Source organism: Oryza sativa, chromosome 9, assembly GCF_034140825.1.
Source record: "Oryza sativa Japonica Group chromosome 9, ASM3414082v1".
NCBI classification, from domain to species: domain Eukaryota; kingdom Viridiplantae; phylum Streptophyta; class Magnoliopsida; order Poales; family Poaceae; genus Oryza; species Oryza sativa.
Window position 1 is genome coordinate 8,781,578 of NC_089043.1, and position 121,697 is coordinate 8,903,274.

General features: G+C 44.3%; 9 protein-coding genes, 1 long non-coding RNA gene and 1 other non-coding gene across 12 annotated transcripts; 6 read left to right on the forward strand and 5 right to left on the reverse strand.

The window, feature by feature from the left end:
• The first annotated feature begins 5,653 nt into the window (after nt 1-5,653).
• Nucleotides 5,654-6,563, forward strand: LOC107278819 (glutathione S-transferase T3). The gene is made up of 2 exons (XM_066304279.1): nt 5,654-6,198; nt 6,294-6,563. Exons 1-2 carry the CDS (start codon nt 5,731-5,733, stop codon nt 6,561-6,563), a joined length of 738 nt encoding a protein of 245 aa, XP_066160376.1. The 5' UTR covers nt 5,654-5,730.
• A 713-nt stretch (nt 6,564-7,276) lies between these two features.
• On the reverse strand, nt 7,277-9,167 carry LOC107278801 (protein ALP1-like). Of its 2 annotated transcripts, none has more exons than XM_015755466.3 (3): nt 9,027-9,167; nt 8,544-8,806; nt 7,277-8,465 (listed from the first exon to the last, which is right to left on the reverse strand). In XM_015755466.3, the coding sequence occupies exons 2-3, from the start codon at nt 8,789-8,791 to the stop codon at nt 7,430-7,432; spliced, it is 1,284 nt and encodes a 427-aa protein (XP_015610952.1). In that variant the 5' UTR covers nt 8,792-8,806; nt 9,027-9,167; the 3' UTR covers nt 7,277-7,429. The 2 variants fall into 2 exon arrangements, with proteins under 2 accessions (XP_015610952.1, XP_015610954.1); XM_015755468.3 differs by having other exon boundaries at nt 9,031-9,149.
• A 129-nt stretch (nt 9,168-9,296) lies between these two features.
• On the reverse strand, nt 9,297-12,851 carry LOC136351825 (uncharacterized). The gene is made up of 2 exons (XM_066304226.1): nt 11,635-12,851; nt 9,297-9,405 (listed from the first exon to the last, which is right to left on the reverse strand). Exon 1 carries the CDS (start codon nt 12,770-12,772, stop codon nt 11,642-11,644), a length of 1,131 nt encoding a protein of 376 aa, XP_066160323.1. The 5' UTR covers nt 12,773-12,851; the 3' UTR covers nt 9,297-9,405; nt 11,635-11,641.
• A 5,849-nt stretch (nt 12,852-18,700) lies between these two features.
• Nucleotides 18,701-38,277, forward strand: LOC9267913 (uncharacterized). The gene is made up of 4 exons (XM_066304280.1): nt 18,701-18,712; nt 18,835-19,167; nt 19,258-19,789; nt 37,881-38,277. The coding sequence occupies exons 1-3, from the start codon at nt 18,701-18,703 to the stop codon at nt 19,780-19,782; spliced, it is 870 nt and encodes a 289-aa protein (XP_066160377.1). The 3' UTR covers nt 19,783-19,789; nt 37,881-38,277.
• Nucleotides 30,310-33,089, forward strand: LOC4346544 (uncharacterized). The gene is made up of 2 exons (XM_015755923.3): nt 30,310-31,601; nt 32,796-33,089. The coding sequence occupies exons 1-2, from the start codon at nt 30,357-30,359 to the stop codon at nt 32,808-32,810; spliced, it is 1,260 nt and encodes a 419-aa protein (XP_015611409.1). The 5' UTR covers nt 30,310-30,356; the 3' UTR covers nt 32,811-33,089.
• A 4,640-nt stretch (nt 38,278-42,917) lies between the features above and the next one.
• LOC9270385 (uncharacterized) lies at nt 42,918-45,485 on the forward strand. Its single transcript, XM_026020485.2, has 2 exons — nt 42,918-44,113; nt 45,061-45,485. The coding sequence occupies exons 1-2, from the start codon at nt 42,994-42,996 to the stop codon at nt 45,084-45,086; spliced, it is 1,146 nt and encodes a 381-aa protein (XP_025876270.2). The 5' UTR covers nt 42,918-42,993; the 3' UTR covers nt 45,087-45,485.
• Nucleotides 45,486-48,495: 3,010 nt separating this feature from the next.
• LOC136351859 (uncharacterized) lies at nt 48,496-49,654 on the forward strand. Its single transcript, XM_066304281.1, has 3 exons — nt 48,496-49,125; nt 49,209-49,289; nt 49,430-49,654. The coding sequence occupies exons 1-3, from the start codon at nt 48,496-48,498 to the stop codon at nt 49,652-49,654; spliced, it is 936 nt and encodes a 311-aa protein (XP_066160378.1).
• Nucleotides 49,655-54,523: 4,869 nt separating this feature from the next.
• LOC107277427 (uncharacterized) lies at nt 54,524-55,832 on the forward strand. The gene is made up of 2 exons (XR_010735079.1): nt 54,524-55,058; nt 55,271-55,832. It is a non-coding gene; the product is annotated as an uncharacterized protein (transcript).
• Nucleotides 55,833-62,145: 6,313 nt separating this feature from the next.
• LOC9272619 (uncharacterized) lies at nt 62,146-66,217 on the reverse strand. The gene is made up of 3 exons (XR_001548589.3): nt 65,476-66,217; nt 65,319-65,373; nt 62,146-63,214 (listed from the first exon to the last, which is right to left on the reverse strand). It is a non-coding gene; the product is annotated as an uncharacterized lncRNA (long non-coding RNA).
• Nucleotides 66,218-70,952: 4,735 nt separating this feature from the next.
• LOC4346545 (uncharacterized) lies at nt 70,953-74,792 on the reverse strand. The gene is made up of 2 exons (XM_015755405.3): nt 73,539-74,792; nt 70,953-71,247 (listed from the first exon to the last, which is right to left on the reverse strand). Exons 1-2 carry the CDS (start codon nt 74,748-74,750, stop codon nt 71,233-71,235), a joined length of 1,227 nt encoding a protein of 408 aa, XP_015610891.1. The 5' UTR covers nt 74,751-74,792; the 3' UTR covers nt 70,953-71,232.
• Nucleotides 74,793-103,274: 28,482 nt separating this feature from the next.
• LOC4346547 (phosphoglycolate phosphatase 2) lies at nt 103,275-111,610 on the reverse strand. Its single transcript, XM_015757049.3, has 11 exons — nt 111,453-111,610; nt 111,225-111,292; nt 110,080-110,172; nt 109,915-109,986; nt 108,763-108,834; nt 108,068-108,127; nt 107,921-107,973; nt 105,492-105,589; nt 105,317-105,416; nt 103,800-103,903; nt 103,275-103,700 (listed from the first exon to the last, which is right to left on the reverse strand). The coding sequence occupies exons 1-11, from the start codon at nt 111,541-111,543 to the stop codon at nt 103,600-103,602; spliced, it is 912 nt and encodes a 303-aa protein (XP_015612535.1). The 5' UTR covers nt 111,544-111,610; the 3' UTR covers nt 103,275-103,599.
• Nucleotides 111,611-121,697: the final 10,087 nt, after the last annotated feature.

The window sequence follows — 121,697 nt, forward strand, 5'->3', positions numbered from 1 at the left end:
AAATAAAATTTATTACTCTGCAAATATGGTCATGCGGCGTTTCTGCAAGCACTCTTAGGGCTTGGTTGGAGGAGATTAAGATTCTGAGAAACAGCCGGTTGGTAGTAAGCTTCTGAGAATCTGTAAAAGTTGGTTTTTCCAGCTTCGGGCTTCTAATTCATTTTCCGGATACTGTAACTACAGTTATCAGAATCTGAACCAAAAGTTGGACTATTTGGGGGAGCTTCTGTTTTTGGGAGACGCTGCAGCAGCTAGAAGTCCCCCCAAATAGGCCCTTAGAATGCCACGTGGCACTATAATGTCATTGTCAATTTTCATTCAAAATGATGGACCCGTTATTTTATATCATTAGATTAACCCGCTTCCTCTTAATCTCATGTGTATACGAGAGAAACCGTTTACCGGATGCTCGATTGAAACAAAAAGCAAAGAAATATATGTGCATACGATAATAAAGCTATGAAGCCCAAAAAAAATACAAATATAAGTTGCGTCAAAAAAATATAGACGGTTTTCAAAATAGGATTTTCTCTACTATAAAATAAAATTTATTACTCCACAATAAATATGCAAGTTAAACTAGATCAATATAAAAAACAAACTAAATGTGTTTAAACACCCATTTTTATACTATTTTTAAACTTTATATTCCGGTGAATTCAAAGGTTGATAACTTATCATGGTTATATTATACTACTAAATATTACAACACATGGAGCTGATATATAATAAATAATATCGTAATAAATTTTGAAATAATTTAGGCGGCACATAATAATTAATGTCATGGTAATCTTTGAAATAATTTCACATATATTTTATGGTCAAATATCACTTGACAATTATATAACACTAACCGAAATCTACACGTTATGTTTTTTTAATTATATCTATTTTTTTTGGGGTTTTCATAACTATTTGATTGGTATGCCCGGGCAATGGTCTTGCTATAATACGACCCTTAAATCATCACAAGAATTATGATTATTTATGTTTTTTTTTCTTTGCCAAATAGGTTTGGTAACAAATGAACAATCCTATAACATGTGCATGAAACTATTCATGATATATTTACTTTTAATTGAGGAATTATAATATAATGGTCATAAGTGATAATTGATGAATGTATGCCATACACCCCTCTGACATATCTATAAGTGCACTTCAACAATTTAGTTATTATAAATGATGTTGGGAAATTAATACATTTTTAGAATTAGCAAAGGTGTCTCATGCAATTATGGGCAATAGGTGATGAAAACAAAACAGATGCTAAAATATAGATCTTTATCAAAATAAAAAAATGATATAATACTCTGAAGCTTGTCACGATCACATGTTTGTTTAGCTATATATATTTTTAATTTAGTGATCAACTTCACTCATCTCTAAAGATTACGTTGTATTTGTACCATAAAAAATTGAGCAGTTTTGATTAACACCATAAACAAAATTGTGTCTAAACAAAACATAAAGAAACTATATTTTGGTTGTATGGGAAGAAGCGAAGAACTATTTTCATCACATCCATCTTCTCTTTGTTTCCATGGGGGCACCGAGCATGGATAACAGAGCTTGCTACGCTACCACAAGTATAGCAAGGGGCACACATATGGTTGAGTTGAGGCAAGCCCAATGGAGTTCACCATTGATAATAGTGCTCAACTTCCTACTTACTGATGCAATCCTCTTTGAGAGTGCCGATAGTGAACTAGGATTAATTAAAATCGTGCTTCACACTGGCCGTGAGACTATGAGATGCACGACTATGTCGGCCCATGCTTGAAGGCAACTAGATAAATAAAATCTTGATAGTTCCACCCATTAGAGGGGGCATTCATGTCTATTTTTTTAGCGGTGTTGTCCTTGTAGGATCGATCACCGCAAATACTCTCTCGGCATCTTGAGTCACCTACGCATAGAACAAACAAAGAAACCATATTCCGAGACCAAGCTATCCCCAACTTGACTCATTGTTAGCAAACAACAGTATTACATACGCATAGTATCCATCTAGAAGCCATAAGCATGAAACAATCACGGATATCCAAACAAACAACCCGAAACCGAAACTGACACAGAGTCGGCCGGTCAGACCGCGGGCTGTGCCAGTCTGACCAAGCAATACACGCCGTTCTGATCGGCAACCCGTGCCCGGTCTGACCGGACCCAACAGACAACAGTATCTGTAGATCACCTGTAAAATTCTAATCATCTCCAAAACCACTTCGCAAATAAATTTCAAATATCAAAACCAATAATCTCCAATACCAATTGTTCATCACAGAATAATAATCAAAAACACCTTTGATTTTACAGTCCTAATAACTAATTAAAGTCTTTGAATATTTATTCGTAGATTTAGAAATAAGTGCTGACACAAACATTTAGGTACATAGTTGAAATGAACGTTTTATGTATTAGCGATTGATGTATTAGGCTTATTTCCATTTATTAAAAACATATCTATCTTTTATAAGAATAATGATAATAAGAAATGGTGATAATAGGAGAGTTTACATGTAATCTGGATAAAAGTGATTTTTGTTTGAATCTAAGAGATATTCTTATCATTTATATTAAAGTCTATGGTCTATTTCACAACATGGACTTTTGTTATTATGTGGCAAAATCTTCAATTTCTTATATGTATATATTGAGATATGACTTACATTATTTCTACAAACGATAAATAAGATGCCCGCGCATCTGCGCAGGCTTCCTTTCCAGTTAAGCTTAACATTTGCATAGAACCATAATACTCCATCTGTTTCATAATATAAGTCATTCTAGCATTTCCCACATTCATATTGATATTAATGAATCTAGATAGATATATATATGTCTAGATTCATTAAAATCAATATGAATGTGAGAAATGCTAGAATGACTTACATTGTGAAACGGATGAAGTAGTAATAAAGGGCTCAGACAAGGGGACCACTCTCTCCTTTTCTGTTCAATATGGTGGTTCATTCCCAAGCCAAAATTAGTCCACTCCACTCAATACTATAGGCTATTCACGGGTTTAATTACGGGTTTATTAGTTCCATCTGGTAGAAAAGGGGTTAACATATTATAAATATGCAGCTGCTAAGTGGTTTAATTAGGTCCAAATCTGAACGAGAACATATAGCTTTTCTATTATATGCAGATGGTACTATCATTTCCCTTGATCATGACGAGGGTGCTAGATATGTGATTTTTTTTCTCGAACACGCAACATAGTTGCACGTCATTTCATCAAGAAGAAAGAAAGTTTACAAAGGAAAGATAGTTGCACGTAGGGGTGAAAACGGTCCGGAAACTTTCCAGATTCCGAACCTATTTTCGAAAACAGAATCTGTCGATCGGAATTTTTTCAGAATTTTTCGGAAACGGAAACAAATTTGGAAATATTTTCTTAGAAACGGAATCAAAAATGTTAAGGGCAGTTTCCGTTGGAACTCGGAATCGTTTGGAAACTTTCCGGAATTTTTTTCGGAATTTCCGGAATTTTTCTCGGAATTTCCATAAATCACAAAATATACCTTGAATTCTTTTTTTTTAAGCACTGAATAGTGAATACCACGGTATTTGGTTGTTATTTTTTAAAAAATATTTGTTATGCAAATCTAAAATTACATATGAATATTTTTTTTGATGCATTGGGATTTATCAACAGTATTATTAATTTATTCCATAGATTGTGTTTTATGATATACTATTGATACTTAATTGGATTTATATGATTGTGTTTTATGATGAATTATTGACCGTTTAGACTTGAGAATTGGATTTACCAGTTTGAGGGGTTTTTTTATTCCGATAAATTTTTGTTACCGTATTCGCGCCGGTTCGTTTTCGCTCCGTTTTCGGTTTCGATAATATTCGATTCCGTTTTTGTATCCGGGGTTTCTGATTCCGAAAAAAATATAAAAACAAAAACAATAAAGATGATTTCCGTCCGTTTCCGTTCCGTTCTCACCCCTATTGCACGTCATCCCCCCCCCCCCCCCCCAAAGACAAAAGAAACGTGAAAATCTTAATAAGTGCATATGAGTCCCAGTTGGAGCTGGTAGGATTTTATTTTTAAAAAGGTAAAAATAAAATGAGAAAAGACTAGCAGACTGGAAAAAGAAATTGCTTATCCATATATAGGGCGAGAACAATCCTCATGACTGCTTGCATAACTAACAGTTGGTGGTTATGCAGAAAATATCACAGTTCCTTTGCCACGATGGTCGATGGCAGCTCTAAGAAGAAATATCACATAATCAAATGCGGTTCAAGTCTCCAAGTATTAGGGCATCTCCAAGAGAATGCTAAACAGGTTACTAAAACATAAATTTTAGGAATTTGGTGAAAATCAGCCCTCCAACAGACTCCTAAACATGGTCCCAAAATTTAGCCACCTCCAAAACCAGGACCAACCTGAACCAAATATTGGGCAACTAGAAGCGCTCCCAATCGAAGCAATCGTTCCTGCCCGCGCCGTTTTTTCTTTTCCTGGCGCCAATTTTTTTCCTCGCCCGCGCTTTCCCTCAACCACCGTCTCTTCGTTCGCCGGGAGGAGCCGCGCCTTTCTTCCCCTCCTCGCGCCAGCTTCCTCTCCTCGCGCCAACTCCGTTCAGGGCGCCGCCAGCCGTCCGTCCGTCCGGGACGCCGCAGGTTCTCCAAGGCGTCGCCGGCCCTCCGTCCAGGGCGCCGCCGGCAGCCCATCTAGGTCGCTGCCGCCCCTCCGTCCAGGGCGTCGCCGGCAGCCCATCTAGGTCGCTGCCGCCCCTCCGTCCAGAGCGCTAGCGGCCTCCGTCCAAGTCACCATCGACTGTCAATCCAGGGACCGTCGGCAGTCTGTGCCCCTTCGTCCACCTCGCCTCTCAACGACGTGAGTTGCTACTGGATTTGTTTGAGGTAATTTCAGAGTAACAACTCATTTATTTTCTGCTTCTCTCCATGGATCTAACTCTCTTTGTGTTCAATTGAGGTTGACTCACTGATATTATCCCCATTGATATCCTAGTACTGACAAGGTCCTTATGTGTATTTCTTTGTTTTCGTTGATACAAGTCTTAGATGAATATGTCCAAAATAGTCTTCACAAGTTGCTAACAGACCATATTCTTCTCACCCTAAAGTTCTATTGAAGTCCACTTAATTGTACTAAAACTATTTTATTCAAGAAGACAAATGGGACATGCTAGTTTCATATTCTACTGAAGATTTTATTTCTTTACTGGTATAGTTGAGGTTTTTTCCCCTGAACTAGTATAAGTTTTTTTTTCCCTAAACTGCTATAGTTAAGTTTTTTTTTCACTGAACTGCTTTGCTTTGAATGTTGTATTCATAAAAGTCAGTATCACACTGCACTGAGGCCTAATCTGAGGTATGTTTCCATTGACCAGTTCCATCTGTTGTGTGTCATATGCTTGTGCCCACTTTTACTTCTATCATGATTAAGGTCAAAATTAAGGTCGAAATTTTTTTGAACAATGTTAGTATATTTTAGATCTTCAGGTGTGGCATGCTATCTGCCATGGTGCATGTGCACTTAAGTCAGCACACCACCTGAAAGGCTGCTGTCTACAAATCTAAAATATTATATCAAACGAAAAATCTGAATAGCATCTATCATCTTGTTTTTTTAGGCAGACAGACAACATTGCATTGCTTAGATAGACATGTAAACAAAATAATCATCTTCCATTTAACATACATGATGGAGATAATTGCTTGTAGGTCCTACTGATAATGGAAGAAGAAGGATTCTATACTAATTTGATGAATGAGGGGAACGATTCCTTAGATTGGGATAGTTTGAGTACGATGCCTGTGGAGGATGATATGAGTAACCAGCTTGATGAGAATGGCATGAGTAGCGAGCCTGTCACGCAACAGTTCCCCACTATTGAGAGGACTACCGTGGCTAGACCAAATCAAAAAAGATCGAAGAATTTTAGTGAACAAGAAGATAAGATACTTGTGTCGGCGTGGTTGCATGTAAGTTTGGATCCAGTGCTAGGCACAAATCAAACTCGTGCTGCATATTGGACTAGAATATACGAGCACTTATACAAAACGAGTAAATCCACACCAGATCGCAGCCAGAATTCACTTATGCATCGTTGGAAAACTATACAAGAGAATGTCAACAAGTTTTGTGGATATCTGAGCCAGATTGAGGGTAGAAGACAAAGCGGGGTTAGTATACACGACAAGGTACTACATAGTTATGTAGCTTGTGTTTTTATGTTAGTTTATAAATAAAAGATATGATGTTTGCTAACCACATTCACTTGACTTGACATGTGCAGATTGCTCAGGCCATTGTTGTATTTAAGGAGTTGGAAGATAAGCCCTTCCAATTCCTGCACTGTTGGACTCTCTTGAGGTCACAATCCAAGTGGCATGATAAGATGAAGCAAATAACATCCCAAAAACCCTGTGCCACCAAAAAACAGAAGGCAAGCACAGATGGTTTGGGAAAAGCTATACCCACAAATGATGATACTACCAATCATGTTGATGAAGATAATGAACCTACAGAGACCGAAGAGCCGAAGATCAAATACCTTGCTGCATGATCAACTGATCCATGTGAGTGCATATTCAATTTCAGTTTGAATGATAGGTTACTGAATCCATATTTTCGACAGTGATCAGTCAAAAAAATCACTTGCAGTACTAGCTAGCTTCAATTATTGTTTACAGTACAAACATATAGGTAGCTTCAAATATTGTACATTACTAATTAAAATAGACTAGAAAACTTGGCAGCTCTATACTCTGTACATGTATTATGGTTAATTCGAACTCCATCTTATTGCTATCAACAGGGAAGCCACCTCGCTGAGACCTTCGTACATGTGAAGAAGCAACTGAACAAATTGTGACCAGATCAGAGAATGGGAGGGAAAGAGATGGCAATCGTAGCTGCAGTTTAGATCAGTGGTTTGTTAGAAATTTATCTAGATTTACTAAGTCTGCAATGCAAACTATTTATATTCAGAATTGTGTCTTTTTGTTTTGTCCGAAGTTGGTGTTAGTAGATGGGTACTTCCCTTATCATGCCCTTGGTGTTAGTCTGTGTAATGAATCAGACTTTATGAGAGCCTGATGTTGCTATTGACCTGTGGTAATCTGTATTGTCTCTCACTGAGAGCCTGATGTTTGATTGTTTCCTGGCATGATTGAAAAGCTTCTGGGGCCTCTACCTCATCTGTGGCTTTTCATGATTGACAGGAAGACCACATGACATATTTATCACTGCCAGCCGACATATTCAACAAAATGCATAAAGGAAGTGCACTTTTATTAATTCTCCTGTACTATTCTTAAACCGAACAGTACACCATTTATTCAATACATGAAGAACAAATTAAAATGATTTTGCAAATCCTCACATATGTATACTATTTATTACATGGAATTCAAACATATAAATAAAACCTCAATATTTATCAGGATAATGTTGCCACAAGTGCTCCACTAGGTCTTCACGTAGCTGATAGTGAGTTTCGTCGTCCCTTATTTTTTTGTGCATCTGGATAAAATCATCAAGATCAGGTATTTCATCGTGGGACACTCTGACATTTTCTCCTCCCTCTGGGAACCGTTCTTCCCAATCAACTTCTCCCTCATCTTCAATAATCATGTTATGCATGATAACACAAGCTTTCATGATGTATCCCAGAGTCTTTTCATCCCAATGTCGAGCTGGCCCTCGAACAATGGCAAATCGAGCTTGCAGAACCCCAAAAGCTCGTTCGACATCCTTCCTTACTGCTTCCTGTGCTTTGGCAAAATATTTCCTCTTGTTGCCATGTGGTTCTGGTATGGTCTTCACAAATGTGGCCCAAGAAGGATATATGCCATCAGCAAGATAATATCCCATCATATAATCGTGTCCATTTATACTATAGTTCACTTCAGGAGCCTTGCCTTCAGCTAGCTTTGCAAATAGCGGGGATCGATGAAGTACATTGATATCGTTATGAGACCCAGGCATACCAAAAAAAGCGTGCCAAATCCAGAGATCCTTTGAAGCAACGGCTTCTAAAATTATTGTAGGCTCGTGCACGTGCCCTTGGTACATACCGTGCAATTCTGTAGGGCAGTTCTTCCACTTCCAATGCATGCAATCTATGGAGCCTAACATACCGGGGAAACCTCTGTCCTCCCCAAGTTCAAGTAATCGAGTTGTATCGTTCTCATTGGGTGATCTTAAGTATTCATGTTCAAAAACTTGTACAACTGCTTTCACAAACCTTCTCAGGCTCTCTATAGCGGTACTTTCTGCAATACCGAGATATTCATCCAAAGCATCTGCTGCTATACCATAAGCCAACTGACGCATTGCTGCAGTGACCTTTTGGTGACAACTGAACCCAATTAAACCAGCTGCATTTCTCTTCTGCACAAAATAGTCATCGTGATCCTCTATTGCATTCATTATGCGGAGAAACAGAGGCCTGCTCATTCTATTCCTGCGAATCATAACTAATGAGACATGCATATCTATGCATATAACAAAAATAAATTATATAAAATTTACTTATACAAACCTGCGCCTGAATAAAACTGGGCCATAGGTAGGATTATTGGAAAAGTAGTCTTGGTATAATCTCAAGTGCCGTGCTTCTCTGTTGCGATCAATCACTTCATGTCCCATGACTGACCCACCATGTCTTGGTGCATTGACAGAGTGCCAATAGCTATGGACGATTTGTGCCGTGGCAAAAAAAAAATCATCGTCATCGTCAGACGATGATTCATCCACGAGCTGTTGAAACGAGGAGCGAGGTCGACTCATCTTGGATCAAATCAACTGCCAAACCATTATTCATCACAATAAATTAAGTTTTTCCCCTTGCGACGTTGTCAGATCAAATTAAAAAAAATGTGATTGGCCTTCCGTTTTTCCAAATATTTATTCATCATATCAAATTAAGTTTTTTTTCCATCAAGACATTGTCAGATCAGAAACATAAAAAAAGGAAATAGAACAAAGTAAAAAACTTGGTTGCTAGCAAAATTTTGCTACTCACGCACTGCACAAGAGCTTGTGCCTGTCACCAATCGTTGCTGCTTGCTGCAGTTGCCTGATTAAGTGAGGTGCTAACGTCGCCGGCCCTGACAGAGGAAGAGCTCTGATTGAGTGAAGTGCTAACGCCGCCGGCGCTGACAGAGGAAGAGCTCTATGTGCGTCTATAGCACTGTGTCCTTCGATCAATTTCGTATATCGCTGCGTCTGATATATAACCTCGCCAACGGTATCAGTTGCGATCTCGCGCGCGACTAGGATGAGCAGCCATCTCCTTCCGTCCGCGTGCGTCGCGTCGACCATGCCCATTCCCCTCCGCATCCGCACGCCGCGATCTCCTCCTCGCCTCTCACGCGCGACGCGATCTCCCCCTCCGCTCTCGCCTGTGATTTTAACGAGCAGGTAGAAAATTAGTTGGGAAGGGCCCACTAATGATGATGTGGAAAAATTTTAAATTTTTGGGAACCAAATTTTAGTCATCTATTGGAGAAGAGGGTGTATTTTAGGCTAAATATGTTTTTGGCTGTCCCCAATACAGGATTTTTGGGAGTTTAATTTTAGTCATCTATTGGAGATGCTCTTAGAGGTCTAGAAGTTGGTGGTTATGCAGGAAAACTCTTAGGTTGCTCTTTCTTCTTCCATCATCTTTTATGTGGTGTATTTGAGGTTTCAATTATGTTAGTTCTGCTGTTTCAATGGACATGAGTTTTATCCTGATGAAAAAAGAAAGACCATTTCCTAGCCAATCAAACTTATGTACAATCAGTTAAACAGTAGAGGTTCAATAACATGGTAGCATGTCTTGATTAGCATCATGTAGATTTCCTAAATATCGTGATTGAAGATTTGAAATGACGCACTGCTCTGTATCAGCATCACAATTTTTTTTGTAGTATAATATCTTTGCAAATTTCTCATGGGGAATGGAAAGTACATGAATAAGCCTTTCTGAGAAGAGCATTGCAGATAAAGTTTAAGTGTGACCATCACAGAATGCCACATTTTAGGCATTACCAAACGACATACTTCTATTAACAATGTTTTATTAAAACAATCATGTCTCAACAAAGCGTCAGTCTAATCTCACAGTATTGTGCACAATAGGTTGAATAGCTTGCGCTCTTGTTCGTTACTGTGAGGCACTGTTCACTTGCAAGAAAGCCAACCTATTGAAAATACACTAAAAGTTGAAGAATGAAACTGAGTTACTACAATTATTCCCGCAATTCATGTGTAACACCTACATAGATGCTGAGTTACTACAATTATTCCCGCAATTCATGTGTAACACCTACATAGATGCTGAGTTACTACAATTATTCCCGCAATTCATGTGTAACACCTACATAGATGCTGAGTTACTACAATTATTCCCACGAATCAGAGTCCTCCCACCCCTACCATGCACAGCGCGTAACCCACATACAGAAAAAAAAAATTCAACCATTCAAAAACTGATCCTAAAAAAACATCTAAACAGCCAGATTAAGCCTAGATCCTGTTGTAACGCAGGGCATCGAACTATTTATATATTAAAAAAACCGTATTGTGGTTTTGTTAAACTCAAAAGAAGCCTTAATACTATGAATGACAGAAACCAGATTTAGACAACAACTAGAAACGGAATTAAGCAGAAAAATCAGAATGAAGCTTTAACATATTTCTTCTGTTGTAGTCCACCATATTAAATGGCCCGGCGAAAGTCCTATACATACTAATAGCAAGTTTAATAGTATAACCCACTACTAGCTCTAAATCATCTATAACTAATGTAATAGCCAATTCATATAATAGTTGCTTATTATACTATTATACCTGGTCCCACCTGTCATACACACATTACGTCTTAGAGTCCGTGCTGCAGCTGGCTACAGATCTATGGCCCACTGCTCTTCTGAGCAGGTACAATAGCAGGCTATAAGCCAGCTATAAACATATTTTAAAGAGATAAAGGAAGAGAGATAGAAGAGGCGGGCTATAGATCTGTAGCCAGCTGCAGCACGGACTCCAAGACGTAATGTGTGTATGACAGGTGGGACCAGATATAATAGTATAGTAAGCAACTATTGTATAAATTGGCTATTTACATTGGCTATAGATGATTTGGAGCTAGTAGTGGGCTATACTATTAAACTTACTCTAAGGGTGTGTTTAGTTCACGCTAAAATTGGAAGTTTGGTTGAAATTGGAGCGATGTCACGGAAAAGTTGGAAGTTTGTGTGTGTAGGAAAGTTTTGATGTGATGAAAAAGTTAGAAGTTTGAAGAAAAATTTTGGAACTAAACTCGGCCTAAATTGCAAAATTTTGTGATGACCAGTTCCATGTATTTTAAAAGCTGTCCTTTCACCTCCTACTATCTCGTTTCATCAATCCACAAAACAAATATAGTGCTTAGCATGTAACCACGTACAATCAATAATCTAAGCTAGCCAAAAAGCACTCATCAATGGAAATAACTAGAATCAGTTCAGCAACAAGAGTGTAATTTCGCATAACTTGGAACTACCTACAATGTCGAAACATGAGAGAAATGCCAACAATCATTTATAGCGCAAGCTAATTTAGACGTTTTTGAATCTGAAAACATGGAAAGGAGATATAATCCAAATTACCAGAAGTTCAGTCAGAGCCAGCATCCACCGGAGCAGAGAAGTAGGGCAAGATGGGGTGGCCGTACTGCATTTCATCCTCAGTTGCCAGGTTCTCCAGCTTGCCGGTGTTGAGGTCGTAAGAGAAGATGCCATAGCCTAAGGTGCCAATGAACACCTTCCCGGTGCGGCCGGCGTCGATGTCACGCAGCCACAGATTGAAGTGGCGGAGGAAGCTGTTCTTGGGAATCCATGGCACACCGTCGAGCACCTCCCGTATGCGCACGCGCCTCTCCACCACCCACCCGTTGTCGCTGCCGTCGCCGCTCCCCCGCACGCACAGCAGCAGCTCCTGCCTCTCCACCGAGCCGACGCAGAGCCGCCCGTCCTCCGGCATCTCGCCGATGCGGCACTTGTGCGTGTTCGACGTGCCGTCGAACATCATGGCCGGCACGCGCAGGAAGGAGAACTCCAGCGTGGCCGTGTCGAGGGCGAGCGCGCAGGGGTTGTAGCAGATGTGCCAGTATAGGCTCCCCGCGGCGCGCACGGCAAGGTACTCCAGCCAGTGGGGGTCGAACTCGATGGCGACGCCCCGCGACCGCGGCAGCGCGCGCCAGCGGCACTCGCCGTCGCGGTACGTGGCGACCCAGGCGCGCGGGCGGTCGACGTCGACGGCGACGCAGACGGCCTCGAACCGCAGCCCGCCGTCGGCGGCGTCCGCCTGGCGCGAGAGGAGCGCGGCGCCGAAGATCCTCCCGCCGGCGTACTCGTCCGCCGGCGGCGGCGGGAAGAGCGCGTGGCGGCGGGACACGGGGTCGCAGACGAGGAAGAGGCGGGGGTTGAAGTACTCGCACTTATGGTGGCGGAGGAGGAGGAGGCCGTGGTGGGAGTCGTAGAGCGAGAAGTGGGAGAGGTCGGGAACGAAGTCGAGGGAGAGGCGCGGCGAGGAGGAGGAGGCGGTGAGGGGATGGAAGACGGGGACGGTGAGCTTCTCCATCTCCGGCGGCGCGGTAGCAAGGCTTACCGGAGGGACCACCATTGGTTGGTGGAAGTGGCCGAGGAGGGGAGGGAGGACGGACGCGGAGGAGGAGTGGGAGAGTAGGCGGCGCGAGAGGCGCCGGCAAGCCAGGGCGGCGCCGCGGCTGGCCACCGTCGCCATCATCGCCGGCGGCGGCGGAGGAAGGGTGGGGATTGGAGTATTGCTCTCTTTGGTTTTTGCTGCTCTGCTTTGATTCTCTCCTTTTGCGCGCGATTAGAGGATGGTTTTGTCAGAGTTAGAGCAGAGCAGTGAAGACGGAAGATAGTGGGGAAATAGCTAGGTGCACACAGGACTTGTCACTTTCTATTTGAGGGTTAATTCCGGGTCAATTTCTTTTGGTTTGTCCAGCACTCCAACTGAGGTTCCAATTCAATTTCTGCAAGAGGCAGAACTAGAATATATATTCGGGCATGGCAATTCCAGTTCTTGTTTTGTTGACAAGAATCTACCCATCGAGCACCCAATGCCAAAAAAAAAAGAAAAAAGAATTAGTCAGTCAAATGTTCCAGTTGACCAACGAGTAAAACACCAAGATATATATCACTGTGAGCAGTAGTACCTGGTCAGTCTGAGCGTCCGATAAAATTTTGTATGATCGGTAGACCAATCAGTAGTATTTTCGTGTTTGTTGTCGTGGAATCTTTGAGCATGAAAATGTCTCATTTTTCCTACAAGAAACAAAATGTTACTACAGTTACACTGTATAAAAAATAAAAGAATAAAAATGTGAGCGAGCATATCTGTTTAGATCCTATTGTTAGAACTTCCCATTTACGGTTAATTATTTTTTAAGTGCAAGGGACATAGCTCACATCGAGTTGTTTGTGATTACTCAGAAGGTTTCGCTACTAAAACCGACACGAAAAGCACAGAAAGCCATGTCAAAACGGAGAGTACTTGATAAAGGGGAGGATAAATCATCCTTCTCCCTCTCAAGAGAAAAAATAATAGAAAAAATAATAAGCAAAAGAGTTAGAATAATAAATAGTAGGTCAGGAGCATTACAACCATATTGGAGTACCACCTTTCCTACTAATTTAGTAGAACATAGGTGTTCTAGGCGGTTCATTGGAATTTCCCATCTTTTCTAGCTCTGCTGCTAGAAAGGGCTGAAATTTTCACAATTTGACCCTTTACAAAAACTTTTTTTACAAATGAACCGCTGCCAAAACTTATTTCAAAAATAACTCTTTTGGTCAGCGCCAAATCACCTGGCGCTGAACTTAGACACCTCAGCGCCATGTCAACTGGCACTGAATGCCGTGCCACCGCGGATAGGAGACTAAGTCAGCGTGCCAACACATATTCAGCGCCACGCTATTTGGCGCTGAGGTGTCTAAGTTCAGCACCAAGGGTTATTTTTAAAATAAGTTTTGGTGACGGTTTATTTGTAAAAATAGTTTTTGCAAAGGATCAAATTGTGAAAATTTTTGAAGAAAGGGAGACTTTTTTTTTGTGGCGTGGGTGTTTCCAACTAAAAACAAATTCGAACACGAAATTCCATGACAAAAAAAAAGGTTAGGCCAATAGTGACTTCATCAATTTTCAAATATATCGGCTCAGTTTTTAAATATGCTCATAGATGATAGACGGCAAACGTGTTTATGTGTATATGTAATCGCCCGTGTTAAATAAAAAAGATGCACGGTGCATGCTGATGGACCAATTTAACCGGTCCAAAAGGGTGGACATCCATTTTCTTTTTAGATCGTAGCAATTGGATTATCGCGGGCATGCCTTTTAAACGGCTAAACAGCGTAATTCTTCACAAAGACTTTCTACATGAAAGTTTCTTAAAAATTTCAAGTGAATTCAGTTTTTAAGTTTTTAATAGTTAATATTTAATTAATCACATGCTAATTACAAAGCTTCTCCTTTTCCGAAGACAGTCCTATATTTGGCTGATAAGCTGTCTCTAATCTTATCCCCCTTGATTTCTATGGAAAAATATAAGAAATTTAGATAATTTTAATCCTATTGAAAAAAATCCTATAAAGACATATGAAACAAAGGATCGAATCATATCCTTACCTTTGAAATTTCTATAGAATGGACAATTCTATAAAAGATTTTAAAGAGAAGTTAACAAGAGCTTCAACTTATTGGAAAATTTTCTTTGAATCTATTTCTCTTATCTTATTCCTGCGTTTTCGCACAACCGAATCAAATGTTTTGTAGTCCTTCATTTTGCACTTGCATTGCGATCAAAATCCCATGTATTTCCTATTCATTTTTTTCAGTCCTGCGTTACAAATAATCCCTAGTTGCAATTTTAGTTTTTGGAATGCGGGACTTTTAGGGCTTATTTGATTGAAGGTAAATAAAAGGATTTTTGGAGGGTTGCAATTCTTAGGAAAAAAATTACCATAGCACCTTTTGGGTCCAGGGAATATGATTGAAAATTTTCTGTGGATTGCAATTCCTATATCACATTTCGTAGGAAATTTAGTATGAGCTCACACTTGATGTTTTATTTTCCTTTCCTAAGTCGAACGCACATTCTCTCTTTATGTATCTACTCTCTCTCACTTCCACAAGTGCAAAAATTTGTGTTTCAATTCCTATGAACCATCCAAAATCATTACCTCTAGCTTTCCTTTATCTTGAAATCATGTAGTATTACATAGCATGTATTTTGTGTTTTTTCTTTTGTTTTAAAAATCTTACGTTTCAAAGCAGCCAGAAATCTCCATAAATTTCCTTTGTCTTAGAGATAATCCAAGAAATATCATTGACAAGCGTCTAAATTAAAGAAATTCCATCGACAAGTGTGAGTTCTTAGAAATGCCAGGAGCTCACACTTATCGATGGTATTTCTTGGATTTGGATGCTTGTCAATAGTATTTCTTGGATTATCTCATATACTTAAATTACACTAGAAAAATGCCCATGTGTTGCAACGGGTAAAAACGTTTTTCCAATGATATATTAAGAACTAAACAATAATTTGAAATATTATGATCATTATACATTATAATTGAAAAAGTTAATGAAAATTCTAATATTGGGATTGCTATAGATTATAATTAAAAAAGTTACTGAAAATCTTTCTTGGGTTTTGGCCCGAAAGCCTTCCTTACTTTTCAGCCCTAGGCCAGTCCGCTACCTCCCTCCGTTTGGCCTACTTGCTTCGACCCAGCCACGAGTGAAGCCGTTTTTTAGCCCTAGGCCAGTAAGCTACCTCCCTTCGTTTGGCCTGCTTCCTTTGACCCATCAAATCCAGCCGAATTTTTCTCGATCACCCAAAATTGGTTGAGGGTTTTTGATCCACTTGCCTCTTTCTGTTTTACCCAAAATTAGAGCGTAAAACTCGGGATAAAAACAATCGGGGAAGATCGTCGTCATCATTGGCAACCGTTAGATTAAATTCGGCGAAATAAAGCCCGGAAAATCATGGAGAAAATGACGAGGGAGAGGAGTGGGAATCGATTTTTTTTTACAATCAAATTGGAGTGAAAACACACGATAGATATAGCGCCGGCGCGGCGCCAGGGTTCAACTCAGTAGACGTGCGGCGAATAGATCGGATTAAAAAACCGGATGAGAAAAACCAAAATCGCATAGGATAAAAAACCGGAGACAAAAAATTGATGGAAAAAAAAATCAAAAGCACCCGGTGTAAAAAACCGGACGAAAAAACCGAATAGCGCGTGCGCAGGGGAAAAAAACCTCTTTCGCGTGAAAAAAAAAGTCGCCGGTGAAAAAAAAAACCAAACGGACTTTTTTTAACTGGAGAGACTTTTTTTTCTTTTTTGACTGGAGTCGGACGATTTTTTTTTACTGACGACAGAAGCTCTTTTTTATCTTTTTTTTAGTCGGACATTTTTTTTGACCTTTTTAGTCGGACTTTTTTTTTCTTTTTTACCGACTATGGAAATTCTTGTTCTTTTAAGTAGAGATAGAGATAGAGATTAAAACTGAAACATAAAATTAAAACTGATTCAAACACGAATGACATACTAAAATACCGGTAAAAACATCTTCAATTTTTATAACAGTAGATATTTAGCACTAAGAGACTCCATTGGCAACTTTTTCAGCTTTGGCCAAACATGCATCGGGCGGAGTTCACAATATTGTTTTGGATCATAATATGAACCGGATGGCTAATTTTGAGTGAAATTCAATAAATCAGATGACAGAAGTTCAGGTTTTGAATTCTGATATTGGTTTCCAAAATTTCACCAAAGTTCACTACAACTTCATACTATTCCATAAACTAGGAAGATAGCCCGCGTATTTGCGTGGGGATGCGCATTAGTTTGTTTCAAAAATAATTCTAACAAAACAAATTAAAATTAAAGTAACGTATTTTCTATTTTGAATTGAATGTTCTTTATATCTCTCTCTTTTGTGAAGAAATCTCAACAAACTTTCATTGGTTTTTTACCATCCTGCTAGCCCTCTCTTTAATTACTTCTCACATATGTGCAATTACTTATGCATGTGAAATAATATAGATAGAAAAATTCTTTTAAAAAATATTTGTTGTAGTAGGTATAATTATTGGATTCACGTATTTAACGGAATATCAATGGTTTGTTTTTTATCATAATTTTTAGGATTTTTAATTTATTTATGCGCCATATAGCATCTTAGGAGTGTTTGTAGCATACCACGCATGTAACATGTTGAGAGCGTTTGTAGGGAGTTTATTTGAGTTTTTGCTATATAATAGATAGTTAATATAGCATTTCTTATTGTTTATGTCCTGAGCTTCTAGCTAGAAAATTTTTATGAAAAAGTTAGCAGGTGAGATAATAGGAGATAAAATGATGGGTCCACCATATCAAGTGAAAATCAATTATATGATGTTTTCCTTTTTTTTCTTGGATTTTTTTAGATTTCTCTAATTTATTAGAGCGCCACGTGATGGTTTAGTGGCGTTTGTAGGATTGACGTGGTGGCTTAAGAACGTTTCTAGAAAGTTTAGTCGACTTTTATATATAATCTGGTTTTTTAGGCTGTATCCTTTTTAATTCCCGATCATACGATCATACGTTACGTGAAAAAATTATGAATGTGGAAAATGCTAAAATGACTTACATTGTGAAACGGGGGAAGTACATTTAAAATTATGGTCAATTTAATACTAACATTTTAGTTTGAATGCTATTTTAATCTTGTTATTGTTATACGGTTTAGTTAGAATAAAATTCACTTTGAGAATTCACTTGGATATTTCTTTTAGAAAATCTTGAACTACAATTAGGAGTCTAACTTTCATCTCAAGTTAACATGCGAGTTTTTCTAAAGAGATTTATTATATGACTCCTTTTATATTTCCAAAAGAAAACGAATTTAAAATCCGACACAAACACGTATCTGTATTTCCAAAAGTGCACTACCTTAAAAACCGACTGAAATACGGATGGCGTACCAAAATACCGACAAAAACATTTTTAATTTTTATAATAGTAGACATAACATAAAAGAATTAGGAAGAGAAAGAGATGGAGATATAAAAGAACAGAAGAGGAAGGGATTGGGAGAATGTACATACGTTCTTTTATTTATTTTTCCGGCGCACAGCTATACAAAGCCATACGTACATACGTTCTTTTTTTTTTTCTTTTGCTGGCCCACAACAGAGGAAGGGATTATTTTCTTAAATAATAGATCTAATCTAATAGTCTAAAATACCGGATCCACCAATTTAAGTGAAAATTAACGGTTAGATTAGATAGTGTCATGTGACGGTCTAGGAGTGTTTATAAGAGTAACACGTGGCGGATTGAGAGCGATTGTAGGAAGTTTAATGGACTTTTAGTATATAATAATAGATAGATAGATAGATAGATAGATTTGGGTAGCTGTTTGCCTGTTTCTGCTTTTGTCACCGACCTGTGGGCCCGGTGCAAGTGGGGCCAAAATGTCAGTCACTCGTACTGCACATGTGTGTCCGGCACTCCGGCTGTCCGCTCTTCGCCTACTCTCTCCCCCCCCCCCCCCCCCCCCCCCTCTCTCTCTCTCCTGTGCTCTGCAAAACCCAAAAGCAGACGAGAGAACGGAAAACCCCACGCCTCGCTCGGCGCTCGCCACCGCTGGGCGATGGCGACGCTGGCCAGCCGCTGCGCCGCCTGTCGCGCCGCCTTCTCTCCTCCTCTTCCACTCCCCTCCTCGGCCACTTCCACCACCCCACTCCGGTAGTCCGGTGCCAACCAAAGGCGACCCTCCCTGCCCAGGCGCGCCCACCGTCGTCGCCACCTTCCACCCCCTCACCGGTCACCGCCTCCTCGCGGCGCCTCTCCCTCGACTTCCTCCCCGACGCCACCGACTTCGAGCTCTACGACTCCCACCTCGGCCTCCTCCTCCTCCACCACCACAACCGCCCCTTCCTCGTCTGCGACCCCGTCTCCCGCCGCCACGCCCGGTTCCACCCGCCGCCGCTCCTCTACGGCCGGATTGTCGGCGCCGCACTCCTCTCCCGCGAGGCCGAGGCGGATGATCCCGGCGACGGCGGGCTGCGCTTCGAGGCCGTCCGCGTCGCCGTCGACGACGACCGCCCGCGCGCCTGGGTCGCCACGCACCGCGACGGCGTGTGCAGCTGGCGCGCGCTGCCGCGGTCTCGGGACGTCGCCATCGAGTTCGACCCCCACTGGCCTTAGTACCTCGCCGTGCGTGCCGCCGGGAGCCTCTACTGGCACATCTGCAACAACGCCTGCGCGCTCGCTCTGGACGCCGCCACGCTGCAGTTCTCCTTCCTGCGGGCGCCGGCCGTGATGTGGGAACCAAGCGCCCACCACAAGTACCGTGTCGGGGAGATGCCGGTGGACGGGCGGCTGTGCGTCGGCTCGCTGGAGGACGAGGGGCTTCAGCTCTGGTCGCGTGGGAGCGGCAAGGGGAGCGACCACGGGTGGGTGCTGGAGCTGCACGTGCGCATGAAGGAGGTGCTCGACGCGGTTCCATTGCTGCCAAGAAACATCCTGCTCCGCCATGCCAACATTTGGCTCAGCGACATCGACGCCGGGCGCACGGGCAAGGTGTTCATCGCCTCCTTTGGGTTTGGGCGCTTCTCGTACCATCTAGACACTGGAAAGCTGGAGTGCCTAGCGATGGAGGACGGCATGGAGTACGGGCACCCCATCTTCCCCTTCTTCTCGGCACCTGTCAATTGCGGCGTCTCTGAATGAATTTCTGGTAATTTGGATGATAGCTTCCTTTCCATTTTCACTGCCATGTTTGCTCCTGCAACAATGCTTAATCAGAATATATATTGTTGATTTGATTCCGCATGAATACTCTGGTCTTGTCACTTGGGTTTATATCGGACTTGTAGTTAGTACGATCTGTATGGTCATACTATAATTTATCGAAGTAAAGATTTCAAGTAACATAATAATTTACAATGATATGAGGCTGTTGGCAGCAAGTACTAGGAAGGATCTGTGAGTGCTGACTGATCATCCAAAAATACAGTTTAGTTGGTGGTATCATACATAAATTTAGCGTTCTGTTAGTTTTGAATGATTCACTGCATATTTCCATCTATTGTTTCTGTCATCGATTGTTTCTGTCTTTTTAGGTTAACTCCACCGTAAATTTGGAGATTAGTTTGAACCTTTTGATATACTCCCTCCGTTTCACAATGTAAATTATTCTAGCATTTCCCACATTCATATTGATGTTAATGAATCTAAATAGATATATATGTCTAGATTCATTAACATCAATATGAATGTGGGAAATGCTAGAATGATTTACATTGTGAAACGGTGGAAGTAAGTGTTATAATGTTACTTATATTACAGTTAGTCAGTTGCGTATGAACAAGGGGAATTACTGAAGTTATTTTGCTATCTCCAGCTCCACCACTCTTGTAATTGGAGCTCAGCCAAACAGTTTTAGCTCCATTAAAAAAGAGGGAGCGGAGCTGGATGGAGCTCTCTCACAAAATGAACTAGAGATGTGGAGCCGAATTTAGACAGCTCCACAACTCCACTCTAGACCTAACTCCTGTAGCTAAATTTAGGAGTTGGAGCTCTATCAAACAGACCCTTCATTTCCTTTTGAAACTTCTATTGGTTAGTATTATGTTATTTTGTTAGCTTTCTTGCAAGTGAGCCTTCATACTGCAGCGCGTCATATATAGAGAATTGCTGATATTTTTTTAACAGCATTTATTTGATTTGATATGCCTGAATTTTTTTTGCCATATTGTGTTGGGCAAACAACTCAAATATTAAGTATGCTTGGCACCTCAATATTTGCTGTGTAGCCATGTTCATTTTGAAATTATAGTTACGCATCCACTTCTGATTTGCAAGAGAAATCTGTATAAACATTCCACTACAAGTTTTTTGGAGGCTGATGCAAATTATAATCATCAATTGGTCGTTTAGATAACAAAGACATACATGTGGTGATGTGGTTGAGTTTTAGGGATGTTGTTAGTGATACATATTTACACTTTCAACATGTGAACGTGATCATTGCAGTTTAAGCTTAATAACTGTATAGTTTGCTCAGCAAGTTTAATAGTATAGCCAACTACTAGCTCCAATTCATCTATAGCCAATCTAATAGCTTATTCATACAATAGTTACATACTACACTATTAATACATGGTCCCACCTGTCATACACACACTGCGTCTTGGAGTCCGTACTACAGCTGACTACAAATCTGTAGCCCGCTCCTCTTCTCTCTCCTCATTTATCTTCTTAAAATATATTTGTAGCTGGCTTATAGCCTGCTATTGTACCTACTCTTAGTGTTCTGGTTGCACATCAGTTTTATGATTATCTTTCTTTTGCATTGATAAGCTCGAAATGGAAGAGTTTGGAAAATATATTTTTATTCCATAACAACCTCCGAAATATATATGCATATTTTCTGCATTTTAGTTATTTAATTACATAACAGCTAACACAATTCTGTGTGCATTTCTTATGATTCAGGGTGGTGGCTTTCGGGAGGAGATGAGTTCTGAGCACATATCTTCAGCTCACATACTCTGAATCTGTGAATCGCTAGTTCTCTCCAACTATTAGGAAGCTGTAGTTCTTTTCTTTTTTTTCTTTCCATTTAGGAAGTAGTAATGTCTTTGGTGGAGTCCCAGCACAAACACATTGACTGCGTAAAACTCCGTAAAGATCAGGCCATAGTAAATCAGTACTAATATGTTTTCCAACCCTCAAAATGATAGGTTGACATTAGTTATGCTGGACTTTAGTAATCAATGAGTCTATCCAGAGGCTGGAAAACTCAGTTTTATGTATGATGTGAGTATTTTAGTTATTCATTTTACTCTGCTAATTCTATCTCATATATTATGACCTTCTGATTTCTACTACTAGTATTGATTCGATAATTATTGAAAGCTACTCACTTGAGCTAGCATAGCTTGTGAAACACTTTTGGCTGCATGGAAGAATTAATAAATGTGTGGACCGATCCACGTGCGTTCGCACACAAACAGCAAACGCCTCAAGGCATTTGAACTTGGACTCAGCACTGTTAGATATTCTGTTATTGGATGTAATTTATATGGATAGAGATAAGCATGCGCCGGCTATAGATAGAATAGGTTGTTACTTATGTATTAGGAGAGCCAGTGCTATAATCTCATATATATATATATATATATATATATATATATATATATATATATATATATATATATATATATATATATATATATATATATATATATATATATATATATATATATATATTGTAACTAATCTGCCAATTCAAGGCAAGAAATCAACACGCAATCACCGTGCCATCGGCTGGCTTCCTCCATCTAGCTTCCGCAACCTCTGAATTCCTATATGGTATTAGAGCCTATCTCGGCCTAGATTGATTTCCAACGATGGCCAGCTCTTCCTCTGCCGTCTCCAATCCACTCTTCGGCTTCCAAATCTCTGAGAAACTAGGGGAACAGAACCATGCGCTTTGGAGTGCGCAGGTCCTCACTGCTATATGTGGCGTCTGACTCGATGGCTACATCGACGGCACGACCGTGGCTCCTCCGACGCAGATCGAGCGCAAGAAGGGCGAGAAGGGCGACAAGGTGATGGTGGTCACAAATCCAGCGTACCAGGAGTGGTTTGCCACGGACCAGCAGGTCCTCGGCTTCCTCTTCTCATCTCTGTCGTGTGACGTCCTCACCCAGGTCGCCACATCCAAGACGGCGCGTGATGCATGGCGCGCCATAGAGAGCATGTTCATGTCTCAGACACGAGCACGCTCTCTCAACATCAAGCTTTCTCTCTGCACAACACAGAAAGGTAACATGTCCATCTCCGAGTATTTCGGCAAAAATGAAGGCCTTAGGACACGAGGTGGTCGCATGTGGTAAAACCATGGATGAAGAAAATCTAGTAGCTTTTACATTGAATGGATTAGATGATGAATATGAACCTGCTATCTCTGGACTGGTGACAAGAGTAGAACCTGTTACCGTCGCAGAATTGTACTCTATTTTGTTGAACTATGAGAACAGGTAAAATCTCCGGCACAATGCATCTGCAAATGCCGCCAACCGTGGACGAGGAGCTCTGCCAAATTGCCTGTTCTCATAGTTCAACAAAATAGAGTACAATTCTGCGACGGTAACAGGTTCTACTCTTGTCACCAGTCTAGAGATAGCAGGTTCATATTCATCATCTAATCCATTCAATATAAAAGCTACTAGATCTTCTTCATCCATGGTTTTACCACATGTGCGGCAGGGGCAGCAACAATCAGCAGCGCGTCGACAACAGACCCGTGTGCCAAGTTTGCTACAAAATGGGTCACGTTGCCTCTGAATGCTGGCATTGTTTCGATGACTCCTACGTGCCTGATGAAAGGCATGTTGCTGCTGCTACCCATGCTGCCTATGGAGTGGATACCAACTGGTATCTTGACACGGGCGCAACAGATCACATCACCGGCGAACTAGACAAGCTGGCGGTTCGAGAGAGATACAAGGGGAACAATCAAATTCATGCGGCAAATGGCGCAGGTATGAGTATTAAGCATATTGGTCATTCTGTTATTTCTAGCCCAAGCCGAAGATTACATCTCAATAATATTCTTCATGTACCTCAAGCTAAGAAAAACCTCATATCTGCCCACTGTCTTGTTGATGATAATTTTATCTTCCTTGAATTTCACTCTAAATATTTTTTGGTTAAGGATCGAGCCACAAGGAACACAATTCTTAAAGGAAGCCGCCATCAAGGACTATATGTTCTTCCGTCCCCATCCTCACCGGTGAAGCAAGTTTTTTTGGCCGCACCATCTTTCTCAAGGTGGCATAGTCGCTTGGGCCATCCATCCACTCCAGTTGTCACTCACGTCCTTAGTTCAAATAGTTTGCCATGTCTCTCTGAGTCAAATAAAGAGTCTGTTTGTGATGCATATCAAAAGGCTAAAAGCCATCAACTACCATATCCAAAGTCATCAAGTGTGTCTCATCATCCTTTGGAACTTATTTTTTCTGATGTTTGGGGCAATGCTCCTAGTTCTGTTAGTGGCAAAAAGTACTATGTTAGTTTCATTGATGATTACAGCAAGTTTGTTTGGATTTATCTTCTTAAGAATAAATCTGAAGTTTTTGATAAGTTCCATGAATTTCAGAATTTGGTTGAGAGACTCTTTGATCGCAAAATTATAGCTGTTCAAACTGACTGGGGTGGTGAGTATAAAAAACTCAACTCCTTCTTTGACAAGATTGGTATATCCCATCACATTTCTTGTCCCTATGCCTAATGAATCTAATGAAGAAAACGCAGGAGAAATTGATGCCTCAGGTACAACTGATCGGGTGGACGCAGCAGATGAGCCGGAGTCGCCGCATCATTCTCAGGATCAGCGCCAGCAGACTGCACAGCAAGCGCAAACTCCATCACACGGCAACCATCCAAGAGACGACATGCGTGCACCGCGCGCGCCATCTCCCGCGCACACAGATGTTTCTTCACCGAGCCAATCTCTGGTCGACACAGGTGTACGGTGCTAGCAATCTCCCGCTCAAGCAGCAGATCAAGACCAATCAGGCGACGCCATCTCCATCGACCACGATGGACCCCACGCGCACAAAGCATCAGAAGAAACAGCGCTAACAGCAGATCACTTTGACGATCAGTCAGGGGGAGACGTACGCACTGGAGATTGAGCCGCCAACATCCTCTGCGCCGACTCGTCCTCACACTCGGCTGAGCAGTGGTATCTGGAAAGAAAAGGTATATACTGACGGTACGATTAAATATGGTTGTTTTACCTCTACAGGAGAACCCCAAAGTACAGATGAAGCATTGGGTGACAAGAATTGGAAAGAAGCAATGGATGCAGAGTATATGGCATTGATGAAAAAAAAACATGGCACTTAATTCCACCTCAGAAAGGGAGAAATGTAAATGACTGCAAGTGGGTCTACAAGATCAAGAGAAAAGCAGATGGAACACTGGATAGATACAAGGGTCGATTGGTGGCAAAAGGCTTCAAGCAAAGGTATGGCATAGATTATGAGGACACTTTTAGTCCTGTTGTTAAAGCTGTTACTATCAGAACAGTCCTATCTATTGTTGTATCTAGAGGATGGAGTCTAAGACAACTAGATGTACAAAATGCCTTCCTTCATGGAGTCTTAGAAGAAGAGGTATATATGAGACAACCTCCAGGGTATGAGAAATCCTCCTTACCTAATTATGTTTGCAAGTTAGATAAGGCTTTGTATGGGTTGAAACAGGCTCCTAGAGCATGGTACTCAAGGTTAAGTACTAAATTACAGGAGTTAGGTTTCAAAGCCTCAAAGGCAGATACATCTCTATTTTTCTATAGTAAAGGAGGAGTTACAATGTTTCTGCTTATTCATGTTGATGACATTATTGTAGCCAGTTATGTGCCTAGTGCGGTTCCAGCCTTGCTACAGGATCTTGGAAAGGAGTTTGCTCTGAAGGATTTAGGTGAGCTCCACTATTTTCTTGGTATTGAGGTAAAGAAGATGACTAATGGCATTCTGTTAAGTCAAGAAAAGTATGCAACATATGTGATTCGCAAGGTAGGAATGAATGATTGTAAACCAGTTACTACTCCATTATCTACCTCTGAAAAATTGTCAGTAAATGAGGGAAGTCTATTAGGACCAAATGATGCCACACAACATAGAAGTGTTGTTGGGGCTTTACAGTATTTAACACTGACAAGACCTGATATTTCTTTCCCAGTGAATAAGGTGTGTCAGTTTCTGCATTCTCCAACAACAGAACATTGGGCTACTGTAAAAATGATTCTGAGATATCTTAAACATACTGTTAAATTGGGACTAAAAATATGCAAATCTTCATCTCTTCTTGTGAGTGGTTTTTCATATGCAGATTGGGCTGGCAGTCTAGATGACAGGTGGTCTACATGAGGATTTGCAGTATTTTTGTGATCCAACCTTGTGTCCTGGAGTGCTAGGAAACAAGCAACCGTGTCTCGTTCTAGTACAGAAGCTGAATACAAGGCCTTAGCTAATACAACAGCTGATATCATGTGGATATAGACTTTGTTAAAAGAGTCAGAGATACAAGCCCCTGCAGCAGCCAAGATTTTGTGCGATAATATTGGAGCAAAGTATATGTCATCAAATCTAGTGGTTCATGTAAGCACAAAGCATATAGAAGTTGATTATCATTTTGTTAGAGAAAGGGTAGCAAGGAAGCTACTAGAGATTGAGTACATCTCAACTAAAGATCAAATAGCTGATGGTTTCACCAAGGCTCTTGCGGTAAGACCGTTTGAAATGTTTAAGAACAATCTTAATCTAGTAAGATCAGATTGAGGGGGAGTGTTAGATATTCTGTTATTGGATGTAATCTATATGGATAGAGATAAGCATGCGTCGGCTATAGATAGAATAGGTTGTTACCGATGTATTAGGAGAGCCAGTGCTGCAATCTCATCTGCCGATTCAAGGCAAGAAATCAACAGGCAATAACCATGCCATCCGACGTTCCTCCATCTAGCTTCCGCAACCTCTGAATTCCTATAAGCACAACCCATGCATCGCTTATTTCTCTCCTTTTATCTTCTAATCCTCTGTCCTTCATGCATGAGAGTAGCACGACAACTCCTTCAGTGTTGGTAAACTTGAGAGCCCCACAACGATCTTATTTGCCAATTACTCCCTCCGTTCCAAAATATAAGCATTGTTAGTATAGTGCCAAGTCAACCATTTTTAACTTTGACTATTAATAGCCAAAAAAAAATCAATCATGTAAAATTGATGTTATTAAATTTAGCATTAAGCAAACTGTCATAATATGCAACTCTTTTTATTTAAAACATTTTATTTTTATAGATATTATTAGTCAAAGTGGCATCTCAGAGACTGTACCGAAGTCCAAAAATATTTATATTTTGGGATGGAGGGAGTATTAGGTTAGTTCCTTACTGGTTTGCTGTCTTCTCCTTAATTCTCACTTCTTCCTCCACCTTTGGCACCCTGTGACACCACCTACCTCTACCCTATCCAATCTATTGGTTAGCAAACTTTTCCCCCACTGCTAACCTCGTTCATTGCCCTCCCTCGACCCAATGCTCCGGGGCATCTCCCTGTCCGCCCCTGTCCACCATCTTCTCGATCATACCTCAAAGTCTTAAACTATGAAAAGAGATCATATAACTTAGGCAAAATTTGCTACAGGACACTCAAAGATTGTGGTCTTTGCTGTGAGACACCCGAAGATCGTGTATTTGCTCGTGGACACTGTAAAAAAGTGGTAATTAGCTGCTGGACACTCCTCCCATTATTTTATTATTTTCGATCGAGATGGAGAGAGAAAGAGTTGTGTAAGTACCAAAATACCCCTGGACACTGTTCTTCCTCTCTCTATCTTTTTTTTCCCCTTCTTCTTCCTTGCAGCAGAGCAGAGGTGCGAGTGTGCGACGGCGGCTGGCCCGAGCCTGGACGGCTCAGCCATGGCGAGGCGGCGGCGGGGCGGTGTAGGCCCCACATCCTTTCTTTTTCTCTTCTTTCTCTCCTCTCTCGAGCAGGCGTGGTGGCAGACTTCCGTGAGGCGGCCGGCAGAGGAGCAGGGGGCGGCGGCGCTGGAGAGAGGGAGAGAGATGGCCGACGCGATGGCGAGGTCGGCGGCGGAGAGTAGCGGCGCGCGGCACGGCAGCGGGGGAGAGGGGGCGCACGCACCGCCCGTCCTCCATCGCGATGGCGTGCAGCACGTTCTTGTCCTCCAGCAACGCCGGCGTGCCGACGTCGGACCACGACCAGGCCACGTTCTTCTTGTCCCGGAAGTCCAGCAGGATGATGAAGGAGGTGTCTCATGTCTGTCCGTGGTGGCAACATGGTCGCTGCCATGAGCGTGCTCGTGCCATCGAGCCATTGGAGCTTGTCGGCGTCGCCGAGTGCACAGCCCGGCGGCTCGTAGAAGAAGTCGGCCTACTCGCCGGTGGTGCAGTCCCAGACGCCGATGCCACCTATAGCTGACTGAGGTCTTATGATCATTGTGACAGGATGCACCCTGCATCCTTAAACCGTGACAACCTCTGCAAAGCCAACCTCATACACACTTTGCTGCTCATTGCTGATCGATCACATGATGCATGATATGGCCATTCATGTAGAGAAGAATCTGGATAAGAATAACTACTAGTGGATCATGGTGCAGTTGCAGAGATTGGGGAGGAAGAAGAACACTCAATGAATGTCCCTTGTTGCCCGAGACACGGCCGATTCGCGCCTGCCATCTCCAGTTGTACACGCGCGATGCAGAAGAGGTGGCGCAGGTCACCGGGAAGGCAGTTGTACACGAGCAGGTCGCCGCCGCTCCTCCATCACTCATTTGTACACGCGCACGGCGCTGCCGTGCGAGGCGCAGCAGCCGCAGTCGGGCGCGGCGCGGACAGCCGTCCCGTCGCCCGTGGTGTTCCCTGCCATGGACGCCGCCAGCTGCAGCTGGTCCTCGTCGAACGGCCCCCACCGTGCCTCGCAGAAGCGGTCGAGGAGGCCGTAGTAGAGCGAGGTAGAGCGCCTCACGCCCCCCAGCAAAACCTTCGCGTTGCTGTCGAAGAAGAACAGAGAAAGAGAGATTGACAAGTGGGCCCATGGGCAAACTTGTCTTTAAACTAAGTTTCTCTCTCCGTTTTCATCGAAAATAATAAAATAATGGGAGGGGTGTCCAGCAGCTAATTACCACTTTTTTACCGTGTCCACGAGCAAATACACGATCTTCGGGTGTCTCACAGCAAAGACCACAATCTTTGAGTGTCCTGTAGCAAATTTTGCCTATAACTTACAAACATGTGGGTCCATATGTTAGCGACCCACGTTAGAGGACAAACCCTCTCCCTAAACCATCCTTCCAACCCTTCACCTTCACCCTGCTCCTAAACCGCTCACGTGTACATTAGGCCATTAGCCCTCTTGGTACCTATGGATCATTCGTATGAAACCTAGTTGTATAATCAGTTAGGGCCCCTTTGAATCAAATGATTTATATAGAAATTTCATAGGATTCAAATCCTATAGGAAAATTTCCTATTTGGCCCTTAGATTCAGACCCCCTTAGATTCAAAGAAAAACCATAGGAAATTCTAGAGGATTTTATCCTATGGGAAATAATCCTATAGAGTCCTTTGAAACAAAAGATTGTTTCCTATCAATTCCTTTGAAATTCCTATGGAACGAACCTTACTAGAGCAATTTTGGAGGAAAATAAACATGAGGTCTTACCTCATGTTTTTCTCTTCATGTGTCTAGGGTTCCTGCGTTTTTCCTGTGTGCTAATCAAACGACAGTATGAAGACTTTCCTGTGTTTCAAAATCCCATAGGAAATCCAATAAGTGTGACATTCAATTCCTACGTTTTTTCTATTCCTCTGTTTTCTCAATCCTGCGATTCAAAGGGGCCCTCAAAGGATTGAAGTTTTCCAAATCCTATGAAATTCCTATGGAATAACACATTGCACGTGAATTTTGCATGAAACTTAGTAAAAGCACTAACCTCTTAGGGCCCCTTTGAATTGGAGGAAAAACATAGGAATTTTAGAGGATTTCAATCCTATAGGAAAATTTCCTATGAAGCCCTTTGAAACAAAGGATGGAATCCTATCCAATCCTTTGAAATTCCTATGGAATGGACAATCCTATAGAGATTTTGAAGGAAATTTAGCAAGAGCTTCAACCTCTTGGTAACTTTCCTTTGAGTCTATCTCTCTCATCAAATTCCTGCGTTTTTCTTGCGGTTCAATCAAACGGTCATTCATGTGTTTTTCCTGTGTTTTGCAATCCTCTGTTTTACGCTTATATTCCTATTAAAATCCTACGTTTTTCCTATTCCTACGTTTTCTCAATCCTGTGATTCAAAAGGGCCCTTAGAAAATTTCATTTGAGTCTATCTCTCATCCGATTCGTATGTTTTTTCCTGCGGTCCAATCAAACGATCATTCATATATTTTGCAATCCTCTGTTTTACACTTTAATTCTAGAATCATGTATTTTTCCTATTCCTCTATTTTTTTTACAACCCTGCGATTCAGATAGACCTTACCATTTTTTTTGGTCGTCAAACAGTGATGACTCTCCTGGCCGCTGTCTAGTTGTGCATCTAGCCATTTTACTTTTCTTTTTTAAAAGAAAAGAAATAAAAATCCTAGCAAAAAATGACTGCTGCTCCTGGAGTACTGTACATTTTCCTTTTTTAAGGAGGAGAAGCGTGTTCCGCTCCAGCTGTCCACTCTTCCCCTCCTCACCCACCCACCACCATCACCAGTAATGGCGTCGGAAACCCTCCAAACCCTCCTTCCTCCGCCGCCGGCCGAGGAAGCGCCGACGACGACGGTCGCCGCCCTCACCGACGACACCCTCCGCAACATCCTCCACCGCCTCGCCCCCGCCGACCTCCTCCGCGCCGCCCTCGCCTGCCACCGCTGGCGCCGCGCTGCCGCACGCTGCGCCAAGGGCGCGCCTCCCCCACTCCTCGGCTACTTCTTCCACCCGGCCGACACGCCCCCGCCGGTGCACTTGCCCTTCTCGGCGTCCAGGGGCCGCCTCCACCCCGCCGCCGTCTCCCCCGTCGACGCCTCCTCCTCCTCCTCCCCGCGCCTCTCCCTCGACTACCTCGGCGGGACCAAGGGCTTCATCATCTACGACGTCTACCTCGGCCTCGTGCTCCTCCTCCCGACCTCGCTCCCGTCCGGGACCCTCCCCCGCATCCTCGTCCTCGACCCTGCCTCCCGCCGCCGCGCGCTGCTCCCGCAGCCCCCACGCGACGCGCTGCCGGGCGACCGCTGGCGTGGCCGTCGGCACATCGTCGGCGCCGCCGTGCTCTCGCGCGCGCACCCGAGCAGGCTCTGCTTCGACGCCGTCTGCCTCACCGTCGACGACAAGCACCCGCGCGCCTGGGTCGCGTCCTACCGCGACGGCGAGTGTAGCTGGAGGGCGCTCCCGCGGGACACCGGAGTCACGGTCGCGTTCGACCCCTACTGGTTCGAGGGCCGCTGCGTGCACGCCGCGGGGGACATCTACTGGCACATCTGCCACTCCGGCCGCCTGCTCAAGCTCGACCCTGCCACGCTCAGCTTCTCCTACCTGCTAGCGCCGTCCGAGCTGGGGGACAGCAACAAGAAGTTCCGAATCGGGGAGACGCCGGAGGACGGGCGGCTGGGCATGGCGACCGTGGAGGACCAGGAGATGCAGTTCTGGGTGCGCGGGGAGGCCAGCGGGAGCGACAACGGTTGGTTTCTGAGGAAGAGGATGAACATGCGCAAGGTGCTCGACACCATCCCGGGGTTGCCCAGGGACATGATGAGCCGTATCATCTCCATCTGGCTCAGCGACATCGACTCAGGGCGCACCGGGAAGCTGTTCATCAAGACACAGGGGTATGGGCGCTACTCCTTCCATATGGATACCGGCAAGCTGGACCGATTGGCTACTGAAGATGGAAAGGAGTATGGCCACCCCATCTACGCCTACTACGTGGCCTGGCCTCCTGCCTTCCTCGCTCCAGAATTGGAGGTAATTTGGAACACCTTTCCTTCACCATTCTTAACATTTTTGTTTATGCCAAATTGTTTGATCAATGCTTAAGTGGATTGCTTGCTCATGTGGTTTGTTGCCTGCAGTACAGTCTGTTGCACGCGCATTAGCTTTAGTAGATGTAGAGCTGTATTAAAATTTGTAAGGTCATTATAGCGATTGATCGAATATTGTAACAGTGTTGAAAGTCGTAAGATATCTCAAGCAATCTTTGAAACTAGACTTATGTTTCTTGAAAATTGTTGAGTTTTGTACAGTTAAATAGGCTTTGTTGTTTGGTACTGGGCTGCTTTAGCTGATTCCTCTTGATACCAAATAACCTGAGAGCTTAAATATATCAAGCATTCAAAATGTAATGTAATAAATTATTGTATTGCATTGCATTGCATTGTTCAACCTGTACTTTTGTTTCCATAGTTTTGATCTTGCATAATGCAGTAATATGTGTGATTCTGTATTTCATAGGTGTGAAATATGTCAGAGTGTTGTACTCAATCTGTTAGTAAGCATGTGGTTACAATATTTGTATGTTGGCCATGAAGAATATTTATATTTTTTGTTTTCTTTCCAGCTTTACTCCCATTTGTGGAGCCCCATACAACAAATTAGTTTAGCAGGTCTTTTAAGTCACAAAGAGAATGGTCTACCAAGTCTTAAAATGTTACTACTTGCTGATTATTGTGGCACCAATTATTACAGGAATCAGATATGTCTTTGAAACTAATTAGGCTTATTGATTATTGCTAGCACTGTCTAGTATTTTTTTTCAATCGGTCAATTTGAAGATAATAAATATAGAAGAATAGGATATTATTGCTGTCATAAACTTTCGTATAGTGGTTCATCGTTGTTTTACCTATTGTTCAATGTTCAATCTTCATTGTGGAAAACAATGTAGGCTGTCACTATAAAAACGTATTTTTTTTTGGGTTCTGGGATGTCGAATTTAGCAATTTGCTTTGCTTGATGCAATCCATTTCACTCCTAAACTTTTACCTTCTTGTGAACTTCTATCAAGAAATGGCTCATGTTACACCTTCATATGTAAGCATAATAATTATACTTGTGCTGATGATCAACATGCTTTTGATTTATCCATCTCTTGTTATGCAATTGCAATATCTTTGATTCATTGGCTCTGGAACTGATGATTTTGTCATTCTTGTGATTTAGGGTGATGATTACTGAGACAAGGTTACCAGCCAACTCACTCCCTTCCTTTTCTGGGTCACCAATGCCATTCCTGATTCACTCATGAGTCCTTACCGAGCAGTGAGCACGCGAGGAATTTTTGAGGACCTTATTCTGCATGAGACTAACTAATTCCCAGTAGTTCTATGCTGTCATTTAAGCATACTTCAACTAGATTAAGAGATTAAGACAGTGGGATGGCATTGCACATTATGCTGGTTTTTGGCGAGCCGTGGTTTGAATATGATATTATTATCTCCTGCATGCTTTGGTTTATTTCATATTTGTTTGCCGTGCCATGGTAGAAACTGGAAATAGCTTAAATTTGTACCGAGTTTGTCGAGCACGTTGGATTTGCTGGGGTAAACTCTGTAGCTTCCATTTAAACAACAGGTCTTGATTGGATCTTTCCAGCTTTAGTTTCGCCACTAATTGTTGCGTCTGCATCCGGCAAATCGCAAACCACAAGGGTGTGTTTAGTTCTTTGGGTAAAGTTTTTGAAATATACGGACGCACATTTAAAGTATTAAACGTAGACTAATAACAAAACAAATTACAGATTCCGCCTGTAAACTGTGAGACGAATTTATTAAGCCCTAACTAATCTGTCATTAATAAATGTTTACTGTAGCATCACATTGTCAAATCATGGTGTAATTAAGCTCAAATGATTTGTCTCGTAATTTACATGCAAACTATGCAATTGGTTTTTTTCAAACATTTAATGCCCCATACATGTGTCAAATATTTAATGTGATGTTTTTGGCCAATTTTTTTTTTATCTAAACAGGCCTTGTATGTAGAGCAGTATCCGAACTGTAGGTTTTAAAGTTCAAACCTACAGTTGTTTGGTTTATGTTACAATCATGGTTAGCCACACTTTTCACTCGTATAGCTCCACATGTTAGAGGCTTAAATTCATTGTTAACTTTGCGTATGTTCTGGCTAATATTCTAGGTAATCAATCATTTTTGTGGCAAGCCGTATCTCGTGGTTTCGAAAGGCTGGAAGCTATAGCTATCACTCTAGTATCAACTAAACATGTTCTGCAAACCCAAATTTGGAACCCAAATGCTGTTGATGATTTGGGGCAAAACTTGTGTACTCCTAGTATCGATGGAAGTGGGAACGAAGTTGGAACGGCCTGCTCTGCTAGTAGTCTGCCACACAAAAGCTGAGGAGCAGCAGGAGTTCTTTTGTTTTGACTCGTCTCCATGCTGCAAGAGAACAGGACTGCAGCAGGCGAACTCTGTGGGAGTGGGAGCTGTGCTGTGCTGTGCTGCTGGCGGGCTGGGAACCGGCTCCTCTGACGTAGAGAATTCTACGTCAGAGGGACGTTCGACTCCCGATAGCCGTCGCTTGCGCATCCAACGGCTCCGGTCCACGCGTCCTCCATCCTTGGCTTAAATGCCCGATGTATAGCCTTTCCGCACGGCGCCCATTCGTAGAATCGTAGCCGGGAGCTCACGCCAAAGGGAAGCACCAGCCGCCGGAGCCGTCGCTCGAGCTATGCCTAGCGTAGGCCGACGAGAATTAAGCTCCGTTCGCGGGCGTGCAGTGCGCGGAAGAGGAGCGACGGTGGTCATGTGTGTGCTTGTTTTTAGCAGCATCCTAGAGTAGATTGCATCAGGTTTCAATTTTTGTTGGCATCGTATTCCTTCGGACGTGCTTAGTTCGTGTGGGATGGAACACATTCGCGGCAATGGCAGCGAGGTGAGGACGGGCATCCAGCAAGCCGCGATGCATGGTGAGTCTTTATATTCTGCAAATAAAAGGATGAGAAAACGAAAAGCTGCACTGAGCCAATGACACTTACGCAGCACCAAAACTCCCTCTGTCGAACACCTTGTGAGTGCACTGTTCATCTTCTTCCTCCAAACAATCTTAGAGTTTGTGAGCCAAGTCACCGATTGGGGCTGTCAAAGGACAGCGAGAAGATGGGAGGAGCCAATCAATGTGTCCCCGGACGAAATAATCCATGGGAAGGGTATGAACACGAAGAACGCCAGGAAAATGTCGATCGACAAGGACGATGGAGAGGCCAAGATGACGATGGCGGCGGCGGCGGCGGAATTGAAGGTGATGGCGATCTCTCCGATTCTGGGCTTCCCAGGCAGAGGAGGGCGTTGACGCGGTCTCTTGCGGCGGCATGCGCGAACACAGACTCCTCGAGCGTGGCGCGCATCCTTTGCTTGTTCGGCAGCAGGTAACATCATCGTGTTCATCGGGCGACACTTACGCCTGGCGCTTCTCTCGGCGCTGCCGAACCGTAGGTGCTCGTCGTCCGCGTCGTCAGGGGACCTGCTGGCCAAGACGGAGCCCATCAGGAAAGCGCGTGGGAGGGCTGCGTCCAGTTGCTCAGCTGCGTGCCCAAGCTCACCGTCACGCTGTTGTGGCTCCGGCGGACGGTGCTGGTGCAGTCTGATGGCGGCGAATGGGCCGAACGAGAAGGCTATCATCACGCGCGCGGACCAGAGCCGTTGGATGCGCAAGCGACGGCTATCGGGAGTCGAACGTCCCTCTGACGTAGAATTCTCTACGTCAGAGGAGCCGGTTCCGGCGGGCTGATGCTGCAAGGTTTGTCTTCAACAGCATGTCTACTTTTACTATTAGTATTTTTTAAAAAATTAGTACAGCAACATATAAATCATATGTTATTAAAGTATTACTTATGGTGAATCAAAATGTAAATACTATGTTATTAGAGTATATGAATTTATATAAATTTATGGTTAAATATTAAAATGTTTGTCTTACGACAAAACTAGATCAGCAATTAATTTGAAACTTAGTGACACAAAAAAGCAACTTCAGAATTACACCGTTCTCATGTTTGAATTCCCATGTCATAAACACTTTGATCCAAAAGAGATTTTTAAACTTGTACTACCACGAATTTTCTTGCAGCCGTGTCCGTGTGCGCCTAGCCATTTTCCAATGCCCCCCATGCTCTGTGCTATTGCAGCCTTCCTCTCCTCTGATCGCGCGCAAGAGGAGAAGAAGAAGAAGCAAACTTCTACTAGTACTAGCAAAGACAAAAACTCCATCCCCCACCCCCTCCTCGCCTCGCCTCGCCTCCTCCGGCGATGGCGACGACGGTAGCAACCCGCGGCGCCGCGCTGGCATTCCGGCGGCGCCTCTCGCTCCGCCTCTTCTCCCACTCCTCCGCTTCCGCCTCCCTCCCCCTCCTCCTCGGCCACTTCCACCACCCGAGGCCGGTGCCACCCAGAGGCAGCCCCGGCGACCTAAACATGGCGCCCAACGTCCCCGCCTTCCAACCCCTCACGCCATCCTCGCCGCGCTTCTCCCTCGACTTCGTCCCCGACCTCTCCCGCTTCACCATCCTCGACTCCCACCTCGGCCTCCTCCTCCTCCGCCGCCACGACGACCACGGCGACGCCTTCCTCGCCTGCGACCCCGTCTCCCGCCGCCACGCGCTCTTCCACCCGCCGCCGACGATGGGCAGGTACTCCGGCGGCACCGTCTTCAGCGCCGCGCTGCTCTCCCGCGAGGCGGACGCCGGGGGGCTCCGCTTCGAGGCCGTCTGCGTCGCCGTCGACGCCGACGCCCCGCGCGCCTGGGTCGCCACGTGCCGCGACGGCGACTGCCGCTGGCGCGCCCTGCCGCGGTCGCGCGACGTCGCCATCGAGTTCGACCCCTACTGGCTGGAGAGCCACTGCGTGCGCGCCGCGGGGAGCCTCTACTGGCACATCTGCAACAACCCCTGCGCGCTCGCGCTGGACGCCGCCACGCTGCAATTCTCCTTCCTGCGGGCGCCGGCGGCGATGTGGGACTCAACCACCCACCACAAGTACCGCGTCGGGGAGTCGCCGGTGGACAATGCTTGATCAATTGCTTAATCAGATCGATGAATGTTGTTGGCTTGACTCTGCTTAAGTACTCTGATATTGTGTTTAGAAGTAGCGGATTTCTAGTTGTAGGATATGTATGGTCATATAATTTCCAGTAATAACATTCTAGTTTGCTAATGATACACGGCTATTGATGGCAAATGGTGGGTATATGGGAGGAGGGCTGTCTGATCTCTGATCATCACAAAAAAGTTGCATATTGCTTTGCACTTCTACGCAATTGCGAATGATTCACTACATATTTCCTTTTCTTTTCTTTTTGTTGTGCCATGATTCTAGTTCCTTTCATTGATTCACTCTATGCTAGCTTTTGAGTTCAACACCACCTTATGTTTGTTGACTAGTAGTTTGCATCTTTAGATGTAACTGTTATTGTATTAAACATAAACTAGGGGAATAACTGCAGTATTTTGTTATCTCTTTAGGTTCATTTCTTTTTTGAACTTCTCTGGGTGTTTCGGATTTTCTTAGCTTTCTTGCAAGTGAACCTGCAATGCATCACATCCAGGGAGTAGATGGTGTTTTGTTTATCGGCATTCGTGTGATTTTATAAGCCTGAAATTAACTTCCACAAAAGAAGTGTGCGTTGCACCTCAGTATTATCTATGCTTCTCCTTTACAAGAAAAAAAAAGTTATACATGCATTTCTGATTTGCAAGAGATTTCTGGATATACATTGCACCGCAGGTTTCTTGGAGGTTGATGCACAGTTAGTCTAGCAAACCAACAAAATTTAATCATATTGGGAAAAAAATCTACATCAGGATAGAGAAACGATGACATTATTTGGTAGTTCTTTTGAATTTTCACATTATAGATTGGGAACCTTAAAGTTCAGTAAGAGTGGTCTTTCCATTTTTTTCCCTCTCATGTTGAGACATAGCAATGTCAAGATAATTTCCATATTATAATCCTTTTGGTTTTTTAGACAAGACTTACATGTGGTTGAGTTTTAGGGATGTTGTTAATGTCATGAATTTTAGAATTTACACAATCAACTTGTGGATGTGATCAGTGCTGTTTAAACTTAACTGTATAGTTTGGCACAATGTTCTGGTTGCAAATCAGTTTGATTGTATTTTGTACCTTGGGAAGACCAATTCTGTATTTTTTTTTTACAAAGCACCTGTTTTGTTCATCATTTGGTTTAGAGGGAACTGCTAACACAACTCTGTGTGCATTTCTTATGATCCAGGGTGGTGGCTTTTGGGAGGAGTTCTGACTTCTGAGAACATATTTGAATCTATGAATCGCTACAGTTCACTCTCCATAGGAAGCTGTAGTTTTTGCCCTTTAGGAAGTATGGATGCTTTGGTGGTGTCTCTGCTTAGTCAGGCAAACACATATTGGGCTGCTTGAAACTCCGTAAATCACTAATATGTTTTTCATGCTTCGGAATGATAGATTAACATTAGTTATGCGCTGGTCTTTTGCAACCTATTTGTATCTAAAAGCTGTAAAATTCAGAAATTAGTATCCATTTTTACTTTCAATTCTCTCTCCTACCTTGTATATGTTAGTACTATGCAATATATGACGTTGTTATGATGAATCTTAAGAGGTATATCCACTTGAGCAAGGATAGCATGTGAAACACTTTGGTGGAAGAACTAATGCTTGATATAACTATGCATCTGCTAACTGGACAATCTGAGGCTTTGAGCAGTTTGAAGTTTTGAATTCTCATGACCGGGAGAAGGTTAGTGAAAATTTATCGTAATACTGTTCCTTTTCTTTTGTCTGGCTAGCTGGGGTTTATTGTGAGCATGCACTTGATTCTATCAGCTCTATCACCAAAATGCTGGTTGTCAGGTTTGCTGCAGATCAAACTTTGACCATATGTGCATACAAAGTAAAGGTTTGCTTGAGTTCATTTGTGTGATTGTTATTTGTAACTCGAGTATTAGGATGTGGGACTCACTGATTTTTCCCTTTTTATAACTGAGGGTCCTCTAACAATGATAACTTAAATAGGAGTTTCCTGATCACTGCCTGATTGTGGATCAGACTAACTAGCTGGGTGACCCGCGCAATTGCGCGACTAGCACCTAAACAAAATCATATATTTTTCAAGTATGACTTTGAAAGACCAAACCTTATCATCCCCGTATTTCTAATTATATAGTTTTTAAAAGTCACACCAGCTGCTACCCCTTACTTATGTCATATCCTTTTTTATTTGCTTGCTCGATCTACCACTATTTCTATTCATTCTCCTTGATATCTTTTAAAATTAAATCTTGTAGTTTTTAGAGTTTATTGTTTCGTTGGGATTCATTTTTATAATCTCTAGAAGCCCCGTCAAACGCTGTCATTATACTCCTCTATGGCTCGTCCATTGTCTTTTCTCTTTATTGTCGTTGGGATTTTAAAAATCAAACATAATTATCGTTCGGGTTCATTTTTACTTTATAGAAGTCTCACCAAACCGTCAGCGATTTTGCCATTGTACTCCTTTGTGGCTCGCCCGCTGCCTCCCTTCTTTATTTTTACTGAGATTTTCAAATCGAACATGATTATTATTGGTTTTTGTTGTACTTTTTACAAGTTCCGAACCTTAAAAAAATGGTCCTTGTAGTTTTTAGAGTTTATTGTCTTATTGGGTTTTATTTTTTATAATTTTTAGAAGTCTTATCAAACGATGCCACTATACTCCTCTATGGTCCATCCGCCGCCTACTCTTTATTGTGACTGCGATTTTAAAAATCGAACATAACTATCGTTGGAATTTATTTTTTTATTTTCTAGAAGTCCCACCAACCGTCGGCAGCAATGCAACTACACTCCTATACGTCTCGCCCGCTGCTTCTCCTTTTTATTGTCATTGAGATTTTAAAAATCGAATATAATTATCACTAGGGTTTTTTTTTTTACTTTCTAGAAGTCCCAGCAACCGCCTTGCCCGTTAGCTTCATGGCCTGCCTGTCGTCCCTCCTTTTAATCGTCATTAGGATTCTATTTGGTGTTTTGTAAACAGTTTTTATATATCTTATCAACCGCCACCACTCTACTCTTTTATACGCCTCTTACTTAATTTATCTCGTCATGTGTTTTAGATGGTCTTTTTTTTTCAATAGTCTTTATTTTTTATCACCAATTTTAGTTATTTGTAAATTGTATTCCTAATTGAAATCTTTTTTTTCTTTTTCTAATTTCAGAATTTATTTTTTATTTTGAAATTTAAGTTTTTTCAAAATTGTATTCCTACTTGAACTCTCTTTTACTTTTTCTAATTTTGGATATTATATTATTTTTAATTTTGAATTTTAATTAATCCCGTATTGGATTCTTCTTTCAATATTGCTTATTTTTAATTCCGAATTTTAGTTAATTTTAAATTGTATTCCTACTTGAACTCTTCTTTTCTTTTTGCTAATTTTAGATTTTATTTTTATTTTTATTCCCAATATTAATTAATCTCGTATTGGGTTCTTATATCGACTCTTCTCTCAATATTCCTTATTTGTAATTCCGAATTTCAACTATTTTTAAATTGTATTTCTAATTAGACTCTTATTTTCTTTTTCTCCGATTAATGTGGGAATTTCTAGCCCCCACAACGAACGTGGTGCCTCCTTTCAAACTGTTTTAATAATATAATAGATAGATATTAGAACTAAGCCCTTCTAACCATCTAAGGAACTTATTAAGGGCTGGCAAACATACATACTAATCCCTCCGTTTCAAGTTATAAAATGTTTTGATTTTGGTCAAAGTCAAATTGCTTCAAGTTTGACTAAGTTTATAGAAAAAATAGTAATATTTTCCACCCAAGGTAAATTTATTATAAAAATATATTTAATTATTAATTTAATAAAACTAATTTGGTAATGTAAATATTACTATATTTGTCGGTAAACTTAGTCAAATTTGAAACAGTTTGACTTTGACCAAAGTCAAAATATTTTATAACCTGAAACGGAGGGAGTACATACATTCTACTTTCCCCAGTTCCATGATTCTTAAGTTTTGAACAATAACACAGTCTACAAAATATATCTTTTACTATATTTTTATATTATAATATATACAATAACTAAGTATATTCTTTTACTTTTATTACAATACTTTGTGAGATAAGTCTATACATTTTGTTTTTAGTAAATTATAAAAGTTTAACCTTAATGTTGTTCGAAACGTCAAGAATTATGTCAAGAATTATGGAACAAAGGAATAGCTAATATTGTTGCTTAACCTAGCTGAGATATATCCAAATTTGATGCAATCATTTCTGTTAATTGATTGAATGATGCTGTCATTCCATGGATTTGCTTTGTCACTGTAGCGTTTCATATAGTAATTCAATTACTCCCGGTTAAACTTTGAATGCTATGCGCATGGACAGGCTTGAAATTTTCTATCTACATGGGGATAGCGGTCAGCACAAACAAATTTTCTTTTGTGATAATACACTCATGTATTCCAAATTAAACCGGTTGCATGACTAAGGTGTATTTCAAACACCTTAAATTTGTATTCCCAATTCGGGAACTGGTCCGTCCACGTGACGCGGTCGTTTTTTCGCAAGACTCGTTATTCAGGGGGTGTTATTCAGGTGTATACAAGGCTCGTTAGACTCGTTATATAGCGGTGTAAAGTTTCGACGTGTCACATCAGATATTATATAGGGTGTCGTATAGGGTGTTCGGGCATTAATAAAATACTAATTACAGAATCCATTAGTAAACCACGAGACGAATTTATTAAGCCTAATCAATATGTCATTAGCAAATGTTTACTGTAGCACCATATTGTCAAATCATGGAGCAATTAGGCTTAAAAGATTCGTCTCGTAAATTGGTCGCAATTTGTGCAATTCGTTATTTTTTTAGCATATATTTAATACTTTATATAGGTGTTCAAACGTTTATGTGAGAGGGTGTAAAATGTTTATGTGGGAACTAGAGAGGGCCTCAAAAGATCACTCCAACAGCGTGGATTTGACATCATTGTGCATGGAGGGAATGCTCGAAAGATCATAAGATGATCCTAATTCAGATTCGTAATTTGTTTCTGAGCCGGAGGAAATATGTCTGAGATTATTTTTTGACAGATTAATGTTGAGGTAAAGGATTAATGGTTATGATTAGCTGAGTTTAGTAGGATTAAAAGTAGATGAAAAAATGAGATGAGTTTAGGCCTTGTTTAGGGGGTGTTTGGATACAGGGCCTAAACTTTAGTCCCTACCACATCGAATAAATTTGGAGTATTAAACATAGACTACTTATAAAACTAATTACATAAATAAGAGCTAATTCACGTGACAAAATTTGTAAGCCTAATTAATATATAATTAGCACATGTTTACTGTAGTATCACATAGGCTAATCATGGATTAATTAGGCTCAATAGATTCATCTCGCGAATTAGTCCAGAGTTATAAAATGAGTTTTATCAATAGTCTACGTTTAATATTTATAATTAGTGTCCAAACATCCGATGTGACAGGGACTAAAAGTTTTTAGTCCCATCCAAATAGGGTCTTAGTTCCCAAGAAAAACTTTTCAACCTGTCACATCGAATGATGTTTGAGATATTTAACTATTTGCCACTTTTAGATGTGGCAATTAACTATTTGCCACTGGACCACCATACCATAGACACACGTAGACCCACATGTCATTGAGATATGTGTGGCAAATAGTTAAATGCCAAATCTAAAAGTGGCAAATAGTTAAATGCCCTCGAATGTTTGGACAATATATGGAGTATTAAATATAAAAAAAACCTAATTACATAGATTACGTGTAAAATTGTGAGACGAATCTTTTAAGCCTAATTACGCCATGATTTGACAATGTGGTGCTACAGTAAATATTTGATAATGATGGATTAATTAGGCTTATTGAATTCGTCTAGCAGTTTACCGGCGGAATCTATAATTTGTTTTGTTATTAGACTATTTAATACTTTAAATATGTGCCGATGTGACACACAACTTTTCACCCCTAAATCTAAACACAGCCACAAGTTTTCCATCAAACTTCCAACTTTTCCATCACATCAAAACTTTCCTAAATATACAAATTTTCAAATTTTCCGTCGTGTCGTTCTAATTTCAATCAAATTTCTAAATTTTAGCGTGAACTAAACGCACCCCAGCCAAAAAGGATTCTTGCAGTCGTGTGTGCACCTAGCCATTTTCCTACTGCCACAAGTCTCCCACGCTCTGTCGTCTGTACAGTGCTGCCCTGTATTTGCAGCCTTTCTCCGCGACAAGAAATCCACCCAATCGCGCGCAAAAGCAGCAGCGAAAAAGCGCTACATACATCGCCCCCACCCCCTCGCCTCCTCCACCGACTCCGACGATGGCGGCGACGGCGACAGCCACCGGCCGCCGCGCCGCCCTGACGTTCCGCCGCCTCTTCTCTTCCCACTCCGCCGCTCCCGCTCCTCCCCCCCTCCTCGGCCACTTCCACCACCCCGCGCCGGTGCCTCCCAGAGGCTGCCCTCCCCGCCCGCACACGCTGCTCACCGTCCCCGCCTTCCAACCCCTGATCACCGCCGCCTCCTCCTCCCCGCGCCGCCTCTCCCTCGACTTCGTCCCCGACCTCTCCCACTTCGTCCTCCTCTACTCCCACCTCGGGCTCCTCCTCCTCCGCCACCGCGAACGCCACGACGCCTTCCTCGTCTGCGACCCCGTCTCCCGCCGCCACGTGCTGTTCCACCCGCCGCCGGTGGACGAGTACTCCAGTGGCGGGATATTCAGCGCCGCGCTCCTCTCCCGCGACGACGCGGCGGCGGGGGACCCCGGCGGCGACGGCGGGGGGCTGCGGTTCGGGGCCGTCTGCGTCGCCGTCAACCTCGGCCGCCCGTGCGCCTGGGTCGGCACGTACCGCGACGGCGAGTGCCTTTGGATCTCGCGAGGTCGCCATCGAGTTCGACCCCGACTTGCTGGAGTGCCTCACCGTGCGCGCCGCGGGGAGCCTGTACTGGCACATCCGCAACAACTCCTGGACGCTCGCGCTGGACACCGCCACGCTGCAGTTCTCCTTCCTGCGGGCGCCGGCGGCGATGTGGGACTCGACCTCCCACCACAGGTACCGCGTCGGGGAGATGCCGGCGTCGGACGGGCGGCTGTGCGTCGCCTCGCTGGAGCCGCCGGGGCTGCTGGAGCTCTGGGTGCGGGGGAGCGGCGAATGCAGCGACCACGGGTGGGTGATGGAGAGGCGCGTGCGCATGCTGGAGGTGCTCGACGCGGTTCCATGGCTGCCAAGAAACGTCCTGCTCCGGCACTTGGTCCTCTGGCTGAGCGACATCGACGCTGGCCGCACCGGCAAGGTGTTCATCGCCACCGCTGGATTCGGGCGCTTCTCGTACCATCTGGACACCGGCGAGATGGAGTGCTTGGCAACAGAAGACGGCATGGAGTACGGCCAACCCATATTCCCCTACATCTCGGCTACAGCCGATGGCTGAATTTTTCAGGTAATCTGGGTTTATCTCTTTTCAATTGTCAATGCAAATGTTAGTTTGATTACTATGGTGATTCTGGTGTGATTATGTGTGGTTTAAGAATTTGCCTCATAGTGTGATTATGTGGAGTAGCTGAAAGTTCTTTACAAGTAGTAATGTGATTCCATAATCCATCTGCCTGAAATTAGCTGTATTATGTTAGACTAACTCAATATTAAGTGCGTTTACCCCTCAATATTTTTTATTTCGCATCAGAATCTTGATAGATACTTTGCTCGGTAGTTTTGGCTTATTGCAAATCTAATCACTGCTTAGAAATAAATCTATATGTGGCTAATCAATTTTCCCTGCATCCAAATTTCTTTTGAACTGTTACACTCTATCATATTGTAACTTTGAATTTCATTAGGAGTAGACTTTCAATATATGTTCATGAGTGGAAATGTCAAGAATAGTTACCAATATCAACTATTTTCATTATCAACTCGTGGATGTTCTTGTTAGTTTAAACTTAACATGGTGTATAGATTGGCGTAAATAACAATGTTCTGCTTACAAGTCCATATTCAAAAATTCCAAAGAAAAATAATAGTGAACATCTTAGAGTGCAATTCTGATGCCCAGAGAAGCTAGCAACTCCCTAGTGAACCCACGATGCTGAAATGTTTCAATAACAAATCCATTTTTTCTTTTATGGATGCAGTACATAGTGTTATGCAAACATAGAAAAGTTCAATTTCAAATTTATCCTAGATGTTGAGATACAAATAAGGACAAGCATTCAGCATGTACTGTTCAGAATGCATTACAGTACCACTTCTCATTTTATCTATGATGAGTTTGAAATTTATTTTTTCAGGTTTACATGCATGCAAACACCTTATTTGTTTACATACCATTTTTCCATTGTTTGATTCGCATGAAACTGCTAATAGTTGTGTGCATTTCTTATGATTCAGGGTGGTGGATTGGTGGTAGGAGGTAACAGCACAGGTTCCTTTTTGGGGGTCTACAGTCAGCTCAGATACTTGAATTTGTGGATAGCTATAGTTCAGAAGCTAGGAACCTCTAATTTTGTGTGTCAAGATGACAACGTCTAGGTGGGGTTTCAACTTACTTAGGGAAACATACTCTGGACCATGTGATACTCCGAATACACCAAACTATATTCGGTAATTTACTCATGTCCTTAACAAGGATAGTTTGACAGCAATCTATGGTTCTATCTGGAGGATTTAACCCCCAAACTATGTTATGCATGATGGGAGTGCTTGTTATCTATCCGTTGTACTCCGATGATTCTGATAATCTCTCTCCTAGCTTGTTTTATTTTGAAAGATATTACGGTGAGATGCCTTAAACTATGATAAATCTTCTTGCGAAACACTTCAGAGTGCTTTCCTTTTGGAGTGACTAATTGGGTTTATTGTGATCATGCATTTGATCCTATCTGCACTGTATCATCACTATGCAGATAATCAAGTTGCCTATAGATGACACTGCTGCCATATACTCCCTCCTTCCCTAAACATTTGACGCCGTTGAATTTTTTAAACATGTTTGATCATTCGTCTTATTCAAAAAATTTAAGTAATTATTAATTCTTTTCCTATCGTTTGATTCATTATTAAATATAGAGTAAAATACATGGGCGGTCCTTAAACTTTAGCGTGGGTGTCACTTAGGTCCGTAATCTTGTAAATTGCTCAGTCAAAGCCACCATCTTGGTTTAATGATTCATACCAGGTCCAAACCCCACTTGACCAGCTCTGACCGCCGACGTGGCACGCCACGCAAGCACCCGATTTGCAAATACCCCCCTCCGCAACAGTTAGACTCGGAATAATTGCAATAAACCCCTTATCACTACAGTAGAGCCCTGGACCCAACCCTAAAATCCCAAATCCGTCGCCTTCCACACATTTTTCCCCAATCGTCGGCTCAGGAGGGAGGGGAAGCGACGAGTTGGTGACTCCGGGGATCGTCGGCGGCGGCTGCGATTCGGGCGGTGCATCCACTTGCGCGAGTGGCGGCGGGTGATAGGCGTCGTGTGCCGGCTCCCTCGTCGGTGTCGGCGCAGAGGCGACTATGGACCTCAGCTTGAGGGGAGAAGCTGAGGCGGCACCCGTGTACCGTAAGTACCGAACTTGCTTGTGATGTAGCAATCATCTGCATTCTAATCGTACTGGGAAGTAAGGTTATTTATGAAATGTGAGATGATGTTATTTGGGTAGTTAGGGTTAAAGCTAGGGTTTTAGTTGGTTGTTGATCGATTTGTTTGCCATCGGTAGGCCCTAATTCGAAGCATTTCACAATTGAGATTCATCATGGTGGATTTTTCTGTGGTATGGGAGTCAATCGCAGTTATGTGGATGGCAAAGTTAGCTGGTTCGACTATGTTGATTCTCGGGAGTGGGGTAGTTCTCTGCACTTGTTAGATTTGGTTGCTATGCTGGGTTATGCAGAAGGGCCAAGACTGAAAGTGTATTGGTTGCTGCCTGGGAAGAGATTGGCTGATGGTTTGCGAATTGTGGACAGCGAAGTAGAGATAAATGTAATGAATTCAGTGTGCAACAGAGTTAAGAACTTTGTCCTCTATTTGGACCATAGTGACCATGTTTTAGGCAGTAGTCAGGAAGATATCATCCTTAGCCCAACCTCTGAGTTGCCTAAAGTAATGAGCCCTGTTAGAGGTTGTCAGCAGAAGGAACATGGGAACCAGGGGGGTAGTAATGTAGGAGGACCAGTGTGTGTGGTTGTAGATGAAGAAGCTGAAGAAATACAAGATCATGGTGATTATGACAGTGATGATAGTGAGGCTGATGATTCAGACTTTGTAGACAGTGACTATGAGTTGCAAGATGATGATGATGACATATTTGAGGATAATGTGGATGGTGATGTGGTGGACCAGGGAGTGGCACCTAAGAAGTTCAATCAGAAGAAGGTTGCAGGTAGCAAGTTCAAGGGGAAGGAAGTAGCTAGAGAGGAAGAATCATATGAGGAGTCAAGTGATGAAGAGTTCTTGGAGCTGCCAGACAATCCAAATGAGATCAATTTGAGGTTCAAGTCTTTTAACCAAGAGGATATGAATAACCCTGTTTTTAAAGTTGGAATGGTGTTTCCTTCTGTTGAGATGCTTAGAAAAGCAATCACTGAGTACAGCTTGAAGAATAGGGTGGACATCAAGATGCCAAGGAATGATAGAACAAGGATCAGGGCTCATTGTGCAGAAGGATGCCCTTGGAACATGTATGCGTCATTAGATAGCAGAGTGCACGGTTTTATTGTGAAGACCTATGTGCCTCAGCACAAGTGTAGAAAGGAGTGGGTTCTGCAGAGGTGCACTGCCAACTGGCTTGCAGAGAAATATATTGAGTCATTTAGGGCAGATTGCAAGATGACTCTTTCTAGCTTTGCAAAAACTGTTCAGAAAGAGTTGAATTTGACACCTTCAAGGAGCAAACTGGCTAGGGCTAGGAGGTTGGCACAGAAAGAGATTTATGGAGATGAGGTTGCACAATACAACATGCTGTGGGACTATGGGAATGAATTGAGGAGGTCTAACCCAGGCAGCTCATTTTATCTGAAACTTGATGAGGGCAAGTTTAGTTGTCTTTATTTCTCTTTAGATGCTTGCAAGAGGGGATTTCTGAGTGGATGCAGGCCTATCATTTGCTTGGATGGGTGCCATATCAAGACCAAATTTGGTGGACAATTGTTGACAGCAGGTGGCATTGACCCCAATGACTGCATATTTCCAATAGCAATGGCTGTTGTGGAAGTGGAATCATTTAGCACATGGTCCTGGTTCTTGCAAACTTTAAAAGATGACCTTGGCATTGTCAACACCTATCCTTGGATTATCATGACTGACAAACAAAAGGTATCATTGCTGTTTGTAATCATTTAAATATTGCCATTGCAGTTTCTAAACATGTCATTGCTGTTTGTAATCATTTAAATATTGGCATTGTTGTTTCTAAACATGTCATTGCTGTTTCTAATTATTTAAATATTATTTGTAGGGTTTGATACCAGCTGTCCAGCAATTATTCCCAGATTCTGAGCACAGGTTCTGTGTCAGGCATTTGTACCAGAACTTTCAGCAATTGTTCAAAGGTGAGAATCTTAAAAATCAACTTTGGTGTTGTGCTAGATCTAGTACCGTGCTAGAGTGGAATACTAAAATGGAGGAGATGAAGGATTTAAATGAAGATGCATATAACTGGTTAGGACAAATGGCACCAAATACCTGGGTTAGAGCATTTTTTAGTGATTTCCCTAAGTGTGACATCTTACTAAACAATAGTTGTGAGGTATTCAACAAATATATTTTAGAAGCTAGAGAGATGCCAATACTGACCATGTTGGAGAAGATAAAGGGACAGTTGATGGCAAGGTTCTTCAACAAACAGAAAGAGGCGGAAAAATGGCAGGGCCCAATCTGTCCCAAAATTAGGAAGAAATTGTTGAAAATTGCTGAGCAGGCTAACATTTGCTATGTGTTGCTGGCTGGAAAAGGTGTTTTCCAAGTAGAAGAGAGAGGGAGCACATACATTGTGGATGTTGTGACCAAGCACTGTGATTGTAGGAGGTGGGACCTAACTGGCATCCCTTGTTGCCATGCAATTGCTTGCATTAGAGAAGATAGACTACCTAAAGAAGATTTTCTTCCACATTGCTACTCTATCAATGCCTTCAAGGCAGTCTATGCAGAGAATATCATGCCTTGCAATGATAAAGCCCAGTGGCAGAAAATGAATGGACCACATATATTGCCTCCTGTGTATGAGAAAAAGGTTGGCCGGCCAAAGAAAAGTAGAAGGAAGCAACCACAGGAAGTGCAAGGTAGAAATGGTCCCAAGTTAAGCAAACATGGGGTAACTATTCACTGCAGCTATTGTCATGAAGCTAACCACAATAAAAAAGGGTGTGAGCTGAGGAAGAAGGGGATAAGGCCTAAGAACAAGATAAGAAGAAATGTTGCTGAAGTCATAGAAGAACCTTCTGCCATGCCTCAGGTTAACTCTTAAAATTCTACCATTTTGATTGGCTTATTACAACCTGTTTAGCTTACCCTTGAGTTGCCTATGCTGTGTTACAGGAATTAATGGGACCTATACCAGGTGGCTCTTCACTGATGGATGAGGTCAATGACAATATGTTGGATCACATGTTGCAAGAGGTAATTTTCTTGCTAAGGGCAGTTTAGTTGACATCTGATTTAGTTCACTTTTTTGGATATTTAACCACATGTTGCATTTCTACCAGAACTGTCATCCCTTCTAACTAATTTGCTCTCATATTATACCTCAAATCCTGTAGGCATCACAGCCCAGTCAGCTAACTCAGGAACATGGTCCACTACCTGATTGTGCTTTCATTCAAGATAACCAACCAACAGCTAGACCAGTGGTATTAACCACATCAACAAAAGAGGGTAGATCACATATGACCAAGGCTAAGAAGAATGCAGCTGGTACTTCAAAGAAAAAGAAGGCAAAAGAGGGTTCAAAGGATGTTGCTGCTGCAAAGAAGAAGAAGGCCTGAAGGAACATAGTGCTTCTGCAATGAACCATGCTTGTTCATAGATCATATGGGTACTATAGGATTACTTTTGCTTGCCAACTCATGTTCATGGCAAGAAATAGTGGGAGATAGTGGATGTGGATGTGTATTTTGGATATGAATGTTGCTGCCATGTAAATGTGTCTGTTATGCCATGACAGCAAACATCTGTCTTATGCTCTTTCTGGATGTGCTTTTGGATAAAACATTACACTGTCATGCAATGAAGTGGTTGGTTCTCAGATCAATTGTCCTTTTGATTTATGGCATATATGTGTATTGATGCAATGTACCTGTCAATTTGATTTATGGCATATATGTGTATTGAATCTGATTTAGTACCACAACCAATTCTCTTTGATTCAGTTAACATATCCACAACCAATTCTCTTTGATTCAGACTTTGTAAAACCAATGACTGCATATTTTTGAACCTGTATTCAAAACCTATCATTCCACACAAATTTGAAACTTAAAATGCTAAATATTTCAGTACAATTGCCAACATTCCTCATTATTCAGTTCTGACCACAAGTTGGCAAAACCAAAATACATTCAGCATTCTTCATTCCCCATTCAATTCCACCTTCATTTCATCAAGAGAACAACCAGAATACATACTAAAATAACAACTCCAAATAACCCTAGAACTAGCATGCCCTTCACTGCCAACAATATTTCTCTACCAATGGGCACTACAGCTATCAATTTCTTCTCTATTTCATCTTGTCTCACAAAAGCATCTTCATCCAGATCCACATTCTGAGCAGTCTTCCCATATGTGCCATCTTGTCCAACAATGAAGCCATTCCTCTTCAGATAATTGATGTAGCCTTCTTCCCAATACCAAAAGTTACACCCAGATCCATCTTTCTACAGAAAGAACAAACAAACTCAAATCAACATAACTCCGGTAATTCCCAGTTAACAAATTGGAACAAAAAAAAAACTCAAAAAAGAATCACCTCATGGTCAGGACAAGTGTAAAAAATACGGCCTCGATTAGCATCTGTCTTTGCTGTGCATCTCACGATGGTCTTCACATTGCATGAGGGGCATGTGATCAACGGTACAACTAACCTCCTTCGGCGACTGCTTAACAACGAAGTGCTTGCAGACGCCATGGCCGCAACCTCGGCGTCTCCGGCCAAATCCATGCCGCCTCTGGCCGAAACCTCGCCGCCTCCGGCCGCAACCTCGCCGCCTCCGGCCGCAACCTCGCCGCCTACAGGCCGCCTCACACCGCCCCCACGTTGCTATTCCCCACTTTGCCGCCGCACACCGTCCGCTTCTCGCCTCAGCTGCCTCAGCCGCCCAAGCCGCTAACCCTAGACTAAGATGGATGCGAGTGATTTGGGATTTTTTTGCTGTCCATGAGTCTAACTGTTGCGGAGGGGGGTATTTGCAAATCAGGTGCTTGCGTGGCGTGCCACGTCGGCGGTCAGAGCCGGTCAAGTGGGGTTTGGACCTTGTATGAATCATTAAACCAAGATGGTGGCTTTGACTGAGCAATTTACAAGATTACGGACCTAAGTGACACCCACGCTCAAGTTTAAGGACCGCTCATGTATTTTACTCTTAAATATACTATTATGTATACATATAGTTTTACATATTTCACAAAAGTTTTTAAATAAGACAAACGTTCAAACATGTTTTAAAAAGTTAACGACATCAAATATTTAGGGACGGAGGGAGTACACAATATGGTCTGTTTATATTCTCATAATCAGTTGATCAATTACTTGGGTCCAGCTATATATCAGAGTATGAGACCAATATTTCCTTTGACTCGATTCTGTAACGGTGACTTTTTTTTGGGGGGGATAAGGGATTGCATTACTCAGCTAAAGAGTCATCACACACAAGATGTGAGATGAAAGTACAACTATCATCCGGCCAAAACTCCGTGAGAGCTTCACACCGACCTCTATTACCTAAAGTATGGCTGATGGTATTTTAAGTTCTCTGAACTTTTTGAATTATGACTTCCCTGTTTCCTGACAATCGTCAATCTCCGTGACGATGAAAGCTGTTTACGATCTCACCGTGCGAGGCCATTTGAAGCTATGAGTAATCTGTATCAATTATAAGAAGACTGTAAGATGGAATACCAAATATGCAAAGGTATAATTGATTTGGGACTAATACGCTTAATGAATAGTAGGTGAGAAAAGTCCCAATAGTGAAATGGTGTTGACGTTGACAACCCTCAAGGTGAAGCAATAAAATGACATTCCTAGTGGTGTATTAGTCCTAGGTTGCTTACGAGTAGGATAGGATGCTTGGAGAGACACCCCCCCCCCGACTTGGAGGAGTGAGCACTGCTGGAAGGCCAAAGCTGTGCTATAGCAGGCCTGGAGTGCTTGTAGGCTTGGTCTTGTTGGCAGTAGCAATGCCAAGCCATCGTTGGCGTGTCTCTAACCCATGAAGCGCTGGAAAATCAGCCCAAGGCTACTCCCTACACAATGGTCCTTACCTATTTTACATGGACTTAATTGGGGGAGCAACTCTTGAGGCAACATAGACCACAATGCAAGTGACCTCAACTCATCAACTGCGCCTCTGTTTCCCAGGCCAAGCAATATATTCCTCAACTACCCCTCTATTTCCCCAACACATTGCCTCCTTCCCACTTCGTCTCCCTCCCAAGTCGCCGCTTTTTCTCCCCATCCGCCGTGTCTCCTCATATTCTCTCAATCGGGCTCACCGCACCGCCAAACACCATGCCCCGTCGCCGCCGGTTCGTGACAATGGAGCTCCGGAGTGGGACGGTGCTGCTCCCACCCGCCACGCCATGTCGCCGATGACCATGCTCCGCCGCCGCTAGGGCACAGAGATGGAGCTCCGAGCCCAGCTGCCTCCCGGTCGCTACCGGTCCACGATCGCCAGCTGCCAAACGTTGCGCCCCAACTTCGGACTCCACGTCGTCGTGGGCGGATTTGGTGGCTACTTGCCGACCGTCAATCCCACCGCTCAATCTAGAGGATGAGCGTGTTGCCGCCGGCTCCATCCGCACCGCCGGACAGACTTCCTCCACGCGGGCTGCCGTTGCCTGGGCTCGACTCCACAGCGTCCGCCGTCAGGGCTTGATGACGACGGGAGGCTGGACCGCCTCTACACGGACACCGGCCCTGCCTCGCGCCACCACGAGCTCTCCTGGCGATCGCTGCTGGGTCTTCCTCGATCTGGAGTCTCCGGAGTGGACTAGTTGGAGGAAGAAGAGGGGCCGGAGCGGAGGAAGAAGGCGATGGCGCCGGCCCTCAATTGGGACTTCTCCGGCGGGGAGCACCTCACACACTGAGCCTGACGGGGCGGGAGGGCGATTTTGGGGATTCGTTCTCCGCTGCGGTGCGATGGGACAACGACTCCAGAGCAACGACCTCCACAGCGCATGCGTCCCTCGAGTTTCCTACGCCGCGCGCCCTCAATTCAGCGAAAGAACTCGCGGTTTAGATAAGGTGCGAGCGGCTATGCGAAGGCACGAGCGAAGGTGACACATCTGCGCAGGTAGGACCTGGCGGTAAGGTAACTCACCAGGTCGACGCACTGTGAAGAGCCTTACAAGTTACAACAGTCAGCTCACTACCTCAGCTCCCAGCCAAAAAAAAAAAAAGAAAAGAAAAAGAAAGCAGGGCCAGGGCGGCATTCTGCCATGAAGGTAGCAGAGGCAAGGGCAGCACAGCATACTGGCCAGCCATAGTAGGCCAAAGCATCACTCAATTTGGAGAAATTTAAGGATTTGCCATTAAATTCGCTAGCCTTTAAGGATTTGCCACTTAATTCATTAGCCTTTCAAAATTTACCATCGAGACTGCGAATTTCTTAATTTTGTGCCACTTTCTCCTCTTTTCCTCGTTACTCTTTCTTTTTCTCGCGTTTTCTTTTCTCCCGAGAGTTGTAGGACGGCATTGCCCCTGGCTTCTGCGTACAGATCGATTGAGATTAGGGAGCAGACACCGACGAACAAGCGCCGCCACCGCCACACATCCCCTTCCGCCGCCGCCAATAGACAACCCAACCCCGAGCGCCTCCACGCCACTACCGTCCCGCCGCTGATGCCGGTGCCCACCGCTGGCAGCAGCACTGTGAAAAAGAAGCACCCAGTCCCATCGCTGACGCTGGTCACTTTTCATTTGTAACATAAAATTTCTCCTAATTGGATTATGGGAGAAGACTTGTTACGGGGGAAAAAGCAAGTTTTGGAGAACATTTGTTGCAAAGAAATCAATTTGTGCTAGTCCTATGTATTTTCGCTCCCTTCTGTTTGAACTAGTGCTGTGAGGGAAGAGTATACGTTGTACATATTTTTTTTAAGGATATGTTTCTGAGAAATGTCATGTGTGTTCAAGATGAGAAATTGGTGAATCCAATATGCTGTAATTTTGTTGGAAATTTTCACAGCTGTGATGGGCGGTGCGACGCCGTAGCTTCGCGTCTCCCCTGCGCGATGCGAAAAAGAACAGCGAGCAGAAGGATGGATCGGTTCGATCCAATCGATATGTACGCAGGAAGACAGAGACAATACCGTCCTACAACTATCGGGAGAAAAGAAAACGCGAGAAAAAGAAAAAGAAACGAGGAAAAGAGGAGAAAGTGGCACAAAATAAAGAAATTCGCAGTCTCGATGGTAAATTTTGAAAGGCTAATGGATTAAGTGGCAAATGCTTAAAGGCTAGCGAATTTGATGGCAAATCCTTAAATTTCTCCTCAATTTGTGGAGCCTGGGGTGCCAAATAGACTAAAGAACTTCAAAAGCCACAAGCTACACAGTGCAATGTGGCCTCAAACCGGATCCATTCCTTATTTGGCTACACACATTTGGCTACTCAGCCCACAGTGGGCGTGATCGAAGCTTACATAGCCGAGTTCTCCAGCGAACGCGAAAATACGTGCGTGCCCTCAAAATCGGTGTGGTCTCTGCCCTTTGACTTATTCTCGCTCGCGAGTCACGACCGAACGCATCGCCTCCTCTGTCGCCGCACACCCTCCCATTCTCGACAGCGCCGCCGCCTCCCGCTCTGAGCCGCCGCCGCCTCCTTCTCCGAGCCGTCGTCGCAGAGGATGAGAGGAAGTCTGCACGTGGCGAGTTGCCTCTCCATGTCGAGGAACTCACCTAGCGACGTCGCAACAGAGCCGCCACCAGCTCCCGCCGAGGCTGCGGCTGCCCGGCGCTGGCGCCTCCTCCTCCGCTGCCGCCACCCGCCCGCGCGCCTCCTCTCCCCCTACTCCTCCTCCTCCTCCCCCGCCGGTCACGCCGCCAGCAGGGCCCTCTCCCTCTCCGCCCTGGCCAGCTTCCTCGCCGCGCGACGTTGCCCGCCGCCGAACACCGACATCCTCCTCCCCCTCCGCCGACTACTCACCGTCCTCCGATCTCGACACCGAGGTTAGTTTGAGAGGTTATTGGCTTGTGGGTGTGTGGTTTGCATTTTGTGGTTTTGGCCTGTTTGGTTGGTTCTTGCGGTAGCCTATACAAGAATTGGTCTTGAGGAGAATTTTGGGACAGAGTCTCCAGTCATGCATGACAATCAGAAGTGAAATTAGCGATTTTTATTTGATGTTTGATTTGCATCATGCATGCTACCACTGTTCTTGCAGAGATGCTGTCTGTGATTGGAGGCACGGGAAAGAAGGCGACGCCGAGGGCGAGGCGCGGGCGAGGGCGATTCCGGGATGGCGAAGTCGAGGGCGCGCGCTGGAAACGAGGGAGAAAGCCACTCATCCCACAGCGCGCCCGCGAGGCTTTCTCCCTCCGTCGCGCGGCTTGAAAATCGCCCAAGAACGGGTTGCTTCAGTTGGACGCGCGGTCTTGCTTTGCTTGGGCCCGGCTGCAGACGTGGATGGGATTTTGCTGGTTTTGCCGACGTGTGTGGCTCAGGCTTGAATGCCACGCCGACGCATTGTAAAAGCCCTAACACAAGAAAGACCCTGTTTAGTTTCAAAGTTTTTTTTTTCCAAACTACTAACTTTTCATCACATCAAACCTTTCATACACACAGAACTTTTCTATCACATCATACCAATTTCAACCAAATTTCCAAACTTAGGTGTGAACTATACACAGCCAAACTCTTGCTGGTCAAGTAATGTAAAAAGCTGCACTTTTGACCAAATTGGAAACTGCATTCCTGCAGTCCTGCTACAGTCAGCTTCATGCGTATGTCCAATGTTTATGATCATATAGATACTCCCTCGGTCCCCTAATATAAGGGATTTTAACATTTTGTTTGCACTGTTTGACCATTCGTCAAATTCAAAAAAATTTAGAATTATTATTATTTTTGACTTACTTTATTATTCAAAGTAGTTTAAGCACAACTTTCGTTTTTTATATTTGCACATTTTTTTAATAAGACGAGTGGTCAAACAGTGCAAGCTAAATGTCAAAATCTCTTATATTATGGAACGGAAGGAGTAGTATTAAGGTTGGTCCCACTGTTTTTAGTGTTATTGCCACAATGTTTGAAACAAGATTAGACTTTAAGATGGCCCCACAAGTGTACAATCCTATTACTTTTTTTTATGAGATAATCCATGAAATGCCATTGACAAGCATCCAAATCCCAGAAATGCCATCGACAAGTATGAGTTCCAAGAAATGCCATCGTACAAACAACTTTGTCCCAAAAATGCCATCGCCGTTAGGGTTCCGTCCACTCCGTGCCGTTAAGTTCTATAGGATGAACAGTGTATTTAACAGCGCAAAATGGACGGAACCCTAACGGCGATGGCATTTTTGGGACAAAATCGTTTGTACGATGGCATTTCATGGAACTCACACTTGTCGATGGCATTTCTGGGACTTGGACGCTTGTCAATGGCATTTCTTGGATTATCTCAAAAAATTTTTATCAATCATGTCAATTTCTCCTCCTGACATCTATTTTAATCCGTATATTGTCACTATAAGGTGGTGTTTGGTTGGAGGGGCTAAAGTGGGGCTAACCTTTAGTCCCTCTCACAAAAACATAAGTCCCTATGGGACTAAATTTAGTCCCTAGTTTCCAAACACCCCCTAAGACCTTATAGCCTCTTCTTATGGTCACATTGTGGTTCCAACGCATACTCCCTCAAAAAAAAAAAAAAAAGGACGGAGGGAGTACTAGAGGCCCTAGCACATGCACAGCTCTACACTTCTGCAGCTCACCTAGCTACAATACAGTTGTAGTACAGGCATGGTTCACGGTGAAACTGATCCATACCTAGTGGGCGCACGGGTGCTCGTTGTAGGCGTGCGGGAGAGCACGGCGGCGCCAAGGAAGCGCCGACGGCCACGCTAGCGGTTGTCCGACAGCGCGTCGCACGGGGGTTGCGGGAGCAGCTCGTGGCGACGGGAGCCAGGGTCAAGGACAAGGATGCGGGGGAGGATCCTGGAGGAGAGCGATGCTGGGAGGAGCAACACGAGACCGAGGTGGACGTCGTACATGGTGAAGCCGGAGATGCCGCCTTAGCCGTCAAGGGAGAGGCGCGGGGAGGAGGCGGCGGCATCTACAGGGGCAAAGGCGGCGGGGTGGAGGTCTGGAGGGTGACCCTGGACGCCACTAGGGGCACTGTACGAAGCGTGTCGGCCGGGTGGAAGAAGTAGCCGAGGAGTAGCGCTCGCCGGCGCGGCGCCAGCGGTGGCAGGCAAGCGGGGGCCAGGCGGCGGAGGATGTAGCTGAGGGTGATAGCGCCGACCCTTGTTGACGCCGCGGCCAGTGGTGGCGGCGTTTCTGATGCCATTGGTGAAATGAAGAGGAGGAAGGAGGGTTCTGGAATCTGACGTGGACAGCAGGAGAGGAGGCCACTGACTGTGTACTCGCAAGCGACTAAAATAAATTCAAGTTCATCTAAAAAGAAATTACTGCTCCACGAGGTCCTCCCTCCATCCTATTTTAAGTGCAGCCATGAGTTTTCGTCTCCAATTTTGATCATCTATCTGGTTTAAAAAAATTTTATGACTAGCAATGATGCCCGTGCGTTGCAACGGGTAAAGGTAATTTTAATCATGCATACTAGTGGGAAAAAATATAAAGGAATCATAATCATAATAATAATATTAATAAAATGAAATTGCAGTGACCTTTGGTCGAAAAGATAAAAATATATAATTAATTTTCCATTAATTCCATTAGCTAAAAAAATATAATACGAAATAGGAAAAGTTATTCTCAAATTTTAGCAATTTTCAAAAGGATTAAATAGAGCAAACTAATTATATAAATGAAAACAAATTTAATCACCTAAATAAAACAATTAGACCTGCAATTGGAAATCTGTTACCAGTTCATTTAAACATGAGCCTGCGGGTATGTGTGGCATATATCTCTCACTCGTATGTCGTGGTCCTTTTTTTGACATAGAAAAAAATGCCAATGTGTTGCGACGGGTAATTAAAATTATACTCCCTCCATCTACTTTTGATAGTCATATTTCTAAATCTGAAAAATTTATTTTTGATAGGCATATTTCAATTCAATAACCTATCATCTTAATGACTTTCTCGGATTTAATGCATGACTCTTCATTCTTCCACACAAGATTGGCTACATAGGTATTGAGAAATGTAAATATTAATGAATCGCTTGTTTACGAGGAATGACTAGTAGCATGTTTAAATAGATAATAAGTAGAATTACTTATCCTTGGTTTATGTGCCAAGATGAAATATGACAATCAAAAGTAGAATCAAAAGTAGATGGAGGGAGTAACAAATATAAAAATATTATATGATTAAGGTTTAGTACTATATGATATGAGCTCTTTAAGAAAATATATTCATAATAAAATAAAAAAAGTTCAGCTGAAGGGACCTAAAGTGAACTTGTTCCATACGGAGCATACACGCGGTCCATGAGGCGGCCCACTAATGTGGGCGGCCTGGGAATAGAATCTGGGAGGAACAACTTAAGCAACCTAAAGTGAACTTACTCCGTGTGGGCAGCCTGGGAATGGCTTCGGCCTGACGCAGGAGAAGCCAGAGCCGTCCGATATGATAGATTGATCCCGACCTATATAAAAGTTCAACAGCCCAAACCCTAACCCTAAAATCATTTCCCCTCCCTCCTCTCTCTGTCTCAAAACAATGTGGTGGCGGCCCGGCATATCGACATCCCTGAGACGGCGGTGGCAGTTCGACAGCAACGGTGACACCCTCCCCTTCCGGCGTCGGTGTTTTCTTAGTGTTCTTGAATCCGATCTTGTATTCTTGTAGTAGTGTTTTCTTTGAGATTTAGGTACAAATTTAATGCGGTCTCTCATTATTTTTTTTCTTTCTTTTCTTTTTCTTTTTTGCCATCGGAGAGGGATTGAAGCGGGGTCGATCGCACGTGCGTTGGAATTTTTTTTTTGACGGACGAAAACTATAACCCGTAAGCCATACAATTTTTTTTAATTAGGTATAAATAGATATTGGAATTTCCTTTCTTTTCATGTTTTTTCGCCCTTTTTTCGTTACTACGGATGTCGGAAACGTCTTTAATTTTTTTTTTACCGCGTCAAATATAATCGGATTCGATTTTTTTTCGCCTGATTTCTTTTTCATGCTCTTTTTCACGGACGGACAACGGAAACACCTTTTAATTTTTTAAAGTAGTAGAGATGGAGATAGAGATACAGATGGAGATAGAGAAAGAGAAATGGAAAACCTTTTTTTGCAACTTTTTTTTTGGAATCGGACAGAAAAAAAAATTTACGCTTGTTTTTTACCGCGTCGATGGAATCGGATTCGATTTATTTTTTTACCACGTCGCATTTTTTTTAAACCGTGTCACATATAATAGGATTCGATTTTGTTTGGAATCGGACAAATTCTTTTTTTTCGCCCTTTTCTTTACTGCTTCGACAGAGTTGGATTCATTTAGATTTTTTTCACCTTTTTTTCGCCCTTTTTTTACCGCGTTGACGGAGTCGGATTCGTTTAGATTTTTTTTCCCTTTTTTCGCCCCTTTTTTTGGATCGAACAGATTTGTTTTTTTTCTTTTTTTACCCGGTTTTTCCCCCTTTTTTTTGCCTTTTTTTTGGATCTGACAGTTTTGGTTTTTATTTTTATTTTTTTCGCCTGTTTTTTTTCGCCAGCAGATTTTTTCGTTTGTTTCGCCCTTTTTTTGGATCGAACAGATTTGTTTTTTTTTTCTTTTTTCGCCCGGTTTCTTTCCGGACGACAGAAGCACCTCTTATTTTTTAAAGTAAGTAGAGAAGATTAGTATTTTTATTGTTATTACTCCCCCGTACAAAAATATAAAGGATTTTATGTGGACGTGACATATACTACGACTATGAATCTGAATCTGGACACGGAGCGATTCATAGGCCTACGATATGTCAGATGCACCGAAAATTGCTTATATTTTGGGACGGATAGAGTAGATGATAAAACATGAATAGTACTTTATGCATGACTTATGTTTTTATTTTTTTAAAAAAAAATTCAAATAAGACAAATGATTAAAGTTAGACACGAAAACTAATGGTTGCGCTTAAAATGGTATGGATGGAGTACAAATTAAGATTTCAGTGTTCAAAATTTGTGCAAAAATATATAGTTCATTTTTTCCCTGTTATATATCATTGGTCTATAAAGTTTTATTCCTTAAATACCTCCTACCTATCACATATTAATAGTATGTGATCAATTGGTTGAATGACATTGTTCTGGACCCTGATCAGAAATGGATCTTCATGGGGGACTTTAATTTCATAAGATCTGTGGAAAATAGAAATCGTCCTGGGGGAATATGAATGATATCCTAATCTTCAACGAGGTAATCAGTAATGTTGGATTAGTGGAGTTACCCCTCAAAGGCAGAATCACCTGGAGCAACATGCAAGACCAGCCTCTCCAGCAGCAATTAGATTGGGTTTTCACTTCTCCATCCTGGTCTATCAGATACCACACACCAAGGTGCATCTCTGACCATGCACCTTGTGTTATCAAAGTTGAAACTTCTGTCCCTAGATCAACTATATTCAGATTTGGAAACTTCTGGGTTGATATTTCTGGATTCACTGATGTGGTCTTTCATCACTGGAACCTGCCTATCCCCTCCAATCCTACAACTGTCCTAAATGCGAAAGAATCTACGAAGATGTTTGAAATATTGGAGCAAAAGATTATCTAATCTTCATACTACCATATCTAACTCCAAGGAGATACTTTTACAGCTAGATCTACTGGAAGAGAAAAGACCTCTCTTTATTCAGGAATTTAACTTCAGAAAGATCATAAAGCTGCACATCCTGAATCTGTTGAGATACAAAAACGAATTCTGGAAAAAAAAGGTGTACCATTCGATATGTCAAATTTGGAGATGAGAACATCAAATTCTTCCAAGCTTCAGCCACTGATCGTCACCGAAGAAACAAAATATATCATCTTTCCATAGATGACAGCATCACAGTAACCTCCCATGTCGACAAAGCTTCAATTCTGTACAACACCTACAAAGAAAGAATGAGTACCTCTGCTGAACTCGAGATCTTCATAGACCTTTCAACCCTGATTCAAAGAACAGACAACTTGGAAAGCCTATCTCTTCCTCCCTCCAAAGAAGAGATGGACAACATCATCAAGAAAATGCCCACAGACAGAGCTCTTAGCATAGATGGCTTCAATGGCCTTTTCCTTCAAAAGTGTTGGGATATTATTTCAGAGGATTACTATAACCTAGCCAAGGGTTTCTTCGAGGAACAAATTTCTATCCAGAATCTAAACACCTCTAACATCAGTACATCACCCTCATTCTGAAAAAGCAAAATCCAGAGTCGGCTAATGATTACAGACCAATTGCCCTTCAAAACTCCTCTCTAAAATTTGTGACAAAGATCATGGCTGAATAGACTTCAATTAGTAATCTTACAAATTGTCCATGAAAACCAGTATGTGTCTCTTTCAAATTGATTCATGAAACTGATGATTAGTAATCTTCTGTCTCAAAGCTCTTCTACAACTTTTTGCTCAAATCGCTGGTCTAAAAGTCAACTTTCATAAATCATGTATGATTCCCATCATTGATCATGAAGAGAAATTGCAGATCCTAGCTGGAACTTTAGGCTGCCAAATTGGTTCTCTACCCTTCACTTATCTGGGGCTACCCATGGGACATGCCAAGCCAAGAAATAGTGGATTATGCTCCTTTGCTTGATAGAGTGGAAAGAAGAATGTCACCCATCGGAACCTTTCTTAATTATGGGCAACGTCTGACTCTGGTTTTTTTTTAGATAATGGAAAAAAATATCCCGGCCTTTGCTCGAAAGAGCTATAGCCAATTATTACAGTCTAATAATCAAAAAAGAGTGTAGCTCAATGAAACATTGAAAACACCCACAGCACCAAAAGAAATACCCAAACTAGGATACAGAGTACACATTTATGGGCAACGTCTGACTTTGGTTAATTCGGTCCTATCCTCATTTCCCACATATTACATGTGCACACTCAGATTATCAAAAAAGGTTATATCACACATTGACAAGGCAAGAAGGCACTGCTTATGGAGGAAATCATCAAATATCACTGAAAAGTCACAGTCTCTAGCTTCGTGGAACTTAGTCTGTAAACCCAAAGACAAAGGTGGTCTGGGGATTATAGATCTTGAATACCAAAACATTGCTCTCTTGACAAAGCACCTGGATAAATTCTACAACAAACACAATCTCCCTTGGGTCAAACTAATATGGAGAAAATATTACCTCAATGCAGATCTACCTCCACATGCTCATACAGAAAAATGATCTTTTTGGTGGAAGGACATTTTCAGACTTATCCCCCTATTCAGAGCGATCACAATAACTAAAATCAATAGTGGAGACACGACTGTTTTTTGGAAGGATGATTGGAATGGGACTGGAAATTCACTGGCAGAGAGGTTCACCACCCTGTTCTCTTTCTCTAGAAATGAAGACATCTCGGTTTTTGGATTCTTAAATGATCAATCCCTCCAAAAATTGTTCCACCTACCTCTCTGCGCAAGCAATGTAAGATTGGAATTTACTGCAGTCCAGCCTTCAGAACACGAGCTTGAACAACTCAGATGACAACTGGCATTACAAATGGAGCTGCCCATCTTTCCAAGCAAAGAAAATGTACTCATTATTCTTTGCCCATATTACACCAGATATACCTCTCACTCTTATCTGGAAGAGCAAATGCACTATGAAACTAAAAGTTTTCCTATGGCTCCTCATGATGGATCGTCTTAACACAAAAGACTTGATGCACAGAAAGAATTTCAATGTAAGTCACCTGTTCTTCACTTGCTCCTTCGCCGTACAATGTTGGACATTCCTTCATATCCGTTGGCACACAACTCGAGAATTCATGAACATGGTAACCACAGCTAAAAGAGACTTTGCTCACTCTTTCTTTATTGAAGTCATTGCTATAGCTTTTTGAAACATTTGGAAGCGAAGAAACGATCTTATCTTCAGAAACGATCTAGCCATCTTTCAACCTCTGGAAATTCTGCTTCCGAGAAGATTTTATTCTACTTTTGAATAGGATAAAAGTGCATGAACGTCCACTCTGGAAATCATGGCTTGACAATTTGTAACATTTCCAGCCCCCTGTATATAAACTCTTGTACATAAACTCCTTTAATATATCACAGTAGGAGCCTCTCCTACTGTTTTCCCGTCAAAAAAACATATTAATACTATTTTCTTATTAATAATGACAGACATTTTGGTCATAGTCTTTGTCAATAAAAATGGATTTACATACCTTATTTGGTGCAACACCGAATTCAGAAATTTTTGGAGCTGATTATTCTTGGCTTCATAAATCCATGGACTTTATCAACGATTACATTGATAATATTTGGATGAATCGTTTTGTTTTCATTTCAGATGAAATATAAAATTTTAAACCACTATAATTTAACATACAAACTAAAATCCAAGGTGGATTTGAAATCTAGAGTTGTGACAAACAAAACCTAAAATTTCTTACTAAACTCTTACTAATACGTGTCATGTTGAGAGTGTTGAGAGTTCTTCTAGATTTTTTATGACTCTTATCTAGTTAAATCAATGGTTAAGATCATTAATTATTTATAAAAGTTTTGTAATATTCTATTTTAAGTATGTGTAGCAGTGTTCTTTCTCAATGGAAGGCTAAAAGAAGCCTTTTCTTATAGGATGAGTAATCATAGAATAATTTTAAACAAAATTGGTAATATAGATTAGGAGCAATCGTGTTATTTTCTCTACTTATTACTTCCTCCGTTTCATAATGTAAGACTTTCTAGCATTGCCTACATTCATTTATATGTTAATGAATCTAGACATATGTATGTGTTTAAATTCATTAACATCTATATATATGTGGACAATGCTAGAAAGTCTTATATTGTGAAACAGAGGGAGTATAAGTTAATTGAATAGTCTGTTTCGCGCTCCTCGATGACTTCTATGTGTGGTCTCTGGTCGCCTATCTGATCGACAATTTAAAAGCCAACGTTTCATGCATCTTATTTAATTATTTTTAAAAAAATATTATTTGGAGCAATCAGTATTACATCCCGATTTGCTTGGCCCAGCCCATCCTAGCTAGCAGAGTAACAGTGCATGCAATGCGGGTGTACGTTTGGTGATTGGTCTAACAGATGATTTTGGTTAAGTCTTTAAAGAATTCCAGTCATCTAAAACTAGCTTATGCAGTCAAGCATTCGCGAGACCATAACCGTCCTCTATAGTGTTTAGCTTACATATTTCTTTGATTGTATTAGAGAATAAAATTATTAAGAAATTTAAATTAGAATGCAAACATAATTATTTTTTATATGTAATAAACGGTATAATTTTAACAACTACGTGTTTAACATAATTTATCGCAATTTTACATTCATAAGTCTTTTATTTGGTTGTACCCACTAAAAGTCAGAAGCTACCATATTCCCTTTTTTTTCCTACTGGCTTACCAAAATGATGATCCTCATCTAGTCAACTGTCTGGCCTTCAGTTACTTTACCTCATAAGAATGTTTTAGGAAAGTAAACTCAAATAATTGACCATTATGGTTCCATAATTCATTGCAATTGATGAAATATGCGTGAACTATTTGAAAGAGTTAGTGTGTGAAATATTATAACCTAGTGATAAGAAAAATATGATCAAGTTGTTTTATATTTCTCTAATCTTGCTTTTATTAGCAAGATGTGATTCTTAATCTAATTTCAGCATTTTGAAAAGTTCATGAACAATATGATTAACAATAAGGCCCTTCTGGGAAAAACTGACATGATTGAACATTTGGAAGCACCCTATTGGCTTTGAATTCTGAAAACTCCAATAAAATATTTTTGTGGTTAGAATTAGGTATGGGCGTCTGATTTTGGCATTGTAAATCTATCCACTATTTTTCGTAATATTATGAAATTACTATAATTCTTTAATAAAGTGCCAATGTATCATCATCACAAAACTGTCTAAAAAGCAGTAGTAGTGGCTTATGATTAAAAATGGTTGTATATCAGTTCTCATATATGCTTTCTATGCTTATATTTTCCATGGTCTATCTCACTCTCGAATCCTAAAATCCGTATGCTTTCTAAGCAGGCTGCAATGCATGATTAACATCATATATACTAAATCACTACTTAGAGCAGGATAAGTTTGATATTTAGTATTTATTAAGTCCATTCACAATTGAATAACATTGTAGAACTACCTTCTTCCAGGTTCTCATTGCCCTGTTAGCCACAAGTCTTGCCTAGTCTTTACAGCTGCACAAATAAGATTTCATTAGAAAATACACCAGATTTTATTTATTCATGTGGTACCCTTTTCATACATGGTGAGAACTGAGAAGTAATCCAGCAACTTACTTTGTGCACCTGGGTTAGAAATGGCAATGAGGCTCCAAAACCTCATTATCCTTTCTAGCTCCTTAAAACTTCTTTGAGGTGTGCAATTGATTGACCCAAATTCTTATTCATTGCTCATCTGCATTTGGGAAAGGATTATTATTACAAAAGCACAGTTGCAAGAAATCATTATTATTTTTGGGCTTATGAATAGGTTAACCAGTAATGTGGATTTATGATATGCATACGACATACAATTTTCATATATGCAAATAGATAGATAAAAATAGAATCCAACAATCCAATAATTTTAAGGTGAATTTTCATCTATGAGGGAGGCTCCGGCGCTGTCGAAACGGAATGGGAGCCGCCAAGGAGGAGCACCTCTCCTCTCCCTCCCTCCCTCCCTCCTCTCTCGCTCTCTCTCTCTCTCTCATGAAGAACCAGGCAGCGCTGCGGCACGACGGCAGCGAGCAAAGGCAGCATGCGGCTAGGCTTCAGGATGGGGAAAAGAGGGCGGCCGTCTTCGGATTCGGTGCGGCAGCGCATGGAATTCGGCGGCGCGTGGAATTTGGGGGCGGAGCGCGTTGTCCCGGCAGAGTCGCGATGCGGGCTGGGCGAGGTGGCGCTCACGAAGGGACTATAGGGAGGGAGAGGAGGAGGCGGCGGTAGAGAAGCAACAGGGAGGTGCGGCGCTTGCGCTGGAGGAGTCGGCAGATGCCTCGGCCTCACCGGAGGAGCGTGCGGAGGCCTGACAAAATAAGATTGTGATTTTTTTTTACTAGGATGTGGAAGGACCTTGATGTAAAATAAGTTTCTTCAAGGATCAAAAACATAGTTCGCCAATCAAAAAGATCTAACGGCCCGGAATATCTATAGTAAATATCAGACGGTCCATATTTGATGAATGACGTGGCGCAGTAATCTTGCAAGAAAGTTTACTACTTTCGGTTATTTAGATAGATAGATTGGAAATCGAATTGCGCATTGCCAAATACTACTAAGACTACACGATATGGTTTCAGATATTTCAATTTGTCAGGAGATCAAAAAATTACTCAAACTAAACTAGAGAAGATGGCACCGGATTTTTCACTTTTTTTATCTCTTGTGAAAACTTATTTTACAAACAGATCTAAAAAAAACTTATTCTTGTAATGAACCATTTTCACGACACCAACATCATTGGTGCTATGGTCCAACAAGATGGCGTCAACGATATTGGCGTCACGGGGAACGGCGTCGAGGACCTATTAATAAAAAAATAAATTCAAAAACAAGATTCATTTGTAATAAAAAAATTATAAATATGTCAAGTTTTTTTTTTTTACAATTGGTTCTTGACGTCAATGATATTGGTGTCGTCCCCCCTTCATATAAGTGACTTAGCATGTACAGGAAGTCTAGGGGGATGATGTTAATATCATTGGCGCCGTCTTGTTGGACCACGACACCTATGATATTAGCGTAGCGAAAAGGACCCATTTCCGGAATAAGTATTTTAAGTATAAAAATAAATTTACAAAAAGGTCTAAAATGTAAAAAAAAATAACAGGAAAAAGACACCCTTTGTTTTGGGGTGTGTTGGGAAGAGGATGATGCGGGGCGTTGTTTTGTGTAGGGGCGAGGGGGGTGTGGAGGAGGAGGCAATGCGGTGCAAACGAGGGCATCATGCAATGAGCGATGGCAGGCGTCCAGAATAGAGGAAGTAGTCGCCTAGTTAGGGTGGGGTGACATAGGAGGAGGTTGTAGCCACGGCTACGTGAGTACGCATGTATGTGGTGTGCCTAGGTGAGGTGTAGGGATGCAAATGGGGTGAGCAAGTGATTTTTTTTTTACACGCTTATATCGTACTACCAGTTTTTTCTCTTTCAAAGTTTATCATCATATAGAAAATGAATTAGCAAGCATATTTTATACGGGTAATAGGGCTGTCCACTTGCATCCCGAATGAGGTGGGAAGCATGATGATGATGTACAGGGTCTATTGTTGTAGATCGGATCTTTCGAGTTTATTGAACTATTAGGCTATATTTTAGTCAATTTAGTTAGTTGAGACCTATGGCTCGAACTAATTCGGTTAGTAAGTGTTGCTAAGCAAACTTATGACTAAAATTCTCGATGTCTTGTTTTTCAGATTAGTATTATACCTTAGTTTTCGTTAGCGCGTCTTTAAACGGCTAAATGTGAAAACTTTATATATAAAAGTTGCTTTAAAATATTAAATAAATCAATTTTTAAAAATTTATAATAATTATACGCTTTCTCGTTTTAATTAAATCTTTATCGGACTCTATCTCCAAAGGGGCCAAGGGGGTTTAGATTCAGGGGTGTAAAGTTTTGGCGTGTCACATCGGGTATTATATAGAGTGTCACATGGGGTATTCGGGCAGTAATAAAAAACTAATTACAAAATTCATCAGTAAACCGCGAGACGAATTTATTAGGCCTAATTAATTCGTTATTAGCAAGGGACAATTGCATATGTGCCCTCATTTTGAAAGCCAATTGCCGTTTTACCCTCACTTTTTAGGGTTTGCAGTTTTACCACCACTTTTTAATCTAAAGTAGTCGTCTACCCTCACTTAGGACAGCCGTTTGGTGGGTCCGACGTTGTGTGTTAAAGAAATACAAAAGAAAATAAAAAAAAGGTTTTAGGAATTGTGAAATTACCTTTGTATCCCTGAGGGAATGGATATGGTTAACCAGCGAGTTTTTTTTGGAAATAATATTATTTTAATAGAAAATCGCAAAATTATAGGTCAGTTAGACGAAATCGCAAGTTTAGCACCCTGTCGAACGGAGGCAGTTCGAAAGGGTACCTGTCGAACTGCCCCAGTTCGAAAGGGTACCTGTCGAACTGCCCCAGTTCGACAGGTAATAAAATAACTTAAAAAAAAGGAAAAACACTGTAGCGCACTGTAGCGCACACTGTAGCGGCACTGTAGCGACACTGCCTATCGAACTTCCGCTGTTCGATACGTCCATGCCACGCGCCCTATCGAACTCCCCCTGTTCGATACGTCCCTATCGGGCACTGTAGCAAGTACTTTTTTATTTTTTTTCTTGGACAACTAGCCTGTCGAACTGCCCCAGTTCGACAGTACCCTGTCGAACTGCCCCAGTTCGACAGGGGTACCTGTCGAACTGCCCCAGTTCGACAGGGCGCTAAACTTGCGATTTCGTCTAGCCGACCTATAATTTTGCGATTTTCCATTAAAATAATATTATTTTCAAAAAAAATTCTTAACCAGCTGAGTGAGTCTCCCACGGCCGGCGGAGGCAGCGGCAAGGGCGGCGAGGGCGGCACGGCGCGGAGGCGGCGGCAAGGGCGTGCGGCGTGGTGGCGGCGACCAGGGCGCGCGCGCGGCGCGGAGGCGGCGGCCGTGGGGGCGCGCGAGGCGACTCGGAGCAGCACCGGCAAGCAGCGAATCGCATTGCTGCAGCCTCTGCAAGGAGCTTGGTTGCTGCCTGCTAGGGGGACAACGGCGTGTACTCCTTCTCGTTGTTTAACTATTGCTGAATGTTAGAATTTTATTTTATCCCTTTTTGGCCATCCGTGGCTTAGTGAAGCGATCTCTTTTTCTGTATTTCAAGTCATGAGCATTGTCAAGTTGCAGACCGCTATTTTGCAGATTTGCTTAATATTCAGCAATAAGATTTTAACACTGCTTTAGTCCAAGTTTTGAGCTACACTGAATATCTTAGCCTTGTTTGCATCAAGGAATCATTTTAGGGGGATGAAAATACTAAAAATTGGGCTATAGTTTCTGCCGACAAACATTGGAGGTGATTGATGGAAAGAATTGGTTGTGGTTGTGCCCAGAGATCATCAGAATGGTAGCTGCATATGACAAAGGTGATTCTTATTCTCTTCAGGATGGTAGCTGCATTTTATTGGAGTGACCTTAATGATTTTATATAGCGCTGGAAATGCTTTGTGTAGCATCATGACCTTAATGATGACTACAGAACATGAGTTAAATCTTCCACACATCCCTGAAACCTTCCTAGCACAAAATAGAGGCAAAATCACACAAAGCTGGAAAAAATAGGGGCAAAAATACAATAACCATCGAGGATATAAATGTCCTTTTCTCTACAACTAACACCATTAAAACAGGTTGTTTGAAGTGGGGGTACACAGCTGCTTCAGATTCAAAAAAGTGAGGGTAAAACCGCAAACCCTAAAAAGTGGAGGTAAAACAGAAATTAGCTTTGAAAATGAGGGCACTGATGCAATTGCCCCTATTAGCAATTGTTTACTATAACACCACATTGTCAAAACATGGGACAATTAGGCTTAAAAGATTCGTCTCGCAAATTAGTCGTAATCTGTGCAATTAGTTTTTTTAAGTCTATATTTAATACTTTATGCAGGTGTTCCATCGTTTGATGTGATAGGGTGTAAAATTTTTACGTGGAAACTAAACAGGGGCTGGTTTAGTTCCCAAATTTTTTTTCGCCAAAACGTCACATGAATTTTGGACATGTGTATGGAGCATTAAATATAGATAAAAACAAAAACTAATTGCACAGTTTGCATGAAAATCGCGAGACAAATCTTTTGAGTATAATTAGTTCATGATTAGCCATAAGTGCTACAGTAATCTGCATGTGCTAATGATAGCTTAATTAAGCTCAAAAGATCTGTCTCGCGGTTTCTGGACAAGTTATGAAATTAGTTTTTTTATTCGTGTCCAAAAACCTCCTGACATTCGATCAAATATCCGATGTAACTCCCAAAAAATTTTCTTTTCACGTACTAAACCCACCCAGGGCCTAATTCATTTGGGTATTACGCACATCACGGAGCTCACCTGCTGCTGTCCTGTCGTGAAGCATGGAGACAGTCAAGAGAACTCCTGTGCTCCCGGGCAGCCGGGCTTTTATCGGTAGCAGAGCAGCTGCTGTTCCAATTTCCATCAACAATAATAGGTTCACGCATTGCAGCTCCATTGCAGACGGCACGTGCCCCACTGTTGCAGCACTGCAGCTTTGTCCCAGCTACAGGTACAGGCTACAGCTATTATTGCTGCAAGGTTGATGGTGATACATATATCCGTTCGTTTTTAAAAACAAAAAATCCGGGCACATTTCATGAGTCCTGTGGCACATTGTAGCTACTACAGTACTACTTTGAGCTTTGCCAAAGTTAACGATGACTTTGAGCCCTTCACACGTGGAGTATGCAAGGGGGAATTGTGTCTGACCGTCATTTTCATAGTAAATCATACAACTAACTAGAACCTGTGAAAGTCAGTTTTGATTATGCTACTACACAATTGGTTTGAACTTGATACCTGCAGTTTTGATGCTAGTGCTACATTAAGTGGTTTGCAAGATGCACGTAACTTTCTCGTTGGCAACACAAAATCTGATCAAGACCAATAGCTTAACCAAGCAAATTCAACATGCTCAACTATCTATTGCTCCATGCAAATTTAAGTTATTTCACCATGGCATGGCACACAAATATGGAATTAACCAAGGCAGGATGAAACTATACGAATCAAGGTAGGGTAGAATAATATCAGATTTCAAACCACAATTTGCCAAACTTACCCAGCACAATGTGCAATGTCATCCCACTTTCTTAATCTAGTTAAAAGTATGCTTGAATGACTGCAACAGAACTGATAGGAATTAGATAGTCTCATGCAGAACAACAAAACTACTCATAACTTCCCACTATGCTCAGTAGATTGATGAGTGAACGAGGCATGGAATTTTGGTGATCCAGAAATGGAAGGGAGTGAGCTGGATGATAACGTAGTCTCAGTGGTCACCACCCTAAATCACAAGAACGGCAGAATCATCAGTATAGATCCCAGTACTGTCGATGAATCAAATGAATAGGGTGTTTGCAAGTACTACATAACAAGAGATAAATCACACTAACATGTAAAAGAACATTAGTTAAGCCCATGACTATAATTTATTATGCTTCCATATGAGGGCGTAACATGAGCCATTTCTTGACGGAAGCTTACAAGAACGTAAAAGTTCAGTAGTAAAATAGAAAGCATCAAACGAGGGCGAATTGCAAAATTTGACGTCCCAGAACAAAAAAGAAGTTATTGTACTGACAGCCAACAATTGTTTTAACAGTGAAGATTGAGCACTGAGCAACAAGTAAAACAGTGGTGAACTGCTATATAAAAGTCTATAACAGCAAATAATATCATATTCTTCTATATTTATTATCTTCAAATTGACCGAATTAACAAAATACTAGACAGTGTTGCATTGTTCCTAATCAGTTGCAAAGATAAATCTGATTCCTGTAATAACCAATGCCACAATAACCAGCTAACATTTAAGACTCGGTAAGAGTCAAATAAGTTGTGGGCTCTGTAGACCATTCTCTTTGTGACTTCAAAGACCTGCTAAACTAATTTGCTGTACGGGGCTCCACAAAAGGGACAAAAGCTGGGCAAAAATGGTTTGCCTCCTAATGGTCATCGGTCCTAAAATTTATTTACAGATAGCTAGCATGAAATCCTTCATTCAACTTATTGAGAAACATTATGATAAGTCAAAATATAAATATCAATCACATATACTTCTCATCTTATATATCAAGAATCCAAGATGACAATCCCATGAATAATAGAAGGTGTGCGTGTGTTGTAATAGCATGGCCAACATACAAGTTGCGACCACGTGCTTACTAACAGATTGAGTACTACTAGTTGACATATTTCACACATATGAGATACAGAATCACACATATTATTATGCATCAAAACTACGGCGATAAAAATACAGGTTGGACAATGCAATGCAATAATTTGTTACATTTTGATTATCTGATGTTTAAGCTCTTAGGGTAATAAGTATCAATGGGAATAAGCTAAAGCTGCCCACTAGCAAACAAAGCCCCTATTAACTCCACAAAACTCAAAAAAAAAAAAAACAAGAAATAAACCAAACAAACTCTAATTGTAAAACTAAAAGATTGAAACAACCTCTAAAAGCCAATAAAGTACCTATAGTCAGCAGAAAACTCATCTTCTCAAACAAAATCCAAATCTAAATAGATTTATTGATTCAAAGAAATATAAACCAGCAAAAATTTGTAAGTGTGCCCTAACTATAACTCATATTACCAATGCAATTGAAGGTCATATACTCATATGATGCACAAAATGTAGAATGCTAGAATCACCAAACTTCATTTTGTGGTTTGTGCTTGGAACTAATATAACAAATCATTTACCGTGCAGTCTGCTAATTTTAACGTTCTAAAACTGGCTAGTAACTCCATAACAAATCCTAAAATGAATAAATATACATCTGCAATTCGTCTTTTCTCAAGTTAAATAGCCTAATAAAGCTCGTGCGCATGCCAAGCTACTAAGGGCAAACACATAGAAGAATGATCGGACTAAGCGCGAAATTGAACATTTCATAAACAAAAAAGTCAGCATTATAAATTAAAAAAAATAATTGGATAAACTTTTGACTTCAAAGTTCAATATTAGCATACCAAAGCTAATGCAAATACTATTGAGGTGCCCGAATAGACAAATGGAAAAAGGAAACATGACATACACAAAACTGGCACGAACAAAATGATCAGGATAGATCATATATAGTGAGCAAAGGAAAAATCATAAACATGTGTGTGAACCCAGAGAAATAAAAGGACAGAAGTATACTCTTTTACCTACGCATCTATTATCTCAAATTACTTCGAAACAGCAGGATTCAAGAACAGCAGTTTTATCAGCACTAAGACATAATTCTAGTTGCAAAGATTGCTTACGATACCTTACGGCTTTCAACATGATTGCAACACTTGATCAGCTAGTTTGTCGATCACTACAACCTTACAAATTGTAATACAAAACTTGTGATTCTCGCTATGTGCATCCTCAATGCAGAGGCCGGGGATGTAATCATCTTCCTTATCTAGAAATACATCTGAGAATCTGACCCTAGATCTTATCAACCTAATGCACATGTAAGTATGTAACAGACAGGCAACAAACGACATAAAGAAGCAATCCACTCAAGCATTGATCAAGCAATTCGGCATAAGCAAAAATGATAAGATCGGTGAAGGTTTTTGCATTTACCGGAAATTCAGATTTTTCTGGAGCTAGGAAGGCAGGAGGCCAGGCCATGAAGTAGGCATAGATGGGGTGGCCATACTCCTTTCCATCTTCAGTGGCCAAGCGCTCCAGCTTGCCTGTGTCCATATGGAAGGAGTAGCGCCCATACCCCTCTGTTTCGAAGAATAGCTTCCCTGTGCGGCCCGCGTCGATGTCGCTGAGCCAGATGGACACGGTCCGGCTCAACTTGTCCCTGGGCAGCCCGGGCACGGTGTCGAACACCTTGCGCATGTTCATCCTCTTCTGCAGGAACCAGCCGTTGTCGCTCCCGCTTGCCTCCCCGCGCACCCAGAACTGCATCTCCTGGTCCTCCATGGCCGCCATGCCGAGCCTCCCGTCCTCCGGCGCCTCCCCGATTCGAAACTTCTTGTTCCTGTCCCCCAGCTCGGACGGCGCCAGCAGGTAGGAGAAGGAGAGCGTGGTAGGGTCGAGCTTGAGCAGGCGGCCGGAGTTGCAGATGTGCCAGTAGATGTCCCCCGCGGCGTGCACGCAGCGGCCCTCGAACCAGAAGGGGTCGAACGCGACCGTGACTCCGGTGTCCTGCGGGAGCGCCCTCCAGCTGCACTCGCCGTCGCGGTAGGAGGCGACCCAGGCGCGCGGGTTCTCGTCGTCGACGGTGAGGCAGACGGCGTCGAAGCAGAGCCTGCTCGGGTGGGAGCGCGAGAGCACGGCGGCGCCGATTATGTGCCGAAGGCCACGCCAGCGGTCGCCCGGCAGCGCGTCGCGCGGGGGCTGCGGGAGCAGCGCGCGGCGGCGGGAGGCAGGGTCGAGGACGAGGATGCGGGGGAGGACACCGGAGGGGAGCGACGCCGGGAGGAGGAGCACGAGGCCGAGGTGGACGTCGTAGATGGTGAAGCCCTTGGTCCCGTCGAGGGAGAGGCGCGGGGAGGAGGGGGAGGAGGAGTCGAGGGGGACGAAGGCGGCGGGGTGGAGGGCGGCGATGGGCGCGACGATGTGCGCCGTGAGGGGCGTGTCGGCGGGGTGGAAGAAGTAGCCGAGGAGTGGGGGAGGCGCGGCCATGACGCAGCGTGCGGCGGCGCGGCGCCAGCGGTGGCAGACGAGGGCGGCGCGGAGGAGGTCGGCGGGGGCGAGGCGGCGGAGGATGTCGAGTAGGGTGTCGTCGGTGAGGGCGGCGACCGTCGTCGTCGGTGGCGGAAGGAGGGTTTCCGACGCCATTGGTGAGTGAGGAGAAAGAAAGGAGGGTGGTTTTGGGGGAGTGGATTCTAATCCCTCGAAGGGATATCCCTCTAATCCCTCGAGGGGATATCCCTCGTATACCTTTTTCTTCCAAATTCGATGCAAATAGTTGTGAAAAATTCTGAAAAAAATTGATAATATAGAGTATAATGATACCTACTAGTCCACCAAAATTCATATTCAAATTCGATCTACACATCGAGAAACAAAAAGACAAATTTAGATATAAACAGTACGCTACTATTCATATGCTGAATTTGTCTTTTTTATATCTCGTCGTGTGAGTTGAGTTTGGAGTTAAGATTTTGTGGAGTTGTATATATGTGTTGTATGAATGTTGTCAAATTTTTTCAGAATTTTTCATAACCGTTTAGATGGTTTTTGAGCAAACAAGAGAACATCCCCTCGAGGGATTAGAATAGTTTCCGGGTTTTGGTCTGAAACGGACACCACCTCGCTGGCTCGCTCTGTCTTCTGTAGGAGAGGCAGCCAGCAGCCCAGCACCCAGCAGGAAGGGAGGGGAACAAGGTTCTCTTCTCTTTTTTCTTTCTAATTATTATATTTTATTTCTACTACATCCGTCCTATTTCAAGTACAGTTGTAAGACTTTTGACCGTCTGTTTTATTTAAAAATTTTATAAAAAAATTAGTCACACATAAATTATTATTCATGTTTTATAGTCTAATAACAATAAAAATACTAATCATAAAAAATTTTAGATAAGACGGATGGTTAAACATTGGATATGAACAGTAAAAAACTGTAATCTTTTTAGGACGCGGGTAATATAAAGCTAGTGCTCACTTGGGTTGTGTTATTCTCCCATTTTCCCAACCCACCTATCTCGTTTTTCGCGTGCAAGCTTTTCAAACTGCTAAACGGTGTGATTTATAAAAAGTAAATAATTTAAAATAATACAAGAAGGTTGATAAATAATTTAAAATAAGTGGTCTAAACAATATAAGTAAAAGAAAGTTTTTCAAAAAAAATATTTTTTAAAATGTGAAGCAAATAATCCATTTCAACGATATTGTTAATATTTTAAAACAAAACTCACCGAGGTCACAAAAGTGTAACTTTGGATGCACCGTTTGTTTTCTTCTGCTACTTGACATGCTACAGTTAAGGGAACATTATGTGTTGCTTTGCTGCAGTGAAAGACCCGACTTGGATGGAACTTATGTGGATTATTTGAAGGATATTTTCTAGTTAATGAGTTTCATGTTGGCAATTATATATGGTTGCGTCCTCAACAGATTACACAAAATGGATAAAATTGAGGTTATAGTCATTATCCGAGTGCAAATTGTTGCATTAAATAATACAAATTAGAGTTGATAAGGCGATTTTAAAAAGTTTTTTTTTTAAAAAAACACCGGTGAAGAAAGTTTTTGTCAAAAACAATGTAGGAGTATATTGTTTAAAAGTTTAGGAAGTGTAATCGTGATAATCCGTAGATATATGTATAGAAAATTTTGTTCTTTCTCAAGTTGGGGTCAGTATTTCGTTTATTAGCTGATTCACCACCCGCTAGGGCTGGCAGTTGCCCACGCTCCACATACACCACCCATTAATGTAGGGGTGCAAGTGGGTTTACCCGCGAACCCGCTTATAGGCAAAAAAAAAAAAAATAGTACGTAACCTGCCGGTATGACTAGCGGGTTAACTATGAGTTTGACTTATAAATGGGTTTATAGATCGATCCACTTGTATATTTAGAGACGGCAAGCCGGGTCGCAACACGAAAACCTATAAATTATTATTTATTTAAACTCACGGGTCTGCCCGCATGTACCCCTACATTAATGTCAAGTGATTTCTCTACGCTGATTTGTTGTTTTACCTCCAAGGAAAAAAAAGTAGGTTAAGCGCCTCATTTAAGGGTAACATATTTCAACTTGGCAGGAGGACGATGTCCTTGATTCTTGTCGTTGCATGCATGCACGTTTGGAGAAACTGATGAAAAATGAAGATTAAGTTGATATATGTAAAACAAGAAAATCATTAGCACGTGATTAATTAAGTTTTAATTATTACAAACTTAACATATAGATATACTTTATACTTTAAAGCAACTTATATACAGACGTGCAGTTTATGTAACATCCTCAAATTTTAAACTAAAATTTGACTGCATCATGCTGACTTTTAATTAAATTAGTGTGTTTTAAAAATCTATTTGATTCTTAATTGGTTCAAGTGTTACTTCCTTAGAACTCTACTAATTTACCCTAATTATTCCCTTTATTCCAAACCTTAGTGAATTTGAGCAAATTCTCTCAAATTTCAAACTTTAGATTATTTCCTTAGTTTACCCTAATATTAGTAAGGATTTGCTATACTCCAAACCTTAGTGAAACATTTCCAAATTCATAGTTTAAATTCAAATCTTCTCTAGGAAAATATTCAAAATTCTTGAATTTCACTGTTCATCGCACACAAGGTGCTCGATGAAATGCCTAGCCCAGCTAACTCAGCCCAATCTCTACCAATCTTTTGCAAAGTCTATGTTGGATCCTTGGGGACCACATCCCACTCAAAAACCGTGGTTTAATTGGCCTTCTCCTCCCCTTCTCGCGCGCTGCCTGGCGTTCGACTTTGCCGCGCGCCGAGCCGCCGCGCATCGGCCTCGGGACCGCTCGCGCGTGCCCGACTGCCTTAGTGCGTCGTCGCCCGTCCGACGCCCTCAGGCCGCCGCCGCCACACCAATCTTGACGACTACAAAGCCGGGGCGACCTCCGCCGCAAGAAATCGCCACTCGACGCCGTGCGCTCCCATCCAAAGTCGCCGCCGAGTGCGATTTCGCTTCTACCCTAGGTGAATCGCGCCAATTCTTGCCACATGGTTGGATTAAAGTTAGACGGTGGTTTCCCCTCTCATAATTCAAACCATTCATCCCCGAGCCGGCCGTTTTCACCCTCGCCGCCGCCGCGCGTCGCGCCCGGAATGGCGCCAACACGTCGCCAGCCGTTTCTACTCGCGGTCAAGCCAATCCTTCGCCAGTAAGTATTCAAGCATGGCCTCCCGCCACTCAAATTGACCTTGGCCACCCTCTCACAGCCTCTGCCGCCCCAGCCATATCCAATTCCCGAGCTCATCCATGGCGATGATGGCGTCCGAGCTCATCCACTCCTCCTGGCCCTATAAATAGGACCCCAATCCCTTCTTTGTCCATCATCGATCATCAACAACTATAGCCCCACAACTCCGAAGCTCTGCTTCAGCAATCCATCTCATCAACCACTCTCGCCCGTCGGTCGAACACCTTGTGCGCGATCGACTCCACACCCCTCCATCCATCCTCCATCCTAAATACCCCTTAGAACACCTTATATCAACCATGTTCTAGCATAGTAGACTCTAACCGAAGCCCTGTGTCGAGTTTTACCTCGCCGCACCAAGCCGAGCACCGCCGTCCCCACGCTGCTCTGTTCTTCGCGGCCGCGAAGTTTTTCCGGCTGCAACCCATCGTTTCAACCGATATCGGTGAGTTCTTCCGTTTTAACCATCTATGTACTCCCTAGATTCCATTTTAGCAATCACTTTGCACTATCTTGCCACCCTCTGGGCTGCCGACGTGAGCACGGCCGCCGCCAGTGGAGGCGCTCGTCGGCAGGTATTCTCCGCGCCTTGCCAAAGGTCGGCAAGCTGTCGGAATCCATCTAGGCACTCCGTAGATGCTCTAGAATCCCTCCCCGAGCCATGTCTAACTCACATCATTTCGATCACCTTCACGGCTTAACCATATCACCGCCGCCCTAGCCGCCAGCCCACCTACGCACCAAATTAACCCCTCCGCCGCCACGCGCCGTCGCCGGAGAACCCTAGCTCCCTCCCCTCCTCAGCCGCAACCCCTTTTCTCCTCCATTGCCGCCGCAATCGCCAACCCTAGCGCCGCCGGTCGCATTTGGGGAACGGCTGGAGGTAGAAGAAGAAAAGAGAGAGAGAGAGACTGACAGGTGGGACCCGCACACAATGCCATTTCACATTTAATTGATTTTCAAACTTTAGAAGCCCATATCTTTTAAAATATAGATCCAATTCCAGTGAAACTTGGACCAATATTCTTCTAAAATCATTCTCTATCTTTTGAGACCCCTTTTGTTATTTTTCTATTTTATTTTATTTTCTCTATTTTTCTTATTTTTGGATTTTATTTGAATTCCTTTTGAATTTGAATTTTATATGTTTAACCCTAGATCTTGAGGAATCTTCTGACACACTAGATAATAGCAATCAATCTCAGGACATCGAGCAAGGCAAGTTACCATATACCTTTTGATCATTTAAGCCTATATTTTATAAATTATTTATTTATAGCCTTCTATTCAATATTCTATTTTATATGCATAATTCAACCATAGAAACCCAGATAATTTAGTATTGCTTACTTTGCTTACAATCTGGTTAAAATACCTTATACTTAGATTGGGACAGTACGTAAGGTTTGGTTGATTTTCGGGTGGCTAGTACTGTCTCGATTGATATAGTTATTACCAGGTACTTATGTCGAACGAACGGGTACGACCTCGGTTTCTAGAATGGGGACAGACCTAGTTATTATGTTAATTAGCAATATGGCATCTCTGTATAGTGGTTCTTATTTTTAAGTCCTTGCGCAGGAGGCAACTATAGCCACGAAGGGCAACTTTTAACCATTACCATGTACAGGTAAATGGTTTGTGATACTCGAGTATAAATTATATGGTATATTTCTAAAACCTGATCGAGATGACGTGGTGTCATACAATCAGTTCCCCTTAAATACCTCGGGAACGCCAGAACTCCTCTTGCTGCTGTTAACAATACGTTCAGAGCATATGAGGATATAAGTTTGACGGAGCGCGGGGCTCCTCACCGGGAGACCGCGCAGGCCCCCCTTTGCCGGTTCGGCCGGGGACTCAGGGTGAGATTCTAAGCTCTCTGTATGTGGAAGGTTCGCGAGACAGGAAACACACAAGACACGGGCGGTGTATACAGGTTCGGGCTGCTGAGAAGCGTAATACCCTACTCCTGTGTTTTGGGAGATCTGTGTATGAAGGAGCTACAAAGTATGAGCCAGCCTCTCCCTTGTTCTGGGTTCCCAATCTGGAAAAGTCCAGTCCCCTCATCTAAGTGGGCAAGGTCCTCCTTTTATATCTTAAGGGGATACCACATGCACCATTTCTCCCTCTCTTTCCTCCAATTTGACTTCTCTTCATTAACAGACGGAGATTTGCATCGCCGCCGTCCGAATGACCTTCTGACGGGACGGCCCATACCTACCTCCACTTCCACCGGAGGCAGGCACGACGTGGAATCGTGGCTGTCTGCTGACGACATGACCGGTGTCAGACCAGTCACGTCGGTCATTCTTGTCCACCACGTGTCAGCTTAGCAATCTACATGTTCGCCCTTCTTCACACAACATCTTGCCTGTAATGGTTAGGATGAAGCCTGGCATATATCTGACCAGGACTAACGTGCCATCTCTGGGAGGTAACACGCTAGCTCCAGCTGGGGACGAGCGCCTAGAAGCCCTCGTCCTGACGGGATGGGGCGAGGCGTGCGTCAGATCGCCTGTCGCCACCTAACCCGCAATCTGACCGGTCTGTGACTGGTCACAGACCGGATAAATGAGTGCACTGCACTGCGTTATATGCGGCGTGACACGCTCAGCCAAACCGCAATAAATGTGGTTAGGTGAGCCCCACTGTGCTCACCTAACCCATACACGCGGAGCAAAAAACCCACGAGGGGTCGGGGCGCCTCGGCCCTCGGGGCCGAGGCGGGTGCGGCCCGACCCCCTCGGGGGGACTAAGAGGAGGGCGAACACATCACCCTCGGGCCCGACGTCCCTCGAGGGTGCCAGGCCACGTGGGCGATCGTGTCTGCCTCAAACCTCTAGTCATGATACTCCTGATCCCATGTCACCGACAGTAGCCCCCGGCGTTATGCCAGGGCGATCGCCCTCTTTAAGGGAAGCGGTCGGGCGTGACGCCACTCCTAAGGCCTGGTGACAGGTGGGACCGGTCTCCACAATTGGGCAGAAAACCAACGGTCACAAATCACGCACATCGGCAATGGTAACTCGGCTGTCAATAATGAGCGGTTTCTTCAAGACTGCCACATTACTCGAGTAGCACACGAATCTGGACATGGCGATTCGTTTCGTCTGGAGATATGGTAACGTCGCTTCGGTCGGCGAGCGTAATTAACGCGCGCACGATATGATCTATCTCGACTGCCACAACCGCATATCCACCTCATGCGCCGCAAGCGGGCGAATGGGATTAGTGGAAGCGTGGGCGCGAGAAACGAGGGGGCGAAATAGTGGGCGCGAGAAGCGAGGAGCCGGGCACAGCGTTGGCAAGAGTATAAAGGCACTGAGGAAGGGATCTGTTTCCTTCCTTTCGCCATTATTTCCCTTGTCTTCGCCGCTTGCGCCCTAACTCCTTCTTTCCTGTGCCCTACCTTCGCCACACGCGCTCGCTCTTAATCTTCTCTTCCTCCGGCACCATGGCACGGGGCTCCGCTCTGCTCGATGGTAGCGTGCTGCCGCCTTCCCGCATCGTGAGCGAGAGGCAGGCTGGGCTGCCGCGCCGCTTCATGCCGGAATCTGCCACCGGCCGGGAGATAGTCACGCTGGGCGAGGGACGCCCGGCGCCAGACTACCCGGGGCGGTCCGTCTTCTTTCTCCCCTTTGCAATGGCAGGGCTGGTTCCGCCATTTTCTTCTTTCTTCATGGATGTTCTGGAGTTCTACGATCTCCAGATGGCGCACCTCACCCCCAACGCGGTGATGACATTGGCCATCTTCGCGCATCTGTGCGAGATGTTCATTGGGGTGCGCCCATCTCTTCGGCTGTTCCGGTGGTTCTTCACCGTGCAGTCGGTGTCGCCGCCATCGGTAGTTGGTGGCTGCTACTTCCAGCCACGGGGGCCGGTGCTGAACCGCTACATCCCCTGCGCCCTCCGCAAGAAGTGGGACGACTGGAAGAGCGACTGGTTCTACACCCCCCTCGCCGACGAAGCGCGCCTCCGACTTCCGAGCCAGCCCCCGGCGCAGGCCTCTAGCTGGCGGGCGCCGGTAGATCTGGGGGATTGCTATGACGCCGTCCTCGACCGCCTGGCGGGCCTGCGATCCCAGGGGCTCACAGGGGCCATGGTGTACGGCGACTACCTCCGTCGTCGGATTGCGCCGCTCCAGCGGCACGCTCGGGGCGCCTGGGAGTACACCGGGTCCGAAGACTTCACGAGGACCCACCAGGGAGTGAGATGGGACTGGGCTCCTGAGGACTTCAAGATATTGGTCCAACGGGTGCTGAATCTCAACTCCGTGGAGGCGTCCCTCATTCCCCAAGGAATCCTCCCCCTCTGCAGCGATCCAGACCGCGCCTCCATCCTGACCATTATGATGGCGGTCGGGGCCTCAGAGGAGCGAGCTCCAAAGGGCCACAACGGCGCAGGCGGGAGCCGCAGGGGGGAACAATCTACCCCGGGAGGGGGTCGTGCTTCTGGGTCCCGCGACAGGGGCCCGGGGAGCAGCCGCCCTGCCGACGCCCGGGGGAAGAGGAAGCAGGGAGGAACACCTCCCCCATCTCCTCCCCGAGGGGGCGGGGCGGTGCGTGCCAGCAGCAGGCGCCCGGAGGGGGCCGCGCCGACATCGCAGCCCGAGGGGGAGCGCAAGAAGAAGGGGCTCCGCAAGATGGGGGAGACAGAACCATCTCGGGGAAATCTCATTTCCCCTCCAAAGTGGTCGTTTAACCGACCCCCTCGCAGGTTCGTCTCTCACCCATCGTGGCTGTATTCATTCTCTCAACGCGAGTTTTCACTCACCCATCTTGTTCGTCTTCTGGTCTTTTCTTTCGTTTCAGCGAGATCCCGTCGCATCCCTCCCGCCATTCCAAGTCCGGCCAGTCTGAGGCCGAGGATCCGGCGGCCGCAGAGGCCTGCAGGCGGGAATCTGACCGGCGAGAGGCCGCGGATCGCCTACGGGAAGCCGAGGAGGCCGCCCAGGAGGCCGCCCGGGCTCGCCAGGCCGAGGAAACCGCTCGGGAGGAGGCCGCCCGGGCCCGCCAGGCCGAGGAAGCCGCTCGGGAGGAGGCCGCCCGGGCCCGCCAGGCCGAGGAAGCCGTTCGGGAGGAGGCCGCCCGAGCCCGCCAGGCCGAGGAAGCCGCTCGGGAGAAAGCCGGATTTCGCCAGGACGAGGCGATGGCGACTTCCGAGGCAGCTCGCGACGAGGCCGCGGGCGCGTCGCTTGGGCCCACTCCCTCGGGCGACGCTCAGGCGACAACTTCCGGGGCAGCTGGCGACGAGGCTGCGGGCGCGTCGCTTGGGCCCACTCCCTCGGGCGACGCTCAGGACCAACCGGGTCCGGGGGACATCCCCGAGTCCGGCACTTCCATCGGCGGCCCGAGCCGCGTGGCATCCTCTCCAAGGCGGCTCTTCCCCACGCCTTCTATCGCCCCACTGAACGCAGAGCCCCTTCTGCAGGCCTTGGCCGCCGCAAACACCACAGTGTTGGATGGGTTAAGTGCCCAGGTGGAGGCCCTGCAGGCAGAGCGGGCGGAGCTCGACGCCGCGTGGGCGCGTGTCGAAGAGGGGCGACGCTCGGTGGAGGCCATGGTGGAGGTGGGCCGTAAGGCTCACCGCCGGCACGTCTCGGAGCTTGAAACCCGCAAGAAGGTGCTGGCGGAGATCGCCAAGGAAGTGGAGGAGGAGCGGGAGGCTGCCCTCATTGCCACCACCATGATGAACGAGGCGCAGGACACCCTCCGCCTTCAATACGGGAGCTGGGAGGCGGAGCTAGGGAAGAAGCTCGACGCCGCCCAGGGGGTGCTTGACGCTGCCGCTGCCCGAGAACAGCGGGCGGCGGAGACCGAAGCGGCGTCCCGGCGGCGCGAAGAGGCCCTTGAGGCGCGCGCCATGGCGCTGGAAGAGCGCGCCTGCGTCGTGGAGAGGGATCTGGCGGACCGCGAGGCCGCCGTCACCATCCGTGAAGCAACGCTGGCGGCGCACGAGGCTGCCTGCGCCGAAGAAGAGTTCGCGCTCCGCCTCCGCGAGGACGCGCTCACCGAGCGGGAGCGAGCTCTCGAGGGGGCCGAGGCCGCGGCGCAACAGCTGGCGGACAGCCTGTCCCTCCGCGAGGCAGCGCAGGAGGAGCAGGCGCGCCGTAATCTGGAAGGTGCCCGCGCCGAGAGGGCCGCACTGAACCAACGGGCCGCTGAGCTCGAGGCGCGGGCGAAGGAGCTAGACGCGAGGGCGCGCAGCGGCGGGGCGGCCGCGGGCGAAAGCGACTTAGCCGCCCGCCTCGCAGCTGCCGAACGCACCATCGCCGATCTGCAGGGCGCGCTAGACTCGTCCGCCGGGGAGGTCGAAGCCCTCCGCTTGGCAGGCGAGGTAGGGCCCGGCATGCTTTGGGACGCCGTCTCCCGCCTAGATTGCGCCGGTCGGCAAGTGGGCCTCTGGAGAGGGCGGACCGTAAAGTACGCCGCCAACCAGGGAGGCCTCGCCCAGCGCCTCTCGAAGATGGCCGGGGCTCTCCAACGGCTCCCCGAGGAGCTCGAGAAGACAATTAAGTCATCCACGAGGGACCTCGCCCAAGGAGCGGTGGAGCTCGTCCTGGTGAGTTACCAGGCCAGGGACCCCAATTTCTCTCCATGGATGGCGCTGGATGAGTTCCCTCCTGGGACCGAGGACAACGCGCGCGCGCAGGTCCGGGATGCCGCCGACCATATCGTCGACAGCTTCGAGGGCTCGGCCCCTCGGCTCGCGTTCGCCCCCAACTCCGACGAGGAGGGCAATGCCGGTGGTGCAGACGACAGTGACCACGGGGCCGGCGACCCGGGCGCATCGGATTGAGCCCCCAGACCCCCGCCATTCTTCAGTTTTTTTTTCTTCTTTTCTTTCTTCTAAGGCCTTCGGGCCTCTTTTTTGTATAGATCAACTTAATCTGTAATCAAAAATGAAGAAATTTTTGTGTTAATTTCATCTTGCTGTGTGTATGAGATGAGGATGATCTGTGCCGTGGTCCTTTTGTGTCTTAGCTTGACTAAGGGCTCGTGCCCAGGTTCTAGTCCTCAAAAGGCGCGGGTCGGGGCTAGTGCCTGGGGAGATCCACATGTCGAGACTGGCCAGGCCGGGAACGTGGTGACCGAGGGTTATGGGTGACCCGATTGTGGGTTTTTGCCGATTCCCCCCCGGAGTTCACCACGCCTCGGGGCACGGCTCGGTTCTGGGCCCCGTTTGGCGATTTTAGCCGACCCGAGCCCCTGAGGGCAGGATTGAGCACGAGTGATCTATTTCAAGTCAAGATTCTTCAAAAGGAAAAAACAGCACAGATACAGCCTTTAGGAAATTGAAACTGCTTTTATTGAAATACTGAAAAAAAAAGAAATAAGAATGTGCATGTGTGGCAGCCCCCGGCCAACCCTGCACGCCCGAGGGGGTGCGGGGTTGGCCCGAGCCCGAAACCTGACACCCGACCCCCCCCCCTCAGGGGTAGAAGCGACGAAGGTGTTCGATGTTCCACGGGTTAGGCAGCTCAGTGCCGTCGCCCGTGGCCAGCCGTATGGAGCCCGGCCGGGGGACGCCGACCACTCGATACGGACCCTCCCACATTGGTGAAAGCTTGCTCAATCCAGCACGTGTTTGGACGCGGCGTAGGACGAGGTCGTCGACGCAGAGTGATCGGGCCCGGACGTGACGCTGATGGTAGCGCCGCAGGCTCTGCTGGTAGCGCGCGGCTCGGAGGGCCGCGCATCGCCTTCGCTCTTCCAAGTAGTCGAGGTCATCTCTGCGAAGCTGATCTTGATCAGCCTCGCAGTACATGGTGGCCCGAGGAGACCTCAGGGTGAGCTCGGATGGGAGAACCGCTTCCGCGCCGTAGACGAGGAAGAAAGGCGTTTCCCCGGTTGCTCGGCTTGGTGTAGTTCGGTTTGCCCAGAGTACCGCTGGCAACTCCTCGATCCATGAATCGCCGTGCTTCTTGAGTATGTTGAAGGTCTTGGTTTTAAGGCCTTTGAGGATTTCCGCATTGGCGTGCTCCAATTGGCCATTGCTTCTGGGGTGGGCAGGTGAGGCGAAGCAGAGCTTGATGCCCATGTCTTCGCAGTAGTCGCCGAAGAGTTCACTAGTGAATTGGGTGCCATTATCCGTAATAATACGGTTAGGCACTCCAAACCGGGCCGTGATGCCCTTAATGAATTTAAGTGCGGAGTGCTTATCGATCTTGACGACCGGATAAGCCTCGGGCCACTTAGTGAACTTGTCGATCGCGACATACAGATACTCAAACCCGCCCGGGGCCCGCCTAAACGGTCCCAGGATATCGAGTCCCCAGACAGCAAATGGCCACGAAAGTGGTATGGTCTGCAGGGCCTGGGCCGGCTGATGGATTTGCTTGGCGTGGAATTGACACGCTCTACATCGCCGGACCAGGTCGACCGCATCATTGAGAGCTGTCGGCCAATAGAAACCCTGGCGAAAAGCTTTACCAACCAAGGTGCGCGAGGCGGAGTGGGCTCCGCATTCGCCTTCATGGATATCGGCAAGAAGCACAACGCCTTGTTCCCGAGGAATGCACTTCAGGAGGATTCCATTAGCCGCGCGCCGATAGAGGGTCCCTTCTACCAGCACATAGCGTTTGGAGATGCGATGGACGCGTTCACTCCTTTCGCGGTCCTCGGGTAGAGTCTTATCTGTGAGGTATGCTTGGATCTCGGCGATCCAAGCAATCAATCTAAGGGAGCTGGGAGCACTCCCCTCGGGTCCCGAGGCCTGGACTCCGACGGGCCTCGGGGGCCGGTCAGGCGCATCCGTCTCCCCTAAGGGGTCGGGTCGCGCCGACGGCTGGGCAAGCCTTTCTTCAAAGGCGCCCGGTGGGGTCTGGGCTCGCGAGGACGCAAGCCGTGAGAGTTCGTCGGCAATCATGTTATCCCGTCTGGGCACATGCCGAAGCTCAATCCCGTCAAAATGGCGCTCCATACGCCGTACTTGGCGCACGTAGGCGTCCATCTGCGGGTCAGAGCACCGGTACTCCTTACAGACTTGGTTAACGACCAGCTGGGAGTCGCCCAACACCAGGAGGCGGCGGATCCCCAGTCCAGCTGCCACTCTGAGTCCGGCAAGGAGTCCCTCGTACTCTGCCATATTATTGGTCGCTCGAAAGTCGAGGCGGACCAAGTATCTGAGGATGTCTCCGCTCGGAGAGGTCAAGGTGACCCCCGCACCGGCGCCCTGAAGAGACAGAGAGCCGTCGAACTGCATTACCCAGTGGGCGGTGTGAGGCAGCTGCGAGGGGTCCGTGCTGGCCTCGGGGATCGAGACGGGCTCGGGAGCCGGGGTCCACTCTGCCACAAAATCGGCGAGGGCCTGGCTCTTGATAGCGTGGCGTGGTTCAAAGTGCAAATCGAACTCAGAAAGTTCGATTGCCCATTTCACCACCCGTCCTGTACCCTCTCGATTATGCAAGATTTGACCGAGGGGGTAAGACGTAACCACAGTGACCCGATGCGCCTGGAAATAATGGCGCAGTTTCCTCGAGGCCATCAGAATAGCGTAAAGCATCTTCTGGGCCTGAGGGTATCGGGTTTTGGCGTCCCGGAGGGCCTCACTAACAAAGTAGACGGGCCGCTGCACCTTTCGGTGGGGCCGATCCTCTTCGCTAGGGGCCGCATCCCTGGGGCACTCTTCGTCCAAGCAGCCTCGCGGGGCGCACTTGTCTTCTGTGCTGATGACCTCGGGGTCGGAGGATAACAGGGGCGGCCTTCCCACAGTGGCTTCGGGGCCGTCCTGGGGGTCGGGGGCTCCTGGCGTCGTCGGACAAGCGGGCAAAGGGCCAACTCCGGTCGTCAGGGGCCTTAGGCCTCCGTTCGGCTCGGGGGCCTCTTCTCCCTGCTCTTTCCCAGGTCGAGTCAGCACAGGGTTAGCCTCGGGGTCAAAGGGCGATAGGTGCGGCCTTCCCACAGTGGCCTCAGGGCCTTCCTGGGGGTCGGGGGCTCCTAGCACCGTCTGACAAGCGGGCAGAGGGCCAACTCCGGTCGTCGGGGGCGTTGGGCCACCGTTCGGCACGGGGGCCTCTCCTCCCTGCTCTCTCCCGGGCCAAGTCGGCACAGGGTGGGGAAGCGTGAAATGAGAATTGTCCTCATCGCGCTCCACAACCAATGCCGCACTAACTACTTGCGGGGTCGCCGCTAAGTAGAGTAACAAGGGCTCGTCTGGCTCCGGGGCGACCAGAACTGGGGGAGAGCTTAGATACGCCTTCAACTGGGTGAGGGCATTTTCAGCTTCCTCCGTCCAGGTAAACGGTCCGGAGTGTTTGAGAAGCTTAAATAAGGGTAACGCCTTCTCTCCCAGCCTCGATATGAACCGACTTAGGGCGGCCATGCAACCGGTGACGCATTGCACATCCCTAAGTTTGCTGGGGGGGCGAATCCGCTCTATAGCCCGTATCTTCTCGGGGTTGGCCTCAATGCCTCGGGCAGAGACCAAGAACCCGAGAAGCTTGCCCGCAGGTACACCGAACACACACTTATCGGGGTTTAGTTTTATGCGGGCGGAGCGGAGACTCTCAAAAGTTTCCGCTAGATCTGAGAGTAACGTTTCCTGGTTGCGCGTCTTTACAACCAAGTCATCGACATAAGCCTCAACATTACGTCCTAATTGGCTACCCAAAGAAATTCGAGTAGTACCTTGAAAAGTAGGACCTGCATTCTTTAACCCGAAGGGCATTGTCGTATAACAATAGGTTCCTATGGGGGTAATGAACGCAGTTTTTTCCTCATCCTCCCTAGCCATGCGAATCTGATGGTAACCAGAGTATGCATCTAGAAAACACAAAAGGTCGCACCCCGCAGTGGAGTCGACAATCTGATCTATGCGAGGCAGGGGGTAAGGATCCTTAGGACATGCCTTGTTAACGTCGGTGTAGTCGATGCACATCCGAAGCTTGCCGTTCGCCTTGGGAACGACCACCGGGTTCGCCAGCCACTCCGGATGGATGACCTCACGGATGAATCCGGCCTCCAGAAGTCGCGCCACCTCCTCGCGGATGAAGGCTTGACGTTCCGGGGCCTGGCGCCGCACTTTCTGCCGGACCGGCCTTGCGCCCGGCCGTACGGCGAGACGGTGCTCAATCACCTCCCTGGGGACCCCGGGCATATCCGCCGGTCTCCATGCGAAGACGTCAGCGTTTGCCCGCAGGAAAGAGACGAGCGCGTCTTCCTATTTGCCGTCCAGAAGACCACCGATCCGTGTGGTCTTGGACGGGCCGTCACCCAGGGCAACCTCCTTGACCGGGACCTCATCGCACGTGACTATCCGCTGCCTCGGGGCGGCGGGGGCGGATGTGCCAAGCCTCTCGTCGCCACCCTCGGGCTTGGACACGACGGCGAGGCGGTCCGCGCGCTGCTCCATACAAGCGAGCGCGACTTTGAGGTCGCCATGGACAGAGATGGGGCCATCGGGGCCCGGCATCTTCATCTGGAGGTAGGCGTAGTGGACCGCCGCCATGAACTTTACCAACGCGGGCCTCCCCAAGACCGCGTTGTAGGGCAGACTGAGGTCCGCCACATCAAAGTTGACCCGCTCCGTGCGGAAGTTGGCGGGTCCACCGAAGGTGACCGGGAGGTCGATATGACCTAGCGGCCAAGTGTGCCCCGGCGTCACACCGATGATCGGCTGGGACGGCCGGAGCATCATCCCCGGGGCCTTGATGGCGTCAAAGGCTGCGGGGGAAAGGATGTTGAGGGCTGCTCCTCCATCAATGAGGACACGCCCCAGCTTCACGTTGCAAACAGTGGGGGAAACCACCATTGCGATCTGTCCTCCCCGGGCAACGCTCGGTGGGTGGTCGGTCTGTCGAAGGTGAGGGCAACCTCCGACCACCGCGCCCGACACGTCGCCTCATGAGTAGGGGCCGCGGCCAGAAGTTCTCGCTTCATGGCCTTGAAGCTCCGGCGAGAAACGTGAGCACACGCTCCCCTATCGACGGTGGCAATGGTGGCCCCAGGCTCTTGGAAACCTAGGTCATCATCGCCGTCATCGATGTCCTCGGCGGGGGCCTTCTGCTTGGCCTCACTGCGCCGATTACCGGAAGGAACCGCCGGGGATTTGCCCTCTCGGCGCTCCTGCCTCCTCTCCTCCTCCCACTTCCTCGTCCGCTCAGCCAAACTTTTGACTGCACGGCAGTCCGCGAGGTCGTGAAGGGAAGTGTTGTGGACGGTGCACCACTTGCCGGTTGGGCGCTCCCTGCCGGGAGCGCCGGCCTCCTTCTTTTTGTCTCCCGCAGGCCTCCCCTTTCGGGTGGCCCGCGAAGCGCCCTCGACGGCGAGGACATGACCCTCGTCGTCGGTATGGGCTGACCTCTTCTTCCTCCTCCTGTCACGCCGCCCTATCTGAGCGGCGGATCCGGGGGCGGCCGAAGCTGCCACACCGGAACCGGAGGGGTTCCAGGTCCATGCCTCCTCCTTACGAGCCACTCGGTCCGCGAGCTGAAAAAGCTCCGCGGTAGTCTGGGGCTCTTTGGAGGCGATTTTTTCGAGCATGCGGTTGTGCCGCACACCCCCCCTGAACGCGTAAATCACCGCGTGTGCAGGGATGCATGGTATGGTGTTGCGGACTTGACAGAACCGCTGAATGTACGAGCGAAGTGACTCATCATCCCTTCGCTGTACTGCGTGCAAGTCCGCTTCCTCACCTGGGCGCGGATATGTGCCTTGGAAGTTCATGGTGAACTGTTGGCACAAATCCTCCCAAGAGTGGACAGACGCGGGTGGCAAGTTCATTAGCCAACCCCGCGCCTGTCCTTTTAGGGCCATGGGAAAGAAATTCGCCATGACCCTGTCGTCACCCCCGGCGGCCTCGATCCCGGTCGTGTAGACCTGGAGAAACTCGGCGGGGTTGACGCTCCCGTCATATTTTTCGGCGATGGTGGGCCGGAACCTTGGGGGCCAACGGACATTCCGAAGGCTCGCCACAAAGGCTCTACAGCCGACACCACCAACCGGGGGCACGGAGGGCTGATCCCCGCGTCCGTGGTGAGGTGACACTCCGGACGAGGAGGTACCCTCCGTTGCGTGGGGAGCACGTCGGCCATTACGCCGGCGCTCGATACTGACGCGGGCATCCGGTTCCCCACGCAGATCATCCCGGGTCGGAGGCGTTGACGAAGGAGTGGCAGCCGAATGGCGAACAGCGGCTGCCGCTCGCCGCGCCCTCTGTCTCGACGACGCGGAGCCGGTGGTAGCAGCACCAGAGGCCTTGGTGGCGGAGGACCGCCCACCAGCATCTAGGCGCTGCCGTGCAGTCATGACCAATTTGGCCACATCGTCCAGCCAACGTTGGGCTGGAGACTCCGGGTCATGGGCGACGGGCGGGTGACGTAGGAGCGCGCCTGCAGCTTGGAGCGCGCCCTGGGGCGTGCTGCCGTCGCCGTAGACGAGGAGGCGACGCTCCCCATCTCGCCGCCCTTCTCCACCTCCTGTGGATGTCGAAGTCGCGGATCCTTCAGCCCTCTCGAGCGCCTTCTCCCGCCTAGGACTTTGGCGTGGAGGGGGCGGTGGAGTACGAGCTCGACGGCGTGGGTTTGGCTCCCCATCGTCACCGCTCATACTCGGGGAGAGGTCGTGCGCCTTTGCTGGCTCGGCCATTGGGCTGAACAGGAAAAGCTTGGCGCACACGAAAGAGTGCGAGAGCTCAGAAGATCCCTCGAAGAGTCCCCTACCTGGCGCGCCAGATGACGGAGCGCGGGGCTCCTCACCGGGAGACCGCGCAGGCCCCCCTTTGCCGGTTCGGCCGGGGACTCAGGGTGAGATTCTAAGCTCTCTGTATGTGGAAGGTTCGCGAGACAGGAAACACACAAGACACGGGCGGTGTATACAGGTTCGGGCCGCTGAGAAGCGTAATACCCTACTCCTGTGTTTTGGGAGATCTGTGTATGAAGGAGCTACAAAGTATGAGCCAGCCTCTCCCTTGTTCTGGGTTCCCAATCTGGAAAAGTCCAGTCCCCTCATCTAAGTGGGCAAGGTCCTCCTTTTATATCTTAAGGGGATACCACATGCACCATTTCTCCCTCTCTTTCCTCCAATTTGACTTCTCTTCATTAACAGACGGAGATTTGCATCGCCGCCGTCCGAATGACCTTCTGACGGGACGGCCCATACCTACCTCCACTTCCGCCGGAGGCAGGCACGACGTGGAATCGTGGCTGTCTGCTGACGACATGACCGGTGTCAGACCAGTCACGTCGGTCATTCTTGTCCACCACGTGTCAGCTTAGCAATCTACATGTTCGCCCTTCTTCACACAACATCTTGCCTGTAATGGTTAGGATGAAGCCTGGCATATATCTGACCAGGACTAACGTGCCATCTCTGGGAGGTAACACGCTAGCTCCAGCTGGGGACGAGCGCCTAGAAGCCCTCGTCCTGACGAGATGGGGCGAGGCGTGCGTCAGATCGCCTGTCGCCACCTAACCCGCAATCTGACCGGTCTGTGACTGGTCACAGACCGGATAAATGAGTGCACTGCACTGCGTTACATGCGGCGTGACACGCTCAGCCAAACCGCAATAAATGTGGTTAGGTGAGCCCCACTGTGCTCACCTAACCCATACACGCGGAGCAAAAAACCCACGAGGGGTCGGGGCGCCTCGGCCCTCGGGGCCGAGGCGGGTGCGGCCCGACCCCCTCGGGGGGACTAAGAGGAGGGCGAACACATCACCCTCGGGCCCGACGTCCCTCGAGGGTGCCAGGCCACGTGGGCGATTGTGTCTGCCTCAAACCTCTAGTCATGATACTCCTGATCCCATGTCACCGACAAAGTTCATGCAACAGGTGCCACAATTGTTAATAGCCTAATACTGGGCCATGACTAAAGCCGATGATTATCAGCAAGTCGTGGACTGCGGGTAAAGCGTATATCTGCTGCAGTAGAATCTCTTTGAAACTATTCGAATAGCCGTACTCATGGAATTGAGTACTAGGACTCATATGGTACCCTGGTAAGAAATTTAAAGTCTATATATTTATAAATTCTTGCTATAACTCTTCCAGATTGTTTATTACTGCTTTATGCAAAGAACCCTACCATATGCCAATGCATAACATATTTCCATGATAACTTGCTGAGTATTGTGAATACTCATCCTTACTCTTATAACCCCTTTTTTAGATTTGGGTTAAGAGGAGGACCCCTATGACTATTACTACGATGACCCCGATAATTTAGAAAATCCTTAAAGGTTATACCTCTCTAGTCATAGTGTATTGAAACTTCCGTTGTGTATTAATTCTAGTTAATCAATTAGGCGAGTACCTATTATTGTAAAACCCTTAGTATTGTAAAACTTTAACGTATGCAATGAAGAATCAGTTATATTGTATGTATCAATATTTACTGATCCAGGGATTGATACATTAATCATATTCGGATCCAAGTAATTAGTTCTGGGACCCGACAGTTTAGTAGTTTGAAAAGCGTGCTAACGAAAACCAAGGCAAAATCTGAATATTATTCAGAAAAGAACCAAGAGTATGTTTGTGTATGCACTTGATGCCAGAAATATTCATAAGCAATGCCTAATTAAACATCGATGCAAGAGATAAGCCATACTAATAGTTCATTTTTATAATAAAATAGTTTTATAGTTCATTTTTTATAATAAAATAGTTTTATAGTTTATTTTATAATAAAATAGTTTTTTTAACTGTTGAATATGTGGGTAGCGGTTTTAGTTAGGTTTACCCAAACTTTATAAAATTCCTATCACCACCACTGATTTTGTCGATGAACGTTTTAGTCCTACTGACTAGGACGACATTTATCGTTTTCGTTTTCATATTTTTTTCGGAATTGAAATCGGAATCGGAAACCCCGGAAACGAATATTATTCGAAACCGAAAAGGGAGCGAAAACGAACCGGCGTGGATACGATAACGAAAATTTATCGGAATACAGAAACCCCTCGAACTGAGCGTCAAACTTTGTTTCAACATTGAACGATACATCACAAAAGACAACCATATCAAATCCAATTGTTTCTCTCAACAGTACCATCGTAAAGACAATCTATGCAGTCTGTAACTTCATATTTGCATAACAAATATTGCATGGAGGTGCATAACTTCAACAAGCAACAACAGCAAGTCAGCCATAGTACATAGTTCATCACAAAACATTGCTGAGAATTACATAGTTCAGTAATAGTAGAAGTATAAAGTCAGCCACTGTGGAGATTATGGATATCCCATATCTTCACGGCAATACTATTTGGGCTGGATATAGGATACCGAATATGTATAGAATATCTTATTTGTATCTCGGGTTTGTTTCTTAACTTGTACAACAAGGAAACACCTTGAGACTTAGTCGGTCACGGCTGTATTTAATCTATATCTGTGTATTCCGTTAGGGATATTGATTATCTTTTGTAACCCGGACTCCTTCCCATATATAAGGGGGGTCCGGGCGCCTCTAGGGGCAGATGTTGATTTTCTCTAAATCATACAATCAATAATACACTCGGCGGATTCATCCCCGGACAGGAGTAGGGTATTACTTCTTTTATAAGAAGGCCTGAACCTGTATAAATCTTTTGTCTCCAAACCCATACACTTTCCTAGCTTGATAGCCACCCCCTTTTATTATTGCCGAAATCTAGTTTCGACAGTTGGCGCGCCAGGTAGGGGTAGCGTCAAGCTTTTCGCCGATCAGTGCAATGGGTTCCATCTCCGGCATCGACGACCTCGTCTTCCCACCCGGGCAGACGTTTCGGTTCGGCAGCCTTGACTTCATCACCAACAACTTCGGCAAGATTTCTCTCCTCGACTCGGAATCAGACCAGTCGGGAGAGAACCGGCTTTCGGTCCCGTTCGGATTCCCGAACGCGGCTGAAAGCTACTTCAAGACCATCTCAACCGAGTCGGCTTCAAACCACTCGGCCGAGATCGCATCTTCTCCAACGACACCAGATCAAGATGGTGGGGCTTACCCACCGGTCCTGATGAAGCTCCCCGACGATTTAGCAGCCGTCTCCACCACGACAGCGTCTTCATCCCGTAGGCCTAGGCGGAAGTCGTCCTCAACACCGATTTCGCCTAGCTTCAGGGAAGTCGGCGTCATCCTCCAACCACTCGGCACGGTTTCGACGGATCAGCTGGATGACTACAACAGCTCTCCCACCGTCGACTCACGTCCTACTGACATCGTGGAGTACGACGAATTTAGCTCTCGCTACAACGACTTCAACGACTACGACGACTTCGACGGAAGCCTAGATGACAACTACACCCCTCTCTACTTTGGCGTTTTCATGGCCAATAATGAGACGGAGGAGCAACGCCAAGCCCGGGAGACCGAAGAACGTCGCCGACTGGAAGAGGAGCATCAAGCACAAGAACAAGAACGGCTACGGCGTGAGCAGCAGGACCGTGAGCGGACCGCGAAGGAGGCTGAGGATCGACGTCAGCGAGCTTTGGAAGCAGGGCGCCGAGCGCGTGATCTCATCGGCCAACAAGATGTCGAAGGGACACCGGTTTTCCGCACCCCTCAACAGAATGCGGTTGCCGCGATCACCCTTCTCGACACCCTCCTCAACCAAAACGAGCTCAATCGATCCGACCACGTCGTCAACATCTTGAACCAGACGAAGACCATGATTGCGGCCTCGGTCCCAGTTAACTCCGAAAGCGTCCACACGCCGACTGGCAGCCGAGTTCCCCACTTCCGATCTCATGACTACCGTCATCCAAGCCTCAGCATCACCGGCGCAGGATCCAACCGCAGGAGCAGGGGTCACGACGAGCGGTCTGTTCACTCACCTCCCGACCTTCATAGGGAGCGCCGAGTGGAACGGCCTCGCTCACCACCTCGTCGCCGCCCCATCGATCTTCGCGACACAATCATACAGCGCCGAGCAGCTCGAGGCTACCATCACTCGCCGGACCGCCACGACGACGACCTTGACGGAGTAGCAGCCTTCACCGACGACCTGCGTCGAGTGGATTGGCCAGCCGGCTTCAAACCGACTGGAATAGAGAAGTACGACGGTACCACTAACCCCGAATCGTGGCTTACCGTCTACGGTCTCGCAATCCGCGCAGCAGGAGGAGACAACAAGGCCATGGCGAACTATTTACCGGTGGCTTTAGCGGATTCCGCCCGATCTTGGCTCCATGGATTGCCCCGTGGCACAATTGGATCTTGGGCCGAACTACGCGACCACTTCATCGCCAACTTTCAAGGCACCTTCGAGCGTCCCGGCACACAATATGATCTCTACAACGTCATTCAGAAGTCCGGAGAATCCCTTCGGGATTACATCCGGCGATTTTCTGAACAACGTAACAAGATCTCCGACATCACCGACGACGTCATCATCGCCGCGTTCACCAAAGGGATTCGCCACGAAGAATTGGTCAGCAAGTTCGGGCGCAAGCCTCCCAAGACAGTCAAGCTCATGTTTGAAAAAGCCAACGAGTACGCCAAAGCTGAAGACGCCGTCACCGCATCAAAGCAGTCGGGTCCGAATTGGAAGCAAAACAAGGGTACGCCGGCTACGGGAGGAGGTGGAAGTAACAATCATAAGGACCGCAAGCGCAAGCCTACGGAACTTGTTGCAACCGCCAGTCACTCTTCTCGACAGCATTCGCGCGTCAACACGTTCGACAAGATCATGAACTCCCAATGCCCGCACCATCCTAATTCCAACCACGTGGCCAAAGATTGTTTCGTCTACAAGCAATTTGCGGATCAATACACCAAGACTGCACGGAAGAACACCGACGAAGAACAAAGCACGTCGAGGAAGAAGGACGACGGCGACACCCCGGCAGGTTTTCAAGATCACCGCAAGGAGCTCAACCATATCTTCGGCGGCCCCCTGGCTTATGAGTCTAAACGGAAGCAGAAGTTGACTGAAAGGGAGATCAATGCTGTTCAGCCCGACACGCCCCAGTATCTTCGATGGTCAGAGATTGCAATCAAGTTTGACCGCTCGGATCATCCTGACCGAGTGGTCCACCCGGGGCGGTACCCCCTGGTACTAGACCCAGTGGTCCGTAATGTCAAGCTTCGCAGAACCCTCATCGACGGTGGCAGTGCACTCAACATCCTCTTCGCCAAGACCTTGGATGATATGCAGATTCCTCGCTCCGAGCTAAAACCAAGCAATGCGCCTTTTCACGGAGTGATTCCAGGATTATCCGCAACTCCACTCGGCCAGATTACCCTCCCAGTCACTTTCGGCACTCGGGAAAACTTTCGCACAGAGAATATCAGCTTCGAAGTCGCCGATTTCGAGACAGCTTACCATGCCATACTCGGACGCCCGGCGTTAGCCAAGTTCATGGCCGTCCCGCACTACACTTACATGATGATGAAGATGCCTGGTCCTCGAGGAGTGCTATCCCTACGGAGTGACATCAAGCAAGCCGTCACATGCGACAAGGAGAGTTGCGACATGGCTCAAACCCGCGAGATGGCGTCTGCCCGAGAGGATATCCGACTGGCTGCAGCCACGGCAAGCGAAGGAGAAATACCCGCTACCAAGACTTCAAAAAGTGGAGAAAGCGAAGCCAAGACTAAGAAGATTCCCCTAGATTCCTCTGATCCTGCTAAAACTGCTGTAATAGGCGCCGAGTTAGATTGTAAATAGGAAAGCGCGCTCATCACCTTTCTTCAGAATAATAAAGATATCTTTGCGTGGAAACCTTCGGATATGCCCGGTATTCCTAGAGAGGTGATTGAGCACTCCTTACATGTCAAAGAAGATGCCAAGCCTATCAAACAACGACTCCGCCGATTCGCACAAGACAGGAAGGACGCAATCAAGGAGGAATTAACCAAGCTGTTAGCAGCAGGCTTTATCAAAGAAGTTCTTCATCCCGACTGGCTGGCAAACCCGGTTCTAGTTCGGAAGAAAACAGGGCAATGGCGCATGTGTGTTGATTATACCGACCTCAACAAGTCTTGTCCCAAAGATCCTTTTGGGTTGCCTCGCATTGACCAGGTAGTTGACTCAACCGCCGGCTGTGAGCTTCTCAGTTTTTTGGATTGCTACTCGGGGTATCATCAGATCCGACTGAAGGAATCCGACTGCTTGAAGACTTCATTCATCACGCCATTTGGGGCCTACTGCTACATCACCATGCCGTTCGGACTAAAAAACGCAGGAGCAACTTATCAACGTATGATCCAAAGATGCTTCTCAACACAGATCGGCCGCAACGTTGAAGCCTATGTGGATGATGTAGTTGTCAAGACCAAGCAAAAGGATGATTTGATCTCGGATCTAGAAGAAACCTTTGCGAGCATCCGCGCTTTCAGGATGAAATTGAACCCTGAAAAGTGCACCTTCGGAGTACCGTCAGGGAAGCTGCTTGGCTTTATGGTGTCTCATAGGGGCATCCAAGCCAACCCGGAGAAAGTTACTGCTATCCTCAACATGAAACCGCCAAGTACCCAGAAAGATGTTCAGAAGTTGACTGGATGCATGGCGGCGCTCAGCCGATTTGTTTCAAGACTTGGCGAGCGGGGGATGCCCTTCTTTAAGCTACTAAAGAAGACAGACGACTTCCAGTGGGGACCCGAAGCACAGAAGGCCTTCGAAGATTTCAAGAAACTCCTCACCGAGCCACCAGTTTTAGCCTCACCACACCCGCAGGAGCCGTTGTTGCTGTATGTATCAGCCACCTCCCAGGTTGTGAGCACTGTCTTGGTCGTTGAGCGCGAGGAAGAAGGCCATGTCCAGAAAGTCCAGCGACCGATTTATTTTGTCAGCGAGGTCCTAGCCGACTCCAAAACGAGGTACCCTCAGGTTCAGAAGCTGTTATATGGTATTCTAATTACTACCAGGAAGCTATCTCACTACTTCCAAGGTCACTCGGTAACGGTGGTTACATCATTTCCACTCGGTGATATACTGCACAACCGCGAAGCAAACGGACGTATTGCTAAGTGGGCTTTGGAGTTGATGTCTTTGGACATATCATTCAAGCCCCGAATTTCAGTCAAGTCCCAAGCGTTAGCTGATTTTGTCGCCGAATGGACCGAGTGCCAGGAGGATACCCCCGCGGAGAACATGGAGCACTGGACCATGCATTTTGACGGATCCAAACGACTTTCGGGCACTGGAGCAGGAGTGGTTTTGATTTCCCCAACTGGAGAAAGATTGAGCTATGTGCTTTGGATACATTTTTTGGCGTCCCACAACGTCGCCGAGTATGAAGCCCTCCTTCATGGGCTACGGATTGCAATTTCCCTAGGGATAAAGCGTTTAATAGTTCGAGGCGATTCACAGCTGGTTGTTAACCAAGTTATGAAAGAGTGGTCCTGCCTTGACGACAACATGATGGCATATCGACAAGAGGTACGCAAATTGGAAGACAAATTTGATGGACTCGAGCTCAGTCACGTTCTTCGACACAACAATGAAGCCGCCGACAGACTTGCCAATTTTGGATCCAAGCGTGAGGCGGCGCCCTCAGATGTTTTCGTCGAACACCTTTATACACCGACCGTACCTCATAAAGATATTACTCAAGATGCGGACACTCATGACGTAGCTATGGTTGAAGTCGACTGGCGAGAGCCCCTCATACGATTTTTGACTTCTCAAGAACTCCCCCAAGACAAAGATGAAGCCGAGCGGATTTCAAGGCGGAGCAAACTTTATGTTTTGCATGAAGCCGAGTTATACAAGAAAAGCCCTTCAGGAATTCTGCAACGCTGCGTATCTTTAGAGGAAGGGAGACAATTGCTAAAAGACATACATTCTGGGATATGCGGAAACCATGCTGCTGCACGCACCATCGTCGGCAAAGCTTACCGGCAGGGTTTTTTCTGGCCTACTGCAGTGTCCGACGCCGACAAAATTGTGCGCACGTGCGAAGGTTGCCAATTTTTCGCCAGACAAATTCACTTACCAGCTCAAGAGTTGCAGACTATCCCGCTGTCTTGGCCGTTTGCGGTTTGGGGGCTCGATATGGTTGGCCCGTTTAAAAAGGCAGTCGGCGGTTACACGCATCTCTTTGTGGCCATTGATAAATTCTCCAAGTGGATCGAAGCTAAACCGGTTGTCACGATCACAGCGGACAATGCTCGAGACTTCTTCATCAGCATTGTGCATAGATTTGGAGTGCCCAATCGGATCATCACTGATAATGGCACACAATTCACTGGCGGAGTTTTTAAAGACTTTTGTGAAGACTTTGGAATTAAGATTTGCTACGCTTCAGTGGCACACCCCATGAGCAATGGACAGGTGGAGCGCGCCAATGGCATGATACTTCAAGGGATTAAAGCGCGTGTTTTTGACCGGCTAAAACCCTATGCTGGCAAATGGGTGCAACAGCTGCCATCAGTACTTTGGTCTTTGCGAACTACACCCAGTCGGGCCACAGGCCAGTCACCTTTTTTCCTTGTCTATGGGGCAGAAGCAATGTTGCCGAGTGAAGTTGAATTCGAGTCTTTGCGCTTTCGAAATTTCCGTGAAGAACGCTACGAAGAGGACCGAGTGGATGACTTGCACCGATTGGAAGAAGCCCGCGAAGCAGCTTTGATTCGGTCGGCTAGATATTTACAAGGGTTGCGGCGCTATCATAATCGCAATGTTCGATCTCGTGCCTTTTTAGTAAAACAAGCACAAACCAGGACACCAAGGCACAAAAATTTCGCTCCAGGTTCTCCATTCACTAGTCACCACCACTCCACCAGTCGGGCTTGAGTCGGCGGCGGTGACGAGGACGGCGCGAGACGGTGGTGGCCGGGACGGCGCGAGATGTCGGGGGCGGGGACGGCGAGCGACTACACGAGACGCGGTGGCCGGGACGGCGCGAGACTTTGGGGGCGGGGATGGCGAGCAACGGCGGGGTCGAGGACGGCACGAGACGGCGGTGGCGACTGGCGAGGACGAAGCGTGGGGGGCGATGGCCGGGACGGCGCGAGACGGGCTGACGGCGGTGGCACGAGACGGCGACGGCGTGAGGGGACGGCGGCCGGCAGCGCCAGATCCGGCGCGTGGTGTCGCCGCCGCCGCTGCAAATCCTCACCCGGCGGCTCTGTCTCTCGCTCTCTCGGCTAGTTAGTGGCCGGCTAGACAGTAGTACACTAGTTACTAGTGTGTTGCAGTGTTGGGCTGGGCTAGTGACTACTGCTAGTACTAGTGTGTTGGGCTGGCCGGTTGTACACAGGAGGTTTTATGGACTTTGTAATGTCGGAAATTCCGAGAAAGTTTTCAGAAAGTTTCCGACCGATTCCGAGTTCCGACGAAAACTGCTATTATTATTTTTTATTCCGTTTCCGAAAAATATTTCCATTTTCGTTTTCATTTCTTTCGACCGGCTGATTCCATTTTCGAAAACTAGTCCTGAATCACCCCATACGTCTATGCCCCGTAAGGAGCAAGAGTTTGATGTGTCGAACTTCATGAATTAAATCCCTAACTATCATAGTATTCACTTCAGTTACTAGTCACATCAATCTTGACACAACATCAAAAAAAAACATCAATCTTGACATCTTGATGCACATCTACTGCAAAAGGGCACGTAATGGAAAAATAATTAAGAGAGAAAGCCATACACCATTGCCACCGATCTATTTAATGCTAAACTATATATACTCTGTAAAAAAACGATTTTTAGGATCTTTCATTTATAGGAGGATTTTCGTAGGATTAAGTTCTCGTACACCTTTTCCTACATATCCCGTCCTCCACAAACAAAAAGTTTCATCACTACTATTTCTTATAATATTGTATTCCACTATCCAAAGTCCTGGGTCTTGCTTTAGAATTCTTTATTTGAAAGAACTAGAAATAAAATATTCAACAACAGGTTATCTTTCGAAAGAATGCTTACAATCGGGCGCCCGATATGGAAAGAAAAATCGGATGCCCAACTCATACTGCATGTACGCCAAAATTTTTCGGGCTTCCTCTATCATAAATCATGCATGCATATGATCTTTCTCTGCATGCAGCGCATCATGCACAACAGCGCACCTTCAAAATTATTTATCCAATCTGGGATCCGATTACACCGTTGTATTTATTGCAACTAAATCTTTACAAGAAAGTATCATATGATTATAAATATATACATGTTTCAATCATTTTGGTTTAATGTTTCAACTCATCTTCTACTATGTTGCACATTTCTTCATTTGTAAATGTTGCATTATTTCAATAAATACTTTGTGATGTTTCAATAGTTATAAAGTCGATGTTTCATGTGTTATATAAATATGTCTCAACTAAAATTATAATAATATGATTTTTTTTTCATCCGAAACATAAACGTGTGAGATCTTGTTGCGAAGATTTAATTACAACAAATAAAACAGTGCAATTGGTTCACAGATCAGATAAGTAGTTAAAAAAATGTTTTAAAAGTTTAATTAAAAAACAACTTTAGATGGATGCATACACTGTTAAGGCTGTGTTCGCTCATCAGGGTTGGGAACCCATCTCCTCTACACGGAAAACGAAACGGTCCATTAGCACGTGATTAATTAAGTATTACCATTTTAAAAAAAATGGATTAATTTTATTTTTTAAGCAACTTTCGTATAGAAACTTGTTTGAAAAAAACGCACCAGTAGTTTGAAAAGCGTGCGTGTGGAAAATGAGAGAGATGGGTTGGGAAAAAGGGGCGCCAAATACAACCTAAGTCTGTTAAAGATAGAGGATGAGAGCATGTGTGGTAAGTGCTCTGAGCTGAGAGGATGAGAGCATGTGTGGTAAGTGCTCTGAGCTAAGAGATAGAACTAAAGTAAATCATGCACATAGGCAGCTAAATAAAAGGAAAGACAGAGCGTTAGATTTTAGTCTAAAAGATCGAGCATCTGATCCATAGCGTCCATAGCGTCGTTGTATCTTTCGACACAAAACGGAGCCAAAAATTTGGTCAATCTCTAATCCTTACCAAAAGACGAGTAGTGAGTAGTGAGCTTCCACGTTAATTAGGAACTACTCCCTCCATCCCTAAATATAAGAGATTTTGGTTAGAAGTGACATATCCTAGTCCAACGAATCTGGACAGAAACCTATCCAGATTTGTTGTACTGGAATATGTCGCATCCCACCAAAATCCCTTATATTTAGGGACGGAGGGAGTAGTACATACTTTATTTGTCAAACCATATAATTAACACTATATAATACTCCAATCTAGTAAAAATTACAACATAAACACAATGTAACTATAATGTGATTGGTATATAAGTACAGTGTAACTGGGATAGAATGTAATTACAGTGTAACTGCATATGCAAGGACCATGTAATTGCTTCGTTTTGAATATTAATATAATTTTGGCTTTTGAGTCAACACAACTACTGTGCTCGGTTGGTTAGGAGCTCTCTACGACTGAGCAGGTCAGCAATCGACTCAGATCAGCAATCGACTCCCTGCTGCTGCGTAGCCCGAATCTTAATGGCCAAAAATTCAAGTATTTTTTAACAAAAAAAAAAACTGACGACGTACTTATAGCAAGTCCGTTGTAGACTGGGAAGACAAGGGCAAACCATAATGGACTCCATGCATCTTTATTTTCCATATAAGTTTCAAGACTGACAACTGTACCTCAGTGCCAATGGCAATCTACATGTATGGGGCTGTGAAATTGACTTCAAAATGGTAGCACTTAAATTTGTTGTAAGTAGTATAGAGGTCAGGGTTGCTATCAATCAGCTAACCCAAAGAATAGAAGGCAGCTCAATTAACCCAACTGCATCATATATTCATATATGGTGTTATTTTTTAGATAGGTGGTACTCGAAGCATCCTAGAGTTCTGGTGGGGGCAGGCAGAACTGATAGAACTGTATCTTCAATGGCAAATCAAAGATTACTGTTGCAATAATCCCACCAGATCATATACGCTGTTTGTATAAAGATCTGGATGGATAGTATTTGAAGCGTCCTGAAGTTCTGGTAAGGTAGTCACGCCTGCGATTATAATGCAAGTCCAAACGGCATTTGAGACTTGATTGGGCATAAGGGGTAAGATTTTTCTACACATATGGAATAATAAGAGAAGTTCCTCACCAGACAGAACAAGTAGTGTTTTGCAACCAGTGTTCTGGCCAAATAGTATGTCAGTGTCTAGTCTGTCACCGACCATGCACATTCTTGATGTCTCCAAATTGAAGCTGCAGCATTTCAAAGAGTAATAAAGATTTAAAGGTGACCTCTAAGCAGTAACTGTAAATCAATACAGGAAAACGAAATCATTGTGTGTCTTGTCTTCTTAATGAGGATGAAACATTATGAAATTGTCCATGGGCGTTGGGATGGGAGGAATAGCACTAGATCTTATGGGCATAGTAAGAAGATGGAGAGATCTCCGCAGGGAGGACAGAAGAAATATGTGTACGATTTTGTTAGCTCTTTGCTCAATTAAATCAACAGGTTTGTCAGGACTTTTTAGCGGCAGCCCTAATGAAAAACTTGATCAAAGGACAACTTCCTAACTAGTAGGTGATAGTGATACTACTGCGTACCAATTAATAGGAGATAGGCTACCAAACAGAAGCAAACCAAACCCTAATTGAATTGAGAATTTGAGGCCTAATGCAGTATCCACAGCACTTTTACTTTAAAAAAAAATTCACAACACTTTCATAAAAACCATATTAACAGAACACTTCTCCAACCAAAACAAATACTTATGAATATATGTTTCTCCATCCAACATTTGTTCTTCTAGTGTCATGTTACTCGTTTGGTTTAGTCCGTTATTCATATGGCTTCTAACTTACAACCTCCTCAAAATGGTACTCAGATGTTTGGGCGTTGGCTTACATGTGTTCCTAAAGACATGAGAAATCTGTTTTTGATGGGTGCAGCAGCTCTTTGTTGGTCCATTTGGCTAAGCAAAAACGGGGTCATTTTTTACAACAAGATGGTGTCTTTCCTCCTTTGCAGATTATTGCTTTAGCCGCCCGATGGCTACGCACCTGGTCCATCCTCCACAAACCGGGTCTTCAGGATACTATTGTGGTGGTATTGCGGCGTTTGGATCAGGTGGCACAGGAATTTTTCGATCTAGTCTACGGTTTGATAGTCAGTAATTTCCCTGTTTTGTGTTGAGGGTGTAGTTAGGTCCTGTTTTGTGGCTATGTGCATTTCATACAGAGGCCGGGAGTGGGCTCAGTTAGAATGTATCATCTTGGTGTATTTGATTGAGTTTTTTTTTTTAATAAAGCTTCCATTATCGGAAAAAAAATGAATATATGTTTCTGGCTTGGAGTTCTATTAACAACAATTCACAAATATGACTTACTTGTCATTTGTCAACCCCACCAATCATGTAAAAAAATCCAAACTAATGAATTGCATGAGCCTATTAGTTGGTATCCTATCTCTAGTTATTAGCCACACAGCAAACCCTCATGTAGGTTACATGGATTTGTTTTTCTAAATTGGTCGGTATTGCCAATTTGTTTAGTCAGTGCACATTTAAACAATCTTAGAAGGTTTCTAGATTTCTGTTGCAAAGAATTGATAATGCAAATGCTTGAATGACTAACAAAATGCCACTTTTCTTCGTGTACGTCACAAACCTTTTCAAGAGGAAGTCCATTAAAAAGCTTGAAGGTTTTCCAACAACAATGGGCTCTTTCTGCACAGAGCAACTAACAGCAGCAACCATAGTTCCCGCTCCTGTTACTTACAGTGATCAGGAAATGAAGCAATAAAGAAAATGGCCAGTAGGATCATGGTTCAATAAATTCAAACCTGGCCATTCTTGAACGGATGTCATATGACCAGTAGGATCACGGTTGGTCGCAATGAAAAGACAGCCTGGATTCTCACGAATACACAAGCTCGCATACCTGCAAGAGTAGCATTATGATTTGATCATTACAAAATTTCATTGAGAAAATAGTGGACATAGGCTTAGGTGGTTGTTTTTAATCTTTGTTTAGATATACTAATTAAACTATGTATTAGGAAAAATGTGTTGTCCTGTATAATGTATAGACAAAATTCCAATGTTCTGATTAAAAACAAACAGTTCCCTCTGCATGGGTGGTCACTATTTCTGTTCTTGCAGGGTGTAAAAACTCCATGGCCATAAATATAAATCTAAGAAACAAACACTAGGTTTCTCCATACAACAATAATCTGTTGACTGTTGCAATCAATAAATCACTGGCAGCAACCGGAATCAGGAGTAACTGAAATTGTCCATGTCCCCACTCCCTCTTTTCTCCTGCAGCACCTTGTCCTACACCATTTGCTTGCTGAGCCATCACTCTGTACCACCAGCGACATCAAGAACATATAGTAGCTAGCAACTGCTGACCACAAGGTGTCCATTTGACCTGATGCCTGCAGTGCCAACGAATCCATATTTGTGGAGAGATTGAATAGGGGAAAAGAAGGGCTCTGTACAAGATTTGGCTGTGGAGTTCAAGAGCAGAGAGAAGAGCAAGTAAGGAGGAATGTAAGAGAGATTTTTCAGCTGGTTATTTAGACTTTCTCATGTCTAGACTCTAGACCAAATTAACATTTTTTTTAGTATTTCTGTCAAACAAACTATTATGTAAATAAGGGTTTTTTTTTTTATTTGACCACCATTAACTCTTGTCTCGGTGATTTACCTCCCTTAACTCTTTAAACCAAATAAATTATCCACTGCTATTATGCTAACAAAGTAAGAACTAACTAATTTTCCAAAAATCCCTATTAAAACATGTTTTATTAAACTAATTTAATTATTAAGATGCAAACGATCAAGAAAGGAGCAAACCCACATTTCAACCCAGAACTATTGCATTGGTCCAGAAAACACCCTAAACTATAAGACCGCCCACCATTCATCCCTGAACTATTAAAACCGGTCAAAACGCCCCTTTCACTTAAAATCACCCCGGTTTTACTCAGCTAACGGTGGTTTTATGCTATGTGGCATCCTAATAGACAACATTTGCTGATTTGCCATGCTGATACAAAACAAAAAAATAATGGAAGAGCCCACTGGTTAGGGAAAGCTCCTCACCCTGGCAACTCATTATTTACTGCTAACACTTGTTCCTCCTCCTCTGAGCAGAAGGAGCGAGAATTGAACCAAGGCCAAGGAATGACTAACCGGACATATGGAATGACCTCAAAGCTAGTCCCACAGGAAGCATAGTGAACGGAGCTAGCAGGGTGTTGTGGCCACCGCTCATGGTTTATAACCACATGCCTCCCACATTGCCATCAGACCAGAGAAAAGTAAAGCAGGGTAGACCTCAGCAGCCGCAGAAGAACGCAGGCAGTGGCCAAGCAAAATTTTACCCCAAAAATCTGGGAACAAAACACGATGTAGCATCCACTTTTGAATGGGTGAAGTACCCAAATGAATTAGTTCTGCTTGTTCAAGATTGTGTTTCAAACAGCTTAGTAGTTGATTTTCAGAGTCCGTAAAAGTTGAGGGATGAAAAATGGACTTGTTCTTTAAATTTAGGCATAAATTTTCATTTTGCATAAAATAATTGAAAACTTTGGAAACACTCCAAGTTATTAACAAGGTGAATAAAACATCATATCAACAGAATGCTTGGTAGAAATATAGTGTTCTTGCTGACTCTTGTTTCAACTCTTATGTCCTGAATATTCTCTTGACAATCATGCAAACAGCTATTAGTAACTTCCAAGTGATACTAAGCTATTCTACTAAGGTGAGGGGAAGCTACAGACGGAAAGAGAAAAGGAAGCAAAAGGTACTACAAAACTTGTGAAGGTACTAGGGAGGATAGAAATCTTAACCATCAGTTGTAAAATTAGTGGTGCATCCAACACACAAAGAATGAAAGGAGGGGGAAAAAGACCAATGGGCCTGAACTATTTGTGTGCCATTTCCCCACAAGTGGGGATCATTCAACAGTTTACCCAGTAGGGCAATCGGCGTCAACGATTCACATATCCTGTGGTTATGCTTAAAAGCTTAAAAGATGTACAGAATTCTTTTCTTTTTTTTTGTAAAAGATACTCTGATGTCCATTAACCCCACAGCTTTCTCATGGATCTGCCAGTAAGTAAACCTCTAATACATTGTAGAAGGGAAAGGCGCAAAGGTTAAATTTGGTACATTATATGGGTAACTGAAACAAGCACGTGTTGTGATTGACAACGAAGATAAGATTAAAACAAAAGGATAAGATCATAAGAGGCCTCACTGCATTTTGTAGTAGTTGAAGTACTGATCAAGTCCAACAATGACAGCTCCAACCTGGAATAGATATTTCATTAAGCTTAGTCTGCATGATTACATTCAGACTGATCTACATAAGATCAAAACTCCGATAAAGAGGTTTTGATATTACACTTTTGTCATGTTCAAAGTAGAAGTTTGCCTCCAGCAATATGTTTTTCTTGCCATCCTCCTGTAGAAAACATCATTAGTTAAATGGGAAGGTGAAATATGGTAAGATATCCCTGGAAGGGGAATTTCAGTTTTCAGTCATTCAGCAACTGTCCCTTAAGATGGATAAAGGAAAATCCACCATGCTACATTTAAGAAACATGCTTATGTGACTACAATATTTAAGCATTCCTCTGGCCACTGACTACAATATTTATCCAAGTCCAACTGCAGCTGTTAGAAACTCAAAATTTGTGTGGATACTTCTGGCCCATTTTATTTTCAACAACACTGGTGATGCTGTGTCTGTTACTTTCAAACCATAGGACGTGGCCTACGGCAAGCATATATCCTCTGTGGTGGCCCACTAATTACTATAGCTTCTTCACCGGTGGCTAGAAAAATAAGACTCAATATAACAATGCATAGGAGATACATACAAATGCAAGCATTAGAACTATGCTGATGCATCATCAGTGTTAGGTACATAGAGGAGACCTGCTACAAGTCAAAATTCTAGGAAGCATTAGATGCACCAAGAATAGAATATCATAGTGAAATAAGAGGAACCTCCACTGCAAACATGAACCGAAGATGGAATAAGGAAAATCTACCTAATTTGTAAGGGAAGGAGTAAGGATGCCATGCTTATCTTACCGGGCCACCTAAACATTCAAAACCGGCTAATCTGAGCTCTTCCAAAATACCATCCTCACCGACAACATAAACCTTAAGAAGAGAAGTTTCAACTTTGATCAGTATTACACGAGTGATAACAAGGGCACAAAATACATGAAAAACCACTGTTTTGTGGTACACTAACATAAATTAAGTAGCATGGTAAGATCAACCATCGCTATTTGTCCCTTGCATAAATGGTCTTTTAAATATCTTTAGCAGATACCAATTCTTAATCCTGTGGAGGTACTTTTATCAGTCAAATCATAGTTAATGCTTATCACAACTTAAAATTGACTTTATTGAGTGTATATTGTATTATTGTATAGACAACTTCAACCTGGAGGTTAGCACACAGCTACACACAAACTATGCACTTATTTTTTTTAACCTTTTCTAATACAATTTAAGACTAAATACATGTGCATCTTGTTTCAACATCTAAACCCTTTTTGCTGTGCCACTGTAGCATACAGGCTACAGCTGGCATAGCAACACAGCTCTGCACCAGAGCGAAGTCGTGCTGTGGCAAGAGTTTGGCCTCGCCACACCATTGCTCATGAGGATGGTCCGGTGGTGTGATAACCAAAGCTGTCACACCAACAGTGTTACTGGCAAGAAAAAAGGCTCAGAAAGTAGAACGGAATAACAAATGTGAGAGTCACTTTTTGTCATGAAGCTTCCTGCATATATGTGTTACACTATTCCTAAGCCAATGTTTTGTTAAAGTGCCTTAATAGTTTTTTCTTGATGAAAACATTAGTAGGAGTAACTGTTAGTACAGAAGATATTCAACACCATGTCTAGAAAGCAGATTGAAAGTAGACTAAAAAAATACCTAAATATTAAATTCGAATATTTGGTACAGTTGCTCCTTTTTGCCTGACATTTTGACCTTTCACAATCTTCAAGATGCAACTTTGACCATTAATTATTATAAACTTACATTAAGATGTGATAATAAAATTATAAAATTGTGAAAGCATCTATAATAACAAATCTAATGGCACACATTTTATTAAAAAATCTAAATAGTTTCAAACATGTCAGTAGTCAAACTTTATAAAGGTTGACCACATGTATTTCAGGGCTTCGAATAAAAAGAATGGAGGTGGTATGAATTAGTGGTACCTTCTTTTCTGGAGAGAAATTATTTAACTTCAAGAACATGGCTGCTGCAAATGATGATGTAAAGATCTCTTCCTGCAGAGAAGATAACAATTATGGAGTACTACGTAACAAATAATCATGATACAGGAAACTATCATCAGAGGAATCTGGATGTATAGAAACTACCTCTGTAACTTCAAGTCCAAGTGCTCTGAACTTCTTCGCATACTGTCTTCTCGACTTTCTAGAGTTGTTCGTTACAAAAACTAATTTCTTGCCCTGCACCAAGTCAATGCAATAAAATCATCTACTTAACCTATGTATAATGGACTGGTGCTGTATTTATGAGCTAACCTAAATACAGTGATGTTCTCAGAAAGTGTTCTAAGTTTCATATTAAATGCCCAAGATAAAGGCAGTAAAGACTTATGATGGATTATGTTATGCCCCGCCTATTATGTCATAACTCATAATTATATACAGTCTATACAGAAAACTTCCAGTTTATTCAAATAATTAGCACTAGAGCCATGTTAAAGCAAAACCATATTGCATCATCAAGGGAAAAAAGGTGTTTATAACAGGTAATATTGCTGTTTTTATATACATTCTTCCGTTTCTCCTCCACCCTTTTTCTGCTTTTCCTGTAATTCAACCTGCCATTGCAGATCATTCCTCTAAGCTTCTTCTACTTATCATTTTCATGTATTATAAACAATGTTTATGTACTTCCGTAACTATGGTAGCTAACAGCAAAAATACATAGTATGCAGAAGTTGATGTTTTCCTTCATCTTACAGAGTATCCAAAATACCAAATAGGTAATCACTACAGAACGCAGCCATATGTATTAGTCATTTCATCCCCTAGTCATGGAATAGAGATCTATTTTCTCTTAACCAAAGACTAGTCTTACATCAAGGTCAAATTTGGTGTGCCAAGAAGAAAACAAATACAAATTTAGTTCTTAGTCTTAATTCTTCCAGTTTATCTATAACTGAACGGTGCTCTGGACTATGCTAAAGATTTCACTCAGGATGGTATCCTATGAATTACACAAGCAACTTTAAATTCACAACTTCTTTTTTTTAAAAAAAAACATCAGCAACTTAGGAAGAAACATATCATTTTCTTTTCCTATTCACAGTCTTGATGTACTTTGATCCATCCGATTAGTGAGTTTATAAAACAATGAACAGAATACAAGAAAAGCAGCTGTAAGTTGTAACTGTGATTTACTGTTATTAACGATTCCAGTCACCAAACAAAACCCTAATCACAGCTAGCAGGATACAACGAACTAAGCAAATGTTGTCGCTAGTAGCACAAACCATTTTCCGCAGGAGGTCCAAAGTCTCAGGGACCCCTTCGATTAGCTGATCCCCCTTCCAAATCACCCCTGCAATCCAAACCAAACAAAAGTTACTACTGGAGAGCAACAGAAACAACAACCCTAATCACAACTTCACAATCGAACAGGTACTCCCCCCAAAAAAAAACCCAAGAAATCTCCCCCAAAAAAAGAAGGGAAGGAGACGAGACGATGATGGATCGAATACCGTCGCAGTCGAAGAGGAAGGCGTCGACGGAGTCGACGAGGGATCGGGCGGCGTCGGCGGTGAGGAGGGGGTTGGGGAGCCCGTTGGCCATGGATGGATGATTCCTTGGCTGCTGTTTTCTGCTCCGCCTCCGCTGGTTTTTGGTGAGATTCGAATGTGCCCCCTTCCAACGACGACGCCACCGTTATAACAGACGGGGAGGAGAGGAATATGCTGCGGCCTGCGGGCCGAAACTAGGGATGAAAACGGAGCCAATACGGATAGATAATAATGTTTATATCGTATTAGTTTTTATATTTTTTTACCAGATACAGTAACAGATACGGATAGCTTGAATATGGAAACAAATATGCATTATCTCGAATACGAATAAGAATCGAATTTGATCGGACATGAATACGGAAACATTTTTTTCTCGGAACACAAAAACCAACTCAACTTCTAATAGAAACAAATATCAACGTATATAATTAGCTCATTTTATATAAAATAAAGTATAATTTATAAATATTTTTAAAATTTTAAATAATACTCCCTCCATTCCATAATATAAGGCGCAACCATTTTTCTTAGATGTTCCATAATATAAGGCATACATGCAAGTATGCAATTAACTATGGCATTTTCTCCATTAAAGTATTACTTTTTTAAATCCTCCACTCTCATGTTATCTAATCCTATTGGATGCATGTATTAGTATTTATTAGGATGATCCAAACTACAAGATGATAATAATTATTTCTTGGTCTTTGGGTTAAGGGTGGTTGTGACTTATATTTTGGAATGAAGGGAGTATTAATAGTATGGACTAGTGTTAAGAGATAAACTACTATTAAAATCTATAAAGGTATATTGAAGGTTGTATAGTTAGAAAGAAATGTGGTATGTCTCGTGGCTTCTGCGGATATCCGAATTATTATCCATATCCGATGGAAACCCCGATACCATATCCGTATTCGTATCCGTATCCGAACTATCCGCTCCGTTTTCATCCCTATCCTATATGGACGGATGTGGTACACACCGTGGTGCCCGTTCAGGAGTTGTTTGCGCTCTGTCTTGTATACCACGGTCTCCGGTCGAGCCTATAAGTGTCGGCTAGGTCTTTCGTATAGGAGGCCCCATTGTAACATAAGTGGGCCTTGGGGGCTCGCTCACCTACCCTTCTCGCCAACTTTTTTTTTCTTACTTTTAGTTACTAGGCAAAACTTTCCATGATCAACCGCGTTTAACTGGATTCTGTTTGCTCAGATGAGTTACTTCGCTCACTACTACTCATCAATTGAGTACATGGAGTCAGATGCTCAGATGGACAAAAACAAGCCAAATTATGATCAACTTTAAGTATTGTTCATGTATTATTAATCAACAAAATTAACTTTTGTAATGCAAGTATATTTTAATTGATGCAGCATCAAACAAAGTAGCACCCGGCAGGGATTAAATGAAGTATAATTAGCTCATTTTATATAAAATGTAGTATAATTTATAAATAATTTTAAAATTTTAAATAATATTAATAGCATGGACTAGTGTTAAGAGATAAACTACTATTAAAATCTAAAAAGGTATATTGAAGGTTATAGAGTTAGAAAGAAATGTGGTATGTCTCGTGGCTTCTGCGGATATCCGAATAGCACTGTTCACCGGATATCCGAATTATTATCTATATCCGACGGAAACCCCGATACCATATCCGTATTCGTATCCGGGAGAAAATATCCGTATTCATATCCGCATCCGAACTATCCGAGAATTATCCGATCCAAAAGGTATCCGTATCCATATCCGTTTTTGTCCGGAGCGGACGGAAACTATCCGCTCCGTTTTCATCCCGTTACGGTGTGCGACTAGTACCAAATAATGTCCGAGTCGTCTGGCTAATGATTGTCGTAAACATAGGGCGTGTTTGGTTACGTGCACGGAGGGTGGCTCGCATGCGCGGATGCAGGAGGTTGTTTGGTTGCCTGTACTGTTGTTGGGACCCGAATCCACGTATGCAAAAGGGCCTCTACACTCTACAGCCAGACCCGCGAGAAACGCTTGAGAGGAGTCATCCAGACTAGGCTTGTGCAGGCGTGGGGATGCGTGGATGCAGGAGAGCAAGAAGAGTCACACTCCCATCACCTCCCTCTCCCTCATTTGCTTGCTCGGGCGCTGCTTAACTCGTCACTAGGGTGGGCAGAAAAAGACCGAACCGAAAAGACCGAGACCGAGACCAAAAAGACCGAGGCCAAATTTGTCGGTCCTAACATTTTTCGTCGAAATTCGGTCTTCACTTTTCAAAGACCAAAATGAGCGAAAGACCGAAGACCGAGACCGAAAATTTCGGTCAGACCGAATGCCCACCCCTACCCATCGTCATCTCCGTCGCCGCACAGCCGCTGGCATATTCCTCCTCTTCTCGTCGTAGCCGTCACCATCTTCTCCACCAGGAACTCATCCTTTCCTTTCTTCAGCGACTGGGCCAGCCGGATCCAGTGCCCACGAGCTCCTCGGCGGTGGCAGCCAAGAGCTCATGGCTGCTAGACCCAACGGCGGCCTATCTCTGATGGCGATGACACCATGGCTGGGGCGAGGTCGCGAGCGACGAGCAGCAACCAAATCCAATGTTAGCCAATCAAGAGGCTAGGACTGCAGGGACCGGAAGCGACAAGTTTCAAGGTGAGCGGTGGCGTCGCGGGCAAGCTGCAAGCCGGCTGGTGTCGTGGGGGTGGCGCTGTGGGCGGAGAAGCTCGTCAATGCTGCGATCTTTCTTTCCTTTTTTTTTGCCTTCCTTTTCTTTTCTTTTCTGTTCACCAATTCAAGAGTATATAATAAAGTACTCCCACATCGATCGATATGTTGTGCAATGTGCATGTCTTACATTATTGTTTTTCCCTTTTACCGGTTCATGTTGCCTATTAAAAAGTTTACTTGGAGATAATACTGCAGGAATTTTAAACACCATTATTATTGTTTATTGTGGTAAATTGTTTATGTACTAGCCGATTAAACTATAGTATACTTTTTCATACACTGTTACAGAGGTAACATCATCCAACTAAATAAAGAGGTAAACACACTCATATCCATATAACCAACCAAACAAAATCTCTTCCATGCCAAGTAATTGACAGGGTTTAACTTTTGATCTATTTTCAAGTGGCTGATAGGGTTTCACTTTTCGAATTCAAAGTAAAAACCGTTTCTTACCAATTTACAAAAATTCGACCGAAAACCGGTAAAACTGATGACTTTGATTAATGTTGTATGAAAACCGACTAATACGGACCGGCTTTCACAAACCGAGACCTAGCGGTCTAAACAAAAACTGATCAGCTTTCGTGAAATTCCATTGGTTATGTGAACCTTATTGGCTGACATATGAGCTTAACAGCTCATGGACCCACATGCCATGTCAACGACCTATGTCAGAAAACAGTACGTCAAATGTCAGCGACCTATGCCAGCGAGGACGTCCATCATATAGCTTGTTAGGCAGCTCCTACTCCAGTAGTAGCCGTGATGAAATATCGAACCCCGGTGGTGTTCGCTGAAGTTTATTCATGTATTCGTGAAAAATGTTCTGATATTTCCTTATTTTAGTAGCACTTTTAGAAAAATTGAAATTTAATAGGAATTTGATCTTCTCTGAGATATTGCAGTGGAGGTTTCATACTGGTGAGGTATTCTTGATGGTTGTGTTCCTCTTTGATCGACTTCAATGGATATGCGGTGGTAAGATCTGGGCAAAGGAATAGGTTAGATACTCTCCGACGTTATCTTCCGCTTTTGTTCGACAACATGATATATGCGAAATACGATCAGTAAAATGATTAGTCATGAAATTAAAATAATGTTTTTCTGTAAGAAATATAAGAATGTCATTAAGAACAAACATTTGGTATGCAGCTTTTCACACATCATCGGTGGAGATTCTTTATATTTGAGGTGGTGTTTTGAGGTTGAGTTCGAATGTAAGGATTTAGAGCTTCTCATCTGTGCACAGTGGCGAAGCCACTGTGGGGGCCAGGGAGTGCCAACACCCCCCTAACCTCTATGTGACCTCCCCTCCCCTCTATTCTCCAAGGGTGAGTAGCCCGTATAATCTAGCCATTAATTACACCATTAGTCGCGGATGAGACTAACTATGTAGGACAACTACCTAGCTATATAAGATTTCTGAAATGACTTAGTTAACTGGATTTTTTTCTGAAAATAATACGATTTTAATGGAAAATCGCAAAAATATAGGTCGGTTAGGCGAAATCGCAAGTTTAGCCTTCTGTCGTGCATCCGTGGTTCGATAGGGTACCTATTGAACTGCCCCAATTCGACAGGGTACCTGTAGGTGGAAAAATAATTTTTAAAAAGAGAAAAACACTGTAGCATCACTGTAGCGCCACGCCTATCGAACCGGCAATGTTTGATATGTCCCTGCCGCACGCCCCCATCGAACTTCCCATGTTACATATGTCCCTGCCAGGTACTGTAGGACGTACTTTTTTATTTTTTTTCTTGAATCAACTACCCTGTCGAACTGCCACGGTTCGATAGGTACCTATCGAACTACAGTTGTTCGATAGGTTCCCCTGTCGAACCACGGTTGTTCGACAGGATGCTAACCTTGCGATTTCGCCTAACCGACTTATATTTTTATGATTTTCCATTAAAATCGTATTATTTTCAAAAAAAAATTCCTAGTTAACTGATTCATCCTTTCAGAAGTGATTGCAAGACTCCAATTAAAATCATGGAACAAACTGTTCAATCATTCATATTTTAAAAATATTAGTGATAAATTGGAGAATCATGATCTATGGGTTCTAGTTCTCTCTTGTAGCTAATCGTTGTAACATGCATGATGCCTAGTTGCCGACCACGCATAAACGTTACAAATCACTGAACGGTAAGTGAGTTCCCACGTCTCATAGATGGCACCCCCATCTCTAAATCCTGGCTTCACCACTGTCTGTGCATACAAAACGGAATGACTCATTTAACCTTTTTATTGAACATTTTTATTAAAAAAATACTGTTTAGTAGTTTGGAAAACGTGCTCACGGAAAACGAGGGTATAAGTTGGGAACGTCCCTTGCCGAATGCGCCCCAAGTAGTTTTTCAATTAAGCTGTGATTTTATAATTCGTAATCATTCGTCATGCAACCTTTTTAATAATTGGATGTATTTTCTTTAAAACAAAGGCAGAAATGAACCATTATAAAAAATATTGATCTATTTTCTTCGAACTCTTCTCCCTAAAGTTTTGAAATTTTAGTCTTTTCTATAACTTATTTTAAAGAAGACCCTTCAAAAAAAGCTTAATCTAAATCTGCACCCAAGCTCGGTGCCGAGTGACGGCTAACATTCGTATTTTTATGCATGCTCGTCATGTTTCTCATGTTTGTCTTGGTGGTGCAGACCTGGCTGTTCCGAGGTGATACAACATAGGCCCTGTTCGTTTCTTCTACAAGCATATGATGAAATTTTATTGTGGCATGCTTTTCAAACTATGTTTTTTTTTACGAAAATTTTCTATATGAAAGTTACTCTAAAATATCAAGTTAATCCATTTTTCAAGTTTGTAATAATTAAAACTCAATTAATCACATGTTATTACCACCTCGTTTTGCGTTAAACACTTAATTTTTATCTTCATCTTCATCTTCAGGAGATTCAAACATCACTATAGTAGGGTTGGTTGCTCAAATAAGAGGTTCGGTTTAGTCTAGTCCAATCCAATGCAGCTTTTTTTAATATAAAGCGTGTGGCTTATGTTTGTTGGGGACAACTTATTCTAGAAAGCAGAAGAAAGAATGAGTTTCTGAAAGGTTATATAAGGGATTTGAGATAGCAAATTCATGATAAAGATTGTACTTTGGGTCATATATTATTATCAAAGTTCACTTTAGACCACCTTAAAAACATCCTTTTCACTTTTTTTTTGAAGCAAATGACAGCAGGAGATCTGCTGGATATATTAGAAGGATTAGAAATCAGTTACAGAGGGGAGTAAGAGACAGTCCAACTATAAACAGTTGCTATTTCAAAGATTTACAGGAAAGGTGATCAACAACTTGAGAAGTGCAAACCCTCAGTTTTGGGGGTAGTACCGAAGAAGATCTATATTTTCTTTTACTAAGAAAGCTACTTGGGTGGCAGTTAATAGTTGTTGATGGAAAATTCTTCGATTGCGTTCTAGCCACACCTGCCACCAAGTTATGAGGAGCGCCCCTATCATTTTCTTTCTTCTCCCTCTTTGCCCTGAATTTGCTAATATATCCCACCAGTCAGAGATGTGTTGATATTGTGACTGATTTGGAACCTGTGTAAGGCCTAACCAACTGCAAATCTGGTTCCAAACTGAAATTGTGAAGCTGCACTCTTTTGCTAAATGATTTGTGTCTTCAAAAGCATCAGTGCAAAGACTGCAAATCCAGTCACATGGTCAATGCCGGATTAGAAGATTATCTGCTGTGAGAATTTTCTGGTGTAAGATTAGCCAGCCAAGAAAACGCTGCTTTGGCTCTGCTTCAGCTATCCAAAGGGGTTGGAAATTTGTGCTGATAATGGTACCTTGGAACTGTGCTTCATAGGCGCTTTTTGCTGTATAAATTCCATTCTGAGTCCATTTCCGAGGTATTGGCTTGCAGATTAATCTCTTGCAATAGACTGCCGAGGTGAACCAATTCATTGATTTCGCTTATTGTGGTGATTGGCCTTAGCGAAGTAATCCAGTGATTACCCTCCATCTCAAAATGTATACAATTAGCTTTTCTTTTTGCTAATCTGAAAATTGCCGGTGCTATGTCTTTGGGTGCGCATCCTGATAGCCAATTATCTTGCCAAAAACAACACTTCTTTCCATTTCCCAGGGAAATTTTTGTGCTTGCCCTAAATAATTTTTTGTCAATCTCATCACATGGGGTTTCCATGTTAAACCAGGGCTTACTTTCATCTTTCCATTCAAACCAAAGCCAGCGTAATCTCAAGGCCCTTGCAAATTTTTCCAAATTCAGAATTCCTAGACCTCCCAAAGATTTGGGTCTACATCCTTTTCACTTTGAGCTAGCTATTTTTACAAAAATTGCACTTCGATCAGGTGTACCACATGTCAATGAGACTATGGTTTCATGCCTTACTTACACTAGTAATCTGCCCGTGCTAACGCTACGGAAATATTTAGTAATACAAATCAAACAACCAAAATAAGATATATGTTTTGCCAAGCATATAATGAGATAGAATTTATAGTAACGTGCATGCGTACAACACATTATTTACAATATGTATAAGAAAAATAATTACATTCAAGATATAAAAATAAGATATAGGACAAAGCGAATTCATACTTTAATTTCATTTCTAAGTTCAATTGCAAACAACATACATCAAATTTAGAAAATGTTTCCTACTTAAGGAAAACAAACTTCACAAAAAGATTTACCATGATACATCTTGATTTGTCATGTAAATCATCACTTTTTGCCATATCCATGCACATGGGCCAAATTAATTAAACTGAGGTTTTCCTTGTCATGGAGCTTGTGAAGCGCATAAGCACAATTAGATCACAAAGAACTACTTCACAATGCGGCTCAATAGACAATAACATACTCCCTCCGTTTCACAATGCAAGTCATTCTAGCATTTCCCATATTCATATTGATGTTAATGAATCTAGACATATATATCTCTCTAGATTCATTAACATCAATATGAATGTGGGGAATGCTAGAATGACTTATATTGTGAAACGGAGAAAGTATATGACAAACGCTGGTGCCCAGGGTAATCCGGCTAGCTCCACAGGGTGGTGGGCTAGAAGCCTCACCACTTCTAATTATTTGATATTAGGTCCTACCCTAATATCCGCATCTTTTTGACAATAACATATCAAAGCCATAATATTCGCGTCTTTTGACAATAACATATCAAAGGTAGCTTTGCCGGTGTTTCATCGCTATGCTCTCCCATCAACTCCATTCATCGTAGATATAACTTCGTTCTCCATGAGCTTTACAGTATACAATAAATAGGATATAGATTCCAAAATACTAAGCATGAGAACCCCATCATATAAATGACACCAAAATCTTAGTATATCAAATAAGTGTCAACTGTGCCAATTCGAACAGCTTCTCCATGGTCTCACCAGTCGCACACTGCATTGAGTAATCCAGAGATATGCCTTAATACTTTCTGTCAACCAACAAGTACGTTAGCAATGAAAGTAGAAACTCACACAAGCAACAACAGGAATTTAAACCCTTACATTGTCATTTCCTAGCAGCGCTCGACATCATCCATCAGATCATACATGTTTTTTTTTTCTGTAAATCGGACCAATGTAAGCCTGCTCCTCGCATGTGTTACAAAATGCCAAACCATAGTGAGCCTGAAATCCATATTATCCATTTACTTTGATATCTGAAATCACCATGCCAGGGTTTTGAATCAAATTAACATATTAGAATCATGTGAATTAAGCCAGGGACTCCATGCAAGAGGTAATGGTTAAACCGGCAAGAGTTAAAATATTTTGATTAACACATGACTTTAGCTAATTGTGACAAAGAATGACATAAAACAAATATCAATTTTTGATTTCTTTCATGATATTGAAGTATATTAATTGAAGGGATGATATATATTTATAGGACACTTAGGGCTTGATCGGCAAGCATAGATTTCTGAGGGGAGATTCCCTCCCACCACCCAATTGCCCTCCACTGTGGGATTGTGATTGTTTGGATAACAGGGAGAGGCGGGGATATTGTCTCACATCAAATTCAGAATTTAAATAGGACTCATGCATTATAGAAGTCTGGCCAAAGTTTCAATATCCTCAAATTACAGAAATAATTTGCAACGCAAAATAAAATGCATGGTATTAAGTAATCATGGTGGCTAGACCCTTCCAATAATCGTTGACTGTTGTTGGTCACAATTGAGCTGCCGCTAGCCCCAAGCATTATGCCCATTCGAACCATTTTCATGTTATTATGGTTAGACTAATGTATATGCTGCCATAGATGCCATTGCGTGCAGCTATGAAAAAGCTCTGTAACCAAATATCAACTAAATAATCAATGCAGCAAATTGAACTGTGGAAGAGATTAATCATCACCTAGAACCAAACCTGTTAGAGATTAATTGATCGGGAGGGAGGCGGGGAGCCGTTGGATCGTCGTCATCAGAAACTCTATACTCTATAGAAGCACTCCAAAAATATTCAAATCTTATCGGAAAGCACTCCAAAACTTCCGTGTTCATATCCCTATGTAAGGACCACAGAAAAGTGCAGTTGTTGACTCTGCTCTCCTAAAAATCCCACTTTACTTCAACTTCCTTTTTCAAAGTGGCTAGAAGGTTAAATCCAGGCACCTCAAAAGAAATTAACCAATACATGAGATATAATAAAAGGATTAGGTTGTGGTCACAGTAGTAATCTGACTGTGAGAAATGAGTCATGCAAAAAAGGATGAAGGATTAGTGCTAAAACATGGCAACAATAAGGCAGCACTAACCTGAGAAATATCAAGAGCCTTTCTTCCACTTCATCAGAAAAAGGATTAGTGTAACAATTTATGGGGAATATTGTCAATAGGAAACAACTTACTAAAATTCTGCATGAAAACAATTTAGTTCCTTTCCATCAATTTGTGAAACAGTTCAAGAACAGCATATCGAAAGCCTGTTTAGAAGAAGCATATATATATTAGTCAAAGTAGGGCAATACCTTTCAGAAAATACGAAAAGTTCAAACCTTTTTCCAATGCCAAAAGGTTCAAACCTGTAGGAAAGGCAAAAACATGAGAAGGATTCACATAGTATTGTGGTAAAAATTATGCTCATCCTGCATCAGGGCGTCCACCATCGTATAGAGAGTATAGTAGCTGGAGCTACTATTACCTTAAATACATATGCAGCAAACCACCACGAACAAGTTTGATTATTTTGTTTGAAGTCATTCCACAAACACTTCCGAAGCACTTCTTGGTACTGTTGCAGATGCAGTGATGCAAACAATCATCTCGGACTTATTTGGGCTAGGGAAAGAGTCCAAGCTGTGCACTGATTTTTATCTCGTGTTCTAATCAAAACAAATGAAAAACTGAGCCATGCTCGGGCCAAGACAATGAAGATATACCAATCAATCAGGGAGCAGCAAATCGAAATGCTCACGTGTGTTACTTGCCTCCATGTGTTTTGGCCGCCGTAGGTGGACACCTCCCATTCTTGGATGGCTGCGAGCTCGTC

Coding starts and splice junctions, on each gene's coding strand:
- LOC9267913 (XM_066304280.1), top strand. Junction 19,168..19,257: donor ACGACCGCCCGCGCGCCTGG/GTCGCCACGCAC, acceptor CACTGGCCTTAG/TACCTCGCCGTGCGTGCCGC.
- LOC4346547 (XM_015757049.3), bottom strand. CDS start 111,543: ATGGCCAACGGGCTCCCCAACCCCCTCCTCACCGCCGACGCCGCCCGA. Junction 110,173..111,224: donor TGGACCTCCTGCGGAAAATG/GTTTGTGCTACT, acceptor GACTTGGTGCAG/GGCAAGAAATTAGTTTTTGT. Junction 107,974..108,067: donor ACTTTGAACATGACAAAAGT/GTAATATCAAAA, acceptor TATCTATTCCAG/GTTGGAGCTGTCATTGTTGG.
- LOC136351825 (XM_066304226.1), bottom strand. CDS start 12,772: ATGATGGCGACGGTGGCCAGCCGCGGCGCCGCCCTGGCTTGCCGGCGC.
- LOC136351859 (XM_066304281.1), top strand. CDS start 48,496: ATGGCAAGGTTCTTCAACAAACAGAAAGAGGCGGAAAAATGGCAGGGC. Junction 49,126..49,208: donor AACCTTCTGCCATGCCTCAG/GTTAACTCTTAA, acceptor GCTGTGTTACAG/GAATTAATGGGACCTATACC. Junction 49,290..49,429: donor TGGATCACATGTTGCAAGAG/GTAATTTTCTTG, acceptor CAAATCCTGTAG/GCATCACAGCCCAGTCAGCT.
- LOC107278819 (XM_066304279.1), top strand. CDS start 5,731: ATGGAAGAAGAAGGATTCTATACTAATTTGATGAATGAGGGGAACGAT. Junction 6,199..6,293: donor GGGTTAGTATACACGACAAG/GTACTACATAGT, acceptor TGACATGTGCAG/ATTGCTCAGGCCATTGTTGT.
- LOC4346544 (XM_015755923.3), top strand. CDS start 30,357: ATGGCGTCGGAAACCCTCCAAACCCTCCTTCCTCCGCCGCCGGCCGAG.
- LOC9270385 (XM_026020485.2), top strand. CDS start 42,994: ATGGCGGCGACGGCGACAGCCACCGGCCGCCGCGCCGCCCTGACGTTC. Junction 44,114..45,060: donor CCGATGGCTGAATTTTTCAG/GTAATCTGGGTT, acceptor CTTATGATTCAG/GGTGGTGGATTGGTGGTAGG.
- LOC4346545 (XM_015755405.3), bottom strand. CDS start 74,750: ATGGCGTCGGAAACCCTCCTTCCGCCACCGACGACGACGGTCGCCGCC.
- LOC107278801 (XM_015755466.3), bottom strand. CDS start 8,791: ATGAGTCGACCTCGCTCCTCGTTTCAACAGCTCGTGGATGAATCATCG. Junction 8,466..8,543: donor CCAGTTTTATTCAGGCGCAG/GTTTGTATAAGT, acceptor TATGATTCGCAG/GAATAGAATGAGCAGGCCTC.